Source organism: Phytophthora cinnamomi, assembly GCF_018691715.1.
Source record: "Phytophthora cinnamomi strain GKB4 chromosome Unknown Contig116, whole genome shotgun sequence".
Classification (NCBI taxonomy): Eukaryota; Oomycota; class Peronosporomycetes; order Peronosporales; family Peronosporaceae; genus Phytophthora; species Phytophthora cinnamomi.
In genome coordinates, this window is record NW_027151049.1 from 1 (window position 1) to 135,652 (window position 135,652).

At 55.9% G+C, this 135,652-nt stretch overlaps 36 protein-coding genes across 37 annotated transcripts; 9 read left to right on the top strand and 27 right to left on the bottom strand.

Moving 5' to 3' along the window:
* Window positions 1–6,464: 6,464 nt before the first annotated feature.
* On the top strand, window positions 6,465–10,557 carry IUM83_16416 (Gag-Pol polyprotein; the record flags this gene model as incomplete). Its single annotated transcript, XM_067941294.1, has 4 exons — window positions 6,465–6,881; window positions 6,937–7,339; window positions 7,438–9,927; window positions 10,046–10,557. The coding sequence occupies 4 exons, from the start codon at window positions 6,465–6,467 to the stop codon at window positions 10,555–10,557; spliced, it is 3,822 nt and encodes a 1,273-aa protein (XP_067781550.1).
* A 293-nt stretch (window positions 10,558–10,850) lies between these two features.
* Window positions 10,851–13,349, bottom strand: IUM83_16417 (Copia protein; the record flags this gene model as incomplete). The annotated part of the gene is made up of 3 exons (XM_067941295.1): window positions 10,851–11,562; window positions 11,627–11,952; window positions 12,033–13,349. 3 exons carry the CDS (start codon window positions 13,347–13,349, stop codon window positions 10,851–10,853), a joined length of 2,355 nt encoding a protein of 784 aa, XP_067781575.1.
* Window positions 13,350–13,695: 346 nt separating this feature from the next.
* Window positions 13,696–16,899, bottom strand: IUM83_16418 (Integrase catalytic core protein; the record flags this gene model as incomplete). Its single annotated transcript, XM_067941296.1, has 3 exons — window positions 13,696–16,051; window positions 16,141–16,321; window positions 16,386–16,899. 3 exons carry the CDS (start codon window positions 16,897–16,899, stop codon window positions 13,696–13,698), a joined length of 3,051 nt encoding a protein of 1,016 aa, XP_067781548.1.
* Window positions 16,900–17,329: 430 nt separating this feature from the next.
* IUM83_16419 (gag-pol polyprotein) lies at window positions 17,330–18,651 on the top strand (the record flags this gene model as incomplete). The annotated part of the gene is made up of 2 exons (XM_067941297.1): window positions 17,330–17,912; window positions 17,978–18,651. The coding sequence occupies 2 exons, from the start codon at window positions 17,330–17,332 to the stop codon at window positions 18,649–18,651; spliced, it is 1,257 nt and encodes a 418-aa protein (XP_067781549.1).
* Window positions 18,652–18,689: 38 nt separating this feature from the next.
* IUM83_16420 (Retrovirus-related Pol polyprotein from transposon TNT 1-94) lies at window positions 18,690–20,310 on the top strand (the record flags this gene model as incomplete). Its single annotated transcript, XM_067941298.1, has 2 exons — window positions 18,690–20,251; window positions 20,301–20,310. The coding sequence occupies 2 exons, from the start codon at window positions 18,690–18,692 to the stop codon at window positions 20,308–20,310; spliced, it is 1,572 nt and encodes a 523-aa protein (XP_067781607.1).
* Window positions 20,311–22,218: 1,908 nt separating this feature from the next.
* On the top strand, window positions 22,219–24,332 carry IUM83_16421 (Copia protein; the record flags this gene model as incomplete). Its single annotated transcript, XM_067941299.1, has 2 exons — window positions 22,219–23,003; window positions 23,078–24,332. 2 exons carry the CDS (start codon window positions 22,219–22,221, stop codon window positions 24,330–24,332), a joined length of 2,040 nt encoding a protein of 679 aa, XP_067781606.1.
* Window positions 24,333–25,028: 696 nt separating this feature from the next.
* IUM83_16422 (Copia protein) lies at window positions 25,029–26,736 on the top strand (the record flags this gene model as incomplete). The annotated part of the gene is made up of 2 exons (XM_067941300.1): window positions 25,029–25,259; window positions 25,330–26,736. The coding sequence occupies 2 exons, from the start codon at window positions 25,029–25,031 to the stop codon at window positions 26,734–26,736; spliced, it is 1,638 nt and encodes a 545-aa protein (XP_067781613.1).
* Window positions 26,737–27,096: 360 nt separating this feature from the next.
* IUM83_16423 (gag-pol polyprotein) lies at window positions 27,097–30,120 on the top strand (the record flags this gene model as incomplete). The annotated part of the gene is made up of 5 exons (XM_067941301.1): window positions 27,097–27,679; window positions 27,745–28,290; window positions 28,418–29,715; window positions 29,793–30,016; window positions 30,078–30,120. The coding sequence occupies 5 exons, from the start codon at window positions 27,097–27,099 to the stop codon at window positions 30,118–30,120; spliced, it is 2,694 nt and encodes an 897-aa protein (XP_067781624.1).
* Window positions 30,121–32,545: 2,425 nt separating this feature from the next.
* IUM83_16424 (Integrase catalytic core protein) lies at window positions 32,546–33,467 on the bottom strand (the record flags this gene model as incomplete). The annotated part of the gene is made up of 2 exons (XM_067941302.1): window positions 32,546–32,987; window positions 33,067–33,467. The coding sequence occupies 2 exons, from the start codon at window positions 33,465–33,467 to the stop codon at window positions 32,546–32,548; spliced, it is 843 nt and encodes a 280-aa protein (XP_067781641.1).
* A 16-nt stretch (window positions 33,468–33,483) lies between these two features.
* On the bottom strand, window positions 33,484–36,549 carry IUM83_16425 (putative integrase; the record flags this gene model as incomplete). Its single annotated transcript, XM_067941303.1, has 3 exons — window positions 33,484–35,072; window positions 35,225–36,166; window positions 36,273–36,549. 3 exons carry the CDS (start codon window positions 36,547–36,549, stop codon window positions 33,484–33,486), a joined length of 2,808 nt encoding a protein of 935 aa, XP_067781615.1.
* Window positions 36,550–36,898: 349 nt separating this feature from the next.
* Window positions 36,899–37,820, bottom strand: IUM83_16426 (Integrase catalytic core protein; the record flags this gene model as incomplete). Its single annotated transcript, XM_067941304.1, has 2 exons — window positions 36,899–37,340; window positions 37,420–37,820. 2 exons carry the CDS (start codon window positions 37,818–37,820, stop codon window positions 36,899–36,901), a joined length of 843 nt encoding a protein of 280 aa, XP_067781640.1.
* Window positions 37,821–37,836: 16 nt separating this feature from the next.
* On the bottom strand, window positions 37,837–40,901 carry IUM83_16427 (putative integrase; the record flags this gene model as incomplete). The annotated part of the gene is made up of 4 exons (XM_067941305.1): window positions 37,837–39,340; window positions 39,414–40,046; window positions 40,121–40,519; window positions 40,612–40,901. The coding sequence occupies 4 exons, from the start codon at window positions 40,899–40,901 to the stop codon at window positions 37,837–37,839; spliced, it is 2,826 nt and encodes a 941-aa protein (XP_067781608.1).
* Window positions 40,902–41,250: 349 nt separating this feature from the next.
* On the bottom strand, window positions 41,251–45,255 carry IUM83_16428 (Integrase catalytic core protein; the record flags this gene model as incomplete). Its single annotated transcript, XM_067941306.1, has 3 exons — window positions 41,251–41,692; window positions 41,772–44,399; window positions 44,474–45,255. 3 exons carry the CDS (start codon window positions 45,253–45,255, stop codon window positions 41,251–41,253), a joined length of 3,852 nt encoding a protein of 1,283 aa, XP_067781610.1.
* A 343-nt stretch (window positions 45,256–45,598) lies between these two features.
* On the bottom strand, window positions 45,599–47,413 carry IUM83_16429 (Integrase catalytic core protein; the record flags this gene model as incomplete). Its single annotated transcript, XM_067941307.1, has 2 exons — window positions 45,599–46,760; window positions 46,878–47,413. The coding sequence occupies 2 exons, from the start codon at window positions 47,411–47,413 to the stop codon at window positions 45,599–45,601; spliced, it is 1,698 nt and encodes a 565-aa protein (XP_067781609.1).
* Window positions 47,414–47,483: 70 nt separating this feature from the next.
* Window positions 47,484–49,502, bottom strand: IUM83_16430 (Copia protein; the record flags this gene model as incomplete). The annotated part of the gene is made up of 3 exons (XM_067941308.1): window positions 47,484–48,196; window positions 48,270–48,736; window positions 48,811–49,502. The coding sequence occupies 3 exons, from the start codon at window positions 49,500–49,502 to the stop codon at window positions 47,484–47,486; spliced, it is 1,872 nt and encodes a 623-aa protein (XP_067781578.1).
* Window positions 49,503–49,938: 436 nt separating this feature from the next.
* Window positions 49,939–50,820, bottom strand: IUM83_16431 (Integrase catalytic core protein; the record flags this gene model as incomplete). Its single annotated transcript, XM_067941309.1, has 1 exon — window positions 49,939–50,820. The coding sequence occupies one exon, from the start codon at window positions 50,818–50,820 to the stop codon at window positions 49,939–49,941; it is 882 nt and encodes a 293-aa protein (XP_067781545.1).
* Window positions 50,821–50,858: 38 nt separating this feature from the next.
* IUM83_16432 (Integrase catalytic core protein) lies at window positions 50,859–51,407 on the bottom strand (the record flags this gene model as incomplete). Its single annotated transcript, XM_067941310.1, has 1 exon — window positions 50,859–51,407. One exon carries the CDS (start codon window positions 51,405–51,407, stop codon window positions 50,859–50,861), a length of 549 nt encoding a protein of 182 aa, XP_067781579.1.
* A 53-nt stretch (window positions 51,408–51,460) lies between these two features.
* IUM83_16433 (Copia protein) lies at window positions 51,461–53,943 on the bottom strand (the record flags this gene model as incomplete). The annotated part of the gene is made up of 2 exons (XM_067941311.1): window positions 51,461–53,087; window positions 53,162–53,943. The coding sequence occupies 2 exons, from the start codon at window positions 53,941–53,943 to the stop codon at window positions 51,461–51,463; spliced, it is 2,409 nt and encodes an 802-aa protein (XP_067781637.1).
* A 350-nt stretch (window positions 53,944–54,293) lies between these two features.
* IUM83_16434 (Integrase catalytic core protein) lies at window positions 54,294–56,765 on the bottom strand (the record flags this gene model as incomplete). The annotated part of the gene is made up of 1 exon (XM_067941312.1): window positions 54,294–56,765. One exon carries the CDS (start codon window positions 56,763–56,765, stop codon window positions 54,294–54,296), a length of 2,472 nt encoding a protein of 823 aa, XP_067781638.1.
* A 23-nt stretch (window positions 56,766–56,788) lies between these two features.
* Window positions 56,789–58,302, bottom strand: IUM83_16435 (Copia protein; the record flags this gene model as incomplete). The annotated part of the gene is made up of 2 exons (XM_067941313.1): window positions 56,789–57,443; window positions 57,518–58,302. The coding sequence occupies 2 exons, from the start codon at window positions 58,300–58,302 to the stop codon at window positions 56,789–56,791; spliced, it is 1,440 nt and encodes a 479-aa protein (XP_067781546.1).
* Window positions 58,303–58,660: 358 nt separating this feature from the next.
* On the bottom strand, window positions 58,661–61,403 carry IUM83_16436 (Retrovirus-related Pol polyprotein from transposon TNT 1-94; the record flags this gene model as incomplete). The annotated part of the gene is made up of 2 exons (XM_067941314.1): window positions 58,661–59,916; window positions 59,999–61,403. The coding sequence occupies 2 exons, from the start codon at window positions 61,401–61,403 to the stop codon at window positions 58,661–58,663; spliced, it is 2,661 nt and encodes an 886-aa protein (XP_067781580.1).
* A 38-nt stretch (window positions 61,404–61,441) lies between these two features.
* On the bottom strand, window positions 61,442–62,763 carry IUM83_16437 (gag-pol polyprotein; the record flags this gene model as incomplete). Its single annotated transcript, XM_067941315.1, has 2 exons — window positions 61,442–62,115; window positions 62,181–62,763. 2 exons carry the CDS (start codon window positions 62,761–62,763, stop codon window positions 61,442–61,444), a joined length of 1,257 nt encoding a protein of 418 aa, XP_067781542.1.
* A 327-nt stretch (window positions 62,764–63,090) lies between these two features.
* On the bottom strand, window positions 63,091–64,876 carry IUM83_16438 (Gag-pol Polyprotein; the record flags this gene model as incomplete). Its single annotated transcript, XM_067941316.1, has 2 exons — window positions 63,091–64,352; window positions 64,426–64,876. 2 exons carry the CDS (start codon window positions 64,874–64,876, stop codon window positions 63,091–63,093), a joined length of 1,713 nt encoding a protein of 570 aa, XP_067781639.1.
* Window positions 64,877–65,304: 428 nt separating this feature from the next.
* IUM83_16439 (Integrase catalytic core protein) lies at window positions 65,305–66,531 on the bottom strand (the record flags this gene model as incomplete). Its single annotated transcript, XM_067941317.1, has 1 exon — window positions 65,305–66,531. One exon carries the CDS (start codon window positions 66,529–66,531, stop codon window positions 65,305–65,307), a length of 1,227 nt encoding a protein of 408 aa, XP_067781547.1.
* Window positions 66,532–66,563: 32 nt separating this feature from the next.
* Window positions 66,564–66,893, bottom strand: IUM83_16440 (Integrase catalytic core protein; the record flags this gene model as incomplete). The annotated part of the gene is made up of 1 exon (XM_067941318.1): window positions 66,564–66,893. One exon carries the CDS (start codon window positions 66,891–66,893, stop codon window positions 66,564–66,566), a length of 330 nt encoding a protein of 109 aa, XP_067781626.1.
* Window positions 66,894–67,747: 854 nt separating this feature from the next.
* IUM83_16441 (uncharacterized protein) lies at window positions 67,748–69,246 on the top strand (the record flags this gene model as incomplete). The annotated part of the gene is made up of 2 exons (XM_067941319.1): window positions 67,748–68,710; window positions 68,968–69,246. 2 exons carry the CDS (start codon window positions 67,748–67,750, stop codon window positions 69,244–69,246), a joined length of 1,242 nt encoding a protein of 413 aa, XP_067781625.1.
* A 983-nt stretch (window positions 69,247–70,229) lies between these two features.
* Window positions 70,230–70,835, bottom strand: IUM83_16442 (reverse transcriptase; the record flags this gene model as incomplete). The annotated part of the gene is made up of 1 exon (XM_067941320.1): window positions 70,230–70,835. The coding sequence occupies one exon, from the start codon at window positions 70,833–70,835 to the stop codon at window positions 70,230–70,232; it is 606 nt and encodes a 201-aa protein (XP_067781627.1).
* A 3,034-nt stretch (window positions 70,836–73,869) lies between these two features.
* On the bottom strand, window positions 73,870–74,484 carry IUM83_16443 (putative integrase; the record flags this gene model as incomplete). The annotated part of the gene is made up of 1 exon (XM_067941321.1): window positions 73,870–74,484. One exon carries the CDS (start codon window positions 74,482–74,484, stop codon window positions 73,870–73,872), a length of 615 nt encoding a protein of 204 aa, XP_067781576.1.
* A 726-nt stretch (window positions 74,485–75,210) lies between these two features.
* Window positions 75,211–78,099, bottom strand: IUM83_16444 (Retrovirus-related Pol polyprotein from transposon TNT 1-94; the record flags this gene model as incomplete). Its single annotated transcript, XM_067941322.1, has 1 exon — window positions 75,211–78,099. One exon carries the CDS (start codon window positions 78,097–78,099, stop codon window positions 75,211–75,213), a length of 2,889 nt encoding a protein of 962 aa, XP_067781633.1.
* A 42-nt stretch (window positions 78,100–78,141) lies between these two features.
* On the bottom strand, window positions 78,142–79,308 carry IUM83_16445 (Copia proteinlike; the record flags this gene model as incomplete). The annotated part of the gene is made up of 2 exons (XM_067941323.1): window positions 78,142–78,599; window positions 78,726–79,308. 2 exons carry the CDS (start codon window positions 79,306–79,308, stop codon window positions 78,142–78,144), a joined length of 1,041 nt encoding a protein of 346 aa, XP_067781628.1.
* Window positions 79,309–79,668: 360 nt separating this feature from the next.
* Window positions 79,669–81,180, bottom strand: IUM83_16446 (retrovirus-related gag-pol polyprotein; the record flags this gene model as incomplete). Its single annotated transcript, XM_067941324.1, has 1 exon — window positions 79,669–81,180. The coding sequence occupies one exon, from the start codon at window positions 81,178–81,180 to the stop codon at window positions 79,669–79,671; it is 1,512 nt and encodes a 503-aa protein (XP_067781577.1).
* A 963-nt stretch (window positions 81,181–82,143) lies between these two features.
* IUM83_16447 (reverse transcriptase) lies at window positions 82,144–86,312 on the top strand (the record flags this gene model as incomplete). 2 transcript variants are annotated; one of them, XM_067941325.1, is made up of 3 exons in its annotated part: window positions 82,144–82,805; window positions 82,901–83,208; window positions 83,575–86,312. In XM_067941325.1, the coding sequence occupies 3 exons, from the start codon at window positions 82,144–82,146 to the stop codon at window positions 86,310–86,312; spliced, it is 3,708 nt and encodes a 1,235-aa protein (XP_067781630.1). The 2 variants fall into 2 exon arrangements, with proteins under 2 accessions (XP_067781630.1, XP_067781629.1); XM_067941326.1 differs by lacking the exons at window positions 82,144–82,805; window positions 82,901–83,208 and having other exon boundaries at window positions 84,015–86,312.
* Window positions 86,313–89,602: 3,290 nt separating this feature from the next.
* On the top strand, window positions 89,603–90,324 carry IUM83_16448 (TPR repeat-containing protein; the record flags this gene model as incomplete). The annotated part of the gene is made up of 3 exons (XM_067941327.1): window positions 89,603–90,045; window positions 90,136–90,208; window positions 90,268–90,324. 3 exons carry the CDS (start codon window positions 89,603–89,605, stop codon window positions 90,322–90,324), a joined length of 573 nt encoding a protein of 190 aa, XP_067781631.1.
* Window positions 90,325–93,333: 3,009 nt separating this feature from the next.
* IUM83_16449 (Phosphatidylinositol 4-phosphate 5-Kinase (PIPK-D12/GPCR-PIPK)) lies at window positions 93,334–94,963 on the bottom strand (the record flags this gene model as incomplete). Its single annotated transcript, XM_067941328.1, has 2 exons — window positions 93,334–93,339; window positions 93,512–94,963. The coding sequence occupies 2 exons, from the start codon at window positions 94,961–94,963 to the stop codon at window positions 93,334–93,336; spliced, it is 1,458 nt and encodes a 485-aa protein (XP_067781656.1).
* Window positions 94,964–95,104: 141 nt separating this feature from the next.
* On the bottom strand, window positions 95,105–96,763 carry IUM83_16450 (Auxin response factor 2; the record flags this gene model as incomplete). The annotated part of the gene is made up of 5 exons (XM_067941329.1): window positions 95,105–95,308; window positions 95,376–95,787; window positions 95,865–96,407; window positions 96,484–96,512; window positions 96,593–96,763. 5 exons carry the CDS (start codon window positions 96,761–96,763, stop codon window positions 95,105–95,107), a joined length of 1,359 nt encoding a protein of 452 aa, XP_067781566.1.
* An 84-nt stretch (window positions 96,764–96,847) lies between these two features.
* On the bottom strand, window positions 96,848–98,380 carry IUM83_16451 (COPII vesicle protein; the record flags this gene model as incomplete). Its single annotated transcript, XM_067941330.1, has 6 exons — window positions 96,848–96,916; window positions 96,985–97,097; window positions 97,182–97,293; window positions 97,376–97,453; window positions 97,531–97,671; window positions 97,742–98,380. 6 exons carry the CDS (start codon window positions 98,378–98,380, stop codon window positions 96,848–96,850), a joined length of 1,152 nt encoding a protein of 383 aa, XP_067781567.1.
* Window positions 98,381–135,652: the final 37,272 nt, after the last annotated feature.

Here is a 135,652-nt window from a genome sequence, read left to right on the forward strand (position 1 = left end):
CCACCTTGGTGATGAATCGGCGCGGCAATAGCCTTCACTCTCCGGACCTGACCTGAGACGAATCGGACATGACAACCGCTGGCTTCGTCCGTGATAGCAACAGAGTAGCGGCTGCCGCCCAGCTGACTCTTCTCCATGGGCCTGCAAATGTCGAGATGGAGGAACTCGAGGCACTTGCTTGCGCTTCGTTCGGGTTAGCGAAGTTTGCGGCCATTCCCGGGCCAGCTGTTGCACCATTATCCTTGTTGGTGTTGTCAGGGATCGCCTCGACCAGCTGCGGTGTACCAGTAAAGGTACCGTGTGACCTTCACTCAGTGGTGCCGCCATCATTCGATGATGATGGGACGAGGATTACGGGACGCTGATGATGGGACGCGTGGGTACAAGATTGTGGGTACAGGATGGGCATCTACGTGCCTCGCTGATTAGCTGAAGGACCTTCTATCCAGTTAGGAATCCAGTAGAGTGTATCCAGCAGGAATATCCAGTAGGCTTAGAGGTAGCACAGTTCGCGAACTAAGGACCTAAATAATACTTTGCATTCTGACATCAGTGCTCAAACGACCTTCCTTTTGGTTATGAGCCCAAGCCCCGTTTTCCTGCTGAAGACTCCGACTACGCGCCATGGACGCCGCCTCGACCACGACCTCTCGCATCAACAAGTTCGACGGAACCAACTTCCACGGTGGAAGTTCAAGATGGCGATGTGCTCGAGAGACGAGAACCTGTGGAAGTGACAAGTGGAGAGATCAAGCTGGAGCACTGCGCCACTACGCTGGACCAAACGACGTTCAAGAGGAAGTCTCGCAAGGCGCTGGCGATCATCTGTCTGCGCGTGGAAGATTCGCAGCTGCCGCTGGTCCGTCGGCAAGGATGCGTACGATGCATGGTCAAACTGGAAGGACACTTCGAGAAGAAGAGTTTGGCCAAAAGCTCTTCCTGTCGACGTTTCTTCACGACGATGATGCGGAAGGTGATGATGTGCTGGAGCCATCAACAAGATCAAACTCTGGCGGAGCAGCTCGACGCAGTGGGCGCTCCGTCAGCGAGATGACTTGGTGATCACGCTGGGAGTCTCAGCGAGTCGTACCAGTTCCTCATCACGGCGTTGGAGTCGAGAGCCGACTCGCTGTCGTGGAACTCGTGACGCTCGGCTGCTGCATGAGGACATGAAGCGCAAGGAGCAAGGTGGCGGCGTCGACGGAGCCGCGCGATCAAGGCCAAGCGTTCGACGAAGCGACACGGCAAGCGCAAGGACGGCAGGCGACCGCCAACAAGAGCGCCTGCCACTACTGTGGAGACAAGGACTTGGATCGCCAAGTGTCCTGTGCGAATCCGCGGAACGCAGGAGCGAGAGGCCGCAGCGAGCGAACGTCGCGCAGAGTAGGGACGACTCTGGCGACTTCCTCTTCTCGGTTGGTGGTGGGAACACACCAAGTCGAATGAGGTGTGGCTGGTCGACTCGGGTGCGACGCAGCACATGACCAGTTCCAAGAAGTTCATGAGGAACTACAAGAAGATCTCGCCGGTGGACGTGCATCTCGCGGACGACGGTGTGGTGCAAGCGATCGGGAGAGGCGACATCGTGATGAAGATGCAGACCCCGCGCGTCAAGAAGGGTGTGCTCACGAATGTGGCACATTCCCAGATTGTCGCGCAACCTGTTCTCCGTCGGCAGATTCACCAGGACGTCGGGCCTGTGACGTTCGAGAGCGACGGGTGCTTCACGGAGACGAAGGGTCTCAAGTGGAAGCTCGGCGCTCGCGAAGGCAAAGGTGTTCAAGCTGAGCATGACGGTGATGCCTGACGAGGCCAATGTAGAGCTCGAAGGATCGCAAAGGGACACCACGTCGACCTCTGGCACCTTCGCTTGGTCACATTGGCCATGGCGGTCAGACGCCATCGTCAAGAAGGGCTACGGCTCTGGCATCGACATGACGTCGGTGAAGCAGTGGGAGCTGTGCGACGGATGTCACTCGGCAAGCAAACGCGAGTGAGCTACATGAAGTCGTCTCCAAACCGTGCGAACAAGTGCTGGAAGTGGTTCACAGCGATGTGGCGGCCCCATGCGAACGTCTACGTTTGGCGGCAAGCGCTACTTCGTCATTTATCGACGACAAGTCGCACTTCTGTGGTGTACTTGATGCGGAACAAGTCGGAGGGCCGCCAAGTTCGCTGAGTTCGTTGCGTTGGCTGAAACGCAGACCGGCAAGCGTTGAAAACGCTCGGAGCGACAACGGTGGCGAAGAGTACACTTCGCGCGAGATGGCCACAGTTCTGCGCGTTGGCGTGTACGCGCTGCATGTTAGAGCATGCCGGGAATTTGTCGAAGGTTACTGGGTGAAGGGTGGTGACAGCCACTTCCTCCGAACGGTTCCGACACGCGCCATTACCACGACAAGTCCCGCACCAAGTTTGGACGGAAAGAAGCCACTGCTGGCGAACCTCAAGTGTTTGGTTGCCACGCGTACTGCTGGTCCCGAAGGCGGCGGTCAAGTTTGACGCCCGGTCGGTCGTTGCCGTTCCTGGGGTACTCAGGCACGAGAAAGCGTATCGGTTTGAAGAGATCGAGAGCGGTCGCGTGTTGGTGACCCGACGCGCAGTTCATGGAAGACGTCTTCGACGGTGGAGACGCAAGTATGCTACGAAGGAGGTGGTGATTGGTCTTCCAGATGAAGATAATGAAGATGCCACGGATGAAGAGACTCCGTCCGAATCGGATGAGGACGGCAGTGAGGGAGGCTGCGCGGAATGAGACTGAACCCGGCAGCAAGCGACACCCGCGGACGCAGTCACTAGAAGAAGCCGTGGAGTGCCGAGGGACGATAGCGCCGCAGAATGGACGTTCGACCTGGATGAGATGTCTGCGGCGGCCCAGAAGAGTCAAGATTTTGAGGCTGCGTACGTCTGATTCAGTGGGAGAGATGCCGACTCTCGATCGCGCTGGCATCGAGAGATCGATGCTCAGGACAGGCTGGTCCAAGACAGGGTGGCATCAATAGTGGTTAACAAATCATTCTAATATCGCAAGTAGCCTCTCGTCTAGATCAACGTGTGGTCGTATTGGACCAGTCCGATAACGGTTCAAGGTACTCGGAACGGTACAGTGTGATACGCAAGGGTTCAGTACCGCAACACGACCCCTCATGGCGAACGTGAACGCGAGTCGCAGCCGCAAGATCGTATGGCGATGGTCGGCAAGTCCTTAATTATGTGCGTAGCCATCGTGGCAGTCTCGCAGTACTCGACGATCGCTTCGACCGCGCTTGACTTCGTCAGCGGATGTGATGGACTTCGATGCTCGACTTGGCTGGCGCGGCCAGCCAAGTGACGGCGGTTGTGTGGCAGAATTTACTGAAGCTATCACGTACCAACGAAATCCGGTTAAGCAAACCGATCAATACGACCACATGATGGAGCAACAGGTGATGGTTTGTACTGTGGAATGATGGGACTGGACACGCATGCTTGTGGACCGACGACCGCATTGCTCAACCTGAAGGTATAAAGCTCACAATCACTCGGCGATCACTGCCTCGCGCAGCCTCGGCGGTAATCCCCAATCTCAAGCTGGAATCTGATACGCACAACTCTTCGGATATGAACTAGCACCATGTCTCTGTCCAAGACACGCAAGATCTCATCGACAGAGTTCAGCGGCAGACAACTACGCCACGTGGACACCGCTACATGCGTGGCGGTCCTGACCAAGCGGTGTGGAGGTGCGTGAACCGCAGAGACGAGCAAGCTGGACACGAGGCCAAGACGACTCGCAAGTCGCAGAGCAACTCGCGTTCGGCATGATGGTTGCTCACGCGGATGCTGGCTATTGTGGTCGACGACTGCGAGGTAAGGCGTGGGTGGCCTGTGGACGCGACTGCGTTCGCCTACGGGAGGGTCACCGAAGGCTGGACGATCTACGCTGAAGCGCTCAGCTCTAGCTGGGATGGCAGAAGGCGGCAATGGCGGACATCGACAAATGAAGTGCCTCAACATCAGCGCCAAGTCAGCAACATGGCGCCAAGATGGGGAGATGAAGCGTGGCGATCTGCTTGCTAGGGTCTGCCAGGTTTCGAGACGTCGTTCAACTGGAGATGAGCAACGCAGGCTGCGCACTCAAGATGTGATAAGGTGCTCACGAATGAGCACATCAAGCAACAGGGCGATGGAAGACGGCTCAGCGTGAAGTGAAGACGCTGCGAGGGCCCAATGCCAGCGTGAAAGTCGCCACTGCACGTACTGCGGAAAATCGGGGCACGTCGTGGAAAAGTGCTGGACCAGAAGCAGGAAGAGATCGAGGTGCACGACGTGGCCTCTGGTCGCGGTAGCGAACAGCGTCAGTGGCTGACGACAGCGATGACGACTGCGTCGCGTTCGCTGATTCTCTATAGTGTGGAGTCTCCAGGACCAGCAAGTTTCCAAGGCTCATGGCGATCGACGGTGGTGCCACGCACCCACATCTGCAAGGCTGAGACCAAGTTTGTCGACATCAAGGTGTTGCGACGAAGGTTGAACTCACGGTCGCCAGCGGCAACACGGCCAAGATCATAAGAAGTCCGTGGACGGTCGTACGGCAGCGATCACTTGCCGCAACGGCAAGTGAAGAAGGTCGTACTGGGATCTTGCACTTGGGCTTGGTCGTGACACCGCCGAGGCTTGGGGCGAGGCGAGGAAGGTCACTTGGGGGGGTTGAATCGAAATTCAGAAGTGATTGGATTGTTGAGCTACACCTAGGCTAGTGCTAAAGACACGCGGCCGTGCGTCCTATCAACTAGTGCGTCTAATCCCATCATTCTACACTCTCGTCCAATCAACCTACTCGTCTAATCAACGTGTGGTCGTATTGGACCGGTTCGGTTAACCGGTTCGGGTACCTCGGAACTGGTACAGTGTACCAGTTCGTACCCTGCAACACGCCCCTCAATGCGAACACGCGTGAACGCCGAGCGCACCGTCAAGTCCTTGTGGCGTGGTCCGGCAAGTCCCTTGGTCATGATGTCGGCCAGCATGGTGGCAGTCTCGCAGTACTCGACGATCACTTCGCCGCGCTTGACCGTCGCGGATGTGATGGTACTTGATGTCGATGGTTGGCGCGGCCATGGTTGACGGTTCTTGGTCATCTTGATGCACGACTGGTTGTCTTCGAAAATCTTCAACTCGGGCGTGACTCCGCCTGCAGCAACCAGGATCTCGCACAGCAGCTTTGCACCCTCGCCTTCGAATCGCCAAACTCAGTGCGATGTACTCGGCCTCACTTGTCGAGAGCGACCACTTGACTGCTTCTTGGAACCCCACGAGATCGGTCCGCCGGCGACTTGAACAGGTAGCCCGACGTAGACTTGCGATCACTAAGATCACCAGCCCAGTCGGCATCCGAGTAACCTTGAAAGTCGATGTCCTTCCCGGCGAAAACGGATTCCGCGGACTTGGTCCCTTGAAGGTAGCGGAAGATGCGCTTGACCGCAATCCAGTGCTCGACTGCGGGTTCTCCATGAAGCGTGACACGAAACGCGAACGCAATGTCCGGCGAGTCGATGTCATCAAGTGCATGAGTGCACCGACAGCCTCGCGAAATGGCGCGTCCAACTTGGTCATGGCGTCGCTTGAGACTAAGCTTCATGCTGATGTCGACCGGACCGCGGGTTTGCAGTCTTGCATGCCGAAGCGCTCCAGGATGTCGTTGATGGCTGAGCTTGCAGCGTAACACTGCCACGACCACCTCGATCCCGAGGATGAAGGACACTTGCCACTGTCGGTCATCTCGAACCGCGACTTGAGTTGGCGCTTGCTTCCGCGATCATATTCGCGACTTCCGGTCACCAGACGTCGTCCACGTAGACCAGCAGCAGAACGCATTCGCCGTCGACGACCTTGATGTAGAGGCAGGGTCGAGCTGAACGCGAAAACCGATGGAGCCCATACTCGTCGAAGGTCTTCGTTCCATACGCGCAAGCTTGCTTGAGCCCGTAAATCGCCTTGAGCAGTTCCACGCAGTCGAAACCGTCGTCCAGTTCCACGCCTTCAGGCACGCTGCAGAACACCTTCTCTGTTGTCAAGGGATCGCCTCGACCAGCTGCGGTGTACCAGTAAGGTACCGGTGTGACCTTCACTCAGTGGTGCCGCCATCATTCGTGTGATGATGGGACGAGGATTACGGGACGCTGATGATGGGACGAGGATTACGGGACGCTGATGATGGGACGCGTGGGTACAAGATTGTGGGTACAGGATGGGCATCTACGTGGCACTCGCTGATTGGCTGAAGGACCTTCTATCCAGTTAGGAATCCAGTAGAGTGTATCCAGCAGGAATATCCAGTAGGCTTAGAGGTAGCAAGCAGTTCGCGAACTAAGGACCTAAATCAATCACTTTGCATTCTGACATCTAGTGCTCAAACGACCTTTCTTTTGGTTATGAGCCCAAGCCCCGTTTTCCCTGCTGAAGACTCCGACTACGCTTTCGCCATGGACGCCGCCTCGACCACGACCTCTCGCATCAACAAGTTCGACGGAACCAACTTCCACACGTGGAAGTTCAAGATGGCGATGGTGCTCGAGGAACGAGACCTGTGGGAAGTGACAAGTGGAGAGATCAAGCTGGAGCACTGCGCCACTACGCTGGACCAAACGACGTTCAAGAGGAAGTCTCGCAAGGCGCTGGCGATCATCTGTCTCGCGATGGAAGATTCGCAGCTGCCGCTGGTCCGGTCGGCCAAGGATGCGTACGATGCATGGTCAAAACTGGAAGGACACTTCGAGAAGAAGAGTTTGGCCAACAAGCTCTTCCTTCGTCGACGTTTCTTCACGACGATGATGGCGGAAGGTGATGATGTGCTGGAGCACATCAACAAGATCAAGACTCTGGCGGAGCAGCTCGACGCAGTGGGCGCTCCGGTCAGCGAGATGACTTGGTGATCACGCTTCTTGGGAGTCTCAGCGAGTCGTACCAGTTCCTCATCACGGCGTTGGGTCGAGAGCCGACTCGCTGTCGTGGGAACTCGTGACGGCTCGGCTGCTGCATGAGGACATGAAGCGCAAGGAGCAAGGTGGCGGCGTCGACGGAGCCGCGCACGGTCAAGGCCAAGCGTTCATGACAAGCGACAACGGCAAGCGCAAGGGACGGCAGGCGACCGCCAACAAGGCCAGCGCCTGCCACTACTGTGGGGAGCAAGGACATTGGATCGCCAAGTGTCCTGTGCGAATCCGCGAGAACGCGGAGCGGCAGAGGCCGCAGCGAGCGAACGTCGCGCAGAGTGAGGACGACTCTGGCGACTTCCTCTTCTCGGTTGGTGGTGGGAGCAACACCACCAAGTCGAATGAGGTGTGGCTGGTCGACTCGGGTGCGACGCAGCACATGACCAGTTCCAAGAAGTTCATGAGGAACTACAAGAAGATCTCGCCGGTGGACGTGCATCTCGCGGACGACGGTGTGGTGCAGCGATCGGGAGAGGCGACATCGTGATGAAGATGCAGACCCCGCGCGGCGTCAAGAAGGGTGTGCTCACGAATGTGGGACACATTCCCAAGTTGTCGCGCAACCTGTTCTCCGTCGGCAGATTCACCAAGGACGTCGGGCCTGTGACGTTCGAGAGCGACGGGTGCTTCACGGAGACGAAGGGTCTCAAGTGGAAGCTCGGCGCTCGCGAAGGCAAAGAGCTGTTCAAGCTGAGCATGACACCGGTGATGCCTGACGAGGCCAATGTGGCAAGCTCGAAGGATCGCAAAGGGGACACCACGTCGTACCTCTGGCACCTTCGACTTGGTCACATTGGCCATGGCGGTCTAGACGCCATCGTCAAGAAGGGCTACGGCTCTGGCATCGACATGACGTCGGTGAAGCAGTGGGAGCTGTGCGACGGATGCTCACTCGGCAAGCAAACGCGAGTGAGCTACATGAAGTCGTCTCCAAACCGTGCGAAGCAAGTGCTGGAAGTGGTTCACAGCGATGTGTGCGGCCCCATGCAGACGTCTACGTTTGGTGGCAAGCGCTACTTCGTCACGTTCATCGACGACAAGTCGCACTTCTGTGTGGTGTACTTGATGCGGAACAAGTCGGAGGTGGCCGCCAAGTTCGCTGAGTTCGTTGCGTTGGCTGAAACGCAGACCGGCAAGCGTGTGAAAACGCTCCGGAGCGACAACGGTGGCGAGTACACTTCGCGCGAGATGGCCAAGTTCTGCAGCGACCGTGGTATCGTGCAGAAGTTCACGCCGCCGTACACGCCACAGCTGAACGGCGTGGCGGAACGGATGAACCGGACGTTGGTGGAGTGTGCGCGCTGCATGTTGGAGCATGCCGGGTTGTCGAAGGGTTACTGGGGTGAAGCGGTGGTGACAGCCACGTTCCTCCGGAACCGGTGTCCGACACGCGCCATTAGCCACGACAAGTCGCCGCACCAAGTTTGGACGGGAAAGAAGCCACTGCTGGCGAACCTCAAGGTGTTTGGTTGCCACGCGTACGTGCTGGTCCCGAAGGCGAAGCGGTCCAAGTTTGACGCCCGGTCGGTGCGTTGCCGGTTCCTGGGGTACTCGGAGCACGAGAAAGCGTATCGGTTTGAAGAGATCGAGAGCGGTCGCGTGTTGGTGAGCCGCGACGCGCAGTTCATGGAAGACGTCTTCGACGGTGGGAGACGCAAATATGCTACGAAGGAGGTGGTGATTGGTCTTCCAGATGAAGACGATGAAGATGCCACGGATGAAGAGACTCCGTCTGAATCGGATGAGGACGGCAGTGAGGCTGCGCTGGATGAAGACTTCGAACCCGGCAGCAAGCGACACCCGCGGACGCAGTCACTAGAAGAAGCCGTGGAGGTGTCGAGGGCCAAGCGATATGCGCCGCAAAATGGACGTTCGACGCTGGATGAGATGTCTGCGGCGGCTCAAGAGAGTCAAGATTTTGAGGCTGCGTACGTCGTGGATTCAGTGGGAGAGATGCCGACTACGTTCAAGTCGGCGATGGAATCCAGCGACGCAGCCAAGTGGAAGGAAGCATGCGACTCGGAGTACGACTCGCTGCTCAAGAACAAGACGTGGGAAGTGGTGCCACTGCCGAAGGGACGCAAGGCCATCGGCAACAGATGGGTGTTTCGCGTGAAGGAGAACCAGGCTGGAGAGGTCGAACGGTTCAAGGCGCGTCTGGTGGCCAAGGGGTTCTCGCAGAAGTACGGCATCGACTACGACGAGACCTTCGCTCCAGTGGCCAAGTTCACGTCGATCCGGGCCGTGCTGAGTTTGGCCGCCAAGTATGGTCTCAAGCTGCATCAGATGGATGTGAAGACGGCGTTCCTGAATGGCGGCTTGGACGAAGAGATCTACATGGTGCAACCGGACGGCTACGTCGATGAAGACCACCCGGACTACGTGTGCAAGCTGAAGCAGTCATTGTACGGGTTGAAGCAGTCGCCGCGCATGTGGAACAAGACCATCGACGAGTTCATGCTGAAGCTGGGGTTCACCAAGTGCGAGTCCGACCATTGCGTCTACGTGAAACGCGACGGACACAGCATGATCTTCGTGGTCATCTACGTGGACGACCTGATCCTGGCCAGCAACGACGACGAGCTGATGGAGTCGACCAAGCGCGCACTCAGCAAACGGTTCGAAATGACAGACCTCGGCGAGCTTACGTACTTCCTCGGCATGGAGATCAAGAACGACTTGGAGTCCGGCAAGGTGACGATGCGGCAGACCAAGTTTCTCAAGTCGATCCTGAGCAAGTTCGGCATGCAGGACAGCAAACCCGTGAAGACGCCGCAGGATCCAGGACTTAAGTTGACCAAGAACATGTGCGAGGGTGGCTGCAAGCATGAAGACACGATGAAGAACGTGCCGTATCGGAGTGCTGTCGGCGCGTTGATGTACCTGATGGTGGCGACGCGTCCGGACCTGGCTGCTGCAGTAGGCGTGCTGAGTCAGTTCGCCGCCGACCCGTGTCCCACACTGGCAAGCCCTCAAGCGTGTGCTCCGGTATCTGCAAGCCACGCCCACGCATGGCATCGAGTTCTCGAAGGGTGACGGCTGCGGAGTTGTGTGTGGCTACTCGGACGCAGACTGGGCTGGTGACATCGAATCGAGAAGAAGTACAAGCGGCTACGCGTTCATGATGAACGGCGGGTGCATCAGCTGGAGGAGCAAGAAGCAGCGGACGGTGGCGCTGTCATCTACAGAGGCGGAGTACATGGCGCTGTCAGAGGCGACGCAGGAGGCGGTGTGGCTCAAGGTGTTTCTGCGCGAGCTCGGCGAAATGGCAAGCGATGAAGCAATCAAGATCTACGAGGACAACCAAGGCTCCATCGCGTTGGCCAAGAACCCGGAGTTCCACAAGCGCACCAAGCACATCGACATTCGCTACCACTTCGTGCGTGAGAAGGTGGAAGACGGTCAGGTGGTGTTGGAGTACTGCTCGACGAAGGACATGCTGGCCGACATCATGACGAAGGCGATCACTTCTGTGCAGTTCGAAGTTCTGCGACACAAGCTGGGGATCCAAGGTGCAGCCGACGTCGAGTCGCGTGGGAGTGTTGTCAAGGGATCGCCTCGACCAGCTGCGGTGTACCAGTAAGGTACCGGTGTGACCTTCACTCAGTGGTGCCGCCATCATTCGTGTGATGATGGGACGAGGATTACGGGACGCTGATGATGGGACGAGGATTACAGGACGCTGATGATGGGACGCGTGGGTACAAGATTGTGGGTACAGGATGGGCATCTACGTGGCACTCGCTGATTGGCTGAAGACCTTCTATCCAGTTAGGAATCCAGTAGAGTGTATCCAGCAGGAATATCCAGTAGGCTTAGAGGTAGCAAGCAGTTCGCGAACTAAGGACCTAAATCAATCACTTTGCATTCTGACATCTAGTGCTCAAACGACCTTTCCTTTTCTTGAAACGTCTTCGGCTCCGCGCTGTCGCTTGCTTCCACAGCATTCGCACTTGCACGCCAGAACATGGGCGGAGTCGAGCCGTCTTCGTCATCTTCTTCCGATTTTTCTTCTTGCGCCGGCGTAGATTCACGTTGGTCTTCATCTTCCGAGCGTCCAGGCGCACTTGCTTCTTCAAGTCCAGCGCTACGACGAGGACGTCGAACGTTGTCGCGATCTTGGTTGTCCGGACGCGATTTGCGCTTCCCCGCCTGCGTGAACACCTTTGTGCCGGAGTCGTCGGAGACTTGCATGTCGTCGAAAACGTCGGTAAGTCGGTTGACTTCTTCACCATCAGCAGCCTTGGAGTCGTCGAAGCTGGACTCATCGAATGTGACATCGCGAGAGATGACCACCTGCCCCGCCTCGATGTCATAAACTCGATACGCCTTGGAACGCTCCTCGTAACCCATGAAAATTCCTTCACGAGCTTTCGGGTCCCACTTGAGTCGCTTCTCCTTCGGCGTCAAAACGTAGGCCTTGCACCCGAAGATCCGCATGTGCTTGACGTTGGGCTTGGACTTGTAGACGATCTCGAACGGAGTTTTGTCGGGCGACTTGGGTGACGGCAGACGATTCTTGATGTAAATTGCCGTCATCGCTGCTTCCGCCCAGAACGTCTTGTCCAACCCGGCGTAGTGAAGCATGCTGCGGCCGATGGTCACGATGGTTCGGTTGGCGCGTTCAGCCGTCGTTGGTTTGGTGCGCATACCGAACCGTGGGCTGCACTTCGATGCCGTGGTCTTCGTAGTACGCCAAGAGCGAATTGGTCGCGAACTCCTTGGCTCCGTCATGGCGCACGAACTTCACCCTGGCATCGAATTGCTTCTCCACCTTGGTGATGAATCGGCGCAAGCAGCCTTCACTCTCCGACCTGGCTCGCAGACAGAATCCCGACATGCAGCCGCTGGCTTCGTCCGTGATGAGCAGTAGGTAGCGGCTGCCACCCAGCGACTCTTCCTCCATGGGCCCGCAGATGTCGAAGTGGAGGAACTCGAACGGCTTGTACTTGCGCTTGTTCGGGTTGCTTGGGAAGGGCTTTGCACCATTTTCCCTTGTTGGCACCCACGACATTGGCTTGACTTCTTCGACGATGTCGGCATTTTCGCACCCGTCACCATGCCACTTGAGACCATCTTCCGAAGAACGTCATTCGGCGCGTGACCCAAACGCGCATGAAGATCCACCGCGTTGACCGACGCCTTGGACACCGAATTCGCAGCGCAGCTTGGGACTCGGAGCCAGTAGAGGCCGTCGATCAGGTCCGCGGAAGCCACGATTTTCTTCGACTTCTTCTGTGCGATGTGCATTTCAGCACCATCAAACACCACCTTGAACAGTCCGCTTCGGTTGATCTGCGGCACCGAGAGCAGGTTCTTGTTCATGCTTGGCACGTAAAGTGCATCTTGAATGCGGATGTCGCGCTCCTTGCCGTTGGGCAAAGTGACCCGCTGCATGACCGTCCCGACTCCCATGATCTTGGCCGTGTTGCCGTTGGCGACCGTGAGTTCACCTTCGTCGCACACCTTGATGTCGACAAACTTGGCCTTGTCGTTGCAGATGTGGTGCGTGGCACCACTGTCGATCGCCCATGAGCCTTGAAACTTGTTGGTCCTGGAGACTCCACACTCCATAGAGACCGCGAACGCGACGCAGTCGTCATCGCTGTCGTCACGCCACTGGACGTTGTTCGCACCGCGACCAGACCGGCCACGTCGTGCACCTCGATTCTCCTCCTTCTGCTTGGTCCAGCACTTTTCCATGACGTGCCCCGATTTTCCGCAGTACGTGCAGTGGCGACTTTCACGCTCGGCATTGAAGGCCCTCGCAGCGTCTTCAATCTTCACCTGAGCCGTCTTCTCGCCCTGCCGCTTGATGTGCTCATTCGTGAGCACCTTGATCACATCTTGAGTGCGCAGCTCTGCGTTGCTCATCTCCAAGTTGAGAACGACGTTCTCGAAACTCTTGGGCAGACTCCTGAGCAAGCAGATCGCCACGTCTTCATCCTCCATCTTGGCGCCGATGTTGCTGAGCTTGGCGCTGATGTTGAGGACTTCATTGCAATGATGAAGCACATTGCCGCCTTCTGCCATCTCCATGCTGAAGAGCTGGCGCTTCAGGTAGATGCGTCCAGCCTTCTGCGACCCCGTAGAGCGAACGCAGTCGCGTCCAGGCCACCACGCTTCCTCGCAGTCGTCGACCACATGATGGTAGTCAGCATCCATGTGGAGCAACATCAGGCCGAACGCGATGTTGCTCGACTTGACGTAGTCGTCCTTGGCCCTCGTGTCCGCGAAGCTTGGTTTCGTCTCGCGGTTCACGACGCTCCACACCGACTTGGTCAGGAACACGCCACGCATGTAGCGGTTCCACGTGGCGTAGTTGTCGCCGTTGAACTTGTCGATGGAGATCTTGGTGTCTTGGACAGAGGACATGGTGCTTGGGCTCATAACCTGAAGAAGGTCGTACTGGGATCTTGCACTTGGTCTTGGTCGTAGACACCGCCGAGGCTTGGGGCGAGGCGAGGAAGGTCGCAGGGGTTGAATCGAAATTCAGAAGTGATTGGATTGTTGGAGCTTACACCCTAGGCTAGTGCTAAAGACACGCGGCCGTGCGTCCTATCAACTAGTGCGTCTAATCAACCATCATTCTACACTACTCGTCCAATCAACCTACTCGTCTAATCAACGTGTGGTCGTATTGGACCGGTTCGGTTAACCGGTTCGGGTACCTCGGAACTGGTACAGTGTACCAAGGTTCAGTACCCTGCAACACGCCCCCTCAATGCGAACACGCGTGAACGCCGAGCGCAGCCGTCAAGTCCTTGTGGCGTGGTCCGGCAAGTCCCTTGGTCATGATGTCGGCCAGCATGGTGGCAGTCTCGCAGTACTCGACGATCACTTCGCCGCGCTTGACTTCGTCGCGGATGTGATGGTACTTGATGTCGATGTGCTTGGCGCGGCCATGGTTGACGGGGTTCTTGGTCATCTTGATGCACGACTGGTTGTCTTCGAAAATCTTCAACTCGGGCGTGACTCCTCTTGCAGCAACCAGGATCTCGCACAGCAGCTTGTGCACCCACTTGCCTTCTTGAATCGCCAAACTCAGTGCGATGTACTCGGCCTCGCTTGTCGAGAGTGACACACTTGACTGCTTCTTGGAACCCCATGAAATCGGTCCGCCGGCGACTTGGAACAGGTAGCCCGACGTAGACTTGCGATCACTAAGATCACCAGCCCAGTCGGCATCCGAGTAACCTTGAAAGTCGATGTCCTTGCCCGGCGAAAACCGGATTCCGTGCGACTTGGTCCCTTGAAGGTAGCGGAAGATGCGCTTGACCGCAATCCAGTGCTCGACTTGCGGGTTCTCCATGAAGCGTGACACGTAGCCGACAGCGAACGCAATGTCCGGGCGAGTCGATGTCATCAAGTGCATGAGTGCACCGACAGCCTCGCGAAATGGCGCGTCCAACTTGGTCATGGCGTCGCTTGAAACTAGCTTCATGCTGATGTCGACCGGACTTGCAGCGGATTTGCAGTCTTGCATGCCGAAGCGCTCCAGGATGTCGTTGATGTAGCGAGCTTGGCTCAGCGTAACACTGCCATCCGCGTTGTCGACCACCTCGATCCCGAGGATGAAGGAACACTTGCCACTGTCGGTCATCTCGAACCGCGACTTGAGTTGGCGCTTGGCTTCCGCGATCATTTCCGCTGAGCTTCCGGTCACCAAGACGTCGTCCACGTAGACCAGCAGCAGAACGCATTCGCCGTCGACGACCTTGATGTAGAGGCACGGGTCGTAGCTTGAGACGCGAAAACCGATGGAGCGCACATACTCGTCGAAGGTCTCGTTCCAAACTCGCGAAGCTTGCTTGAGCCCGTAAATCGCCTTGAGCAGTTCCACGCAGTCGAAACCGTCGTCCAGTTCCACGCCTTCAGGCACGCTGCAGAACACCTTCTCCTTCATCAAGCCGTACAGGAACGCAGTCACCACGTCGAGCTGGTCCATCGGCCATCCGAAGTACTTGGCAACCGCAATGATCATTCGCAGCGTGACGTACTTGACCACGGGCGAAAACGTCTCGGTGTAGTCGATGCCATACTTCTGCACGAAGCCTTTCGCGACGAGCCGAGCCTTGAACTTCTCGATCGATCCGTCCGCGTTGCGCTTGATCTTGAACACCCACTTGGTACCGACTGCGCGCTGGTTGTTGGGCAGTTTGGCGGCGCGGAAAACACCTCGCAGCCGCATTGACTTGAGTTCGGCGCGAATTGCCTTGCGCCACTGGACTTGGTCTGGTCCGTTCACAGCTTCTTGAAACGTCTTCGGCTCCGCGCTGTCACTTGCTTCCACAGCATTCGCACTTGCACGCCAGAACATGGGCGGAGTCGAGCCGTCTTCATCGTCTTCTTCCGATTTTTCTTCTTGCGCCGTCGTAGATTCACGTTGGTCTTCGTCTTCCGAGCGTCCAGGCGCACTTGCTTCTTCGAGTCCAGCACTGCGACGAGGACGCCGAACATTGTCGCGATCTTGGTTGTCCGGACGCGATTTGCGCTTCCCCGCCTGCGTGAACACCCTTGTGCCGGAGTCGTCGGAGACTTGCATGTCGTCGAAAACGTCGGTAAGTCGGTTGACTTCTTCACCATCAGCAGCCTTGGAGTCGTCGAAGCTTGACTCATCGAATGTGACATCGCGAGAGATGACCACCTGCCCCGCCTCGATGTCATAAACTCGATACGCCTTGGAACGCTCCTCGTAACCCATGAAAATTCCTTCACGAGCTTTCGGGTCCCACTTGAGTCGCTTCTCCTTCGGCGTCAAAACGTAGGCCTTGCACCCGAAGATCCGCATGTGCTTGACGTTGGGCTTGGACTTGTAGACGATCTCGAACGGAGTTTTGTCGGGCGACTTGGGTGACGGCAGACGATTCTTGATGTAGATCGCCGTCATCGCTGCTTCCGCCCAGAACGTCTTGTCCAACCCAGCGTAGTGAAGCATGCTGCGGCCGATGGTCACGATGGTTCGGTTGGCGCGTTCAGCCGTCGCGTTCGTTTGGTGCGCATACCGAACCGTGGGCTGCACTTCGATGCCGTGGTCTTCGTAGTACGCCAAGAGCGGGTGGTCGCGAACTCCTTGGCTCCGTCATGGCGCACGAACTTCACCCTGGCATCGAATTGCTTCTCCACCTTGGTGATGAATCGGCGCAAGCAGCCTTCACTCTCCGACCTGGCTCGCAGACAGAATCCCGACATGCAGCCGCTGGCTTCGTCCGTGATGAGCAGCAGGTAGCGGCTGCCACCCAGCGACTCTTCCTCCATGGGCCCGCAAATGTCGAAGTGGAGGAACTCGAACGGCTTGTACTTGCGCTTGTTCGGGTTGCTTGGGAAGGGCTTTTGCACCATTTTCCCTTGTTGGCACCCACGACATTGGCTTGACTTCTTCGACGATGTCGGCATTTTCGCACCCGTCACCATGCCGCGAGACCATCTTCCGAAGAACGTCATTCGGCGCGTGACCCAAACGCGCATGAAGATCCACCGCGTTGACCGACGCCTTGGACACCGAATTCGCAGCGCAGCTTGGGACTCGGAGCCAGTAGAGGCCGTCGATCAGGTCCGCGGAAGCCACGATTTTCTTCGACTTCTTCTGTGCGATGTGCATTTCAGCACCATCAAACACCACCTTGAACAGTCCGCTTCGGTTGATCTGCGGCACCGAAAGCAGGTTCTTGTTCATGCTTGGCACGTAAAGTGCATCTTGAATGCGGATGTCGCGCTCCTTGCCGTTGGGCAAAGTGACCCGCTGCATGACCGTCCCGACTCCCATGATCTTGGCCGTGTTGCCGTTGGCGACCGTGAGTTCACCTTCGTCGCACACCTTGATGTCGACAAACTTGGTCTCGTCGTTGCAGATGTGGTGCGTGGCACCACTGTCGATCGCCCATGAGCCTTGAAACTTGTTGGTCCTGGAGACTCCACACTCCATAGAGACCGCGAACGCGACGCAGTCGTCATCGCTGTCGTCACTGTTGTCAAGGGATCGCCTCGACCAGCTGCGGTGTACCAGTAAGGTACCGGTGTGACCTTCACTCAGTGGTGCCGCCATCATTCGTGTGATGATGGGACGAGGATTACGGGACGCTGATGATGGGACGCGTGGGTACAAGATTGTGGGTACAGGATGGGCATCTACGTGGCACTCGCTGATTGGCTGAAGGACCTTCTATCCAGTTAGGAATCCAGTAGAGTGTATCCAGCAGGAATATCCAGTAGGCTTAGAGGTAGCACGCAGTTCGCGAACTAAGGACCTAAATCAATCACTTTGCATTCTGACATCAAGTGCTCAAACGACCTTCCTTTTGGTTATGAGCCCAAGCCCCGTTTTCCCTGCTGAAGACTCCGACTACGCTTTCGCCATGGACGCCGCCTCGACCACGACCTCTCGCATCAACAAGTTCGACGGAACCAACTTCCACACGTGGAAGTTCAAGATGGCGATGGTGCTCGAGGAACGAGACCTGTGGGAAGTGACAAGTGGAGAGATCAAGCTGGAGCACTGCGCCACTACGCTGGACCAAACGACGTTCAAGAGGAAGTCTCGCAAGGCGCTGGCGATCATCTGTCTCGCGATGGAAGATTCGCAGCTGCCGCTGGTCCGGTCGGCGAAGGATGCGTACGATGCATGGTCAAAACTGGAAGGACACTTCGAGAAGAAGAGTTTGGCCAACAAGCTCTTCCTTCGTCGACGTTTCTTCACGACGATGATGGCGGAAGGTGATGATGTGCTGGAGCACATCAACAAGATCAAGACTCTGGCGGAGCAGCTCGACGCAGTGGGCGCTCCGGTCAGCGAGGATGACTTGGTGATCACGCTTCTTGGGAGTCTCAGCGAGTCGTACCAGTTCCTCATCACGGCGTTGGAGTCGAGAGCCGACTCGCTGTCGTGGGAACTCGTGACGGCTCGGCTGCTGCATGAGGACATGAAGCGCAAGGAGCAAGGTGGCGGCGTCGACGGAGCCGCGCACGGTCAAGGCCAAGCGTTCATGACAAGCGACAACGGCAAGCGCAGGGACGGCAGGCGACCGCCAACAAGGCCAGCGCCTGCCACTACTGTGGGGAGCAAGGACATTGGATCGCCAAGTGTCCTGTGCGAATCCGCGAGAACGCGGAGCGGCAGAGGCCGCAGCGAGCGAACGTCGCGCAGAGTGAGGACGACTCTGGCGACTTCCTCTTCTCGGTTGGTGGTGGGAGCAACACCACCAAGTCGAATGAGGTGTGGCTGGTCGACTCGGGTGCGACGCAGCACATGACCAGTTCCAAGAAGTTCATGAGGAACTACAAGAAGATCTCGCCGGTGGACGTGCATCTCGCGGACGACGGTGTGGTGCAAGCGATCGGGAGAGGCGACATCGTGATGAAGATGCAGACCCCGCGCGGCGTCAAGAAGGGTGTGCTCACGAATGTGTGGCACATTCCCAAGTTGTCGCGCAACCTGTTCTCCGTCGGCAGATTCACCAAGGACGTCGGGCCTGTGACGTTCGAGAGCGACGGGTGCTTCACGGAGACGAAGGGTCTCAAGTGGAAGCTCGGCGCTCGCGAAGGCAAAGGGCTGTTCAAGCTGAGCATGACACCGGTGATGCCTGACGAGGCCAATGTGGCAAGCTCGAAGGATCGCAAGGGGACACCACGTCGTACCTCTGGCACCTTCGACTTGGTCACATTGGCCATGGCGGTCTAGACGCCATCGTCAAGAAGGGCTACGGCTCTGGCATCGACATGACGTCGGTGAAGCAGTGGGAGCTGTGCGACGGATGCTCACTCGGCAAGCAAACGCGAGTGAGCTACATGAAGTCGTCTCCAAACCGTGCGAAGCAAGTGCTGGAAGTGGTTCACAGCGATGTGTGCGGCCCCATGCAGACGTCTACGTTTGGTGGCAAGCGCTACTTCGTCACGTTCATCGACGACAAGTCGCACTTCTGTGTGGTGTACTTGATGCGGAACAAGTCGGAGGTGGCCGCCAAGTTCGCTGAGTTCGTTGCGTTGGCTGAAACGCAGACCGGCAAGCGTGTGAAAACGCTCCGGAGCGACAACGGTGGCGAGTACACTTCGCGCGAGATGGCCAAGTTCTGCAGCGACCGTGGTATCGTGCAGAAGTTCACGCCGCCGTACACGCCACAGCTGAACGGCGTGGCGGAACGGATGAACCGGACGTTGGTGGAGTGTGCGCGCTGCATGTTGGAGCATGCCGGGTTGTCGAAGGGTTACTGGGGTGAAGCGGTGGTGACAGCCACGTTCCTCCGGAACCGGTGTCCGACACGCGCCATTAGCCACGACAAGTCGCCGCACCAAGTTTGGACGGGAAAGAAGCCACTGCTGGCGAACCTCAAGGTGTTTGGTTGCCACGCGTACGTGCTGGTCCCGAAGGCGAAGCGGTCCAAGTTTGACGCCCGGTCGGTGCGTTGCCGGTTCCTGGGGTACTCGGAGCACGAGAAAGCGTATCGGTTTGAAGAGATCGAGAGCGGTCGCGTGTTGGTGAGCCGCGACGCGCAGTTCATGGAAGACGTCTTCGACGGTGGGAGACGCAAATATGCTACGAAGGAGGTGGTGATTGGTCTTCCAGATGAAGACGATGAAGATGCCACGGATGAAGAGACTCCGTCCGAATCGGATGAGGACGGCAGTGAGGATGAGGCTGCGCGGGATGAAGACTTCGAACCCGGCAGCAAGCGACACCCGCGGACGCAGTCACTAGAAGAAGCCGTGGAGGTGCCGAGGGCCAAGCGATATGCGCCGCAGAATGGACGTTCGACGCTGGATGAGATGTCTGCGGCGGCCCAAGAGAGTCAAGATTTTGAGGCTGCGTACGTCGTGGATTCAGTGGGAGAGATGCCGACTACGTTCAAGTCGGCGATGGAATCCAGCGACGCAGCCAAGTGGAAGGAAGCATGCGACTCGGAGTACGACTCGCTGCTCAAGAACAAGACGTGGGAAGTGGTGCCACTGCCGAAGGGACGCAAGGCCATCGGCAACAGATGGGTGTTTCGCGTGAAGGAGAACCAGGCTGGAGAGGTCGAACGGTTCAAGGCGCGTCTGGTGGCCAAGGGGTTCTCGCAGAAGTACGGCATCGACTACGACGAGACCTTCGCTCCAGTGGCCAAGTTCACGTCGATCCGGGCCGTGCTGAGTTTGGCCGCCAAGTATGGTCTCAAGCTGCATCAGATGGATGTGAAGACGGCGTTCCTGAATGGCGGCTTGGACGAAGAGATCTACATGGTGCAACCGGACGGCTACGTCGATGAAGACCACCCGGACTACGTGTGCAAGCTGAAGCAGTCATTGTACGGGTTGAAGCAGTCGCCGCGCATGTGGAACAAGACCATCGACGAGTTCATGCTGAAGCTGGGGTTCACCAAGTGCGAGTCCGACCATTGCGTCTACGTGAAACGCGACGGACACAGCATGATCTTCGTGGTCATCTACGTGGACGACCTGATCCTGGCCAGCAACGACGACGAGCTGATGGAGTCGACCAAGCGCGCACTCAGCAAACGGTTCGAAATGACAGACCTCGGCGAGCTTACGTACTTCCTCGGCATGGAGATCAAGAACGACTTGGAGTCCGGCAAGGTGACGATGCGGCAGACCAAGTTTCTCAAGTCGATCCTGAGCAAGTTCGGCATGCAGGACAGCAAACCCGTGAAGACGCCGCAGGATCCAGGACTTAAGTTGACCAAGAACATGTGCGAGGGTGGCTGCAAGCATGAAGACACGATGAAGAACGTGCCGTATCGGAGTGCTGTCGGCGCGTTGATGTACCTGATGGTGGCGACGCGTCCGGACCTGGCTGCTGCAGTAGGCGTGCTGAGTCAGTTCGCCGCCGACCCGTGTCCCACACACTGGCAAGCCCTCAAGCGTGTGCTCCGGTATCTGCAAGCCACGCCCACGCATGGCATCGAGTTCTCGAAGGGTGACGGCTGCGGAGTTGTGTGTGGCTACTCGGACGCAGACTGGGCTGGTGACATCGAATCGAGAAGAAGTACAAGCGGCTACGCGTTCATGATGAACGGCGGGTGCATCAGCTGGAGGAGCAAGAAGCAGCGGACGGTGGCGCTGTCATCTACAGAGGCGGAGTACATGGCGCTGTCAGAGGCGACGCAGGAGGCGGTGTGGCTCAAGGTGTTTCTGCGCGAGCTCGGCGAAATGGCAAGCGATGAAGCAATCAAGATCTACGAGGACAACCAAGGCTCCATCGCGTTGGCCAAGAACCCGGAGTTCCACAAGCGCACCAAGCACATCGACATTCGCTACCACTTCGTGCGTGAGAAGGTGGAAGACGGTCAGGTGGTGTTGGAGTACTGCTCGACGAAGGACATGCTGGCCGACATCATGACGAAGGCGATCACTTCTGTGCAGTTCGAAGTTCTGCGACACAAGCTGGGGATCCAAGGTGCAGCCGACGTCGAGTCGCGTGGGAGTGTTGTCAAGGGATCGCCTCGACCAGCTGCGGTGTACCAGTAAGGTACCGGTGTGACCTTCACTCAGTGGTGCCGCCATCATTCGTGTGATGATGGGACGAGGATTACAGGACGCTGATGATGGGACGAGGATTACAGGACGCTGATGATGGGACGCGTGGGCAGGATTGTGGGTACAGGATGGGCATCTACGTGGCACTCGCTGATTGGCTGAAGGACCTTCTATCCAGTTAGGAATCCAGTAGAGTGTATCCAGCAGGAATATCCAGTAGGCTTAGAGGTAGCACGCAGTTCGCGAACTAAGGACCTAAATCAATCACTTTGCATTCTGACATCTAGTGCTCAAACGACCTTCCTTTTCGACGTTCTCGAAACTCTTGGGCAGACTCCTGAGCAAGCTGATCGCCACGTCTTCATCCTCCATCTTGGCGCCTGGCGCTTGACACGCTTCCTGTCATCGACCACTCAGCATCCATGTGGACGCGTGTTGCAGGGTACTGAACCTTGGTACACTGTACCAGTTCCGAGGTACCCGAACCGGTTAACCGAACCGGTCCAATACGACCACACGTTGATTAGACGAGTAGGTTGATTGGACGAGTAGTGTAGAATGATGGTTGATTAGACGCACTAGTTGATAGGACGCACGGCCGCGTGTCTTTAGCACTAGCCTAGGGTGTAAGCTCCAACAATCCAATCACTTCTGAATTTCGATTCAACCCCCCCAAGTGACCTTCCTCGCCTCGCCCCAAGCCTCGGCGGTGTCAACGACCAAGTCAACCAGTGCAAGATCCCAGTACGACCTTCTTCAGGTTATGAGCCCAAGCACCATGTCCTCTGTCCAAGACACCAAGATCTCCATCGACAAGTTCAACGGCGACAACTACGCCACGTGGAACCGCTACATGCGTGGCGTGTTCCTGACCAAGTCGGTGTGGAGCGTCGTGAACCGCGAGACGAAACCAAGCTTCGCGGACACGAGGGCCAAGGACGACTACGTCAAGTCGAGCAACATCGCGTTCGGCCTGATGTTGCTCCACATGGATGCTGACTACCATCATGTGGTCGACGACTGCGAGGAAGCGTGGGTGGCCTGGACGCGACTGCGTTCGCTCTACGGGGGGTCGCAGAAGGCTGGACGCATCTACCTGAAGCGCCAGCTCTTCAGCATGGAGATGGCAGAAGGCGGCAATGTGCTTCATCATTGCAATGAAGTCCTCAACATCAGCGCCAAGCTCAGCAACATCGGCGCCAAGATGGAGGATGAAGACGTGGCGATCTGCTTGCTCAGGAGTCTGCCCAAGAGTTTCGAGAACGTCGTTCTCAACTTGGAGATGAGCAACGCAGAGCTGCGCACTCAAGATGTGATCAAGGTGCTCACGAATGAGCACATCAAGCGGCAGGGCGAGAAGACGGCTCAGGTGAAGATTGAAGACGCTGCGAGGGCCTTCAATGCCGAGCGTGAAAGTCGCCACTGCACGTACTGCGGAAAATCGGGGCACGTCGTGGAAAAGTGCTGGACCAAGCAGAAGGAGAGAATCGAGGTGCACGACGTGGCCGGTCTGGTCGCGGTGCGAACAACGTCCAGTGGCGTGACGACAGCGATGACGACTGCGTCGCGTTCGCGGTCTCTATGGAGTGTGGAGTCTCCAGGACCAACAAGTTTCAAGGCTCATGGGCGATCGACAGTGGTGCCACGCACCACATCTGCAACGACAAGGCCAAGTTTGTCGACATCAAGGTGTGCGACGAAGGTGAACTCACGGTCGCCAACGGCAACACGGCCAAGATCATGGGAGTCGGGACGGTCATGCAGCGGGTCACTTTGCCCAACGGCAAGGAGCGCGACATCCGCATTCAAGATGCACTTTACGTGCCAAGCATGAACAAGAACCTGCTTTCGGTGCCGCAGATCAACCGAAGCGGACTGTTCAAGGTGGTGTTTGATGGTGCTGAAATGCACATCGCACAGAAGAAGTCGAAGAAAATCGTGGCTTCCGCGGACCTGATCGACGGCCTCTACTGGCTCCGAGTCCCAAGCTGCGCTGCGAATTCGGTGTCCAAGGCGTCGGTCAACGCGGTGGATCTTCATGCGCGTTTGGGTCACGCGCCGAATGACGTTCTTCGGAAGATGGTCTCAAGTGGCATGGTGACGGGTGCGAAAATGCCGACATCGTCGAAGAAGTCAAGCCAATGTCGTGGGTGCCAACAAGGGAAAATGGTGCAAAAGCCCTTCCCAAGCAACCCGAACAAGCGCAAGTACAAGCCGTTCGAGTTCCTCCACTTCGACATTTGCGGGCCCATGGAAGAAGAGTCGCTGGGTGGCAGCCGCTACCTGCTGCTCATCACGGACGAAGCCAGCGGCTGCATGTCGGGATTCTGTCTGCGAGCCAGGTCGGAGAGTGAAGGCTGCTTGCGCCGATTCATCACCAAGGTGGAGAAGCAATTCGATGCCAGGGTGAAGTTCGTGCGCCATGACGGAGCCAAGGAGTTCGCGACCAATTCGCTCTTGGCGTACTACGAAGACCACGGCATCGAAGTGCAGCCCACGGTTCGGTATGCGCACCAAACCAACGCGACGGCTGAACGCGCCAACCGAACCATCGTGACCATCGGCCGCAGCATGCTTCACTACGCTGGGTTGGACAAGACGTTCTGGGCGGAAGCAGCGATGACGGCAATTTACATCAAGAATCGTCTGCCGTCACCCAAGTCGCCCGACAAAACCCCGTTCGAGATCGTCTACAAGTCCAAGCCCAACGTCAAGCACATGCGGATCTTCGGGTGCAAGGCCTACGTTTTGACGCCGAAGGAGAAGCGACTCAAGTGGGACCCGAAAGCTCGTGAAGGAATTTTCATGGGTTACGAGGAGCGTTCCAAGGCGTATCGAGTTTATGACATCGAGGCGGGGCAGGTGGTCATCTCGCGATGTCACATTCGATGAGTCAAGCTTCGACGACTCCGTCGATGGTGAAGAAGTCAACCGACTTACCGACGTTTTCGACGACATGCAAGTCTCCGACGACTCCGGCACAAGGGTGTTCACGCAGGCGGGGAAGCGCAAATCGCGTCCGGACAACCAAGATCGCGACAACGTTCGACGTCCTCGTCGCAGTGCTGGACTCGAAGAAGCAAAGACCAACGTGAATCTACGCCGGCGCAAGAAATCCGAAGAAGACGACGAAGACGGCTCGACCCCACCCATGTTCTGGCGTGCAAGAAGCTGTGAACGGACCAGACCAAGTCCAGTGGCGCAAGGCAATTCGCGCCGAACTCAAGTCGATGCTGTTGCAGGGTGTTGCAGGGTACTGAACCTTGGTACACTGTACCAGTTCCGAGGTACCCGAACCGGTTAACCGAACCGGTCCAATACGACCACACGTTGATTAGACGAGTAGGTTGATTGGACGAGTAGTGTAGAATGATGGTTGATTAGACGCACTAGTTGATAGGACGCACGGCCGCGTGTCTTTAGCACTAGCCTAGGGTGTAAGCTCCAACAATCCAATCACTTCTGAATTTCGATTCAACCCCCCAAGTGACCTTCCTCGCCTCGCCCCAAGCCTCGGCGGTGTCAACGACCAAGTCTCCAAGTGCAAGATCCCAGTACGACCTTCTTCAGGTTATGAGCCCAAGCACCATGTCCTCTGTCCAAGACACCAAGATCTCCATCGACAAGTTCAACGGCGACAACTACGCCACGTGGAACCGCTACATGCGTGGCGTGTTCCTGACCAAGTCGGTGTGGAGCGTCGTGAACCGCGAGACGAAACCAAGCTTCGCGGACACGAGGGCCAAGGACGACTACGTCAAGTCGAGCAACATCGCGTTCGGCCTGATGTTGCTCCACATGGATGCTGACTACCATCATGTGGTCGACGACTGCGAGGAAGCGTGGGTGGCCTGGACGCGACTGCGTTCGCTCTACGGGGGGGTCGCAGAAGGCTGGACGCATCTACCTGAAGCGCCAGCTCTTCAGCATGGAGATGGCAGAAGGCGGCAATGTGCTTCATCATTGCAATGAAGTCCTCAACATCAGCGCCAAGCTCAGCAACATCGGCGCCAAGATGGAGGATGAAGACGTGGCGATCTGCTTGCTCAGGAGTCTGCCCAAGAGTTTCGAGAACGTCGTTCTCAACTTGGAGATGAGCAACGCAGAGCTGCGCACTCAAGATGTGATCAAGGTGCTCACGAATGAGCACATCAAGCGGCAGGGCGAGAAGACGGCTCAGGTGAAGATTGAAGACGCTGCGAGGGCCTTCAATGCCGAGCGTGAAAGTCGCCACTGCACGTACTGCGGAAAATCGGGGCACGTCATGGAAAAGTGCTGGACCAAGCAGAAGGAAGAGAATCGAGGTGCACGACGTGGCCGGTCTGGTCGCGGTGCGAACAACGTCCAGTGGCGTGACGACAGCGATGACGACTGCGTCGCGTTCGCGGTCTCTATGGAGTGTGGAGTCTCCAGGACCAACAAGTTTCAAGGCTCATGGGCGATCGACAGTGGTGCCACGCACCACATCTGCAACGACAAGGCCAAGTTTGTCGACATCAAGGTGTGCGACGAAGGTGAACTCACGGTCGCCAACGGCAACACGGCCAAGATCATGGGAGTCGGGACGGTCATGCAGCGGGTCACTTTGCCCAACGGCAAGGAGCGCGACATCCGCATTCAAGATGCACTTTACGTGCCAAGCATGAACAAGAACCTGCTCTCGGTGCCGCAGATCAACCGAAGCGGACTGTTCAAGGTGGTGTTTGATGGTGCTGAAATGCACATCGCACAGAAGAAGTCGAAGAAAATCGTGGCTTCCGCGGACCTGATCGACGGTCTCTACTGGCTCCGAGTCCCAAGCTGCGCTGCGAATTCGGTGTCCAAGGCGTCGGTCAACGCGGTGGATCTTCATGCGCGTTTGGGTCACGCGCCGAATGACGTTCTTCGGAAGATGGTCTCAAGTGGCATGGTGACGGGTGCGAAAATGCCGACATCGTCGAAGAAGTCAAGCCAGTGTCGTGGGTGCCAACAAGGGAAAATGGTGCAAAAGCCCTTCCCAAGCAACCCGAACAAGCGCAAGTACAAGCCGTTCGAGTTCCTCCACTTCGACATCTGCGGGCCCATGGAAGAAGAGTCGCTGGGTGGCAGCCGCTACCTGTTGCTCATCACGGACGAAGCCAGCGGCTGCATGTCGGGATTCTGTCTGCGAGCCAGGTCGGAGAGTGAAGGCTGCTTGCGTCGATTCATCACCAAGGTGGAGAAGCAATTCGATGCCAGGGTGAAGTTCGTGCGCCATGACGTGTTGTCAAGGGATCGCCTCGACCAGCTGCGGTGTACCAGTAAGGTACCGGTGTGACCTTCACTCAGTGGTGCCGCCATCATTCGTGTGATGATGGGACGAGGATTACGGGACGCTGATGATGGGACGAGGATTACAGGACGCTGATGATGGGACGCGTGGGTACAAGATTGTGGGTACAGGATGGGCATCTACGTGGCACTCGCTGATTGGCTGAAGACCTTCTATCCAGTTAGGAATCCAGTAGAGTGTATCCAGCAGGAATATCCAGTAGGCTTAGAGGTAGCAAGCAGTTCGCGAACTAAGGACCTAAATCAATCACTTTGCATTCTGACATCTAGTGCTCAAACGACCTTCCTTTTGGTTATGAGCCCAAGCCCCGTTTTCCCTGCTGAAGACTCCGACTACGCTTTCGCCATGGACGCCGCCTCGACCACGACCTCTCGCATCAACAAGTTCGACGGAACCAACTTCCACACGTGGAAGTTCAAGATGGCGATGGTGCTCGAGGAACGAGACCTGTGGGAAGTGACAAGTGGAGAGATCAAGCTGGAGCACTGCGCCACTACGCTGGACCAAACGACGTTCAAGAGGAAGTCTCGCAAGGCGCTGGCGATCATCTGTCTCGCGATGGAAGATTCGCAGCTGCCGCTGGTCCGGTCGGCGAAGGATGCGTACGATGCATGGTCAAGACTGGAAGGACACTTCGAGAAGAAGAGTTTGGCCAACAAGCTCTTCCTTCGTCGACGTTTCTTCACGACGATGATGGCGGAAGGTGATGATGTGCTGGAGCACATCAACAAGATCAAGACTCTGGCGGAGCAGCTCGACGCAGTGGGCGCTCCGGTCAGCGAGGATGACTTGGTGATCACGCTTCTTGGGAGTCTCAGCGAGTCGTACCAGTTCCTCATCACGGCGTTGGAGTCGAGAGCCGACTCGCTGTCGTGGGAACTCGTGACGGCTCGGCTGCTGCATGAGGACATGAAGCGCAAGGAGCAAGGTGGCGGCGTCGACGGAGCCGCGCACGGTCAAGGCCAAGCGTTCATGACAAGCGACAACGGCAAGCGCAGGGACGGCAGGCGACCGCCAACAAGGCCAGCGCCTGCCACTACTGTGGGGAGCAAGGACATTGGATCGCCAAGTGTCCTGTGCGAATCCGCGAGAACGCGGAGCGGCAGAGGCCGCAGCGAGCGAACGTCGCGCAGAGTGAGGACGACTCTGGCGACTTCCTCTTCTCGGTTGGTGGTGGGAGCAACACCACCAAGTCGAATGAGGTGTGGCTGGTCGACTCGGGTGCGACGCAGCACATGACCAGTTCCAAGAAGTTCATGAGGAACTACAAGAAGATCTCGCCGGTGGACGTGCATCTCGCGGACGACGGTGTGGTGCAAGCGATCGGGAGAGGCGACATCGTGATGAAGATGCAGACCCCGCGCGGCGTCAAGAAGGGTGTGCTCACGAATGTGTGGCACATTCCCAAGTTGTCGCGCAACCTGTTCTCCGTCGGCAGATTCACCAAGGACGTCGGGCCTGTGACGTTCGAGAGCGACGGGTGCTTCACGGAGACGAAGGGTCTCAAGTGGAAGCTCGGCGCTCGCGAAGGCAAAGGCTGTTCAAGCTGAGCATGACACCGGTGATGCCTGACGAGGCCAATGTGGCAAGCTCGAAGGATCGCAAGGGGACACCACGTCGTACCTCTGGCACCTTCGACTTGGTCACATTGGCCATGGCGGTCTAGACGCCATCGTCAAGAAGGGCTACGGCTCTGGCATCGACATGACGTCGGTGAAGCAGTGGGAGCTGTGCGACGGATGCTCACTCGGCAAGCAAACGCGAGTGAGCTACATGAAGTCGTCTCCAAACCGTGCGAAGCAAGTGCTGGAAGTGGTTCACAGCGATGTGTGCGGCCCCATGCAGACGTCTACGTTTGGTGGCAAGCGCTACTTCGTCACGTTCATCGACGACAAGTCGCACTTCTGTGTGGTGTACTTGATGCGGAACAAGTCGGAGGTGGCCGCCAAGTTCGCTGAGTTCGTTGCGTTGGCTGAAACGCAGACCGGCAAGCGTGTGAAAACGCTCCGGAGCGACAACGGTGGCGAGTACACTTCGCGCGAGATGGCCAAGTTCTGCAGCGACCGTGGTATCGTGCAGAAGTTCACGCCGCCGTACACGCCACAGCTGAACGGCGTGGCGGAACGGATGAACCGGACGTTGGTGGAGTGTGCGCGCTGCATGTTGGAGCATGCCGGGTTGTCGAAGGGTTACTGGGGTGAAGCGGTGGTGACAGCCACGTTCCTCCGGAACCGGTGTCCGACACGCGCCATTAGCCACGACAAGTCGCCGCACCAAGTTTGGACGGGAAAGAAGCCACTGCTGGCGAACCTCAAGGTGTTTGGTTGCCACGCGTACGTGCTGGTCCCGAAGGCGAAGCGGTCCAAGTTTGACGCCCGGTCGGTGCGTTGCCGGTTCCTGGGGTACTCGGAGCACGAGAAAGCGTATCGGTTTGAAGAGATCGAGAGCGGTCGCGTGTTGGTGAGCCGCGACGCGCAGTTCATGGAAGACGTCTTCGACGGTGGGAGACGCAAATATGCTACGAAGGAGGTGGTGATTGGTCTTCCAGATGAAGACGATGAAGATGCCACGGATGAAGAGACTCCGTCCGAATCGGATGAGGACGGCAGTGAGGATGAGGCTGCGCGGGATGAAGACTTCGAACCCGGCAGCAAGCGACACCCGCGGACGCAGTCACTAGAAGAAGCCGTGGAGGTGCCGAGGGCCAAGCGATATGCGCCGCAGAATGGACGTTCGACGCTGGATGAGATGTCTGCGGCGGCCCAAGAGAGTCAAGATTTTGAGGCTGCGTACGTCGTGGATTCAGTGGGAGAGATGCCGACTACGTTCAAGTCGGCGATGGAATCCAGCGACGCAGCCAAGTGGAAGGAAGCATGCGACTCGGAGTACGACTCGCTGCTCAAGAACAAGACGTGGGAAGTGGTGCCACTGCCGAAGGGACGCAAGGCCATCGGCAACAGATGGGTGTTTCGCGTGAAGGAGAACCAGGCTGGAGAGGTCGAACGGTTCAAGGCGCGTCTGGTGGCCAAGGGTTCTCGCAGAAGTACGGCATCGACTACGACGAGACCTTCGCTCCAGTGGCCAAGTTCACGTCGATCCGGGCCGTGCTGAGTTTGGCCGCCAAGTATGGTCTCAAGCTGCATCAGATGGATGTGAAGACGGCGTTCCTGAATGGCGGCTTGGACGAAGAGATCTACATGGTGCAACCGGACGGCTACGTCGATGAAGACCACCCGGACTACGTGTGCAAGCTGAAGCAGTCATTGTACGGGTTGAAGCAGTCGCCGCGCATGTGGAACAAGACCATCGACGAGTTCATGCTGAAGCTGGGGTTCACCAAGTGCGAGTCCGACCATTGCGTCTACGTGAAACGCGACGGACACAGCATGATCTTCGTGGTCATCTACGTGGACGACCTGATCCTGGCCAGCAACGACGACGAGCTGATGGAGTCGACCAAGCGCGCACTCAGCAAACGGTTCGAAATGACAGACCTCGGCGAGCTTACGTACTTCCTCGGCATGGAGATCAAGAACGACTTGGAGTCCGGCAAGGTGACGATGCGGCAGACCAAGTTTCTCAAGTCGATCCTGAGCAAGTTCGGCATGCAGGACAGCAAACCCGTGAAGACGCCGCAGGATCCAGGACTTAAGTTGACCAAGAACATGTGCGAGGGTGGCTGCAAGCATGAAGACACGATGAAGAACGTGCCGTATCGGAGTGCTGTCGGCGCGTTGATGTACCTGATGGTGGCGACGCGTCCGGACCTGGCTGCTGCAGTAGGCGTGCTGAGTCAGTTCGCCGCCGACCCGTGTCCCACACACTGGCAAGCCCTCAAGCGTGTGCTCCGGTATCTGCAAGCCACGCCCACGCATGGCATCGAGTTCTCGAAGGGTGACGGCTGCGGAGTTGTGTGGCTACTCGGACGCAGACTGGGCTGGTGACATCGAATCGAGAAGAAGTACAAGCGGCTACGCGTTCATGATGAACGGCGGGTGCATCAGCTGGAGGAGCAAGAAGCAGCGGACGGTGGCGCTGTCATCTACAGAGGCGGAGTACATGGCGCTGTCAGAGGCGACGCAGGAGGCGGTGTGGCTCAAGGTGTTTCTGCGCGAGCTCGGCGAAATGGCAAGCGATGAAGCAATCAAGATCTACGAGGACAACCAAGGCTCCATCGCGTTGGCCAAGAACCCGGAGTTCCACAAGCGCACCAAGCACATCGACATTCGCTACCACTTCGTGCGTGAGAAGGTGGAAGACGGTCAGGTGGTGTTGGAGTACTGCTCGACGAAGGACATGCTGGCCGACATCATGACGAAGGCGATCACTTCTGTGCAGTTCGAAGTTCTGCGACACAAGCTGGGGATCCAAGGTGCAGCCGACGTCGAGTCGCGTGGGAATGTTGTCAAGGGATCGCCTCGACCAGCTGCGGTGTACCAGTAAGGTACCGGTGTGACCTTCACTCAGTGGTGCCGCCATCATTCGTGTGATGATGGGACGAGGATTACAGGACGCTGATGATGGGACGCGTGGGTACAAGATTGTGGGTACAGGATGGGCATCTACGTGGCACTCGCTGATTGGCTGAAGACCTTCTATCCAGTTAGAATCCAGTAGAGTGTATCCAGCAGGAATATCCAGTAGGCTTAGAGGTAGCAGCAGTTCGCGAACTAAGGACCTAAATCAATCACTTTGCATTCTGACATCGTGCTCAAACGAACCGGCATCGAAGTGCAGCCCACGGTTCGTATGCGCACCAAACGAACGCGACGGCTGAACGCGCCAACCGAACCATCGTGACCATCGGCCGCAGCATGCTTCACTACGCCGGGTTGGACAAGACGTTCTGGGCGGAAGCAGCGATGACGGCGATTTACATCAAGAATCGTCTGCCGTCACCCAAGTCGCCCGACAAAACGCCGTTCGAGATCGTCTACAAGTCCAAGCCCAACGTCAAGCACATGCGGATCTTCGGGTGCAAGGCGTTTTGACGCCGAAGGAGAAGCGACTCAAGTGGGACCCGAAAGCTCGCTCTCGCGATGTCACATTCGATGAGTCAAGCTTCGACGACTCCGCTGCTGATGGTGAAGAAGTCAACCGACTTACCGACGTTTTCGACGACATGCAAGTCTCCGCTTCGCAGTGCTGGACTCGAAGAAGCAAGTGCGCCTGGACGCTGCTCGCCGATGACCAGATCGAACCCAGTGCCGAATGAGCTGTTCCGTCAACCGAACTGTCAATGCGGCTGCTTACTCAACCAATCCGCGAAGTTCGAAAAGTCGACTCACAAGCACGTCACGCTGCGAATGATCATTGCGCGCGCCGACCAGGAAACGTGCACGCGTCCGAGAGCGCGTCATCGCGAGATCGATGAACGTGAGTGACGTCATTCTAATCTAGCCAACGCTTCCACATGGAGTTCTGCACTTGATGCGGACAAACGGTCGAGTGTGACGTACATCAATGAAGAAGGTCGTACTGGGATCTTGCACTTGGAGACTTGGTCGTAGACACCGCCGAGGCTTGGGGCGAGGCGAGGAAGGTCACTTGGGGGTTGAATCGAAATTCAGAAGTGATTGGATTGTTGGAGCTTACACCCTAGGCTAGTGCTAAAGACACGCGGCCGTGCGTCCTATCAACTAGTGCGTCTAATCAACCATCATTCTACACTACTCGTCCAATCAACCTACTCGTCTAATCAACGTGTGGTCGTATTGGACCGGTTCGGTTAACCGGTTCGGGTACCTCGGAACTGGTACAGTGTACCAAGGTTCAGTACCCTGCAACACGCCCCTCAATGCGAACACGCGTGAACGCCGAGCGCAGCCGTCAAGTCCTTGTGGCGTGGTCCGGCAAGTCCCTTGGTCATGATGTCGGCCAGCATGGTGGCAGTCTCGCAGTACTCGACGATCACTTCGCCGCGCTTGACTTCGTCGCGGATGTGATGGTACTTGATGTCGATGTGCTTGGCGCGGCCATGGTTGACGGGGTTCTTGGTCATCTTGATGCACGACTGGTTGTCTTCGAAAATCTTCAACTCGGGCGTGACTCCGCCTGCAGCAACCAGGATCTCGCACAGCAGCTTGTGCACCCACTTGCCTTCTTGAATCGCCAAACTCAGTGCGATGTACTCGGCCTCGCTTGTCGAGAGCGACACACTTGACTGCTTCTTGGAACCCCACGAGATCGGTCCGCCGGCGACTTGGAACAGGTAGCCCGACGTAGACTTGCGATCACTAAGATCACCAGCCCAGTCGGCATCCGAGTAACCTTGAAAGTCGATGTCCTTGCCCGGCGAAGCGGATTCCGTGCGACTTGGTCCCTTGAAGGTAGCGGAAGATGCGCTTGACCGCAATCCAGTGCTCGACTTGCGGGTTCTCCATGAAGCGTGACACGTAGCCGACAGCGAACGCAATGTCCGGGCGAGTCGATGTCATCAAGTGCATGAGTGCACCGACAGCCTCGCGAAATGGCGCGTCCAACTTGGTCATGGCGTCGCTTGAAACTAGCTTCATGCTGATGTCGACCGGACTTGCAGCGGGTTTGCAGTCTTGCATGCCGAAGCGCTCCAGGATGTCGTTGATGTAGCGAGCTTGGCTCAGCGTAACACTGCCATCCGCGTTGTCGACCACCTCGATCCCGAGGATGAAGGAACACTTGCCACTGTCGGTCATCTCGAACCGCGACTTGAGTTGGCGCTTGACTTCCGCGATCATTTCGCCGAGCTTCCGGTCACCAAGACGTCGTCCACGTAGACCAGCAGCAGAACGCATTCGCCGTCGACGACCTTGATGTAGAGGCAGGGTCGTAGCTTGACACGCGAAAACCGATGGAGCGCACATACTCGTCGAAGGTCTCGTTCCAAACTCGCGAAGCTTGCTTGAGCCCGTAAATCGCCTTGAGCAGTTCCACGCAGTCGAAACCGTCGTCCAGTTCCACGCCTTCAGGCACGCTGCAGAACACCTTCTCCTTCATCAAGCCGTACAGGAACGCAGTCACCACGTCGAGCTGGTCCATCGGCCATCCGAAGTACTTGGCAACCGCAATGATCATTCGCAGCGTGACGTACTTGACCACGGGCGAAAACGTCTCGGTGTAGTCGATGCCATACTTCTGCACGAAGCCTTTCGCGACGAGCCGAGCCTTGAACTTCTCGATCGATCCGTCCGCGTTGCGCTTGATCTTGAACACCCACTTGGTACCGACTGCGCGCTGGTTGTTGGGCAGTTTGGCGGCGCGGAAAACACCTCGCAGCCGCATTGACTTGAGTTCGGCGCGAATTGCCTTGCGCCACTGGACTTGGTCTGGTCCGTTCACAGCTTCTTGAAACGTCTTCGGCTCCGCGCTGTCACTTGCTTCCACAGCATTCGCACTTGCACGCCAGAACATGGGTGGGGTCGAGCCGTCTTCATCGTCTTCTTCCGATTTTTCTTCTTGCGCCGCCGTAGATTCACGTTGGTCTTCGTCTTCCGAGCGTCCAGGCGCACTTGCTTCTTCGAGTCCAGCACTGCGACGAGGACGCCGAACATTGTCGCGATCTTGGTTGTCCGGACGCGATTTGCGCTTCCCCGCCTGCGTGAACACCCTTGTGCCGGAGTCGTCGGAGACTTGCATGTCGTCGAAAACGTCGGTAAGTCGGTTGACTTCTTCACCATCAGCAGCCTTGGAGTCGTCGAAGCTTGACTCATCGAATGTGACATCGCGAGAGATGACCACCTGCCCCGCCTCGATGTCATAAACTCGATACGCCTTGGAACGCTCCTCGTAACCCATGAAAATTCCTTCACGAGCTTTCGGGTCCCACTTGAGTCGCTTCTCCTTCGGCGTCAAAACGTAGGCCTTGCACCCGAAGATCCGCATGTGCTTGACGTTGGGCTTGGACTTGTAGACGATCTCGAACGGAGTTTTGTCGGGCGACTTGGGTGACGGCAGACGATTCTTGATGTAAATTGCCGTCATCGCTGCTTCCGCCCAGAACGTCTTGTCCAACCCAGCGTAGTGAAGCATGCTGCGACCGATGGTCACGATGGTTCGGTTGGCGCGTTCAGCCGTCGCGTTGGTTTGGTGCGCATACCGAACCGTGGGCTGCACTTCGATGCCGTGGTCTTCGTAGTACGCCAAGAGCGAATTGGTCGCGAACTCCTTGGCTCCGTCATGGCGCACGAACTTCACCCTGGCATCGAATTGCTTCTCCACCTTGGTGATGAATCGGCGCAAGCAGCCTTCACTCTCCGACCTGGCTCGCAGACAGAATCCCGACATGCAGCCGCTGGCTTCGTCCGTGATGAGGAGCAGGTAGCGGCTGCCACCCAGCGACTCTCCTCCATGGGCCCGCAAATGTCGAAGTGGAGGAACTCGAACGGCTTGTACTTGCGCTTGTTCGGGTTGCTTGGGAAGGGCTTTTGCACCATTTTCCCTTGTTGGCACCCACGACATTGGCTTGACTTCTTCGACGATGTCGGCATTTTCGCACCCGTCACCATGCCACTTGAGACCATCTTCCGAAGAACGTCATTCGGCGCGTGACCCAAACGCGCATGAAGATCCACCGCGTTGACCGACGCCTTGGACACCGAATTCGCAGCGCAGCTTGGGACTCGGAGCCAGTAGAGCCCGTCGATCAGGTCCGCGGAAGCCACGATTTTCTTCGACTTCTTCTGTGCGATGTGCATTTCAGCACCATCAAACACCACCTTGAACAGTCCGCTTCGGTTGATCTGCGGCACGGAGAGCAGGTTCTTGTTCATGCTTGGCACGTAAAGTGCATCTTGAATGCGGATGTCGAGCTCCTTGCCGTTGGGCAAAGTGACCCGCTGCATGACCGTCCCGACTCCCATGATCTTGGCCGTGTTGCCGTTGGCGACCGTGAGTTTACCTTCGTCGCACACCTTGATGTCCACAAACTTGGCCTTGTCGTTGCAGATGTGGTGCGTGGCACCACTGTCGATCGCCCATGAGCCTTGAAACTTGTTGGTCCTGGAGACTCCACACTCCATAGAGACCGCGAACGCGACGCAGTCGTCATCGCTGTCGTCACGCCACTGGACGTTGTTCGCACCGCGACCAGACCGGCCACGTCGTGCACCTCGATTCTCCTCCTTCTGCTTGGTCCAGCACTTTTCCACGACGTGCCCCGATTTTCCGCAGTACGTGCAGTGGCGACTTTCACGCTCGGCATTGAAGGCCCTCGCAGCGTCTTCAATCTTCACCTGAGCCGTCTTCTCGCCCTGCCGCTTGATGTGCTCATTCGTGAGCACCTTGATCACATCTTGAGTGCGCAGCTCTGCGTTGCTCATCTCCAAGTTGAGAACGACGTTCTCGAAACTCTTGGGCAGACTCCTGAGCAAGCAGATCGCCACGTCTTCATCCTCCATCTTGGCGCCGATGTTGCTGAGCTTGGCGCTGATGTTGAGGACTTCATTGCAATGATGAAGCACATTGCCGCCTTCTGCCATCTCCATGCTGAAGAGCTGGCGCTTCAGGTAGATGCGTCCAGCCTTCTGCGACCCCGTAGAGCGAACGCAGTCGCGTCCAGGCCACCCACGCTTCCTCGCAGTCGTCGACCACATGATGGTAGTCAGCATCCATGTGGAGCAACATCAGGCCGAACGCGATGTTGCTCGACTTGACGTAGTCGTCCTTGGCCCTCGTGTCCGCGAAGCTTGGTTTCGTCTCGCGGTTCACGACGCTCCACACCGACTTGGTCAGGAACACGCCACGCATGTAGCGGTTCCACGTGGCGTAGTTGTCGCCGTTGAACTTGTCGATGGAGATCTTGGTGTCTTGGACAGAGGACATGGTGCTTGGGCTCATAACCTGAAGAAGGTCGTACTGGGATCTTGCACTTGGAGACTTGGTCGTGACACCGCCGAGGCTTGGGGCGAGGCGAGGAAGGTCACTTGGGGGTTGAATCGAAATTCAGAAGTGATTGGATTGTTGGAGCTTACACCCTAGGCTAGTGCTAAAGACACGCGGCCGTGCGTCCTATCAACTAGTGCGTCTAATCAACCATCATTCTACACTACTCGTCCAATCAACCTACTCGTCTAATCAACGTGTGGTCGTATTGGACCGGTTCGGTTAACCGGTTCGGGTACCTCGGAACTGGTACAGTGTACCAAGGTTCAGTACCCTGCAACACGCCCCCTCAATGCGAACACGCGTGAACGCCGAGCGCAGCCGTCAAGTCCTTGTGGCGTGGTCCGGCAAGTCCCTTGGTCATGATGTCGGCCAGCATGGTGGCAGTCTCGCAGTACTCGACGATCACTTCGCCGCGCTTGACTTCGTCGCGGATGTGATGGTACTTGATGTCGATGTGCTTGGCGCGGCCATGGTTGACGGGGTTCTTGGTCATCTTGATGCACGACTGGTTGTCTTCGAAAATCTTCAACTCGGGCGTGACTCCGCCTGCAGCAACCAGGATCTCGCACAGCAGCTTGTGCACCCACTTGCCTTCTTGAATCGCCAAACTCAGTGCGATGTACTCGGCCTCGCTTGTCGAGAGCGACACACTTGACTGCTTCTTGGAACCCCACGAGATCGGTCCGCCGGCGACTTGGAACAGGTAGCCCGACGTAGACTTGCGATCACTAAGATCACCAGCCCAGTCGGCATCCGAGTAACCTTGAAAGTCGATGTCCTTGCCCGGCGAAGCGGATTCCGTGCGACTTGGTCCCTTGAAGGTAGCGGAAGATGCGCTTGACCGCAATCCAGTGCTCGACTTGCGGGTTCTCCATGAAGCGTGACACGTAGCCGACAGCGAACGCAATGTCCGGGCGAGTCGATGTCATCAAGTGCATGAGTGCACCGACAGCCTCGCGAAATGGCGCGTCCAACTTGGTCATGGCGTCGCTTGAGACCAGCTTCATGCTGATGTCGACCGGACTTGCAGCGGGTTTGCAGTCTTGCATGCCGAAGCGCTCCAGGATGTCGTTGATGTAGCGAGCTTGGCTCAGCGTAACACTGCCATCCGCGTTGTCGACCACCTCGATCCCGAGGATGAAGGAACACTTGCCACTGTCGGTCATCTCGAACCGCGACTTGAGTTGGCGCTTGACTTCCGCGATCATTTCGCCGAACTTCCGGTCACCAAGACGTCGTCCACGTAGACCAGCAGCAGAACGCATTCGCCGTCGACGACCTTGATGTAGAGGCAGGGTCGTAGCTTGACACGCGAAAACCGATGGAGCGCACATACTCGTCGAAGGTCTCGTTCCAAACTCGCGAAGCTTGCTTGAGCCCGTAAATCGCCTTGAGCAGTTCCACGCAGTCGAAACCGTCGTCCAGTTCCACGCCTTCAGGCACGCTGCAGAACACCTTCTCCTTCATCAAGCCGTACAGGAACGCAGTCACCACGTCGAGCTGGTCCATCGGCCATCCGAAGTACTTGGCAACCGCAATGATCATTCGCAGCGTGACGTACTTGACCACGGGCGAAAACGTCTCGGTGTAGTCGATGCCATACTTCTGCACGAAGCCTTTCGCGACGAGCCGAGCCTTGAACTTCTCGATCGATCCGTCCGCGTTGCGCTTGATCTTGAACACCCACTTGGTACCGACTGCGCGCTGGTTGTTGGGCAGTTTGGCGGCGCGGAAAACACCTCGCAGCCGCATTGACTTGAGTTCGGCGCGAATTGCCTTGCGCCACTGGACTTGGTCTGGTCCGTTCACAGCTTCTTGAAACGTCTTCGGCTCCGCGCTGTCACTTGCTTCCACAGCATTCGCACTTGCACGCCAGAACATGGGTGGGGTCGAGCCGTCTTCATCGTCTTCTTCCGATTTTTCTTCTTGCGCCGCCGTAGATTCACGTTGGTCTTCGTCTTCCGAGCGTCCAGGCGCACTTGCTTCTTCGAGTCCAGCACTGCGACGAGGACGCCGAACATTGTCGCGATCTTGGTTGTCCGGACGCGATTTGCGCTTCCCCGCCTGCGTGAACACCCTTGTGCCGGAGTCGTCGGAGACTTGCATGTCGTCGAAAACGTCGGTAAGTCGGTTGACTTCTTCACCATCAGCAGCCTTGGAGTCGTCGAAGCTTGACTCATCGAATGTGACATCGCGAGAGATGACCACCTGCCCCGCCTCGATGTCATAAACTCGATACGCCTTGGAACGCTCCTCGTAACCCATGAAAATTCCTTCACGAGCTTTCGGGTCCCACTTGAGTCGCTTCTCCTTCGGCGTCAAAACGTAGGCCTTGCACCCGAAGATCCGCATGTGCTTGACGTTGGGCTTGGACTTGTAGACGATCTCGAACGGAGTTTTGTCGGGCGACTTGGGTGACGGCAGACGATTCTTGATGTAAATCGCCGTCATCGCTGCTTCCGCCCAGAACGTCTTGTCCAACCCGGCGTAGTGAAGCATGCTGCGGCCGATGGTCACGATGGTTCGGTTGGCGCGTTCAGCCGTCGCGTTGGTTTGGTGCGCATACCGAACCGTGGGCTGCACTTCGATGCCGTGGTCTTCGTAGTACGCCAAGAGCGAATTGGTCGCGAACTCCTTGGCTCCGTCATGGCGCACGAACTTCACCCTGGCATCGAATTGCTTCTCCACCTTGGTGATGAATCGGCGCAAGCAGCCTTCACTCTCCGACCTGGCTCGCAGACAGAATCCCGACATGCAGCCGCTGGCTTCGTCCGTGATGAGCAGCAGGTAGCGGCTGCCACCCAGCGACTCTTCCTTCCATGGGCCCGCAGATGTCGAAGTGGAGGAACTCGAACGGCTTGTACTTGCGCTTGTTCGGGTTGCTTGGGAAGGGCTTTTGCACCATTTTCCCTTGTTGGCACCCACGACACTGGCTTGACTTCTTCGACGATGTCGGCATTTTCGCACCCGTCACCATGCCACTTGAGACCATCTTCCGAAGAACGTCATTCGGCGCGTGACCCAAACGCGCATGAAGATCCACCGCGTTGACCGACGCCTTGGACACCGAATTCGCAGCGCAGCTTGGGACTCGGAGCCAGTAGAGGCCGTCGATCAGGTCCGCGGAAGCCACGATTTTCTTCGACTTCTTCTGTGCGATGTGCATTTCAGCACCATCAAACACCACCTTGAACAGTCCGCTTCGGTTGATCTGCGGCACCGAAAGCAGGTTCTTGTTCATGCTTGGCACGTAAAGTGCATCTTGAATGCGGATGTCGCGCTCCTTGCCGTTGGGCAAAGTGACCCGCTGCATGACCGTCCCGACTCCCATGATCTTGGCCGTGTTGCCGTTGGCGACCGTGAGTTCACCTTCGTCGCACACCTTGATGTCGACAAACTTGGCCTTGTCGTTGCAGATGTGGTGCGTGGCACCACTGTCGATCGCCCATGAGCCTTGAAACTTGTTGGTCCTGGAGACTCCACACTCCATAGAGACCGCGAACGCGACGCAGTCGTCATCGCTGTCGTCACGCCACTGGACGTTGTTCGCACCGCGACCAGACCGGCCACGTCGTGCACCTCGATTCTCTCCTTCTGCTTGGTCCAGCACTTTTCCACGACGTGCCCCGATTTTCCGCAGTACGTGCAGTGGCGACTTTCACGCTCGGCATTGAAGGCCCTCGCAGCGTCTTCAATCTTCACCTGAGCCGTCTTCTCGCCCTGCCGCTTGATGTGCTCATTCGTGAGCACCTTGATCACATCTTGAGTGCGCAGCTCTGCGTTGCTCATCTCCAAGTTGAGAACGACGTTCTCGAAACTCTTGGGCAGACTCCTGAGCAAGCAGATCGCCACGTCTTCATCCTCCATCTTGGCGCCGATGTTGCTGAGCTTGGCGCTGATGTTGAGACTTCATTGCAATGATGAAGCACATTGCCGCCTTCTGCCATCTCCATGCTGAAGAGCTGGCGCTTCAGGTAGATGCGTCCAGCCTTCTGCGACCCCGTAGAGCGAACGCAGTCGCGTCCAGGCCACCACGCTTCCTCGCAGTCGTCGACCACATGATGGTAGTCAGCATCCATGTGGAGCAACATCAGGCCGAACGCGATGTTGCTCGACTTGACGTAGTCGTCCTTGGCCCTCGTGTCCGCGAAGCTTGGTTTCGTCTCGCGGTTCACGACGCTCCACACCGACTTGGTCAGGAACACGCCACGCATGTAGCGGTTCCACGTGGCGTAGTTGTCGCCGTTGAACTTGTCGATGGAGATCTTGGTGTCTTGGACAGAGGACATGGTGCTTGGGCTCATAACCTGAAGAAGGTCGTACTGGGATCTTGCACTTGGAGACTTGGTCGTAGACACCGCCGAGGCTTGGGGCGAGGCGAGGAAGGTCACTTGGGGGTTGAATCGAAATTCAGAAGTGATTGGATTGTTGGAGCTTACACCTAGGCTAGTGCTAAAGACACGCGGCCGTGCGTCCTATCAACTAGTGCGTCTAATCAACCATCATTCTACACTACTCGTCCAATCAACCTACTCGTCTAATCAACGTGTGGTCGTATTGGACCGGTTCGGTTAACCGGTTCGGGTACCTCGGAACTGGTACAGTGTACCAAGGTTCAGTACCCTGCAACACGCCCCCTCAATGCGAACACGCGTGAACGCCGAGCGCAGCCGTCAAGTCCTTGTGGCGTGGTCCGGCAAGTCCCTTGGTCATGATGTCGGCCAGCATGGTGGCAGTCTCGCAGTACTCGACGATCACTTCGCCGCGCTTGACTTCGTCGCGGATGTGATGGTACTTGATGTCGATGTGCTTGGCGCGGCCATGGTTGACGGGGTTCTTGGTCATCTTGATGCACGACTGGTTGTCTTCGAAAATCTTCAACTCGGGCGTGACTCCGCCTGCAGCAACCAGGATCTCGCACAGCAGCTTGTGCACCCACTTGCCTTCTTGAATCGCCAAACTCAGTGCGATGTACTCGGCCTCGCTTGTCGAGAGTGACACACTTGACTGCTTCTTGGAACCCCACGAGATCGGTCCGCCGGCGACTTGGAACAGGTAGCCCGACGTAGACTTGCGATCACTAAGATCACCAGCCCAGTCGGCATCCGAGTAACCTTGAAAGTCGATGTCCTTGCCCGGCGAAGCGGATTCCGTGCGACTTGGTCCCTTGAAGGTAGCGGAAGATGCGCTTGACCGCAATCCAGTGCTCGACTTGCGGGTTCTCCATGAAGCGTGACACGTAGCCGACAGCGAACGCAATGTCCGGGCGAGTCGATGTCATCAAGTGCATGAGTGCACCGACAGCCTCGCGAAATGGCGCGTCCAACTTGGTCATGGCGTCGCTTGAGACTAGCTTCATGCTGATGTCGACCGGACTTGCAGCGGGTTTGCAGTCTTGCATGCCGAAGCGCTCCAGGATGTCGTTGATGTAGCGAGCTTGGCTCAGCGTAACACTGCCATCCGCGTTGTCGACCACCTCGATCCCGAGGATGAAGGAACACTTGCCACTGTCGGTCATCTCGAACCGCGACTTGAGTTGGCGCTTGACTTCCGCGATCATTTCCGCCGAACTTCCGGTCACCAAGACGTCGTCCACGTAGACCAGCAGCAGAACGCATTCGCCGTCGACGACCTTGATGTAGAGGCATGGGTCGTAGCTTGAGACGCGAAAACCGATGGAGCGCACATACTCGTCGAAGGTCTCGTTCCAAACTCGCGAAGCTTGCTTGAGCCCGTAAATCGCCTTGAGCAGTTCCACGCAGTCGAAACCGTCGTCCAGTTCCACGCCTTCAGGCACGCTGCAGAACACCATCTCCTTCATCAAGCCGTATAGGAACGCAGTCACCACGTCGAGCTGGTCCATCGGCCATCCGAAGTACTTGGCAACCGCAATGATCATTCGCAGCGTGACGTACTTGACCACTGGCGAAAACGTCTCGGTGTAGTCGATGCCATACTTCTGCACGAAGCCTTTCGCGACGAGCCGAGCGTTGAACTTCTCGATCGATCCGTCCGCGTTGCGCTTGATCTTGAACACCCACTTGGTACCGACTGCGCGCTGGTTGTTGGGCAGTTTGGCGGCGCGGAAAACACCTCGCAGCCGCATTGACTTGAGTTCGGCGCGAATTGCCTTGCGCCACTGGACTTGGTCTGGTCCGTTCACAGCTTCTTGAAACGTCTTCGGCTCCGCGCTGTCACTTGCTTCCACAGCATTCGCACTTGCACGCCAGAACATGGGTGGGGTCGAGCCGTCTTCATCGTCTTCTTCCGATTTTTCTTCTTGCGCCGGCGTAGATTCACGTTCGTCTTCGTCTTCCGAGCGTCCAGGCGCACTTGCTTCTTCGAGTCCAGCACTGCGACGAGGACGCCGAACGTTGTCGCGATCTTGGTTGTCCGGACGCGATTTGCGCTTCCCCGCCTGCGTGAACACCCTTGTGCCGGAGTCCTCGGAGACTTGCATGTCGTCGAAAACGTCGGTAAGTCGGTTGACTTCTTCACCATCAGCAGCCTTGGAGTCGTCGAAGCTTGACTCATCGAATGTGACATCGCGAGAGATGACCACCTGCCCCGCCTCGATGTCATAAACTCGATACGCCTTGGAACGCTCCTCGTAACCCATGAAAATTCCTTCACGAGCTTTCGGGTCCCACTTGAGTCGCTTCTCCTTCGGCGTCAAAACGTAGGCCTTGCACCCGAAGATCCGCATGTGCTTGACGTTGGGCTTGGACTTGTAGACGATCTCGAACGGAGTTTTGTCGGGCGACTTGGGTGACGGCAGACGATTCTTGATGTAAATCGCCGTCATCGCTGCTTCCGCCCAGAACGTCTTGTCCAACCCGGCGTAGTGAAGCATGCTGCGGCCGATGGTCACGATGGTTCGGTTGGCGCGTTCAGCCGTCGCGTTGGTTTGGTGCGCATACCGAACCGTGGGCTGCACTTCGATGCCGTGGTCTTCGTAGTACGCCAAGAGCGAATTGGTCGCGAACTCCTTGGCTCCGTCATGGCGCACGAACTTCACCCTGGCATCGAATTGCTTCTCCACCTTGGTGATGAATCGGCGCAAGCAGCCTTCACTCTCCGACCTGGCTCGCAGACAGAATCCCGACATGCAGCCGCTGGCTTCGTCCGTGATGAGCAGCAAGTAGCGGCTGCCACCCAGCGACTCTTCCTCCATGGGCCCGCAGATGTCGAAGTGGAGGAACTCGAACGGCTTGTACTTGCGCTTGTTCGGGTTGCTTGGGAAGGGCTTTTGCACCATTTTCCCTTGTTGGCACCCACGACATTGGCTTGACTTCTTCGACGATGTCGGCATTTTCGCACCCGTCACCATGCCACTTGAGACCATCTTCCGAAGAACGTCATTCGGCGCGTGACCCAAACGCGCATGAAGATCCACCGCGTTGACCGACGCCTTGGACACCGAATTCGCAGCGCAGCTTGGGACTCGGAGCCAGTAGAGGCCGTCGATCAGGTCCGCGGAAGCCACGATTTTCTTCGACTTCTTCTGTGCGATGTGCATTTCAGCACCATCAAACACCACCTTGAACAGTCCGCTTCGGTTGATCTGCGGCACCGAAAGCAGGTTCTTGTTCATGCTTGGCACGTAAAGTGCATCTTGAATGCGGATGTCGCGCTCCTTGCCGTTGGGCAAAGTGACCCGCTGCATGACCGTCCCGACTCCCATGATCTTGGCCGTGTTGCCGTTGGCGACCGTGAGTTCACCTTCGTCGCACACCTTGATGTCGACAAACTTGGCCTTGTCGTTGCAGATGTGGTGCGTGGCACCACTGTCGATCGCCCATGAGCCTTGAAACTTGTTGGTCCTGGAGACTCCACACTCCATAGAGACCGCGAACGCGACGCAGTCGTCATCGCTGTCGTCACGCCACTGGACGTTGTTCGCACCGCGACCAGACCGGCCACGTCGTGCACCTCGATTCTCTCCTTCTGCTTGGTCCAGCACTTTTCCACGACGTGCCCCGATTTTCCGCAGTACGTGCAGTGGCGACTTTCACGCTCGGCATTGAAGGCCCTCGCAGCGTCTTCAATCTTCACCTGAGCCGTCTTCTCGCCCTGCCGCTTGATGTGCTCATTCGTGAGCACCTTGATCACATCTTGAGTGCGCAGCTCTGCGTTGCTCATCTCCAAGTTGAGAACGACGTTCTCGAAACTCTTGGGCAGACTCCTGAGCAAGCAGATCGCCACGTCTTCATCCTCCATCTTGGCGCCGATGTTGCTGAGCTTGGCGCTGATGTTGAGGACTTCATTGCAATGATGAAGCACATTGCCGCCTTCTGCCATCTCCATGCTGAAGAGCTGGCGCTTCAGGTAGATGCGTCCAGCCTTCTGCGACCCCGTAGAGCGAACGCAGTCGCGTCCAGGCCACCACGCTTCCTCGCAGTCGTCGACCACATGATGGTAGTCAGCATCCATGTGGAGCAACATCAGGCCGAACGCGATGTTGCTCGACTTGACGTAGTCGTCCTTGGCCCTCGTGTCCGCGAAGCTTGGTTTCGTCTCGCGGTTCACGACGCTCCACACCGACTTGGTCAGGAACACGCCACGCATGTAGCGGTTCCACGTGGCGTAGTTGTCGCCGTTGAACTTGTCGATGGAGATCTTGGTGTCTTGGACAGAGGACATGGTGCTTGGGCTCATAACCTGAAGAAGGTCGTACTGGGATCTTGGAGACTTGGTCGTAGACACCGCCGAGGCTTGGGGCGAGGCGAGGAAGGTCACTTGGGGGTTGAATCGAAATTCAGAAGTGATTGGATTGTTGGAGCTTACACCTAGGCTAGTGCTAAAGACACGCGGCCGTGCGTCCTATCAACTAGTGCGTCTAATCAACCATCATTCTACACTACTCGTCCAATCAACCTACTCGTCTAATCAACGTGTGGTCGTATTGGACCGGTTCGGTTAACCGGTTCGGGTACCTCGGAACTGGTACAGTGTACCAAGGTTCAGTACCCTGCAACACGCCCCCTCAATGCGAACACGCGTGAACGCCGAGCGCAGCCGTCAAGTCCTTGTGGCGTGGTCCGGCAAGTCCCTTGGTCATGATGTCGGCCAGCATGGTGGCAGTCTCGCAGTACTCGACGATCACTTCGCCGCGCTTGACTTCGTCGCGGATGTGATGGTACTTGATGTCGATGTGCTTGGCGCGGCCATGGTTGACGGGGTTCTTGGTCATCTTGATGCACGACTGGTTGTCTTCGAAAATCTTCAACTCGGGCGTGACTCCGCCTGCAGCAACCAGGATCTCGCACAGCAGCTTGTGCACCCACTTGCCTTCTTGAATCGCCAAACTCAGTGCGATGTACTCGGCCTCGCTTGTCGACAGCGACACACTTGACTGCTTCTTGGAACCCCACGAGATCGGTCCGCCGGCGACTTGGAACAGGTAGCCCGACGTAGACTTGCGATCACTAAGATCACCAGCCCAGTCGGCATCCGAGTAACCTTGAAAGTCGATGTCCTTGCCCGGCGAGAAGCGGATTCCGTGTGACTTGGTCCCTTGAAGGTAGCGGAAGATGCGCTTGACCGCAATCCAGTGCTCGACTTGCGGGTTCTCCATGAAGCGTGACACGTAGCCGACAGCGAACGCAATGTCCGGGCGAGTCGATGTCATCAAGTGCATGAGTGCACCGACAGCCTCGCGAAATGGCGCATCCAACTTGGTCATGGCGTCGCTTGAGACTAGCTTCATGCTGATGTCGACCGGACTTGCAGCGGGTTTGCAGTCTTGCATGCCGAAGCGCTCCAGGATGTCGTTGATGTAGCGAGCTTGGCTCAGCGTAACACTGCCATCCGCGTTGTCGACCACCTCGATCCCGAGGATGAAGGAACACTTGCCACTGTCGGTCATCTCGAACCGCGACTTGAGTTGGCGCTTGACTTCCGCGATCATTTCCGCCGAGCTTCCGGTCACCAAGACGTCGTCCACGTAGACCAGCAGCAGAACGCATTCGCCGTCGACGACCTTGATGTAGAGGCATGGGTCGTAGCTTGAGACGCGAAAACCGATGGAGCGCACATACTCGTCGAAGGTCTCGTTCCAAACTCGCGAAGCTTGCTTGAGCCCGTAAATCGCCTTGAGCAGTTCCACGCAGTCGAAACCGTCGTCCAGTTCCACGCCTTCAGGCACGCTGCAGAACACCTTCTCCTTCATCAAGCCGTACAGGAACGCAGTCACCACGTCGAGCTGGTCCATCGGCCATCCGAAGTACTTGGCAACCGCAATGATCATTCGCAGCGTGACGTACTTGACCACGGGCGAAAACGTCTCGGTGTAGTCGATGCCATACTTCTGCACGAAGCCTTTCGCGACGAGCCGAGCCTTGAACTTCTCGATCGATCCGTCCGCGTTGCGCTTGATCTTGAACACCCACTTGGTACCGACTGCGCGCTGGTTGTTGGGCAGTTTGGCGGCGCGGAAAACACCTCGCAGCCGCATTGACTTGAGTTCGGCGCGAATTGCCTTGCGCCACTGGACTTGGTCTGGTCCGTTCACAGCTTCTTGAAACGTCTTCGGCTCCGCGCTGTCACTTGCTTCCACAGCATTCGCACTTGCACGCCAGAACATGGGTGGGGTCGAGCCGTCTTCATCGTCTTCTTCCGATTTTTCTTCTTGCGCCGCCGTAGATTCACGTTGGTCTTCGTCTTCCGAGCGTCCAGGCGCACTTGCTTCTTCGAGTCCAGCACTGCGACGAGGACGCCGAACATTGTCGCGATCTTGGTTGTCCGGACGCGATTTGCGCTTCCCCGCCTGCGTGAACACCCTTGTGCCGGAGGCTTGCATGTCGTCGAAAACGTCGGTAAGTCGGTTGACTTCTTCACCAGCATCAGCCTTGGAGTCGTCGAAGCTTGACTCATCGAATGTGACATCGCGAGATGACCACCTGCCCCGCCTCGATGTCATAAACTCGATACGCCTTGGAACGCTCCTCGTAACCCATGAAAATTCCTTCACGAGCTTTCGGGTCCCACTTGAGTCGCTTCTCCTTCGGCGTCAAAACGTAGGCCTTGCACCCGAAGATCCGCATGTGCTTGACGTTGGGCTTGGACTTGTAGACGATCTCGAACGGAGTTTTGTCGGGCGACTTGGGTGACGGCAGACGATTCTTGATGTAAATCGCCGTCATCGCTGCTTCCGCCCAGAACGTCTTGTCCAACCCAGCGTAGTGAAGCATGCTGCGGCCGATGGTCACGATGGTTCGGTTGGCGCGTTCAGCCGTCGCGTTGGTTTGGTGCGCATACCGAACCGTGGGCTGCACTTCGATGCCGTGGTCTTCGTAGTACGCCAAGAGCGAATTGGTCGCGAACTCCTTGGCTCCGTCATGGCGCACGAACTTCACCCTGGCATCGAATTGCTTCTCCACCTTGGTGATGAATCGGCGCAAGCAGCCTTCACTCTCCGACCTGGCTCGCAGACAGAATCCCGACATGCAGCCGCTGGCTTCGTCCGTGATGAGCAGCAGGTAGCGGCTGCCACCCAGCGACTCTTCTCCATGGGCCCGCAGATGTCGAAGTGGAGGAACTCGAACGGCTTGTACTTGCGCTTGTTCGGGTTGCTTGGGAAGGGCTTTGCACCATTTTCCCTTGTTGGCACCCACGACATTGGCTTGACTTCTTCGACGATGTCGGCATTTTCGCACCCGTCACCATGCCACTTGAGACCATCTTCCGAAGAACGTCATTCGGCGCGTGACCCAAACGCGCATGAAGATCCACCGCGTTGACCGACGCCTTGGACACCGAATTCGCAGCGCAGCTTGGGACTCGGAGCCAGTAGAGGCCGTCGATCAGGTCCGCGGAAGCCACGATTTTCTTCGACTTCTTCTGTGCGATGTGCATTTCAGCACCATCAAACACCACCTTGAACAGTCCGCTTCGGTTGATCTGCGGCACCGAAAGCAGGTTCTTGTTCATGCTTGGCACGTAAAGTGCATCTTGAATGCGGATGTCGCGCTCCTTGCCGTTGGGCAAAGTGACCCGCTGCATGACCGTCCCGACTCCCATGATCTTGGCCGTGTTGCCGTTGGCGACCGTGAGTTCACCTTCGTCGCACACCTTGATGTCGACAAACTTGGCCTTGTCGTTGCAGATGTGGTGCGTGGCACCACTGTCGATCGCCCATGAGCCTTGAAACTTGTTGGTCCTGGAGACTCCACACTCCATAGAGACCGCGAACGCGACGCAGTCGTCATCGCTGTCGTCACGCCACTGGACGTTGTTCGCACCGCGACCAGACCGGCCACGTCGTGCACCTCGATTCTCTCCTTCTGCTTGGTCCAGCACTTTTCCACGACGTGCCCCGATTTTCCGCAGTACGTGCAGTGGCGACTTTCACGCTCGGCATTGAAGGCCCTCGCAGCGTCTTCAATCTTCACCTGAGCCGTCTTCTCGCCCTGCCGCTTGATGTGCTCATTCGTGAGCACCTTGATCACATCTTGAGTGCGCAGCTCTGCGTTGCTCATCTCCAAGTTGAGAACGACGTTCTCGAAACTCTTGGGCAGACTCCTGAGCAAGCAGATCGCCACGTCTTCATCCTCCATCTTGGCGCCGATGTTGCTGAGCTTGGCGCTGATGTTGAGGACTTCATTGCAATGATGAAGCACATTGCCGCCTTCTGCCATCTCCATGCTGAAGAGCTGGCGCTTCAGGTAGATGCGTCCAGCCTTCTGCGACCCCGTAGAGCGAACGCAGTCGCGTCCAGGCCACCACGCTTCCTCGCAGTCGTCGACCACATGATGGTAGTCAGCATCCATGTGGAGCAACATCAGGCCGAACGCGATGTTGCTCGACTTGACGTAGTCGTCCTTGGCCCTCGTGTCCGCGAAGCTTGGTTTCGTCTCGCGGTTCACGACGCTCCACACCGACTTGGTCAGAACACGCCACGCATGTAGCGGTTCCACGTGGCGTAGTTGTCGCCGTTGAACTTGTCGATGGAGATCTTGGTGTCTTGGACAGAGGACATGGTGCTTGGGCTCATAACCTGAAGAAGGTCGTACTGGGATCTTGCACTTGGAGACTTGGTCGTAGACACCGCCGAGGCTTGGGGCGAGGCGAGGAAGGTCACTGGGGGTTGAATCGAAATTCAGAAGTGATTGGATTGTTGGAGCTTACACCCTAGGCTAGTGCTAAAGACACGCGGCCGTGCGTCCTATCAACTAGTGCGTCTAATCAACCATCATTCTACACTACTCGTCCAATCAACCTACTCGTCTAATCAACGTGGTCGTATTGGACCGGTTCGGTTAACCGGTTCGGGTACCTCGGAACTGGTACAGTGTACCAAGGTTCAGTACCCTGCAACACGCCCCCTCAATGCGAACACGCGTGAACGCCGAGCGCAGCCGTCAAGTCCTTGTGGCGTGGTCCGGCAAGTCCCTTGGTCATGATGTCGGCCAGCATGGTGGCAGTCTCGCAGTACTCGACGATCACTTCGCCGCGCTTGACTTCGTCGCGGATGTGATGGTACTTGATGTCGATGTGCTTGGCGCGGCCATGGTTGACGGGGTTCTTGGTCATCTTGATGCACGACTGGTTGTCTTCGAAAATCTTCAACTCGGGCGTGACTCCGCCTGCAGCAACCAGGATCTCGCACAGCAGCTTGTGCACCCACTTGCCTTCTTGAATCGCCAAACTCAGTGCGATGTACTCGGCCTCGCTTGTCGAGAGCGACACACTTGACTGCTTCTTGGAACCCCACGAGATCGGTCCGCCGGCGACTTGGAACAGGTAGCCCGACGTAGACTTGCGATCACTAAGATCACCAGCCCAGTCGGCATCCGAGTAACCTTGAAAGTCGATGTCCTTGCCCGGCGAGAAGCGGATTCCGTGCGACTTGGTCCCTTGAAGGTAGCGGAAGATGCGCTTGACCGCAATCCAGTGCTCGACTTGCGGGTTCTCCATGAAGCGTGACACGTAGCCGACAGCGAACGCAATGTCCGGGCGAGTCGATGTCATCAAGTGCATGAGTGCACCGACAGCCTCGCGAAATGGCGCGTCCAACTTGGTCATGGCGTCGCTTGAGACTAGCTTCATGCTGATGTCGACCGGACTTGCAGCGGGTTTGCAGTCTTGCATGCCGAAGCGCTCCAGGATGTCGTTGATGTAGCGAGCTTGGCTCAGCGTAACACTGCCATCCGCGTTGTCGACCACCTCGATCCCGAGGATGAAGGAACACTTGCCACTGTCGGTCATCTCGAACCGCGACTTGAGTTGGCGCTTGACTTCCGCGATCATTTCGCCGAACTTCCGGTCACCAAGACGTCGTCCACGTAGACCAGCAGCAGAACGCATTCGCCGTCGACGACCTTGATGTAGAGGCATGGGTCGTAGCTTGACACGCGAAAACCGATGGAGCGCACATACTCGTCGAAGGTCTCGTTCCAAACTCGCGAAGCTTGCTTGAGCCCGTAAATCGCCTTGAGCAGTTCCACGCAGTCGAAACCGTCGTCCAGTTCCACGCCTTCAGGCACGCTGCAGAACACCTTCTCCTTCATCAAGCCGTACAGGAACGCAGTCACCACGTCGAGCTGGTCCATCGGCCATCCGAAGTACTTGGCAACCGCAATGATCATTCGCAGCGTGACGTACTTGACCACGGGCGAAAACGTCTCGGTGTAGTCGATGCCATACTTCTGCACGAAGCCTTTCGCGACGAGCCGAGCCTTGAACTTCTCGATCGATCCGTCCGCGTTGCGCTTGATCTTGAACACCCACTTGGTACCGACTGCGCGCTGGTTGTTGGGCAGTTTGGCGGCGCGGAAAACACCTCGCAGCCGCATTGACTTGAGTTCGGCGCGAATTGCCTTGCGCCACTGGACTTGGTCTGGTCCGTTCACAGCTTCTTGAAACGTCTTCGGCTCCGCGCTGTCACTTGCTTCCACAGCATTCGCACTTGCACGCCAGAACATGGGTGGGGTCGAGCCGTCTTCATCGTCTTCTTCCGATTTTTCTTCTTGCGCCGCCGTAGATTCACGTTGGTCTTCGTCTTCCGAGCGTCCAGGCGCACTTGCTTCTTCGAGTCCAGCACTGCGACGAGGACGCCGAACATTGTCGCGATCTTGGTTGTCCGGACGCGATTTGCGCTTCCCCCCTGCGTGAACACCCTTGTGCCGGAGTCCTCGGAGACTTGCATGTCGTCGAAAACGTCGGTAAGTCGGTTGACTTCTTCACCATCAGCAGCCGTGGAGTCGTCGAATCTTGACTCATCGAATGTGACATCGCGAGAAATCACCACCTGCCCCGCCTCGATGTCATAAACTCGATACGCCTTGGAACGCTCCTCGTAACCCATGAAAATTCCTTCACGAGCTTTCGGGTCCCACTTGAGTCGCTTCTCCTTCGGCGTCAAAACGTAGGCCTTGCACCCGAAGATCCGCATGTGCTTGACGTTGGGCTTGGACTTGTAGACGATCTCGAACGGAGTTTTGTCGGGCGACTTGGGTGACGGCAGACGATTCTTGATGTAAATCGCCGTCATCGCTGCTTCCGCCCAGAACGTCTTGTCCAACCCGGCGTAGTGAAGCATGCTGCGGCCGATGGTCACGATGGTTCGGTTGGCGCGTTCAGCCGTCGCGTTGGTTTGGTGCGCATACCGAACCGTGGGCTGCACTTCGATGCCGTGGTCTTCGTAGTACGCCAAGAGCGAATTGGTCGCGAACTCCTTGGCTCCGTCATGGCGCACGAACTTCACCCTGGCATCGAATTGCTTCTCCACCTTGGTGATGAATCGGCGCAAGCAGCCTTCACTCTCCGACCTGGCTCGCAGACAGAATCCCGACATGCAGCCGCTGGCTTCGTCCGTGATGAGCAGCAGGTAGCGGCTGCCACCCAGCGACTCTTCTTCCATGGGCCCGCAAATGTCGAAGTGGAGGAACTCGAACGGCTTGTACTTGCGCTTGTTCGGGTTGCTTGGGAAGGGCTTTTGCACCATTTTCCCTTGTTGGCACCCACGACATTGGCTTGACTTCTTCGACGATGTCGGCATTTTCGCACCCGTCACCATGCCACTTGAGACCATCTTCCGAAGAACGTCATTCGGCGCGTGACCCAAACGCGCATGAAGATCCACCGCGTTGACCGACGCCTTGGACACCGAATTCGCAGCGCAGCTTGGGACTCGGAGCCAGTAGAGGCCGTCGATCAGGTCCGCGGAAGCCACGATTTTCTTCGACTTCTTCTGTGCGATGTGCATTTCAGCACCATCAAACACCACCTTGAACAGTCCGCTTCGGTTGATCTGCGGCACCGAGAGCAGGTTCTTGTTCATGCTTGGCACGTAAAGTGCATCTTGAATGCGGATGTCGCGCTCCTTGCCGTTGGGCAAAGTGACCCGCTGCATGACCGTCCCGACTCCCATGATCTTGGCCGTGTTGCCGTTGGCGACCGTGAGTTCACCTTCGTCGCACACCTTGATGTCGACAAACTTGGCCTTGTCGTTGCAGATGTGGTGCGTGGCACCACTGTCGATCGCCCATGAGCCTTGAAACTTGTTGGTCCTGGAGACTCCACACTCCATAGAGACCGCGAACGCGACGCAGTCGTCATCGCTGTCGTCACGCCACTGGACGTTGTTCGCACCGCGACCAGACCGGCCACGTCGTGCACCTCGATTCTCTCCTTCTGCTTGGTCCAGCACTTTTCCACGACGTGCCCCGATTTTCCGCAGTACGTGCAGTGGCGACTTTCACGCTCGGCATTGAAGGCCCTCGCAGCGTCTTCAATCTTCACCTGAGCCGTCTTCTCGCCCTGCCGCTTGATGTGCTCATTCGTGAGCACCTTGATCACATCTTGAGTGCGCAGCTCTGCGTTGCTCATCTCCAAGTTGAGAACGACGTTCTCGAAACTCTTGGGCAGACTCCTGAGCAAGCAGATCGCCACGTCTTCATCCTCCATCTTGGCGCCGATGTTGCTGAGCTTGGCGCTGATGTTGAGGACTTCATTGCAATGATGAAGCACATTGCCACCTTCTGCCATCTCCATGCTGAAGAGCTGGCGCTTCAGGTAGATGCGTCCAGCCTTCTGCGACCCCGTAGAGCGAACGCAGTCGCGTCCAGGCCACCACGCTTCCTCGCAGTCGTCGACCACATGATGGTAGTCAGCATCCATGTGGAGCAACATCAGGCCGAACGCGATGTTGCTCGACTTGACGTAGTCGTCCTTGGCCCTCGTGTCCGCGAAGCTTGGTTTCGTCTCGCGGTTCACGACGCTCCACACCGACTTGGTCAGGAACACGCCACGCATGTAGCGGATACACGTGACGTAGTTGTCGCCGTTGAACTTGTCGATGGAGATCTTGGTGTCTTGGACAGAGGACATGGTGCTTGGGCTCATAACCGGAAGAAGGTCGTACTGGGATCTTGCACTGGCTGACTTGGTCGTAGACACCGCCGATGCTTGGGGCGAGGCGAGGAAGGTCACTTGGGGGGTTGAATCGAAATTCAGAAGTGATTGGATTGTTGGAGCTTACACCCTAGGCTAGTGCTAAAGACACGCGGCCGTGCGTCCTATCAACTAGTGCGTCTAATCAACCATCATTCTACACTACTCGTCCAATCAACCTACTCGTCTAATCAACGTGTGGTCGTATTGGACCGGTTCGGTTAACCGGTTCGGGTACCTCGGAACTGGTACAGTGTACCAAGGTTCAGTACCCTGCAACACGCCCCTCAATGCGAACACGCGTGAACGCCGAGCGCAGCCGTCAAGTCCTTGTGGCGTGGTCCGGCAAGTCCCTTGGTCATGATGTCGGCCAGCATGGTGGCAGTCTCGCAGTACTCGACGATCACTTCGCCGCGCTTGACTTCGTCGCGGATGTGATGGTACTTGATGTCGATGTGCTTGGCGCGGCCATGGTTGACGGGGTTCTTGGTCATCTTGATGCACGACTGGTTGTCTTCGAAAATCTTCAACTCGGGCGTGACTCCGCCTGCAGCAACCAGGATCTCGCACAGCAGCTTGTGCACCCACTTGCCTTCTTGAATCGCCAAACTCAGTGCGATGTACTCGGCCTCGCTTGTCGAGAGCGACACACTTGACTGCTTCTTGGAACCCCACGAGATCGGTCCGCCGGCGACTTGGAACAGGTAGCCCGACGTAGACTTGCGATCACTAAGATCACCAGCCCAGTCGGCATCCGAGTAACCTTGAAAGTCGATGTCCTTGCCCGGCGAGAAGCGGATTCCGTGCGACTTGGTCCCTTGAAGGTAGCGGAAGATGCGCTTGACCGCAATCCAGTGCTCGACTTGCGGGTTCTCCATGAAGCGTGACACGTAGCCGACAGCGAACGCAATGTCCGGGCGAGTCGATGTCATCAAGTGCATGAGTGCACCGACAGCCTCGCGAAATGGCGCGTCCAACTTGGTCATGGCGTCGCTTGAGACTAGCTTCATGCTGATGTCGACCGGACTTGCAGCGGGTTTGCAGTCTTGCATGCCGAAGCGCTCCAGGATGTCGTTGATGTAGCGAGCTTGGCTCAGCGTAACACTGCCATCCGCGTTGTCGACCACCTCGATCCCGAGGATGAAGGAACACTTGCCACTGTCGGTCATCTCGAACCGCGACTTGAGTTGGCGCTTGACTTCCGCGATCATATCAGCTGAACTTCCGGTCACCAAGACGTCGTCCACGTAGACCAGCAGCAGAACGCATTCGCCGTCGACGACCTTGATGTAGAGGCAGGGGTCGTAGCTTGACACGCGAAAACCGATGGAGCGCACATACTCGTCGAAGGTCTCGTTCCAAACTCGCGAAGCTTGCTTGAGTCCGTAAATCGCCTTGAGCAGTTCCACGCAGTCGAAACCGTCGTCCAGTTCCACGCCTTCAGGCACGCTGCAGAACACCTTCTCCTTCATCAAGCCGTACAGGAACGCAGTCACCACGTCGAGCTGGTCCATCGGCCATCCGAAGTACTTGGCAACCGCAATGATCATTCGCAGCGTGACGTACTTGACCACGGGCGAAAACGTCTCGGTGTAGTCGATGCCATACTTCTGCACGAAGCCTTTCGCGACGAGCCGAGCCTTGAACTTCTCGATCGATCCGTCCGCGTTGCGCTTGATCTTGAACACCCACTTGGTACCGACTGCGCGCTGGTTGTTGGGCAGTTTGGCGGCGCGGAAAACACCTCGCAGCCGCATTGACTTGAGTTCGGCGCGAATTGCCTTGCGCCACTGGACTTGGTCTGGTCCGTTCACAGCTTCTTGAAACGTCTTCGGCTCCGCGCTGTCACTTGCTTCCACAGCATTCGCACTTGCACGCCAGAACATGGGTGGGGTCGAGCCGTCTTCATCGTCTTCTTCCGATTTTTCTTCTTGCGCCGCCGTAGATTCACGTTGGTCTTCATCTTCCGAGCGTCCAGGCGCACTTGCTTCTTCGAGTCCAGCACTGCGACGAGGACGCCGAACATTGTCGCGATCTTGGTTGTCCGGACGCGATTTGCGCTTCCCCGCCTGCGTGAACACCCTTGTGCCGGAGTCCTCGGAGACTTGCATGTCGTCGAAAACGTCGGTAAGTCGGTTGACTTCTTCACCATCAGCAGCCTTGGAGTCGTCGAAGCTTGACTCATCGAATGTGACATCGCGAGAGATGACCACCTGCCCCGCCTCGATGTCATAAACTCGATACGCCTTGGAACGCTCCTCGTAACCCATGAAAATTCCTTCACGAGCTTTCGGGTCCCACTTGAGTCGCTTCTCCTTCGGCGTCAAAACGTAGGCCTTGCACCCGAAGATCCGCATGTGCTTGACGTTGGGCTTGGACTTGTAGACGATCTCGAACGGAGTTTTGTCGGGCGACTTGGGTGACGGCAGACGATTCTTGATGTAAATCGCCGTCATCGCTGCTTCCGCCCAGAACGTCTTGTCCAACCCAGCGTAGTGAAGCATGCTGCGGCCGATGGTCACGATGGTTCGGTTGGCGCGTTCAGCCGTCGCGTTGGTTTGGTGCGCATACCGAACCGTGGGCTGCACTTCGATGCCGTGGTCTTCGTAGTACGCCAAGAGCGAATTGGTCGCGAACTCCTTGGCTCCGTCATGGCGCACGAACTTCACCCTGGCATCGAATTGCTTCTCCACCTTGGTGATGAATCGGCGCAAGCAGCCTTCGCTCTCCGACCTGGCTCGCAGACAGAATCCCGACATGCAGCCGCTGGCTTCGTCCGTGATCAGCAGCAAGTAGCGGCTGCCACCCAGCGACTCTCCTCCATGGGCCCGCAGATGTCGAAGTGGAGGAACTCGAATGGCTTGTACTTGCGCTTGTTCGGGTTGCTTGGGAAGGGCTTTTGCACCATTTTCCCTTGTTGGCACCCACGACATTGGCTTGACTTCTTCGACGATGTCGGCATTTTCGCACCCGTCACCATGCCACTTGAGACCATCTTCCGAAGAACGTCGTTCGGCGCGTGACCCAAACGCGCATGAAGATCCACCGCGTTGACCGACGCATTGGACACCGAATTCGCAGCGCAGCTTGGGACTCGGAGCCAGTAGAGGCCGTCGATCAGGTCCGCGGAAGCCACGATTTTCTTCGACTTCTTCTGTGCGATGTGCATTTCAGCACCATCAAACACCACCTTGAACAGTCCGCTTCGGTTGATCTGCGGCACCGAAAGCAGGTTCTTGTTCATGCTTGGCACGTAAAGTGCATCTTGAATGCGGATGTCGTGCTCCTTGCCGTTGGGCAAAGTGACCCGCTGCATGGCCGTCCCGACTCCCATGATTTTGGCCGTGTTGCCGTTGGCGACCGTGAGTTCACCTTCGTCGCACACGTTGATGTCGACAAACTTGGCCTTGTCGTTGCAGATGTGGTGCGTGGCACCACTGTCGATCGCCCATGAGCCTTGAAACTTGTTGGTCCTGGAGACTCCACACTCCATAGAGACCGCGAACGCGACGCAGTCGTCATCGCTGTCGTCACGCCACTGGACGTTGTTCGCACCGCGACCAGACCGGCCACGTCGTGCACCTCGATTCTCTCCTTCTGCTTGGTCCAGCACTTTTCCACGACGTGCCCCGATTTTCCGCAGTACGTGCAGTGGCGACTTTCACGCTCGGCATTGAAGGCCCTCGCAGCGTCTTCAATCTTCACCTGAGCCGTCTTCTCGCCCTGCCGCTTGATGTGCTCATTCGTGAGCACCTTGATCACATCTTGAGTGCGCAGCTCTGCGTTGCTCATCTCCAAGTTGAGAACGACGTTCTCGAAACTCTTGGGCAGACTCCTGAGCAAGCAGATCGCCACGTCTTCATCCTCCATCTTGGCGCCGATGTTGCTGAGCTTGGCGCTGATGTTGAGGACTTCATTGCAATGATGAAGCACATTGCCGCCTTCTGCCATCTCCATGCTGAAGAGCTGGCGCTTCAGGTAGATGCGTCCAGCCTTCTGCGACCCCCCGTAGAGCGAACGCAGTCGCGTCCAGGCCACCCACGCTTCCTCGCAGTCGTCGACCACATGATGGTAGTCAGCATCCATGTGGAGCAACATCAGGCCGAACGCGATGTTGCTCGACTTGACGTAGTCGTCCTTGGCCCTCGTGTCCGCGAAGCTTGGTTTCGTCTCGCGGTTCACGACGCTCCACACCGACTTGGTCAGGAACACGCCACGCATGTAGCGGTTCCACGTGGCGTAGTTGTCGCCGTTGAACTTGTCGATGGAGATCTTGGTGTCTTGGACAGAGGACATGGTGCTTGGGCTCATAACCTGAAGAAGGTCGTAGTTGGAAAAGTAAAGGTCGTTTGAGCACTTGATGTCAGAATGCAAAGTGATTGATTTAGGTCCTTAGTTCGCGAACTGCTTGCTACCTCTAAGCCTACTGGATATTCCTGCTGGATACACTCTACTGGATTCCTAACTGGATAGAAGGTCCTTCAGCCAATCAGCGAGTGCCACGTAGATGCCCATCCTGTACCCACAATCTTGTACCCACGCGTCCCATCATCAGCGTCCCGTAATCCTCGTCCCATCATCAGCGTCCCGTAATCCTCGTCCCATCATCACACGAATGATGGCGGCACCACTGAGTGAAGGTCACACCGGTACCTTACTGGTACACCGCAGCTGGTCGAGGCGATCCCTTGACAACATTCCCACGCGACTCGACGTCGGCTGCACCTTGGATCCCCAGCTTGTGTCGCAGAACTTCGAACTGCACAGAAGTGATCGCCTTCGTCATGATGTCGGCCAGCATGTCCTTCGTCGAGCAGTACTCCAACACCACCTGACCGTCTTCCACCTTCTCACGCACGAAGTGGTAGCGAATGTCGATGTGCTTGGTGCGCTTGTGGAACTCCGGGTTCTTGGCCAACGCGATGGAGCCTTGGTTGTCCTCGTAGATCTTGATTGCTTCATCGCTTGCCATTTCGCCGAGCTCGCGCAGAAACACCTTGAGCCACACCGCCTCCTGCGTCGCCTCTGACAGCGCCATGTACTCCGCCTCTGTAGATGACAGCGCCACCGTCCGCTGCTTCTTGCTCCTCCAGCTGATGCACCCGCCGTTCATCATGAACGCGTAGCCGCTTGTACTTCTTCTCGATTCGATGTCACCAGCCCAGTCTGCGTCCGAGTAGCCACACACAACTCCGCAGCCGTCACCCTTCGAGAACTCGATGCCATGCGTGGGCGTGGCTTGCAGATACCGGAGCACACGCTTGAGGGCTTGCCAGTGTGTGGGACACGGGTCGGCGGCGAACTGACTCAGCACGCCTACTGCAGCAGCCAGGTCCGGACGCGTCGCCACCATCAGGTACATCAACGCGCCGACAGCACTCCGATACGGCACGTTCTTCATCGTGTCTTCATGCTTGCAGCCACCCTCGCACATGTTCTTGGTCAACTTAAGTCCTGGATCCTGCGGCGTCTTCACGGGTTTGCTGTCCTGCATGCCGAACTTGCTCAGGATCGACTTGAGAAACTTGGTCTGCCGCATCGTCACCTTGCCGGACTCCAAGTCGTTCTTGATCTCCATGCCGAGGAAGTACGTAAGCTCGCCGAGGTCTGTCATTTCGAACCGTTTGCTGAGTGCGCGCTTGGTCGACTCCATCAGCTCGTCGTCGTTGCTGGCCAGGATCAGGTCGTCCACGTAGATGACCACGAAGATCATGCTGTGTCCGTCGCGTTTCACGTAGACGCAATGGTCGGACTCGCACTTGGTGAACCCCAGCTTCAGCATGAACTCGTCGATGGTCTTGTTCCACATGCGCGGCGACTGCTTCAACCCGTACAATGACTGCTTCAGCTTGCACACGTAGTCCGGGTGGTCTTCATCGACGTAGCCGTCCGGTTGCACCATGTAGATCTCTTCGTCCAAGCCGCCATTCAGGAACGCCGTCTTCACATCCATCTGATGCAGCTTGAGACCATACTTGGCGGCCAAACTCACGCACGGCCCGGATCGACGTGAACTTGGCCACTGGAGCGAAGGTCTCGTCGTAGTCGATGCCGTACTTCTGCGAGAACCCCTTGGCCACCAGACGCGCCTTGAACCGTTCGACCTCTCCAGCCTGGTTCTCCTTCACGCGAAACACCCATCTGTTGCCGATGGCCTTGCGTCCCTTCGGCAGTGGCACCACTTCCCACGTCTTGTTCTTGAGCAGCGAGTCGTACTCCGAGTCGCATGCTTCCTTCCACTTGGCTGCGTCGCTGGATTCCATCGCCGACTTGAACGTAGTCGGCATCTCTCCCACTGAATCCACGACGTACGCAGCCTCAAAATCTTGACTCTCTTGGGCCGCCGCAGACATCTCATCCAGCGTCGAACGTCCATTCTGCGGCGCATATCGCTTGGCCCTCGGCACCTCCACGGCTTCTTCTAGTGACTGCGTCCGCGGGTGTCGCTTGCTGCCGGGTTCGAAGTCTTCATCCCGCGCAGCCTCATCCTCACTGCCGTCCTCATCCGATTCGGACGGAGTCTCTTCATCCGTGGCATCTTCATCGTCTTCATCTGGAAGACCAATCACCACCTCCTTCGTAGCATATTTGCGTCTCCCACCGTCGAAGACGTCTTCCATGAACTGCGCGTCGCGGCTCACCAACACGCGACCGCTCTCGATCTCTTCAAACCGATACGCTTTCTCGTGCTCCGAGTACCCCAGGAACCGGCAACGCACCGACCGGGCGTCAAACTTGGACCGCTTCGCCTTCGGGACCAGCACGTACGCGTGGCAACCAAACACCTTGAGGTTCGCCAGCAGTGGCTTCTTTCCCGTCCAAACTTGGTGCGGCGACTTGTCGTGGCTAATGGCGCGTGTCGGACACCGGTTCCGGAGGAACGTGGCTGTCACCACCGCTTCACCCCAGTAACCCTTCGACAACCCGGCATGCTCCAACATGCAGCGCGCACACTCCACCAACGTCCGGTTCATCCGTTCCGCCACGCCGTTCAGCTGTGGCGTGTACGGCGGCGTGAACTTCTGCACGATACCACGGTCGCTGCAGAACTTGGCCATCTCGCGCGAAGTGTACTCGCCACCGTTGTCGCTCCGGAGCGTTTTCACACGCTTGCCGGTCTGCGTTTCAGCCAACGCAACGAACTCAGCGAACTTGGCGGCCACCTCCGACTTGTTCCGCATCAAGTACACCACACAGAAGTGCGACTTGTCGTCGATGAACGTGACGAAGTAGCGCTTGCCACCAAACGTAGACGTCTGCATGGGGCCGCACACATCGCTGTGAACCACTTCCAGCACTTGCTTCGCACGGTTTGGAGACGACTTCATGTAGCTCACTCGCGTTTGCTTGCCGAGTGAGCATCCGTCGCACAGCTCCCACTGCTTCACCGACGTCATGTCGATGCCAGAGCCGTAGCCCTTCTTGACGATGGCGTCTAGACCGCCATGGCCAATGTGACCAAGTCGAAGGTGCCAGAGGTACGACGTGGTGTCCCCTTGCGATCCTTCGAGCTTGCCACATTGGCCTCGTCAGGCATCACCGGTGTCATGCTCAGCTTGAACAGCCCTTTGCCTTCGCGAGCGCCGAGCTTCCACTTGAGACCCTTCGTCTCCGTGAAGCACCCGTCGCTCTCGAACGTCACAGGCCCGACGTCCTTGGTGAATCTGCCGACGGAGAACAGGTTGCGCGACAACTTGGGAATGTGCCACACATTCGTGAGCACACCCTTCTTGACGCCGCGCGGGGTCTGCATCTTCATCACGATGTCGCCTCTCCCGATCGCTTGCACCACACCGTCGTCCGCGAGATGCACGTCCACCGGCGAGATCTTCTTGTAGTTCCTCATGAACTTCTTGGAACTGGTCATGTGCTGCGTCGCACCCGAGTCGACCAGCCACACCTCATTCGACTTGGTGGTGTTGCTCCCACCACCAACCGAGAAGAGGAAGTCGCCAGAGTCGTCCTCACTCTGCGCGACGTTCGCTCGCTGCGGCCTCTGCCGCTCCGCGTTCTCGCGGATTCGCACAGGACACTTGGCGATCCAATGTCCTTGCTCCCCACAGTAGTGGCAGGCGCTGGCCTTGTTGGCGGTCGCCTGCCGTCCCTGCGCTTGCCGTTGTCGCTTGTCATGAACGCTTGGCCTTGACCGTGCGCGGCTCCGTCGACGCCGCCACCTTGCTCCTTGCGCTTCATGTCCTCATGCAGCAGCCGAGCCGTCACGAGTTCCCACGACAGCGAGTCGGCTCTCGACTCCAACGCCGTGATGAGGAACTGGTACGACTCGCTGAGACTCCCAAGAAGCGTGATCACCAAGTCATCCTCGCTGACCGGAGCGCCCACTGCGTCGAGCTGCTCCGCCAGAGTCTTGATCTTGTTGATGTGCTCCAGCACATCATCACCTTCCGCCATCATCGTCGTGAAGAAACGTCGACGAAGGAAGAGCTTGTTGGCCAAACTCTTCTTCTCGAAGTGTCCTTCCAGTTTTGACCATGCATCGTACGCATCCTTCGCCGACCGGACCAGCGGCAGCTGCGAATCTTCCATCGCGAGACAGATGATCGCCAGCGCCTTGCGAGACTTCCTCTTGAACGTCGTTTGGTCCAGCGTAGTGGCGCAGTGCTCCAGCTTGATCTCTCCACTTGTCACTTCCCACAGGTCTCGTTCCTCGAGCACCATCGCCATCTTGAACTTCCACGTGTGGAAGTTGGTTCCGTCGAACTTGTTGATGCGAGAGGTCGTGGTCGAGGCGGCGTCCATGGCGAAAGCGTAGTCGGAGTCTTCAGCAGGGAAAACGGGGCTTGGGCTCATAACCAAAAGGAAGGTCGTTTGAGCACTAGATGTCAGAATGCAAAGTGATTGATTTAGGTCCTTAGTTCGCGAACTGCGTGCTACCTCTAAGCCTACTGGATATTCCTGCTGGATACACTCTACTGGATTCCTAACTGGATAGAAGGTCCTTCAGCCAATCAGCGAGTGCCACGTAGATGCCCATCCTGTACCCACAATCTTGTACCCACGCGTCCCATCATCAGCGTCCTGTAATCCTCGTCCCATCATCAGCGTCCCGTAATCCTCGTCCCATCATCACACGAATGATGGCGGCACCACTGAGTGAAGGTCACACCGGTACCTTACTGGTACACCGCAGCTGGTCGCGGCGATCCCTTGACAACAGCTGTGTCCGTCGCGTTTCACGTAGACGCAATGGTCGGACTCGCACTTGGTGAACCCCAGCTTCAGCATGAACTCGTCGATGGTCTTGTTCCACATGCGCGGCGACTGCTTCAACCCGTACAATGACTGCTTCAGCTTGCACACGTAGTCCGGGTGGTCTTCATCGACGTAGCCGTCCGGTTGCACCATGTAGATCTCTTCGTCCAAGCCGCCATTCAGGAACGCCGTCTTCACATCCATCTGATGCAGCTTGAGACCATACTTGGCGGCCAAACTCAGCACGGCCCGGATCGACGTGAACTTGGCCACTGGAGCGAAGGTCTCGTCGTAGTCGATGCCGTACTTCTGCGAGAACCCCTTGGCCACCAGACGCGCCTTGAACCGTTCGACCTCTCCAGCCTGGTTCTCCTTCACGCGAAACACCCATCTGTTGCCGATGGTCTTGCGTCCCTTCGGCAGTGGCACCACTTCCCACGTCTTGTTCTTGAGCAGCGAGTCGTACTCCGAGTCGCATGCTTCCTTCCACTTGGCTGCGTCGCTGGATTCCATCGCCGACTTGAACGTAGTCGGCATCTCTCCCACTGAATCCACGACGTACGCAGCCTCAAAATCTTGACTCTCTTGGGCCGCCGCAGACATCTCATCCAGCGTCGAACGTCCATTCTGCGGCGCATATCGCTTGGCCCTCGGCACCTCCACGGCTTCTTCTAGTGACTGCGTCCGCGGGTGTCGCTTGCTGCCGGGTTCGAAGTCTTCATTCCGCGCAGCCTCATCCTCACTGCCGTCCTCATCCGATTCGGACGGAGTCTCTTCATCCGTGGCATCTTCATCGTCTTCATCTGGAAGACCAATCACCACCTCCTTCGTAGCATATTTGCGTCTCCCACCGTCGAAGACGTCTTCCATGAACTGCGCGTCGCGGCTCACCAACACGCGACCGCTCTCGATCTCTTCAAACCGATACGCTTTCTCGTGCTCCGAGTACCCCAGGAACCGGCAACGCACCGACCGGGCGTCAAACTTGGACCGCTTCGCCTTCGGGACCAGCACGTACGCGTGGCAACCAAACACCTTGAGGTTCGCCAGCAGTGGCTTCTTTCCCGTCCAAACTTGGTGCGGCGACTTATCGTGGCTAATGGCGCGTGTCGGACACCGGTTCCGGAGGAACGTGGCTGTCACCACCGCTTCACCCCAGTAACCCTTCGACAACCCGGCATGCTCCAACATGCAGCGCGCACACTCCACCAACGTCCGGTTCATCCGTTCCGCCACGCCGTTCCGCCACGCCGTTCAGCTGTGGCGTGTACGGCGGCGTGAACTTCTGCACGATACCACGGTCGCTGCAGAACTTGGCCATCTCGCGCGAAGTGTACTCGCCACCGTTGTCGCTCCGGAGCGTTTTCACACGCTTGCCGGTCTGCGTTTCAGCCAACGCAACGAACTCAGCGAACTTGGCGGCCACCTCCGACTTGTTCCGCATCAAGTACACCACACAGAAGTGCGACTTGTCGTCGATGAACGTGACGAAGTAGCGCTTGCCACCAAACGTAGACGTCTGCATGGGGCCGCACACATCGCTGTGAACCACTTCCAGCACTTGCTTCGCACGGTTTGGAGACGACTTCATGTAGCTCACTCGCGTTTGCTTGCCGAGTGAGCATCCGTCGCACAGCTCCCACTGCTTCACCGACGTCATGTCGATGCCAGAGCCGTAGCCCTTCTTGACGATGGCGTCTAGACCGCCATGGCCAATGTGACCAAGTCGAAGGTGCCAGAGGTACGACGTGGTGTCTGAAGAAGGTCGTACTGGGATCTTGCACTTGAAGACTTGTTCGTAGACACCGCCGAGGCTTGGGGCGAGGTGAGGAAGGTCACTTGGGGGGTTGAATCGAAATTCAGAAGTGATTGGATTGTTGGAGCTTACACCCTAGGCTAGTGCTAAAGACACGCGGCCGTGCGTCCTATCAACTAGTGCGTCTAATCAACCATCATTCTACACTGCTCGTCCAATCAACCTACTCGTCTAATCAACGTGTGGTCGTATTGGACCGGTTCGGTTAACCGGTTCGGATACCTCGGAACTGGTACAGTGTACCAAGGTTCAGTACCCTGCAACACGCCCCCTCAATGCGAACACGCGTGAACGCCGAGCGCAGCCGTCAAGTCCTTGTGGCGTGGTCCGGCAAGTCCCTTGGTCATGATGTCGGCCAGCATGGTGGCAGTCTCGCAGTACTCGACGATCACTTCGCCGCGCTTGACTTCGTCGCGGATGTGATGGTACTTGATGTCGATGTGCTTGGCGCGGCCATGGTTGGCGGGGTTCTTGGTCATCTTGATGCACGACTGGTTGTCTTCGAAAATCTTCAACTCGGGCGTGACTCCGCCTGCAGCAACCCGGATCTCGCACAGCAGCTTGTGCACCCACTTGCCTTCTTGAATCGCCAAACTTAGTGCGATGTACTCGGCCTCACTTGTCGATAGCGACACACTTGACTGCTTCTTCGAACCCCACGAGATCGGTCCACCGGCGACTTGGAACAGGTAGCCCGACGTAGACTTGCGATCACTAAGATCACCAGCCCAGTCGGCATCCGAGTAACCTTGAAAGTCGATGTCCTTGCCCGGCGAGAAGCGGATTCCGTGCGACTTGGTCCCTTGAAGGTAGCGGAAGATGCGCTTGACCGCAATCCAGTGCTCGACTTGCGGGTTCTCCATGAAGCGTGACACGTAGCCGACAGCGAACGCAATGTCCGGGCGAGTCGATGTCATCGAGTGCATGAGTGCACCGACAGCCTCGCGAAATGGCGCGTCCAACTTGGTCATGGCGTCGCTTGAGACCAGCTTCATGCTGATGTCGACCGGACTTGCAGCGTGTTTGCAGTCTTGCATGCAGAAGCGCTCCAGGATGTCATTGATGTAGCGAGCTTGGCTCAGCGTAACACTGCCACCCGCGTTGTCGACCACCTCGATCCCGAGGATGAAGGAACACTTGCCACTGTCGGTCATCTCGAACCGCGACTTGAGTTGGCGCTTGACTTTCGCGATCATATCAGCCGAACTTCCGGTCACCAACCCGTCGTCCACGTAGACCAGCAGCAGAACGCATTCGCCGTCGACGACCTTGATGTAGAGGCAGGGGTCGTAGCTTGATACGCGAAATCCGATGGAGCGCACATACTCGTCGAAGGTCTCGTTCCATACGCGCGATGCTTGCTTGAGTCCATAAATCGCCTTGAGCAGTTCCACGCAGTCGAAACCGTCGTCCAGTTCCACGCCTTCAGGCACGCTGCAGAACACCTTCTCCTTCATCAAGCCGTACAGGAACGCAGTCACCACGTCGAGCTGGTCCATCGGTCATCCGAAGTACTTGGCAACCGCAATGATCATTCGCAGCGTGACGTACTTGACCACGGGCGAAAACGTCTCGGTCCATACTTCTGCACGAAGCCTTTCGCGACGAGCCGAGCCTTGAACTTCTCGATCGATCCGTCCGCGTTGCGCTTGATCTTGAACACCCACTTGATACCGACTGCGCGCTGGTTGTTGGGCAGTTTGGCGGCGCGGAAAACACCTCGCAGCCGCATTGACTTGACTTCGGCGCGAATTGCCTTGCGCCACTGGACTTGGTCTGGTCCGTTCACAGCTTCTTGAAACGTCTTCGGCTCCGCGCTGTCACTTGCTTCCACAGCATTCGCACTTGCACGCCAGAACATGGGTGGGGTCGAGCCGTCTTCATCGTCTTCTTCCGATTTCTCTTCTTGCGCCGCCGTAGATTCACGTTAATCTTCGTCTTCCGAGCGTCCAGGCGCACTTGCTTCTTCGAGTCCAGCGCTGCGACGAGGACGGCGAACGTTGTCGCGATCTTGGTTGTCCGGACGCAATTTGCGCTTCCCCGCCTGAGTGAACACCCTTGTGCCGGAGTCGTCGGAGACTTGCATGTCGTCGAAATCGTCGGTGAGGCGGTTGACTTCTTCACCATCAGCAGCCTTAGAGTCGTCGAAGCTGGACTCATCGAATGTTGTAGTGGGTCTAACTTGACTCACTACTTTAGCTTACACGTTGCGCAACGTGTATGAGGAAGCGTAAGTACTTAGTAATTACTTAGGTTAATTATATTTGAATACACAAATATAAGTTAAGTAACAAAAGGATTTCCAAGTGACTTAGATTAGGTAAAATGAGAACTGTATTGTTTGTAAATTGATCTTCCTCTAAAAGCTGCTAAAAACTGTTTATCATCTGTGAAAGGGTTGGCAGCGGCTGGCTGTCAGAGCCCCGCTAATATGCATGTCTCTGATTGGTAGAAAGATGCTGCTTTCTACCAATAAGATCTTTTGGGTATGTGTGGACCACTCACTGTGGTGGTCCACTTCAATGTATCCATCGGTGTGTCTTACACCAATGTGAGGAAGTATCCAAAACGTTTAACAAATAACCTATCTGTTAAATTCACAAGTGGCTTGCAGCCACTTGTACGTGTAACCCCGTTACACCATCCCCCCAGGTTAGACGCGCGGGGTCCCCGCACGTCAATCTTTGGAATTGACCATTCGTCAATTCTCCGCGTTTGAGAAGAAATCCGCGCTCATTCAACGATGAGCGCGCCTCAGAAGAAGTCCGCAAAGTCGATGGGGAGTCATCTCTCCATCGACGACTACTCGAACGCCAGAAGGCGAAGTACGGTGACGTCGTCGACTTCGACGACGACGATGAAGACATGGAGGGCGAGGAGGACTCGCCCTCAAAGCGTAAAGACTCAGTGTCGAGCGAATCGCTCGACCCTCACGCCAAGAACGTTCGCCCGCGTGAAGGGGACGAATCGGACGCTTCGAGCTCGAAGCGTTCGCGTACTGAGAGTGATACCCCACTCGCTTCAGCTGGGGCTCTCAGTACTCCGCGCGCTGCTGCTGCAGCGCGTGATGTCAAAGCTCAAGGCTCTCCGCGCGCTGCGCCTGCAGCGCGCGATCCGTGGATGCCGTCCGCATCCGAGATTGCGGACCGGTTTGGGAACTCGGTACCTCCGAATGAGGTACCGCTGTACGTATGCAGCGCCATCAAAGATGACGCTGTGGCTGCCGAGCTGCACTTTGATGCGGATACGCATCAAAGGCGCGATTACTACATCGGACTCTTTCATGAGCTCCGATGGTTTCAAAGCAAGAAGACCTCTTCTCGCAGCAAAGTGCCCGAATGGCAGGCACTTTGTCAAAGCTGGAACGCCTTTGTTGAGAACTTCAACAAGAGGCCGAGTGCTTACCGTGATCGGATTAAGCAAGCGCGTGATCGCTTCGAGACGTACTCGAAGCGTGGAAAGCTGGAGCAACTTCATGTTGCTGCTGAGGAGGCAAATGTGCCGTGCGCTGTGCCCGAGGGCTTTCAGTGCACGAAGTGCTTCCCAGGTGCGGTCCGCTTGAGCGACCGCGACCTGAACGGGTACACGTCGTTCCGTGTGCCCGAAAGTCTCAAAGAGCTCCGTGCTAAGTTCTTAGCACGTGAGGGTTCGGGCGCTAGCGATGATCGCAGCGCTCGTGTTACTTCCGCTGCGCCAGCGCGTACTGCTCCTCGCACGCCCTCACCATTTCCGGAACGTCCTCCAGCAAGACGTTCCGCGGCTCCCATGTATCTTGATGGGGAGGAAATCCTCTCCAACGAATACGAAAACGAGCCCCTTGAGGGTTCGTTTTCGGGATACTATGGTCAACAATCCGCTCAACAATCCAGCAGGTTGAGTCGCGGGCGTCACGGATCGGCGGTGGCGGGGGTGGAACACGCCCCGGGTATGATCAGCCCCGGGCTGATCAGTATGCGCCTCTCCACGACCGGGTGACCGTCGTGGAGCGTCTGCAGGGCGCTGACTTCGCCGCCCTGAAACAGGAGCTGGCGAACCAGAAGGCCCAAGTCGCGGCGGTCTCCCAGACCGCCTCGAATATCCAAGTCGAGCTGGGGACCCAGATGAAGGGGTTGCTCCAGCGCGTCCGCGCGCTGGAGGAGAGGTTGCTCGTCGCCGAGGCCAAGTCCTCCGCTTCTGCCTCGGCTCCTGCCGAGGCTTCGGGTCAGCCGAGCTAGATGGCTCGTGCTGCAGGTATGGCTTCAGCCGTCCGACGTAAAAGGTCGGATGGAGGCGCATGTTAGACGGTATGTCTAGCGTGTATGCGTTGCCGTGCCGTGTCAACACAGTGAACGGCCCGATGAAGCGCGGAGCAAGCTTGCTTGCTCTGAAATCCGAAACTGCATGTCTAGGCAGGTTTTGTGTAGCTAACAAAACTAATGAACCAACTTTAAATTCATTTGTGTTGCCTCTGCCCGCATTGTCTGCGTTCAGCTTCTGTTGATCAACAGAAGCTGCTATATGTCTTGGACAAACCGAATCACGGCTTGTCTTTGGTGATGAAACTGATTGCATCCGAGCTGAAGTCATTCAGCTCGCTCTCCGCTAGAGGCCCGGCCTCTGCGTGGTTCTTGCGGTGTCTGCGCCCTGCGCAGACCCGTGGCCTTGTCCTTGTTGTTAGGGAGTCTGCGCCCTGCGCAGACTCATGTGGTTTGTCCATTGTTGCAGCTGACACTGTGCAAGTGTCAGCGGTTTCTGCGGCTGCTGTATCGCAGTCGTAGATCCTCCCCACTTAAAGTGGGAGCCATCACTCCGAGTAAACTCGGTAGACGTGGATGCCGCATGGCATTCACGTAGAACGGTGTATGCCCGGTCGAGACATGCACTGAGTTATTGATGGCAAACTCTGCCATCGATAAGCACTCGCTCCAGTATTGGAACGAGTGAGCGTAGCTCTTCAACATATCGACGAGCACGCGATTCACGCGCTCGGTTTGACCGTCCGTCTGCGGATGATCCGCAGTCGACATGGAAAGCTGGCTCCCAAGAAGTGTAAACACTTCTTGCCACAGGTGCGCTGTGAAGCGCGGGTCTCTGTCCGACACGATGTCGGACGGCATGCCATGGTGTTTGAACACCATGTCGACGAGCAGACGGGCTGTCTGCTTCGCGGTCACCTCTGCTGGCACCGCAGCAAGATGTACCATCTTGCTGAAACGGTCTACAAAGACCACAACACCGGTGTTCCTCCGCTATCCGGGGGAAGACCAAAGATGAAGTCCAAAGACATGGACTTCCAACACTCCGACGGAGTCGGTAGTGATTGTAATGGAGCCTGCGCAAACGGCGCAGGCTTCACGCGTTGGCATACCTCGCAAGCACGGATGTACTTGCGCACCCACTTATACTGGTGGTGCCAGTAGAAGTCGCGCGTGAGAAGGACGTAAGTCTTCTCACGTCCGAGATGTCCCGCAGTCGGGGCATCATGATACTCGTACATGATCCTGAGTCGCAGGTCATGGTCATTTGGTACGACAACGCGATCCGCGTTGTCGTCGACTGCGTTGTAGAGTAGCAGTCCGTCGTGCACACGAAAGCGGTGTGCACGCGCTCGAAGGTGCTTGGGCAGCTTCTGACGGGACTTGTCGGAAGGCGCTGTGCCATAGGCCAGCACGAGCTTCGCGTCCGCGTCGTGCGCGTACGCGGCCTTCACATCATCCAACAGAGATGATGTGGGTTTGCTCGATCGCATGGCGTCAATGGCATTGACGTCAACAGCTTCTGCATAGTCCGGCCGACGTGATAACGCGTCGGCCACCACGTTCAATCTTCCGGGTTTGTATTCGACCCGGAAGTTATACTCCGCAAAGAATGAGAGCCATCTCGCCATTCTTTGTGAAATGTGGCGACTTCACTGCGGTGCGCAGTGAAGCATGGTCGGTGTAGACCACAAATGGTCTACTCCCAAGCAAGTACACTCGGAACTTTGCGAGTGCATACTTCATGGCAAGGAGTTCCTTGTCATGCACCGGATAATTGCGCTCAGCTGGCTTCAGCTGACGTGATTGGTAGACGACACGATCACGGCCCTCGTGATCGTGCTGCGTTAACGCGCATCCGATCGCGAAATCGGATGCGTCACACACTACGTGAAATGGGCGATCTTGGTCAGCCACTGCCAAGATCGGCGCCTCAGTCAAGCCCCGCTTGACTGCATCGAATGCCTTTGGCAATCGGGTGTCTAATTCCACACAGCTTCTTTCTTAAGAAGCTGTGACAGCGGGCGGATCTTGCCCGCATAATCCTCCACGTACTTGCACAAGTACGTGGCCAAGGAACTGTCTCAGTTCCTTGACACTTGAAGGCGTTGGCCATTCATTTATCACTCTGACCTTTTCCGGGTCAGGGCGAACACCATTCTTCCCTACGAGACACCCGAGGACGGGTATCTCGCTCGCCCGAAGATACACTTCTTCAGGTTCGCGTAGAGCTTATGCTTTCGCATAAGCTCGAGTAGCTTCCGGAGATGCACCCTGTGCATCTCTACGTCGGTCTTCCCGTCCACAGCCCGGCTGTGGATGAATACATCGTCGAAGTAGCTCGGTGCGAAGTCGCGCTCCGAGCGCAACAAGTGTATCACGCACCTGTTGAAAGTCGCTGGGGCGTTCTTAAGCCCCTGTGGCATTACTAGCCATTCCCAGAGCATGCCGCTTGGCGTGCTCACTGCCGTGATAAGGGTATCGCTCTCACGCATTAGGATTTGATAAAATCCGTCTCGCAAGTCCAGAGCACTGTAAACGGTGCTCCCGGCCATCGAACCGCTGGGTCAGGGACGATGATAACATCTTTCGCGGTATCGGCGTCTCCATCGTCCAGGTCAGGACGATAAAGTGTTCGACAAACACTCGTTGTTTGTAGGAGAAGCGCACTTTCACGACGCTTCTCGGTCTTTACGATGGCACCTGTTGCCAGTCATACCTCCAGAAGACTTCGAGGTCGAAGGAGTATCTACCTCCTCGAAGTAAACCTTCAAGTCTCGACAGGCTTCGTAGTCGAACAAAGTTGCTCGACGCGCCTGATCTGCAGTCCTCAGTGTCGAAGGAGTCGGCACTCGCTCTCTTCGTAAACCTTCAAGATGACTAGGTTTGGCCTGTCATCTTGTTTCTTATAGTGAGAGCTGGTCTCACTGGGGGCTGCAGTCCTCAGTGTCGCGTGCCCGAGTGTCGCGTCGCCACGACTGCATCCAGCTGTAGGGCGCCCCGCGCCTACTGGATGTTCGCGTTTTTTGTTGGTCCGCGGCGATGCATAGCATCGCCGACCTCCCCTGCTGGCTTCCACCTCCAGGGGCATGGGGCTGTATGGGGCTGTACTCCCGTGCAAAGTGACCGTCCATCCTTCCGCAGCGGAAGCATCGCACGTTACCTCCCTGCTGCTGGCCTAACCAGTAACCAGTTGTTGCGCTCGAGAGGTCCATTGGTTCCGGACCTCCCGTCCTGGCTGCCGCACCTCCCGTCCTCGCTGGGCGGTTGCGGCCTCGGTGGCAACGTTTACATGGGTTTAGCCTGCCGCAGGCTAAACTCTTCTTGCATGGCAAGAGTGATTGCAGCTTCGAGAGTACTCGGGTACTCTCGGAAGAGATAGGTCTTCACAGGCCCATCTCTAAGCCCCTTCATGAACGTGACGACCTTGGTCGCCTCGTCAATCGGTTAGTCACGATATTTGATACCAGTCAATATCGTGCGCGCTGCGCGCGTAAGCATGGACGTCATGCTTATCCTGCTGAAGGTCGAGGAACTCCGCCCTCGACCGGAACTCGTTTGCGGGGGCTCAAACGCTTGTTTGAGCTCCTCTTTGAGCTTACTTCGTACGTGCTGAAGCACGTGGGATCGGAGAGTCGGCGTCCATACGCCCAACTCCTTGCGCGTCCGCCAAGATGGCGAACGCGACCTTCGACAGCGGGTCGACGATGCGTCGAGCCGCTATGGCTCGAGCAATGTCGAGTTCGACAAGCCCTCTCATCGGAGGAGAGGCTCGCCCTCTCTTCCCACGTAATTGCTTACGCTCAACTTTAATGGTTGAGCGCGCGGTGTCGTCCCTGACGACGCCGTCACTGAGGAAGCAGCATCACGCTGCTCCTTCATGATGAAGCCCAGAGCAACACCATGTTGCTCCGTCGGCGATAGCGTACGCAGCATTGTAGCTATCGCCGCTTCTCCAATGACTGTTGACAGTCGTTGGAGGGCCTCCACCTGGGTCAGACAGGTGGGGGCAGTCAGCGCGTGCAACATGCGTTGCAGGCGTGTTGGAGCTCTCCATGGGCACCTCCGTGCTTCGCTCCGCGTTCGTACGCCGCGTACGAACGTCACGTAGTCGGTCGTTGGACGGACTACAAAGTGCTACCAGGTGTAGTGGGTCTAACTTGACTCACTACTTTAGCTTACACGTTGCGCAACGTGTATGAGGAAGCGTAAGTACTTAGTAATTACTTAGGTTAATTATATTTGAATACACAAATATAAGTTAAGTAACAAATATAAGTTAAGTAACAAGTGATTTCCTTAGATTAGGTAAAATGAGAACTGTATTGTTTGTAAATTGATCTTCCTCTAAAAGCTGCTAAAACTGTTTATCATCTCAAAATCTGTGAAAGGGCTAAAAAACTGGCAGCGGCTGGCTGTCAGAGCCCCGCTAATATGCTAATATGTCTCTGATTGGTGAAAGATGCTGCTTTCTACCAATAAGATCTTTGGGTATGTGTGGACCACTCACTGTGGTGGTCCACTTCAATGTATCCATCGGTGTGTCTTACACCAATGTGAGGAAGTATCCAAAACGTTTAACAAATAACCTATCTGTTAAATTCACAAGTGGCTTGCAGCCACTTGTACGTGTAACCCCGTTACAAATGTGACATCACGAGAGATGACCACCTGCCCCGCCTCGATGTCATAAACTCGATACGCCTTGGAACGCTCCTCGTAACCCATGAAAATTCCTTCACGAGCTTTGGGGTCCCACTTGAGTCGCTTCTCCTTCGGCGTCAAAACGTAGGCCTTGCACCCGAAGATCCGCATGTGCTTGACGTTGGGCTTGGACTTGTAGACGATCTCGAACGGAGTTTTGTCGGGCAACTTGGGGGACGGCAGACGATTCTTGATGTAGATCGCCGTCATCGCTGCTTCCGCCCAGAACGTCTTGTCCAACCCGGCGTAGTGAAGCATGCTGCGGCCGATGGTCACGATGGTTCGGTTGGCGCGTTCAGCCGTCGCGTTGGTTTGATGCGCATACCGAACCGTGGGCTGCACTTCGATGCCGTGGTCTTCGTAGTACGCCAAGAGCGAATTGGTCGCGAACTCCTTGGCTCCGTCATGGCGCACGAACTTCACCCTGGCATCGAATTGCTTCTCCACCTTGGTGATGAATCGGCGCGAGCAGCCTTCACTCTCCGACCTGGCTCGCAGACAGAATCCCGACATGCAGCCGCTGGCTTCGTCCGTGTGAGCAGCAAATAGCGGCTGTCACCCAGCGAGTCTTCCTCCATGGGCCCGCAAATGTCGAAGTGGAGGATCTCGAACGGCTTGTACTTGCGCTTATTCGGGTTGCTTGGGAAGGGCTTTTGCACCATTTTCCCTTGTTGGCACCCACGACATTGGCTTGACTTCTTCGACGATGTCGGCATTTTCGCACCCGTCACCATGCCACTTGAGATCATCTTCCGAAGAACGTCATTCGGCGCGTGACCCAAACGCGCATGAAGATCCACCGCGTTGACCGACGCCTTGGACACCGAATTCGCAGCGCAGCTTGGGACTCGGAGCCAGTAGAGGCCGTCGATCAGGTCCGCAGAAGCCACGATTTTCTTCGACTTCTTCTGTGCGATGTGCATTTCAGTACCATCAAACTCCACCTTGAAAAGTAAAGGTCGTTTGAGCACTTGATCTCAGAATTCAAAGAGATTGATTTAGGTCCTTAGTTCGCGAACTGCTTGCTACCTCTAAGCCACTGGATATTCCTGCTGGATACACTCTACTGGATTCCTAACTGGATAGAAGGTCCTTCAGCCAATCAGCGAGTGCCACGTAGATGCCCATCCTGTACCCACAATCTTGTACCCACGCGTCCCATCACCAGCGTCCCGTAATCCTCGTCCCATCATCACACGAACGATGGCGGCACCACTGAGTGAAGGTTACACCGGTACCTTACTGGTACACCGCAGCTGGTCGAGGCGATCCCTTGACAACATTCCCACGCGACTCGACGTCGGCTGCACCTTGGATCCCCAGCTTGTGTCGCAGAACTTCGAACTGCACCGAAGTGATCGCCTTCGTCATGATGTCGGCCAGCATGTCCTTCGTCGAGCAGTACTCCAACACCACCTGACCGTCTTCCACCTTCTCACGCACGAAGTGGTAGCGAATGTCGATGTGCTTGGTGCGCTTGTGGAACTCCGGGTTCTTGGCCAACGCGATGGAGCCTTGGTTGTCCTCGTAGATCTTGATTGCTTCATCGCTTGCCATTTCGCCGAGCTCGCGCAGAAACACCTTGAGCCACACCGCCTCCTGCGTCGCCTCTGACAGCGCCATGTACTCCGCCTCTGTAGATGACAGCGCCACCGTCCGCTGCTTCTTGCTCCTCCAGCTGATGCACCCGCCGTTCATCATGAACGCGTAGCCGCTTGTACTTCTTCTCGATTCGATGTCACCAGCCCAGTCTGCGTCCGAGTAGCCACACACAACTCCGCAGCCGTCACCCTTCGAGAACTCGATGCCATGCGTGGTCGTGGCTTGCAGATACCGGAACACACGCTTGAGGGCTTGCCAGTGTGTGGGACACGGGTCGGCGGCGAACTGACTCAGCACGCCTACTGCAGCAGCCAGGTCCGGACGCGTCGCCACCATCAGGTACATCAACGCGCCGACAGCACTCCGATACGGCACGTTCTTCATCGTGTCTTCGTGCTTGCAGCCACCCTCGCACATGTTCTTGGTCAACTTAAGTCCTGGATCCTGCGGCGTCTTCACGGGTTTGCTGTCCTGCATGCCGAACTTGCTCAGGATCGATTTGAGAAACTTGGTCTGCCGCATCGTCACCTTGCCGGACTCCAAGTCGTTCTTGATCTCCATGCCGAGGAAGTACGTAAGCTCGCCGAGGTCTGTCATTTCGAACCGTTTGCTGAGTGCGCGCTTGGTCGACTCCATCAGTTCGTCGTCGTTGCTGGCCAGGATCAGGTCGTCCACGTAGATGACCACGAAGATCATGCTGTGTCCGTCGCGTTTCACGTAGACGCAATGGTCGGACTCGCACTTGGTGAACCCCAGCTTCAGCATGAACTCGTCGATGGTCTTGTTCCACATGCGCGGCGACTGTTTCAACCCGTACAATGACTGCTTCAGCTTGCACACGTAGTCCGGGTGGTCTTCATCGACGTAGCCGTCCGGTTGCACCATGTAGATCTCTTCGTCCAAGCCGCCATTCAGGAACGCCGTCTTCACATCCATCTGATGCAGCTTGAGACCATACTTGGCGGCCAAACTCAGCACGGCCCGGATCGACGTGAACTTGGCCACTGGAGCGAAGGTCTCGCCGTAGTCGATGCCGTACTTCTGCGAGAACCCCTTGGCCACCAGACGCGCCTTGAACCGTTCGACCTCTCCAGCCTGGTTCTCCTTCACGCGAAACACCCATCTGTTGCCGATGGTCTTGCGTCCCTTCGGCAGTGGCACCACTTCCCACGTCTTGTTCTTGAGCAGCGAGTCGTACTCCGAGTCGCATGCTTCCTTCCACTTGGCTGCGTCGCTGGATTCCATCGCCGACTTGAACGTAGTCGGCATCTCTCCCACTGAATCCACGACGTACGCAGCCTCAAAATCTTGACTCTCTTGGGCCGCCGCAGACATCTCATCCAGCGTCGAACGTCCATTCTGCGGCGCATATCGCTTGGCCCTCGGCACCTCCACGGCTTCTTCTAGTGACTGCGTCCGCGGGTGTCGCTTGCTGCCGGGTTCGAAGTCTTCATCCCGCGCAGCCTCATCCTCACTGTCGTCCTCATCCGATGGAGTCTCTTCATTCGTGGCATCTTCATCGTCTTCATCTGGAAGACCAATCACCACCTCCTTCGTAGCATATTTGCGTCTCCCACCGTCGAAGACGTCTTCCATGAACTGCGCGTCGCGGCTCACCAACACGCGACCGCTCTCGATCTCTTCAAACCGATACGCTTTCTCGTGCTCCGAGTACCCCAGGAACCAGCAACGCACCGACCGGGCGTCAAACTTGGACCGCTTCGCCTTCGGGACCAGCACGTACGCGTGGCAACCAAACACCTTGAGGTTCGCCAGCAGTGGCTTCTTTCCCGTCCAAACTTGGTGCGGCGACTTATCGTGGCTAATGGCGCGTATCGGACACCGGTTCCGGAGGAACGTGGCTGTCACTACCGCTTCACCCCAGTAACCCTTCGACAACCCGGCATGCTCCAACATGCAGCGCGCACACTCCACCAACGTCCGGTTCATCCGTTCCGCCACGCCGTTCAGCTGTGGCGTATACGGCGGTGTGAACTTCTGCACGATACCACGGTCGCTGCAGAACTTGGCCATCTCGCGCGAAGTGTACTCGTCACCGTTGTCGCTCCGGAGCGTTTTCACACGCTTGCCGGTCTGCGTTTCAGCCAACGCAACGAACTCAGCGAACTTGGCGGCCACCTCCGACTTGTTCCGCATCAAGTACACCACACAGAAGTGCGACTTGTCGTCGATGAACGTGACGAAGTAGCGCTTGCCACCAAACGTAGACGTCTGCATGGGGCCGCACACATCGCTGTGAACCACTTCCAGCACTTGCTTCGCACGGTTTGGAGACGACTTCATGTAGCTCACTCGCGTTTGCTTGCCGACTGAGCATCCGTCGCACAGCTCCCACTGCTTCACCGACGTCATGTCGATGCCAGAGCCGTAGCCCTTCTTGACGATGGCGTCTAGACCGCCATGGCCAATGTGACCAAGTCGAAGGTGCCAGAGGTACGACGTGGTGTCCCCTTTGCGATCCTTCGAGCTTGCCATATTGGCCTCGTCAGGCATCACCGGTGTCATGCTCAGCTTGAACGGCCCTTTACCTTCGCGAGCGCCGAGCTTTCACTTGAGACCCTTCGTCTCCGTGAAGCACCCGTCGCTCTCGAACATCACAGGCCCGACGTCCTTGGTGAATCTGCCGACGGAGGACAGGTTGCGCGACAACTTGGGAATGTGCCACACATTCGTGAGCACACCCTTCTTGACGCCGCGCGAGGTCTGCATCTTCATCACGATGTCGCCTCTCCCGATCGCTTGCACCACACCGTCGTCCGCGAGATGCACGTCCACCGGCGAGATCTTCTTGTAGATCCTCATGAACTTCTTGGAACTGGTCATGTGCTGCGTCGCACCCGAGTCGACCAGCCACACCTCATTCGACTTGGTGGTGTTGCTCCCACCACCAACCGAGAAGAGGAAGTCGCCAGAGTCGTCCTCACTCTGCGCGACGTTCGCTTGCTGCGGCCTCTGCCGCTCCGCGTTCTCGCGGATTCGCACAGGACACTTGGCGATCCAATGTCCTTGCTCCCCACAGTAGTGGCAGGCACTGGCCTTGTTGGCGGTCGCCTGCCGTCCCTTGCGCTTGCCGTTGTCGCTTGTCATGAACGCTTAGCCTTGACCGTGCGCGGCTCCGTCGACGCCGCCACCTTGCTCCTTGCGCTTCATGTCCTCATGCAGCAGCCGAGACGTCACGAGTTCCCACGACAGCGAGTCGGCTCTCGACTCCAACGCCGTGATGAAGAACTGGTACGACTCGCTGAGACTCCCAAGAAGCGTGATCACCAAGTCATCCTCGCTGACCGGAGCGCCCACTGCGTCGAGCTGCTCCGCCAGAGTCTTGATCTTGTTGATGTGCTCCAGCACATCGTCACCTTCCGCCATCATCGTCGTGAAGAAACGTCGACGAAGAAAGAGCTTGTTGGCCAAACTTTTCTTCTCGAAGTGTCCTTCCAGTCTTGACCATGCATCGTACGCATCCTTCGCCGAACGCACCAGCGGCAACTGCGAGTCCTCCATCGCGAGACAGACGATCGCCAACGCCTTGCGCGACTTCTTCTTGAAGAGAGCTTGTTCCGCTGTGGTGTGGCAGTGCTCCAGCTTGATCTCCCCACTCGTCACCTCCCACAGTTCGCGCTCCTCGAGCACCATCGCCATCTTGAACTTCCACGTGTGGAAGTTGGTTCCGTCGAACTTGTTGATGCGGGCGGTCGTCGTCGAGGCAGTGTCCATGGCGAAGGCGTAGTCGGTGTCTTGGGCAGGGAAGACGGGGCTTGGGCTCATAACCAAAAGGAAGGTCGTTTGAGCACTTGATGTCAGAATGCAAAGTGATTGATTTAGGTCCTTAGTTCGCGAACTGCGTGCTACCTCTAAGCCTACTGGATATTCCTGCTGGATACACTCTACTGGATTCCTAACTGGATAGAAGATCCTTCAGTCAATCAGCGAGTGCCACGTAGATGCCCATCCTGTACCCACAATCCTGTACCCACAATCTTGTACCCACGCGTCCCATCACCAGCGTCCCGTAATCCTCGTCCCATCATCACACGAATGATGGCGGCACCACTGAGTGAAGGTCACACCGGTACCTTACTGGTACACCGCAGCTGGTCGAGGCGATCCCTTGACAACATTCCCACGCGACTCGACGTCGGCTGCACCTTGGATCCCCAGCTTGTGTCGCAGAACTTCGAACTGCACAGAAGTGATCGCCTTCGTCATGATGTCGGCCAGCATGTCCTTCGTCGAGCAGTACTCCAACACCACCTGACCGTCTTCCACCTTCTCACGCACGAAGTGGTAGCGAATGTCGATGTGCTTGGTGCGCTTGTGGAACTCCGGGTTCTTGGCCAACGCGATGGAGCCTTGGTTGTCCTCGTAGATCTTGATTGCTTCATCGCTTGCCATTTCGCCGAGCTCGCGCAGAAACACCTTGAGCCACACCGCCTCCTGCGTCGCCTCTGACAGCGCCATGTACTCCGCCTCTGTAGATGACAGCGCCACCGTCCGCTGCTTCTTGCTCCTCCAGCTGATGCACCCGCCGTTCATCATGAACGCGTAGCCGCTTGTACTTCTTCTCGATTCGATGTCACCAGCCCAGTCTGCGTCCGAGTAGCCACACACAACTCCGCAGCCGTCACCCTTCGAGAACTCGATGCCATGCGTGGTCGTGGCTTGCAGATACCGAAGCACACGCTTGAGGGCTTGCCAGTGTGTGGGACACGGGTCGGCGGCGAACTGACTCAGCACGCCTACTGCAGCAGCCAGGTCCGGACGCGTCGCCACCATCAGGTACATCAACGCGCCGACAGCACTCCGATACGGCACGTTCTTCATCGTGTCTTCGTGCTTGCAGCCACCCTCGCACATGTTCTTGGTCAACTTAAGTCCTGGATCCTGCGGCGTCTTCACGGGTTTGCTGTCCTGCATGCCGAACTTGCTCAGGATCGATTTGAGAAACTTGGTCTGCCGCATCGTCACCTTGCCGGACTCCAAGTCGTTCTTGATCTCCATGCCGAGGAAGTACGTAAGCTCGCCGAGGTCTGTCATTTCGAACCGTTTGCTGAGTGCGCGCTTGGTCGACTCCATCAGTTCGTCGTCGTTGCTGGCCAGGATCAGGTCGTCCACGTAGATGACCACGAAGATCATGCTGTGTCCGTCGCGTTTCACGTAGACGCAATGGTCGGACTCGCACTTGGTGAACCCCAGCTTCAGCATGAACTCGTCGATGGTCTTGTTCCACATGCGCGGCGACTGTTTCAACCCGTACAATGACTGCTTCAGCTTGCACACGTAGTCCGGGTGGTCTTCATCGACGTAGCCGTCCGGTTGCACCATGTAGATCTCTTCGTCCAAGCCGCCATTCAGGAACGCCGTCTTCACATCCATCTGATGCAGCTTGAGACCATACTTGGCGGCCAAACTCAGCACGGCCCGGATCGACGTGAACTTGGCCACTGGAGCGAAGGTCTCGTCGTAGTCGAGGGGTTCAAACGCTTGTTTGAGCTCCTCTCTGAACACTTCGTACGTGCTGAAGCACGTGGGATCGGAGAGTCGGCGTCCATACGCCCAACCCCTTGCGCGTCCCCCAAGGCAGGACATGGCGAACGCGACCTTCGACAGCGCGTCGACGATGCGTCGAGCCGCTATGGCTGTGTCGAGCTCGATAAGCCATCGGAGGAGAGGCTCGCCCTCTCTTCCCACGTAATTGCTTACGCTCAACTTTAATGGTTGAGCACGCGGTGTCGTCCCTGACGACGCCGTTACTGAGGAAGCAGCATCACGCTTCTCCTTCATGATGAACCCCAGAGCAACACCATGTTGCTCCGTCGGCGATAGCGTACGCAGCATCGTAGCTATCGCCGCCTCTCTAATGACTGTTGACAATCGTTGGAGGGCTTTCCACTCTGGGTCAGACGGGTGAGGGCAGTCAGCGCGTGCAACATGCGTTGCACGCGTGTTGGAGCTCTCCATGGGCACCTCCGTGCTCATGTGGTTCTCGGCTCCGCGTTCGTACACCGTGTACGAACGTCAAGCAGTCGGTCGTTGGACGGACTACAAAGTGCTACCAGGTGTAGTGAGTCTAACTTGACTAACTACTTTAGCTTACACGTCGCGCAACGTGTATGAGGAAGCGTAAGTACTTAGTAATTACTTAGGTTAATTATATTTGAATACACAAATATAATTTAACTTAGACAAGACTCCAAGTAGCTAGTTTAAGGTAAAATGAGAACTGTATTGTTTGTAAATTGATCTTCCTCCTAAATCTGCTAAAAACTGTTTATCATCTATGAAAGGGGTTGACAGCGGCTGGCTGTCAGAGCCCCGCTAATATGCATGTCTCTGATTGATAGAAAGATGCTGCTTTCTACCAATAGGATCTTTGGGTATGTGTGGACCACTCATTGTGGTGGCTCACTTCAATGTATCCATTGGTGTGGCTTACACCAAGGCGAGGAAGTATCTAAAACTTTTAACAGATAACCTATCTGTTAAATTCACAAGTGGCTTGCAGCCACTTGTACGTGTAACCCCGTTACAAAAGCTCGTGAAGGAATTTTCATGGGTTACGAGGAGCGTTCCACGGCTTATCGAGTTTATGACATCGAGGCGGGGCAGGTGGTCATCTCTCGCGATGTCACATTCGATGAGTCCAGCTTCGACGACGCTAAGGCTGCTGATGGTGAAGAAGTCAACCGACTCACCGACGTTTTCGACGACATGCAAGTCTCCGACGACTCCGGCACAAGGGTGTTCACGCAGGCGGGGAAGCGCAAATCGCGTCCGGACAACCAAGATCGCGACAACGTTCGCCGTCCTCGTCGCAGCGCTGGACTCGAAGAAGCAAGTGCGCCTGGACGCTCGGAAGACGAAGACCAACGTGAATCTTCGGCGGCGCAAGAAGAAAAATCGGAAGAAGACGATGAAGACGGCTCGACCCCACCCATGTTCTGGCGTGCAAGTGCGAATGCTGCGGAAGCAAGTGACAGCGCGGAGCCGAAGACGTTTCAAGAAGCTATGAACGGACCAGACCAAGTCCAGTGGCGCACGGCAATTCGCGCCGAACTCAAGTCAATGCGGCTGCGAGGTGTTTCCCGCGCCGCCAAACTGCCCAACAACCAGCGTGCAGTCGGTATCAAGTGGGTGTTCAAGATCAAGCGCAACGCGGACGGATCGATCGAGAAGTTCAAGGCTCGGCTCGTCGCGAAAGGCTTCGTGCAGAAGTATGGATCTTGAAGGTAACGTCGAAGAGAGCGAGCGATTCTCTTCGCGCTCTGGTAGAGTCGGGCGCGTCGAACAACTTTGTTCGACTGCGGAGCTTACCGAGTCTTGACTTCGAGGAGGTAGATGTACCTCGAAGTCTTCTGGAAGTTCGATTGGCAACAGGTGCCATCGTGAAGACCGAGAAGCGCGTCGTGAACGTGCGCTTCTCGTACAAACAACGAATGTTTGTCGAACGCTTTATCGTCCTGGACCTGGACGATAAATTCGACGTAGTAATGGGCATGCCGTGGCTTGCACGGCATGATCCGGTGATAGACTGGAAGAAGCGCACGCTCGTGCGCTTCGGACGCGACAGCGGAACAGAGAGCGATGGCCCAGTTACCGCAGCGCACGCACCAGCAGGTGCGCGCGGCTCACCAGTCGAGACAGCGCTTAATGCAGCTGCCACGGAGTGTCCAGGAAGTGCGTGAGGGCGCGCACAAGTGAGAACAACGTTGGCAATGCTGCCGACGTCAGAAGCAAAAGATGTACTGGTTCCAGGAACCAATACCCACGTTCAAGCGTGTAAGAGACGGTCCCTGACCCGAAGAGGTCAGGCCGACAACGACGCGTCGGCTCCGGGAGCCGACGCACCCTCGGTCATGAGGGGCTCGGTCAATGGATGACGTCGAGGTGACGAAGGCGTGTCAACTCCGGGAGTTGACGCTGCAAACAGTGCGGACGGTTGCAAACGTACCGCACTGACGCAATTTGCATGCTGTCGTGCAGCCGGGCTGCACGACGAAGCGCCATGCGATCAAGCCGGGCTTGATATCGCGCGCCCGCAGACAGGGTCTGCCGGCGAAGGGACACATTACCGTGCAGCCGGGCTCCACGAAGGAAAATGCGGTCAAGCCGGGCTTGATACCGCGCGCCCGCGGACAGGGTCCGCCGGCGAACAACTGTCCACGGCCGGGCCTGGACCAGAAGAACAACTGTGCGGAGCCGGGCTCCGCACAACAAGAAGACGGCGCAAGCGGGGAACGCTGCGCAAGTCTCGGTCCGGGACCGAGACGCAACAAGAACAGTCTGCTGAGCAGACTGCGGAGGTGACGCCGGATGTCGAGACGCTAAGCGTCTTGACGCGCACCTATACTGGATTCCAGTATCGTGAGAGGGAACTCGCTAGTCCTCCGACGACGGCGTCGGAGTTGACTTCGCTTCCAGCCATGAGCTGGAAGCGCTTCACGCGCGACTTGCACGATGGGCGCATCGAGCAAGTCTGCGCTCTTTCGGACAGCGAAAGAACGGAGAGCGAGAGCGAAGAGCTGAGACAGCTCTTCATGGGAAGTACCACTGAGAGTGAAGACACTCTCAGTGCGAAGACGAAGCGAGAGCGCTTCGAGGAACAAGGTTGGGACTCGCTGAAGTCGAGTCCCTATTACGAATTATTGAGAGAGTACAAAGATGTACTCCCGGAAGAGATTCCTGCGGAGCTTCCGCAAGATAAGGGCATTCAGCACGAGATTGATCTCGTGCCGGGCACGAAATACTGTGTCACGCGGCAGTGGCCACTGCCGCGAGAGCAAGTCAAGGCGATCGACGACTTCTTCGAAAGTCGTCGCAAAGCAGGACAAGTGCGGGAATCGAAGTCCCCGCACAGTGCTCCGACGTTCTGTGTCAAAAAGCCACAGGGCGGATGGCGCATCGTTCATGCCTACAACAAGCTGAACGATGCGACGGTACCGGCGCAGACGCCGATACCGCGAGAAGATGTTATCATCGATTCGATGGCCGGTAGCACCGTTTACAGTGCTCTCGGCTTGCGAGACGGATTCTATCAGATCCTAATGCGTGAGAGCGATATCCCTCTCACGGCAGTGAGCACGCCAAGCGGCATGCTCTGGGAATGGATAGTGATGCCACGGGGGCTTAAGAACGCCCCTGCGACTTTCAACAGGTGCGTGACGCACTTGTTGCGCTCGGTGCGCGACTTCGCACCGAGCTACTTCGATGATATGTTCATCCACAGCCGGGCTGTGGACGGAAAGACCGACGTAGAGATGCACAGGGTGCATCTCCGGAAGCTACTTGAGCTTATGCGAAAGCATAAGCTCTACGCGAACCTGAAGAAGTGTATCTTCGGGGCGAGCGAGATACCCGTCCTCGGGTGCCCTAACCCAGAAAAGGTCAGAGTGATTAACGAATGGCCAACGCCTTCAAGTGTCAAGGAACTGAGGCAGTTCCTTGGCTTGGCCACGTACTTGTGCAAGTACGTGGAGGATTATGCGGGCAAGATCCGCCCGCTGTCACAACTTCTTAAGAAAGAAGCTGTGTGGAATTGGACACCCGATTGCCAAAAGGCATTCGATGCAGTCAAGCGGGGCTTGACTGAGGCGCCGATCTTGGCAGTGACTGACCAAGATCGCCCATTTCACGTAGTGTGTGACGCATCCGATTTCGCGATCGGATGCACGTTGATGCAGCGCGATCACGAGGGCCGTGATCGTGTCGTCTATTACCAGTCGCGTCAGCTGAAAGCAGCTGAGCGTAATTATCCGGTACATGACAAGGAACGCCTTGCCATGAAATATGCACTCGCAAAGTTCCGAGTGTATCTACTTGGAAGTAGACCATTTGTGGTCTACACCGACCATGCATCACTGCGCACCGCAGTGAAGTCGCCACACATATCACAAAGAATGGCGAGATGGCTCTCATTCTTTGCGGAGTATAACTTCCGGGTCGAATACAAACCCGGAAGATTGAATGTAGTGACCGACGCGTTATCACGTCGGCCGGACTATGCAGAAGCTGTTGACGTCAATGCCATTGACGCCATGCGATCGAGCAAACCCACATCGTCTCTGTTGGACGATGTGAAGGCCGCGTACGCACACGACGCGGACGCGAAGCTCTTGCTGGCCTATGGCACAGCGCCTTCTGACAAGTCCCGTCAGAAGCTGCCCAAGCACCTTCGAGCGCGTGCACACCGCTTTCGTGTGCACGACGGACTACTGCTTTACAATGCAGTCGACGACAACGCGGATCGCGTTGTCGTGCCGAATGACCATGACCTGCGACTCAGGATCATGTACGAGTATCATGATGCCCCGACCGCGGGACATCTCGGACGTGAGAAGACATACGTCCTTCTCACGCGCGACTTCTACTGGCACCACCAGTATAAGTGGGTGCGCAAGTACATCCGTGCTTGCGAGGTATGCCAACGCGTAAAGCCTGCGCCATTCGCGCAGGCTCCTTTACAATCACTACCGACTCCGTCGGAGTGTTGGAAGTCCATGTCTTTGGACTTCATCTTTGGTCTTCCCCCGGACAGCGGAGAGAATACCGGTGTTGTGGTCTTCGTCGACCGCTTCAACAAGATGGTACATCTTGCTGCGGTGCCGGCAGAAGTGACCGCGAAGCAGACGGCCCGTCTGTTCGTCGACATGGTGTTCAAACACCATGGCATGCCGACCGACATCGTGTCGGACAGAGACCCGCGCTTCACAGCGCACCTGTGACAAGAAGTGTTTACACTTCTTGGGAGCCAGCTTTCAATGTCGACTGCGGATCATCCGCAGACGGACGGCCAAACCGAGCGCGTGAATCGCGTGCCCGTCGATATGTTGAAGAGCTACGCTCACTCGTTCCAATACTGGAGCGAGTGCTTATCGATGGCAGAGTTTGCCATCAATAACTCAGTGCATGCCTCGACCGGGCATACACCGTTTTATGTGAATGCCATGCGGTATCCCCGTCTGCCGAGTTTACTCGGAGTGGTGGCTCCCACTTTCACTGGGGGAGGATCTACGACTGCAACACAGCAGTCGCAAAAAGCCGCTGACACCTGCACAGTGTCAGCCGCGACAACAAGAAACAAGACAACCAGGTCTGCGCGGGGCGCAGACCTTAGCAGGAAGAACCAATGGTCAGCGCCCTTCTCTGACCCCCAGAACAAGGAAAACGAGTCTGTGCAGAACACAGACTCCACCAGGAACAAGGATCACGGGTCTGCGCAGGGCGCAAACACCGCGAAGAACCACGCAGAGGCCGGGCCTCTTGCGGAGAGCGAGCTGAACGAGTTCAGCTCGGATGCGATTGACTTCATCAATAAAAGACAAGCCGTAATTCGGTTTGTCCAGGACACGATTGCAGCTTCTGTGGATAAACAGAAGCTGAACGCCGATAATATTGGCAGGAGCAACACAAATGAATTCAAAGTGGATTCATTGGTTTTTTCATCTACTCAAAACCTACCTAAACATGCAGTTTCAGATTTCGGAGCAAGTAAGCTTGCTCCGCGCTTCATCGGGCCGTTCACTGTGTTGGCACGGCACGGCAACGCATACACGCTAGACATACCGTCTAGCATGCGGCTCCACCCGACATTTTATGTCGGGCGGTTAAAGCCACATCTCCAGCACGAGCCAAGTGGCTCGTCTGACCCGAAGAGACAGACTCGGCAGGGAAAACCCTCCTCTCCAGCGCGACTACGCGCTGGAGCAGTTGTGGTCGCGGTTGCTAATACGCACCGCCACCTGGACGGACAGTGCGCACGGCGCACGGACACCAACCTCCACCGCAACAGCGTGGAGTTGCTAATACTTGCCTCACTTCGAGAAGGACTTGAAGTGCTTTGGCGCTTGCTTACCCGATCACGGTAAGCAACAGAAATTCGCTTAGAGATGTCGACACACTGGCGCGGTCGACATCGAAGAATCGTACACAGACACTGTGTTGTCTGTTCCCGTGGTAGCGGCGCACCTCGCCCTACCGCGCATGGTACTCAGCAACAGAGAGCTTACCCTCTTTTGCAATGGCAGTCTTCAACTTGGTCGTACTCATTGCGGATGAGTACGGAAATCCCCAACACAAACAATTGACAAGCAGTCAATATTACTTGACGTGTCGAGACCAACACGTTTAAGCTTAACGGGGGGATGGTGTAACGGGGTTACACACACAAGTGACAACAGTCACTTGTGCAAGACAACGGTCACAAGTGACAACTGTCACTTGTGCATGACAATTGCCGCTTATGGTTTAACAGATAAATATCTGTTAAAGGTTTTAGATATTTCCTCACATTGGTGTAAGGCACACCAATGGATACATTGAAGTGGGCCACCACAATGAGTGGTCCACACCTACCCAAAGATCCTATTGGTAGAAAGCAGCATCTTTCTACCAATCAGAGACATGCATATTAGCGGGGCTCTGACAGCCAGCCGCTGTCAACCCCTTTCATAGATGATAAACAGTTTTTAGCAGATTTAGGAGGAAGATCAATTTACAAACAATACAGTTCTCATTTTACCTTAAACTAGCTACTTGGAGTCTTGTCTAAGTTAAATTATATTTGTGTATTCAAATATAATTAACCTAAGTAATTACTAAGTACTTACGCTTCCTCATACACGTTGCGCGACGTGTAAGCTAAAGTAGTGAGCCAAAGTAGGCCCACTACAGAGAGACTGCCGCTGTTGGTGCTGAAGACCCTGACAGCGATGACTACGACGTCATCTTGTTGCATCCGCCACCACAGGCAGCTCGTGACGACAGCGACAGTGAGACGGAGTGGGCTCCGACGACGGCTTTCGCAACACCAGCCGTGACACCCGCTCCAAGGTTCGCAGTACGCGAGATAACCAACTCGTACGTGCGGAACGGGCAGCGGGTGTACGTCGTAGACTGGGAGCAAACCGAGGAGCCGGAGGGCAATCTTCCTCCTGCAATGGTCTCGGCCTTCAACCGTCAACGGCTTGAGGAGATCCGCCGTGTCTTCATTGAAGATGAAGCCCATCATGGTCCCGAACGCTCCCGACGTGCACACTCGAGACGCACTCGTCGTCCGCTTCGTCGCCTTCGCCGAGCTGCAGACAGCTAAGCACACAAATACAGCATTTTCCCATTTCAATTTTGTGTATTACCCGTAAGAACCGTCGTCGTACAGGAAGGTTAAGCTGTGTATACAGCACACCAAGCTTGCGCAGTGAGAAACGACTTCGAACAGCGAGGTTGAGCTGTGTACACAGCACACCAAGCCTACGCGGTCTTTATCCCGTTCTTCTACAATCTACACATCTGAAAAAAAAATAGTGTCAGTAACTCATACCTAGCGTAGTGAAATTGAAAAGCAAGCCATACCTTTGTGTCTCGCAATCAACGTCTCCGCATGTCTCCCTTCTGCCTTGCGCTGCCTCGCTCGCGTCGTGTTGTCACTGCTGGTGGCGAGGGGACCCCCCTCCCCTCGCCCGCGGACGCCCAAGCACGCGCGCGCCGCCCCCGCACGTCTGCTGCCTTGCGCTGTTCCGCTCCTTTTGCTTTTTGGCTGGTGCGAAGTCGGATTCACGGGCAACGACCGTCCTCAATTCTTGTCGAGGTTTTGTTTAATAAAAAAATATTGTATTTTAGCCAATCATGTGCGTGTCGGCCGTGTCGGCCGGTGTCAGCCCGCGCACGCTATGGACAAGTACATGAAGAAGTCGAAAGGGATGAGCGGGATGATGCTGGCTTGAAGGTCCAGTATGTGATAAACCAATAATGGCACCTGAGTGGCATCTGTCTCAGGGCTCTGGATAAAATCCAGAGAATTACGGACGTATTTTAGAATAGAATCCCCCCCCCCCAAAAAAAAAAAAAAAAAAAAGAAAAAAAGAAAAAAAGAAAAGACCATGTCGGTCGGCCAATTCTGACCCCCCCCCCCCCCTCTTTTTTTATTAATGCTCACATACTGTTATTTCGTGATGGCCATAAACTGGCATGGGGCTGTGCGTGGGTTCTGCTCCCGCACTTTCCCAGGATCCTGGCGATGGAGTGGCTGTTCGGGTCCTCGTCGGCGTCTGCTCCGCCCGTGAGCGCCAAGCTGTCCGCCTCCACTGCCCAAGGCCGCAGCGCGCCATCTCTCGAGGACGACTCGTGGCACAAGAACCGCGGCAACGAGTTCTTCAAGCTCAAGGACTACGAGGCGGCAGTGCGCGAGTACTCGCTGGGCATCGAGCGGCGGCCGTCGGCCACGCTGCACAGCAACCGCTCGGCCGCCTACTGCGCGCTGGGGCAGTACCAGCAGGCCAGGGCGGACGCCGACGCGGCCATCGCGCTGGACCCCGAGTGGGCCAAGACGTACTCGAGGAAGGGCAAGGCGCTCTACGGCATGGCCTCGTACAAGAAGGCGGCCGACGCCTACGCCCGCGGACTGGAGCTGTGTCTGCGCGGGGCGGTGGGGGAGGCCCAGCAGCGAGACACGGAGCTAGAGTGGGTGCCTTCGATCTTCTGCTGGGCTGGTGGTGAGAGGGTACTGCAGAATAACCAGTACTTGTTGTATCGTGTTGGTTTTCGGAGCAGGGCGTTGAAGCGCCAAACGGACAGCCAAGCGGAGGCGTACCTCCGGCTGCTGGAAGAGAACAATCAACTCAAGGTATCGACAGCTCTGTTGGCATTGCAGCTGTGGATTTACTGACTGTGTGCTTGAGGTAGCGGCAACTGGAGGACTACCAGCACATGTTCGGCGAGTGGACAAAGAAGGAAATGTGATCCATGTCATCGGCAACTGAAGTACTGTGTGAAACTTATGCTCTGTGCTGTTTGGCTCTGGCCTCATTTTTTAACCTATTTTTCTTCTGTTGAAGAAGCAGCTTTCGGCTTAACTGTTGCTGCTTCTTCCTGTTTTCGCGCTGCCGCATGTCGGTGTCTTGGTAATAAGCCGCGTCAGGAAACCCACTGGCCCAGAGGCGGTGGTCCAAGTTCAATTTCTCAACGCGCGCGTCCGGTGTCTCCCAGGGGTCAAATGCCTCACTCCGAACGAGGACGTCGTGAATGGAGCTGCGCGCAATTTTCACCGCGCGCAACAGCCTGCGTTGAGGCATTGGTGCCGATTCGTCAAGCGCCTTCACTTGCAACGCGAGCTTTTTGCCGAGCTGGATTAACAAGTCACGGCAGTGGCGACACCGGAATATGGCTGCTGAGCGATGAGCTTCCGAGGCGGCACGAACGAGCTCTTTATCTCTCGCAGAAGAGAGATATGATATTCGCTCGTTGCAGTCTGCGACCACCCTGGCCATCTTCTGCATCATGGTTGTAAGATCCTCAGTAGATAGTCTAAGATATCTATCTTCTGACACGAGAATGACAAGCCTCGCGAGGTCTCGTTTTGCTTCGGAAGAAAGTCCAGAGAGGGGGACACGAATCCTGGCATAGCGTTTGGTAGTGCTGTTTCCAGTCGCATGTTGACTCGTTTCGTTGTTGGTCTCTGCATCTCTGAGTTTTTCTTTTTCGTCTGGGGCAATTGGCCGTAAGTAAACGGAATCACTTTCTTCGTGCGCGTTATCGCACGTGCAGATTCGACAGCGCTCGAGCAATCTCTCCAGTGCTTCGTCCGGTAGGCAGAGCAAACTGAGCCCGCCGTTCTCTGATGTGCTGGACATATCCACAAGATCGTGTTCCGCGATACGAGTGGAGAATGAACCGGGTAAAGCGTCTTCCGTGTTGTTCGTCTCGCAGTCAATTTGCAGAAGTTGGTCTGACAATTTGGCGGTCATTACAACCCTAACTTGAAGTGGAGACGTGCCAAGATTCTCTGGCTCGCTAAGTGGGGCCTCTTCTTGGGGATGACCACCACCTAATGCGGTGTCACAGAAGGAAATCATGTCGAGCAGTAAATGCTGCACAGTCTCCGTGAGATCGCATCCTTCATCGCTGATGTCGTATGCAAGCGACTCAGATGGCACGTGCTGCTCTTCATGCCTGCAAAAACCCTCACTAAGAAATTCAGAACCAGGCACAGTACAATTAGGTGGTCCTTCATCATCACTTTCTGAGTACTTGTTTGTCCGAACGACAGCACACGGCTTCACCTCAGCGGTGCCCGTGAAAAGGATAACCTGCTCCGCTGCGAGACCGATAGATTCCACCGAATTTGTCGGTGGACTCTCACTTTGGTTCGTACCGTGCGGTCGGCCTGCTTTTCGCACGACATCAACATCAACGTCGGTTGATATCGCAATGGCACTTAGGTGGAGCAGCGGGTTGAATTGCACCGATCCCCTTGGTGTTGCAGCAGTATCATCTTCAGGAGGCACAAAGTAGTACAGCAAACTGGCATGGCGGTTTGTTGTGTCCGAATAGGGAATCTCAAGTTTCTTGTGTCCAAGTGCTTCTTCAACCGTGCACACACGAAGCTGGTGGTCTGCGAGAAACACGCGAAAAAAGTCCTCTGTAGACAGCGACGGAAGTGAGCTGCTCTCGATGGTAGAGATCACACTGTCGGAGTCTCGGGACCATCTCGACAAGTCGTGAAAATGTTGCTGCCACGTCGATAGAAATTGCTCTGCGCCTAGACAATCGTCACAGTAGCAAGGCATAGGGACTCCGTCGTGTGTAGGAGGGACACCCGTGGGTAAGCGACAGTTTTGCAGCTCGCGCTGCCGCTTTCGCCACCTCCGGTATGTACTTGTAGCGATCGCTGGGACTGTGAGTGCGTACAGAGCTGGAATATGGCCATGCCGGGTGAGGTCGAGGCCTAGCTTCACTCCGGTGGTGCTTTGAACAATTCGACGTTGATTCCGTTCATTGTTGTTCGCTAGCGCTGCAAGTAGCGACACCGCACCACAAGCCGTTTCTTTCTTGTAGAGAAAGTTTGTCGACAGGGACGACAACTTGGAAATGGCAGCGTACCGCGGCTGATTGCTGTCGTTTTGGGCGAGCAGCCTGCCGAGAAGCGTCTGCGCCTGCGGAAACGTCTCTGCAAGCAGCGCGAGTGACTGCAAGATGGCGCTACAGTCGTCTAAGGCCGGGGTAGCGAAGAGATCTGCGCACAGCTCGTCGAGGGTGCGCTGTAACTGCACGTCCAAGCTGTGGCTCTGCATTCAGCTGGGTTCTCGAAATTGATCCAATCTGTCTGTGTCTACCTATCTACTTCTCTTCGCCGCTCCTGGGATGCTGCTCGCCTCATATTTATATACAGCGGCTAGCGGATGAAGCTAGAGGGTGAGTATCCGATGCTGCCGTACGAACGAACGTGGGATCCCTCGGGGTCTCGCAGTAAACGTTCGTGGATGAAGTTTAAAAATCGCAGGGCGTACTCAGCTGGAGGTAGCGCCGTGATTTGTCGCTTGTCGACTACTGCAGCTAGCAAGCAGTGCTGCATTTTCCACCCGATGTTGTAGTGCTGCAAAATGTCCACAAAACCGAGGTAGTAGACAGTAGACTGGTCAGCCGACACGACGGCATTGTGCGCCAGGTTATCCATAACCTCGGGCTCAATGCGCTGGTTGTAATGTCGGATGCCAAGTAGGCAACTGTAATCCATGATTCCCAGCTCCTGTAGGAACCCGCAGTCGCTCGTCACTTGGGCGAGCAAGTTTGCCCGAGTCGTGGGGTTCACGTGAAGAGAAGCTCGGCGAGTTACGAAGTCATTTTCATAACGAAGCGAAGGGCGTGAGCTTCCACGACGTAGAAGTGGTTGCTTCTCTGTTATGTGTCCCATTTCACTGTCCACGCTTTGGCTCTCGTTAGACGCCGCTTCATCTTCATCGAGAATGCGTACTACCTCTTCTTCTTCCCTCGCACTTCGGCTCCATTCGCTTGACACCGGTGTCGGGATTCCCTCTCGGTGTCTGATGTTGGACTGGTGGAAAATACCCTTCAGGTCGTAGCGTTCATCGACTGGCCCATCTGGGAAAATGTTCTCCATTACCACAAAAAACATTTTGTTCCATCCAACAGGGAGCTGCATAGAGTGACAGCCTAAAAAGCGGCACAGAAGCGAGTTTGGCTGCTTCAAAATGTACTGGTGGAACAGCGGGAGCACCTCAAGCAGGAACGAGTGTTCCTTCTTCGTCATGGTTTTCACCAGATATTTGCGGTCACTAGTGAAGTAGAACAGCATTCCTGACTTGCCCTCCGACGCGCGCTCCAGAAGTGTGTCAGCAAAAGACTGCTCGTACATTTCGTTGTCGATCCCACAAATCTCGCGGATGTTTTGAAACACTTTGGGCGCGTAGTCGGTAAAGCCCAGCTTCTCGTAGTACCGATACTCGCCGTTGTACACCGTCGTCGCCAGTCGCTTCTTCTCGTGGTACAGGCCGGCCGACCCGCCCTCCTCCATCTGCAGAAACGACAGCGCGGCAGTGCGATCCAGGGAACCAAAACGATCGCGTGCCAAACTGAGCAGCGGCGAGCGCAGACTGTCGGCAGGGGACTCGGTGAGGCTGCAGCGAATGCCTGCAGTCGTGTACCGCATCAAGTCTTTCCTCAGCGCCGCGCTAAAGTGCTCCGTGCTCGCCGAGTCGCCCGCGCCTCGCTCGGCCTTGGACAAGTTGTTCTCACTGGAGAAGTTCTGGTACAGCTCCGTGTTGAGCACCCAGACGATGAGCAGCAGCACGGGGTACGACCCGAACACGAGTGCGATCGCGAGCTCGAAGTGCTTAGCCATCTTGCCGTCGAACCGCTGGCGGTAGGCCGCGTAGTAGAGCGTCGCGCAGGCCGCCCAGTGGCCCGCGAAGATGAGCAGATAGCGGTAGTACTGCACGAGGTTACGGCGCTTGGCGCGGTACGTGACGTCCAGTTGGCGCCGCACAAAGCGGAAGCTCGCGAAGAGCAGCACGGCCAGCGACAGCAGGCAGGTGCCGCCTACGGGGCCGAAGAGGAAGACCCAGTTGGCCGAGTTGACCCGCGCCGGGTCGCGCGTGCGCCGCACCCAGCACACGTTGAGCGGCGAGAGGCCCGCGAGCTGCAGCTGGTGCAGCAGCAGCGCCGACACGGCGCTGGCGCTCCAGACGATGGTGTGGTAGGCCCAGGCCTTGCAGCGGTAGCCCATCCAGGGGTTCACGAGCGCCACGAGCAGGTCGAGCGCCAGCATGAGGAACCAGAGCGCGCCCGCCAGCAGGAAGAACTGGTTGAAGGGCGCCAACAGCGCGCACTGCCGCGCCACCAGCGCCACGTCCGAGGCGTCCGCGCGCCGCTGCAGCGCGAAGGCGAAGACCAAGCCGGCGCTCGAGACGAGGCCGCAGCCCGCGTGCCACGCGACGAGGTTGGCGGCCGGGTGCTGCGCGCGGATGTTGGGCACCAGCAGGAAGGACAGCACCAGCAGCAGGTACACGGCCGCGCCCAGCAGCCCCACGAGCAGGTACGCCTGCGCGCTCTGCGCCAGCGCCAGCGCCTCGTACGCCCCCATGGCTTCGGCTTCCTCCCCCGACTGGAATTGAGGGGTCGGGCTAAAAATAGCTCAAAATGTGACAGGGCGGACGAGCAATCCGATTCAGTTGATCGACCGAGGTTGGTCCTCCTGGACCCCTGCGGCTAGCTACAGTAGATATTAATAGTCTGTGGCTGCGACTGCGTCCTCGAAGCTGGCGTAGGTGGAGAACTTGGCGCGGCAGATCGGACACTGGTCGATCTCCTCCAGGCACTCGCGGCACACGCACAAGTGGCGGCACGGCAGCAGCACGGCGCTTGGAGGCCGCTCCAGGCAGATGACGCACTCGCCGCCGCTGCTGCTGCTCTCGCGCCCGAAGATTTCCTAGCAGCAACGGGCTTGGTTAGTGACAACTCAACTTCAAGCTGCTCGTCTGCCTGCGCGCACTCACCTGGGAGCTGAAGACGTCAGTAGCCGTGAAACTGAGCTTCTTGACAATCACCGGCACGCGACTGGGCCTGGCTGGCGTCGGGAGCAAGTCGATGGCCACGCACTGGCATAGCACCTCGTCCTCTGCTACTGCGTCCTCCTCGGGGCGGCCAGACTCCGTTGATAAGCGCCTTTTCAGACTGAAGCTGGGGGACTTGGGCGCCGCGGTGCCTTCCAAGAAACCAGGAGACCTCACGACGATCACGCAGGCATATTGACGTTCCTCGACGCTGCTTGTAACTGGCTCGGGCGGCTTCTCATCTTCACAGTCAGTTGCTATGATGGAGGACTCAACAGTTGTTCCAGTTGCAGGCTTTACGAGCACCTCACTTGGTACGGGTGCCACAAACTCATCTGCGCCGCCACCTTCTCTCCTACACCGCAGACAAGGAAACTAACTTGAGTGAATGGCTGCAAAAAGGTACCGACAACGCAAGCAAAGACCTCGTACCTCTCCATTACACAATGGGTTTGAAATGATATTTTTCTCGCAAAAAGACGAGCTAGCCGAGGCCCCGGCCTCCACGCTTTTGGGCTGTCCTTCACTTCCTCGCCAGCATCCTTGCCACACTCGTCATCCAGCAAGCGGTGGGGAGTGCTCGCGAAGTCCATGTCGTAAAGCTTTCCCGGAAGTGAACGCATGGCGTGAATCGCGGTTCGAGCTGCTCGCGTTGGAAGAACGGTATCAACTAGCTGGATCCGCTGCTTTATTGGCCAGCCCGTGGGTGCACTCGTAGGACTCTCGCAGACTCCATCTAGTGCAGCTGCCTTGATGCCCCAAAACGCTTGCAACACGAACTTCCGTTGGGACTTGACCTCGACACATAAATTTATCAGTGGCTGGTCTCCGTTTGAAGCCTCAACCAGCTTCAGAGATGATGCGACGACCTCGAACGGAATGCGAACACGCTTCATGGTGGTCGAAGTGATCTGAAGCTGCGTGCGCAGCAGTTGATGGAAGTGCCACATGGACGCATGCTGAAGTACATGCAAGCTAGGTAGGCCAACACAAACGAGTTAGTCATCTCAGCCCTCTGTAGCAGAGCCAGGTATCCGAGGCTCGAAAGTACCTTGACCCCAGCTTCTCCAAGTGGATGACCTATCCCAGCAATATGCAGAGTTATGAATCACAACTTGTGATCAGCAGCGATAGGAGGAGATGCACCATTCCAAACGTACGGCGTTCTGCTGGATAGCGAAGCGGGCTTCTAGGCAGACAAGCAGTAAACGCACAAGACGTATCATCCATCCCATCAGCCCGCACAGCAGGATCACGGCAGACAGGTTCCATAGCTCTGGCGGAAGCGATGGCGACTGCATCGCAAACTCTTGTGCGTTGCCTTCCAGCATCTCACACTCACAGTAATATAATATATAAATAAATGCGAAGTATAAAAGAAGAGCTCAATGCACATTCAGATTACTGGTAACTTCTTACAACAGTGTGGTGCTGCTCGTCTTGTTCAGCAGACCGAATGCGAGCGAGTCCATGATTCCAAGAATCTGCGTATATGTAAACGTGGTCAGTACTGAAAGGTTGGTTGTTTTAGTGCAGCATCACATATACGCACCGTGAACACGCCGCCCACAATAGCGCAGACGCTCGTCAGGAACTGGAGGAAACCCACACGGTACTGTTCGATGCGGAACATGATGGGAGAAAAGGTGTAGCTGAACGTAACCACTGTAGATTCGCACGATGATGAGAGCGTTAGCTTCAATCACTAACCCACTTCCGCAGAACAGTACACAGCTTTGAGCAACTTACTCGGCAGACCCTTGTCGCTCACAGGTGTGAGCTGACGGAAGTGCTCCGTGGCGGAAAACTGGTTCGTGATGATACGGCTGGCGGACAGGAACGTGTACTCCGTCGGCACCACCTAGAAACACGATACACAAGTTGTAAGTACGTTGCTGGCAATGCTGGCAGCACGTTGAGCTCCCTCCACAAAAAATATGTACCTTGAGGAAGTACTGGAACGAGCCACGAGTCTCGTCAGGCAGCCTCTTCTGGCGGTTATCCAGCGGGTTCTTCATGTCCTGTTTGCATGGAGAGCACAGACTGATCCATGAGCGAGAGGCGGGGTATTACAAGTGTACACAACAACATAGCGTACCGGGTACGCCTCGCCGAACGACAGTGAGTTGATGGTGTGCGACGTGTCGAAGACCTTGAAGGTGGCGTCCACCAGGTCCTTGGCCGACAGGTAGCCCGAGCGGAAGAACTTGGACGGGGCGAAGTACAGCTTGCCCGCAACCTGCAGCAAAGTCCACAACTCGTCAGCGGCCTACTCCACCGCACCCACAGCCAATCTCCCTCTCCCTCACCTTGGACACGACGAGCGAGCCCTGAATGCGGCAGCCCTCGTTCACCTCGCCGCGCAGCACCTTCTCGATCTCCACCTCCTGGCACTGCGCGATGGTGTGCAGGCTGGGCATCATCCAGCTCTTGCGCGCGTACGCCGCCTTGACGGCCTCGCACGTATCGCAGCACTCGCCGGGCTCGCCGGCCGAGTAGCAGCTGCCGCACGCGGGCTTGTCCGTCTCATCATGCAGCTGCGTGTTGTTGGTGAGCGCGCCGCCGATGACGTCGTGCATGCCCTCGGCCAGCGCCTGGCCGTGGCGGTCCAGCGGGATCTTGCGGATGTTGTGCTCGATGTCGTGCTGCGCGTTGCCGGCCATGTCGGCGGACTCGAGCGCCACCACGGAGCAGGCCATGTGTGGGAACTCGACGTCGAAGTGGATGGCCACCATCGAGTTGCGCCCGCCGTCCACCGTCATCTTGTCCACCGTGTCCGTGGCCAGGTAGAAGCGCAGCTCGGACGCCAGCAGCAGCGCCATGCACGCGAAGGCCAGCAGCGAGAACAGCCCGCCCTGCAGCGTGCGCACCTTGAACTCCTCGATGGTCTTGGGGTACGCGTCCAGCCCCTTGAGCCGTGACAGCCACGACGAGCCGCCCGCCGCCATCGTTGCTCGCCTTGTTGCCCTGCTGCTTGAAGGACGTGTTCGTCTGAATGTTGCCACGAAGCCACCCCCGGCATCCGCGTAGGTACGAATAGGTGTGGCCCACGTCATATTGTAGCCATCTCGGTGATCGTGCGCCTCACAAGGTCTGGAGCTAGCCACAGGAGCAGGCGAAGCGAACGGCTGGCGTCAATGAGAAGTACGGGCAGGCGTTGAGGCAGCGCGGAAGTGGCGACAGACCCTAAACAATGTCAGTCCGGTCATCGTCGGACGAACAGTAAGCTCCTAGCGGTAATAGAGGTTATCGCTGTATTTTGGGAGGTGAAATCCTCGCTGCACTAGTTCCTCGCACTCCAGTTCGGCCACTGTAGTGCGAGCCAAGAGATTTTAGTGCATTCCCGTGGCTTGGGGGGGCAGAGAACTTCTATTTATATTATTAAGTAACTATGAAATTGCTGTAGGCCTGATTGATGCGTTGTCCAGTGGCCATCTTGGGCTGTTTGCTCTAATACAACGGTGGTTCTCGGAGGCTTTGTGGTAGATTATAGAACTCATAGATGCCGGGGGCAATTTTGCCCGATCGTGACAACTTTATCAACTTCGCTCCTTCAAATGTTTCCTTGTTGCGGATTCTCCACAGAATGCATTGAGTACATGTTGTCCATATAAGCCAGAGGATCTGCACGGTTTCAACTATTTCTTGTGACCACCCAAGTATGAAGGTTGCTGCTGCTGGCATGGAGTCTGGTGTAATCTCTGGTGACTTGCGTGCTACAAGAAGGGGTACTAACTGATTCATTTCGTTCTCGTCAGGATAATGCCCCAACAACTTGGGATCCAGTGGCGCCACAGGGTTTTGACTCGTTCACAGTCCCAAAGGATATCATCGATTGTTTCTGGAGACGATGCACATCAGATGTATGAACGTTCTCGGTTATTTGGCCATCCACCATGATATAAGGTTAGTGTTCTGTTGCATATTCTGTAAATCGTCCATCGTTGGTTGTCCGTCAGTATCCCGTCGTACTCCCATATCTGTGTCGTACTTTAGCTGTGAGCTAGAAGCAGTGTGGGGGGTGCGATTGGGAAGAGTCGTCAAGTGGAAGCTGGTGCTGGCTAATTCGTCCTAACTGATGTCCTAAATTGTCCTATTTGTACTAAAATTCAGATATTACCTATACATAATTCGTCCAAAAGCACGCGTTATAAATTACGTCCTAGGACACTGATGATTACTACTGTAGATGACTACTTTAGGGCAGTTTGACAATTGCTTCAATGTTGGAAATTTCAATTATGGTGAAATAGGACATTTAGGACAACCCAGGGAACTATAATAAAAACACTTAGGGTGACCGTACCGGTAGAGCTATCGCTTTTCTAAGTTTGGAGAGCAAACCATGTGTTAATTATAGATTTGGCAATGGCGAGTGGAAATTTCACAGCGGTATTGCTATTTTCCTGTCAGACATAGCGTGAGGTAATGGATTTTCGCGATGGGTGGAAGCTTTCCTGGACGAAGCCGATGAAGACGAAGCTGCATTCATGGCTGCCATTGAACGAACACCTCGTGGTATAGCCTATCCTGCTTTCATCCTGAGAGAAAAACGTTTACTGGTATATTTTTTATCTTTAAATATATGACAGGAGCACCATTTTCAGACAGCGATATCGCATTGCTTATTGCTAACATCGATCCAGGCCTCCCAGAGAGCCTTACCTTCCCATATACGAGAGTTTGCTCTTCGTGTGGCCACTCATCTGACTGCGAGCCGACGTTAGTCACGCTATCCAAAGCAATTTTCACGCCAAATTTGGCCTCAGAAATAGCTCTGGGATCGGAAAGCTATTTTTTATTTGGCATATGGCAATACCGTTGGCGCCACCTGGAGCCAAAATCCAAGCCAAATTTGGCACTTGTCGGCTGGATAGCTCGACCGGTACGGTCACCCTTACTACAATTTTCTATCTTTAGAAACCAAGACATTAATCAAGTGACAACCGTACCTTTTATTGGAAAATGGATTGTATCCTTTGATGACTATCGCTAGAATGATCATATTTTAACATGCGAAGCTCCCTACTAAAGAATCGATCGATTTCTGAAGAGGTTTATCGACTATGGCGGCTAGCGGACTTAAATACGAACTGAGTGTCGAAATGATGAAGCGTTTGAAGGATAGTACCGCGCACATCCCCTCTGTGGGTGTTTTCTATATAGGCAACGTTACTGAGGGCAACACGCCCTCCGTTCCCCTATGCAGGCACTACAGGCGCGTGTCCAGGCGATGAACCGTTATGCCAGCACATAGCACTCGCACGGTGTACGCAACTGACTAAACCTCAATTTCATGTTATCCTCCGCTACTATGATAATCGTATCTGGACGTAAAAATCGTTAACGATATCAAAAGCAACCATTAAACTAATTTCGATACTAGGGCCGTTGGTGCTGTTGTTTCCTGTGTTCTGGCGCGGGTTTGTAGTAGTGTAGCCCCGGCGCTCGCCCACTCATATTAATAGTGTCATATGATATTATAAGTGTTTTATTATATAATGCCAAGTACTAAAACGCATCAAAGCACTGATCATCAGTACTTACGTCTTCGATTAATACTTTCACAATCTCAGTGCTTAAGTTTGATTTATGGACATTGCAGGACACTAGCGCATTTGCTCTAGCCTGCGGACTTGGTCAGTCGCGATGTCTATGAAAATTAAATATCGAATTGCAGCTGTAACGTGGTTACACGCACAAGTGGCTGCAAGCCACTTGTGAATTTAACAGATAGGTTATCTGTTAAAAAGTTTTAGATACTTCCTCACCTTGGTGTAAGACACACCAATGGATACATTGAAATGGACCACCACAATGAGTGGTCCACACATACCCAAAGATCCTATTGGTAGAAAGCAGCATCTTTCTACCAATCAGAGTCATGCATATTAGCGGGGCTCTGACAGCCAGCCGCTGCCAACCCTTTCATAGATGATAAACAGTTTTTAGCAGATTTTAGAGGAAGATCAATTTACAAGCAATACAGTTCTCATTTTACCTAATCTAAGTCACTTGGAATCCCTTCTTATTTAACTTATATTTGTGTATTCAAATATAATTAACCTAAGTAATTACTAAGTACTTACGCTTCCTCATACACGTTGCGCAACGTGTAAGCTAAAGTAGTGAGTCAAGTTAGACCCACTACACCTGGTAGCACTTTGTAGTCCGTCCAACGACCGACTGCTTGACGTTCGTACGCGGTGTACGAACGCGGAGCCGAGAACCTCATGAGTACGGAGGTGCTCATGGAGAGCTCCAATACGCCTGCAACGCATGTTGGACGCGCTGACTGCCCTCACCCGTCTGACCCAGAGTGGGAAGCCCTCCAACGACTGTCAACAGTCATTGGAGAAGCGGCGATAGCTACAATGCTGCGTACGCTATCGCCGACGGAGCAACATGGTGTTGCTCTGGGGTTCATCATGAAGGAGAAGCGTGACGCTGCTTCCTCAGTGACGGCGTCGTCAGGGACGACACCGCGTGCTCAACCATTAAAGTTGAGCGTAAGCAATTACGTGGGAAGAGAGGGCGAGCCTCTCCTCCGATGGCTTGTCGAACTCGACACAGCCATAGCGGCTCGACGCATCGTCGACCCGCTGTCGAAGGTCGCGTTCGCCATGTCCTGCCTTGGCGGACGCGCAAGGAGTTGGGCGTATGGACGCCGACTCTCCGATCCTACGTGCTTCAGCACGTACGAAGTGTTCAAAGAGGAGCTCAAACAAGCGTTTGAGCCCCCGCAAAACGAGTTCCGGTCGAGGGCGGAGTTCCTCGACCTTCAGCAGGGTAAGCATGACGTCCATGCTTACGCGCAGCGCGCACGATATTTGGTATCAAATATCGTGACTAACCCGATTGACGAGGCGACCAAGGTCGTCACGTTCATGAAAGGGCTTAGAGATGGGCCTGTGAAGACCTATCTCTTCCGAGAGTACCCGAGTACTCTCGAAGCTGCGATCACTCTTGCCATGCAAGAAGAGTTTAGCGTGCGGCAGGCTAAACTGCATGTGAACGTGCCGAGGCCGCAACCGCGCCCGGTAGCGAGGCCGGGAGGTCCAGAACCAATCGACCTCTCGAATGCAACAACTGCTGGTTACCAGCAGCAGGGAGGTAACGTGCGATGCTTCCGTTGCGGAAGGATCGGTCACTCTGCACGGGAGTGCACAGCTCCCATGCCCCCTGGAGGTGGCCGTCGTGGCGATGCTAGGCATCGCCGCGGACCAACAAAAAACGCGAACATCCAGTAGGCGCGGGGCGCCCTACTGGTAATGCAGTCGCGCGTGCCGACATCGGGCACGCGACACTGAGGACTGCAGCCCCCAGTGAGACCAGCTCTCACTGCAAGAAACAAGATGACAGGCCGAACCTAGTCATCTTGAAGGTTTACTCGAAGAGAGCGAGTGACTCTCTTCGAGCTTTGGTAGATTCAGGCGCGTCGAACAACTTTGTTCGACTACGAAGCCTGTCGAGACTTGACTTCGAGGAGGTAAATGTACCTCGAAGTCTTCTGGAGGTACGACTGGCAACAGGTGCCATCGTGAAGACCGAGAAGCGCGTCGTGAACGTGCGCTTCTCGTACAAACAACGAATGTTTGTCGAACGCTTTATCGTCCTGGACCTGGACGATAAATTCGACGTAGTAATGGGCATGCCGTGGCTTGCACGGCATGATCCGGTGATAGACTGGAAGAAACGCACGCTCGTGCGCTTCGGACGCGACAGCGGAACAGAGAGCGATGGCCCTGTTACCGCAGCGCACGCACCAGCAGGTGCGCGCGGCTCACCAGTCGAGACAGCGCTTTATGCCGCTGTCCCGGAGTGCCCAAGAAGTGCGCGAGGGCGCGCACAAGTGAAACCAGCGTCGGCAATGCTGCCGACGTCGGAAGAAAAAGATGTGTTGGTTCCGGGAACCAACACCCACGTTCAAGCGTGTAAGGGACAGTCCCTGACCGGAAGAGGTCAGGTCGACAACGGCGCGTCGGCTCCGGGAGCCGACGCACCCTCGGTCATGAGGGGCTCCGCCAATGAATGGCGTCGAGGTGACGTAGGCGTGTCAACTCCGGGAGTTGACGCTGCAAACAGTGCGGACGGTTGCAAACGTACCGCACTGACGCAATTTGAATGCTGTCGTGCAGCCGGGCTGCACGACAAAGCGCCATGCGATCAAGCCGGGCTTGATATCGCGCGCCCGCAGACATGGTCTGCCGGCGAAGGGACACGTTACCGTGCAGCCGTGGGAAGTACCACTGAGAGTGAAGACGCTCTCAGTGCGAAGACGAAGCGAGAGCGCTTCGAGGAACAAGGTTGGGACTCGTTAAAGTCGAGTCCCTATTACGAATTGTTGAGGGAGTACAAAGACGTACTCCCGGAAGAGATTCCTGCGGAGCTTCCGCAGGATAAGGGCATACAGCACGAGATTGATCTCGTGCCGGGCACGAAATACTGTGTCACGCGGCAGTGGCCACTGCCGCGAGAGCAAGTCAAGGCGATCGACGACTTCTTCGAAAGTCGTCGCAAAGCAGGACAAGTGCGGGAATCAAAGTCCCCGCACAGTGCTCCGACGTTCTGTGTCAAAAAGCCACAGGACGGATGGCGCATCGTTCATGCCTACAACAAGCTGAACGATGCGACGGTACCGGCGCAGACGCCGATACCGCGAGAAGATGTTATCATCGATTCGATGGCCGGTAGCACCGTTTACAGTGCTCTCGGCTTGCGAGACGGATTCTATCAGATCCTAATGCGTGAGAGCGATATCCCTCTCACGGCAGTGAGCACGCCAAGCGGCATGCTCTGGGAATGGCTAGTAATGCCACAGGGGCTTAAGAACGCCCCTGCGACTTTCAACAGGTGCGTGACGCACTTGTTGCGCTCGGTGCGCGACTTCGCACCGAGCTACTTCGATGATGTATTCATCCACAGCCGGGCTGTGGACGAGAAGACCGACGTAGAGATGCACAGGGTGCATCTCCGGAAGCTACTTGAGCTTATGCGAAAGCATAAGCTCTACGCGAACCTGAAGAAGTGCATCTTCGGGGCGAGCGAGATACCCGTCCTCGGGTGTCTCGTAGGGAAGAATGGTGTTCGCCCTGACCCGGAAAAGGTCAGAGTGATCAATGAATGGCCAACGCCTTCAAGTGTCAAGGAACTGAGGCAGTTCCTTGGCTTGGCCACGTACTTGTGCAAGTACGTGGAGGATTATGCGGGCAAGATCCGCCCGCTGTCACAACTTCTTCAGAAAGAAGCTGTGTGGAATTGGACACCCGATTGCCAAAAGGCATTCGATGCAGTCAAGCGGGGCTTGACTGAGGCGCCGATCTTGGCAGTGGCTGACCAAGATCGCCCATTTCATGTAGTGTGTGACGCATCCGATTTCGCGATCGGATACGCGTTGATGCAGCACGATCACGAGGGCCGTGATCGTGTCGTCTACTACCAATCGCGTCAGCTGAAGCCAGCTGAGCGCAACTATCCGGTGCATGACAAGGAACTCCTTGCCATGAAGTATGCACGCGCAAAGTTCCGAGTGTATTTGCTTGGGAGTAGACCATTTGTGGTCTACACCGACCATGCATCACTGCGCACCGCAGTGAAGTCGCCACACATATCACAAAGAATGGCGAGATGGCTCTCATTCTTTGCGGAGTATAACTTCCGGGTCGAATACAAACCCGGAAGATTGAATGTAGTGGCCGACGCGTTATCACGTCGACCGGACTATGCAGAAGCAGCTGACGTCAATGCCATTGACGTCACGCGATCGAGCAAACCCACATCGTCCCTGTTGGATGATGTGAAGGCTGCGTACGCGCACGACGCGGACGCGAAGCTCTTGCTGGCCTATGACACAGCGCCTTCTGACAAGTCCCGTCAGAAGCTGCCCAAGCACCTTCGAGCGCGTGCACACCGCTTTCGTGTGCACGACGGACTACTGCTTTACAATGCAGTCGACGACAACGCGATCCGCGTTGTCGTGCCGAATGACCATGACCTGCGACTCAGGATCATGTACGAATATCATGATGCCCCGACTGCGGGACATCTCGGACGTGAGAAGACATACGTCCTTCTCACGCGTGACTTCTACTGGCACCACCAGTACAAGTGGGTGCGCAAGTACGTCCGTGCTTGCGAGGTGTGCCAACGCGTAAAGCCTGCGCCATTCGCGCAGGCTCCACTGCGATCACTACCGACTCCGTCGGAGTGTTGGAAGTCCATGTCTTTGGACTTCATCTTTGGTCTTCCCCCGGACAGCGGAGGGAATACCGGTGTTGTGGTCTTCGTCGACCGCTTCAGCAAGATGGTACATCTTGCTGCGGTGCCAGCAGAGGTGACCGCGAAGCAGACGGCCCGTCTGTTCGTCGACATGGTGTTTAAACACCATGGCATGCCGTCCGACATCGTGTCGGACAGAGACCCGCGCTTCACAGCGCACCTGAAGCAAGAAGTGTTTACACGTCTTGGGAGCCAACTTTCAATGTCGACTGCGGATCATCCGCAGACGGACGGTCAAACCGAGCGCGTGAATCGCGTGCTCGTCGATATGTTGAAGAGCTACGCTCACTCGTTCCAATACTGGAGCGAGTGCTTATCGATGGCAGAGTTTGCCATCAATAACTCAGTGCATGCCTCAACAGGGCATACACCGTTCTACGTGAATGTCATGCGACATCCACGTCTACCGAGTTTACTCGGAGTGATGGCTCCCAGTTTAAGTGGGGGAGGATCTACGACTGCAATACAGCAGCCGCAGAAAACCGCTGACACTTGCACAGTGTCAGCCGCGACAACAAGAAACAAGACAACCAGGTCTGCGCGGGGCGCAGACCTTAGCAGGAAGAACCAATGGTCAGCGCCCTTCTCTGACCCCCAGAACAAGGAAAACGAGTCTATGCAGAACACAGACTCCCCCAGGAACAAGGACCACGGGTCTGCGCAGGGCGCAAACACCGCGAAGAACCACGCAGAGGCCGGGCCTCTTGCGGAGAGCGAGCTGAATGACTTCAGCTTGGATGCAATCAGTTTCATCACCAAAAGACAAGCCGTAATTCGGTTTGTCCAAGACACTATAGCAGCTTCTGTTGATCAACAGAAGCTGCACGCAGACAATGTGGGCAGAGGCAACACAAATGAATTTAAAGTTGGTTCATTAGTTTTGTTAGCTACACAAAACCTGCCTAAACATGCAGTTTCGGATTTCGGAGCAAGCTTGCTTGCTCCGCGCTTCATCGGGCCGTTCACTGTGTTGGCACGGCACGGCAACGCATACACGCTAGACATACCGTCTAGCATGCGCCTCCATCCGACCTTTTACGTCGGACGGCTGAAGCCATACCTGCAGCACGAGCCATCTAGCTCGGCTGACCCGAAGCCTCGGCAGGAGCCGAGGCAGAAGCGGAGGACTTGGCCTCGGCGACGAGCAGCCTCTCCTCCAGCGCGCGGACGCGCTGGACCAACCCCTTCATCTGGGTCCCCAGCTCGACTTGGATATTCGAGGCGGTCTGGGAGACCGCCGCGACTTGGGCCTTCTGGTTCGCCAGCTCCTGTTTCAGGGCGGCGAAGTCAGCGCCCTGCAGACGCTCCACGACGGTCACCCGGTCGTGGAGAGGCGCATACTGATCAGCCCGGGGCTGATCATACCCGGGGCGTGTTCCACCCCCGCCACCGCCGATCCGTGACGCCCGCGACTCAACCTGCTGGATTGTTGAGCGGATTGTTGACCATAGTATCCCGAAAACGAACCCTCAAGGGGCTCGTTTTCGTATTCGTTGGAGAGGATTTCCTCCCCATCAAGATACATGGGAGCCGCGGAACGTCTTGCTGGAGGACGTTCCGGAAATGGTGAGGGCGTGCGAGGAGCAGTACGCGCTGGCGCAGCGGAAGTAGTACGAGCGCTGCGATCATCGCCAGCGCCCGAACCCTCACGTGCTAAGAACTTAGCACGGAGCTCTTTGAGACTCTCGGGCACACGGAACGACGTGTACCCGTTCAGGTCGCGGTCGCTCAAGCGGACCGCGCCTGGGAAGCACTTCGTGCACTGAAAGCCCTCGGGCACAGCGCACGGCACATTTGCCTCCTCAGCAGCAACATGAAGTTGCTCCAGCTTTCCACGCTTCGAGTACGTCCCGAAGCGATCACGCGCTTGCTTAATCCGATCACGGTAAGCATTCGGCCTCTTGTTGAAGTTTTCAACAAAGGCGTTCCAGCTTTGACAAAGTGCCTGCCATTCGGGCACTTTGCTGCGAGAAGAGGTCTTCTTGCTTTGAAACCATCGGAGCTCATGAAAGAGTCCGATGTAGTAATCGCGCCTTTGATGCGTTTCTGCATCAAAGGGCAGCTCGGCAGCCACAGCGTCATCTTTGATGGCGCTGCATACGTACAGCGACACCTCATTCGGAGGTACCGAGTTCCCATACCGGTCCGCGATCTCGGACGCGGACGGCATCCATGGATCGCGCGCTGCAGGTGCAGCGCGCGGAGAGCCTTGAGCTTTGACATCACGCGCTGCAGCTGCAGCGCGCGGAGTACTAAGAGCCCCAGCGGAAGCGAGTGGGGTATCGCTTTCAGTTCGCGAACGCTTCGAGCTCGAAGCGTCCGATTCGTCCCCTTCACGCGGGCGAATGTTCTTGGCGTGAGGGTCGAGCGATTCGCTCGACACTGAGTCTTTGCGCTTTGAGGGCGAGTCCTCCTCGCCCTCCATATCTTCATCGTCGTCGTCGAAGTCGACGACGTCGCCGTACTTCACCTTCTGGCGTTCGAAGTAGTCGTCGATGGAGAGATGACTCCCCACCGACTTTGTGGACTTCTTCTGAGGCGCGCTCATCGTTGAATGAGCGCGGATTTCTTCTCCAAACGCGGAGAATTGACGAATGGTCAATTCCGAAGATTGACGTGCGGAGACCCCGCGCGTCTAACCGTAAGGGGGGGATGGTGTAACGTGGTTACACGCACAAGTGGCTGCAAGCCACTTGTGAATTTAACAGATAGGTTATCTGTTAAAAGTTTTGGATACTTCCTCACCTTGGTGTAAGACACACCAATGGATACATTGAAATGGACCACCACAATGAGTGGTCCACACATACCCAAAGATCCTATTGGTAGAAAGCAGCATCTTTCTATCAATCAGAGACATGCATATTAGCGGGGCTCTGACAGCCAGCCGCTGTCAACCCCTTTCATAGATGATAAACAGTTTTTAGCAGATTTAGGAGGAAGATCAATTTACAAACAATACAGTTCTCATTTTACCTTAAACTAGCTACGTGGAGTCTTGTCTAAGTTAAATTATATTTGTGTATTCAAATATAATTAACCTAAGTAATTACTAAGTACTTACGCTTCCTCATACACGTTGCGCAACTTGTAAGCTAAAGTAGTGAGTCAAGCTAGACCCACTACAGCAGCGCTCTCTACGCTCGCTCGCCCCCGGCGGGTGTTGGAAACGGATGAATGCACTGTGTGAGGATCGCGCTCGCCCGAAGAGGGGGTGGTGCTTTTAGTATTCTGAGGATTGTCCTAATGCAATTGTATACGATAGTAACAGTATAGTAGTTTGTCCAGCCGTGCTGTCCTATTGTAGTAATGTCTGCTCTATACTGCATATAGTACTATCGACAGGAATTTCCACAAATCGAACTTAACCTTTTGTCTCCAGGCTGAAAGCGTACGGGTAGCATGGGTACAATCCTACCCGTACGCGCGGCCTCCGATAGTTTAATATGAAAGTTTGTATACTAGTGGAGCATCACGAATACGTGTTGCTTGATGGGGCGACACCTCAAAATATGTGGACACATATTTTTGGCGACGCCCCCTGACGTTTCCTGGAACATCATCGCCGCCATGGCGAAAATGATGACGACACCCACAGTCCAAACGAGGGGGCAGCGGACAGCTTAGCGATGCGTGTTTTGTAATATGTGGCTGTAGCGTGATACGGTGTCGCGTGACGCAAGAGCACTCGGGATCTACCGCGGCTGCTATCGAGTTACTCTCGTCGCTCAAGACATATACCATTCTCTAGGAAGTTTATCCAAATAGTCGGTGTTTGCATCACAATTTATCCGGTGTTTGGGATCGTGACTTTTCATTGGAGGAAATACATTCCCCGACTGGTACTGAGATTCACAGCAGAGGTAAGCTATTAAAACACATTCGGAATTGCAACTACGTCAGACGCTAGCAACTGCGAGAGACGTACTGCTGGGGGATGAGTTCCAGGACCATCGACATGTCAAAAACCTGAACCCGATGCAGGGTTCGAGAGCATATATTCATTCCATGTCGACACCTACTTGCCGCTGATTGGGGTGCTTGAATTTGCGTGACGTGCAGCTCCGAGCCCCGGAGGACAAGTTGTGCAGTTACGGTGACCTGCGGATGTTGTAGATACATTTGCAAACGAGATCATTGTTAACGCGCTACACGGCCCGCCATCGTTTCCAATGTTCGTGACCGAATGTCGCGTTGGGCCCGAAGAGTGTTTGCCGTTGAAGTGGGTGGGAGTGTTGGTCCTGTCGAGAAGCGCGGTAGTTGTGGTCGATGTGCGGGGTAGACGGTTTATTTAATACTGAATTGCTACTGCTAGCCTAACATGCATGTGTGGCGATGCGGGCTCCAAAATCAGGGAATAGCCTCGCGGCTAGACCTCGATCTCAGACCACTCAACTCAGAATCTGAGATTAGATCTCAGATCCCAAGCTGGGCGAGGCGTGTGTTCCTCACTCTTGCAATCCCTTGACTTGGTTCTTCCTAAGGCTACGCTGTGGGCCCAGACTTGCGTCGGCCACACCAGCTGCCTCCGAACTCGACAGTTCCCAGATGCCCCCAGACGAAGCTTGCTCCTTGCTTGGAAGGCCCTTGTACTCACGTGCTGAGTCCGCTGTGCCCCGTTTTCTTGAATATAAACACGTTCACTCCACACACACTTAGTCCACTTCTCTTCTCAGGCCAATGGACTCTGGGCCTTAACAGCCCCCTCCTTGCTCAGCGACTCCGGCTTCGAGTCGCTTCCAGTCACGACACTTCCTCCGGCGGCTCAGACTGAGAGCCGCACAACGGTCTTCACTCGCCCCTCAGACCAGAGTGGCCCCGAGAGTTGGCTCGGTCTGAGCCTGCCTTGATCCAGGGTTCTCGCTCTGCACCCTGGGACTTCCGCGCACCACGCCTTGATGTAGGCGACACAGCGAAGCTGGGAACCACTATCCCAGACTATTCGCGCCACACGGATACCACTAGCAACCCCAGAAACCACTATCCCAGGTGTTGCTCTGCCGAAACCTCAGAGCGGAGCACCTTCCGCCCGAAAATATGAAGCACCGCCAGGAAACCAGCCAACCAGCACGAAAAACCAGCAAAACCAATGTCCCGCGTGTGGAAATACAACAACGAAGGCAAACCGGGCCGAAACACGAAAAGGCTTGGTTGTTGAACTTGAATTTATTTGGAGTTAGCTGAGTTTGACCGTAGAACACTCGTAGCGACTCCACTTGACCTTGCGCGCGCCGCCGGGGGCAGGGACTTGGTCCCTGTGAAGCAACACGCCCGTCGGCGCAAGACGAACTCCGCAGCTTGCGGTCTTCGGGGCAAAACAAACTCTGATTATTATCATGCACATGTACATACAAAGGGCCTATCAAGTAAGGGGTGCAAACATCTCCTGGGTACACCTTGAACAAGGGTGAGACACCCACTAAGCTACTGGCTTGGCGGCGCCCGTGAATGCGCGTCGGCCCTTCCATTGGCCTGTCTGTGTCAGTCAGCACTTGATTACACTGATTACACCTGGGTGCAAATCAGTGATATCCTGATTACGCCAGGATCTTGTGGTCGGGATTGGGCGGACTTGGTCTGTCATCACCTGATTACACTGATTACTCTGGGTACAAATCAGGTGTAATCCGGATGACGCCCAAATCCTGTGGCTCCCGTTGGCCCAAATCCATAGGCGACTGGTCAGGCCGAATCTTGTGTGCCCGACACCAGGGGCCGAAAAGCCACAACGGGGCGACCCTTCAGAGTGACCCTCCAAGCGGCAACCGCCAACTTCAAAGAGCAACTACCGCAGCTCCCAGACCGGCAATGTAGCCATCGCTTGTGTACCCACTTCATATGTGAGACCACGAAGCCGCACTTCAGGCCCTGCAGGCACGCCGTAGGCTTTTAGTCACGTCCTAGGCTCGGAGCGTCAGCTGTCTTTCACCAGTTGCCACTTATCCTTACGAACATCGTACATCCAGACACCAACTTGCACCCACAATCACCGTGTCTCAGTTTTGGCACAAGTTGAGGGACTGCCGGGCTGAAAACCTGAGCTGGGGGCAATAATACGATGTTGATTCCATATCCCGGCTGTCCAACCAATTTGACGAGTCTCAGTTTTGGTTCGACTTCTGGGACTCTGAGTCTGGGAATCTGAGCTGGGGGCAAAAGTACGATGTTGACTCCATATCTCAGTTGTGGCACCCCAAAGCCGAGATGAAATCAGACGCCGCACGCCACGCCCTCTTCCCAGACCCCAGACTGCACATCTCAGGGTCTGGTCTACAGGCAAACCTCAGACCGAACTCCAAATCACAAAGTCTCAGACTTTTGCCATCACTCTCAGGTCTCAGAACGCCGGGCATTCCATACTGTGAGGTCACCAGTCTGAGACCTGGGGTCTGAGACTTAAGTAACCATGGGGCTTCGAATCACAGACCCAGAAGGCCAGGACTCAGTTCTCCACCCAGAGCCCGATCCAAGGCCTGGAACCTCAGATCTGTGGCCTCTAGAGCGATTCTCAGACCTCAGACTCCAGACCGAATTCAAATCTCAGACCTGGGGATCTGGGGTCGCCGCAACTCGACGGTCGCAGAGCTCAGTTTCCAGATGTAGCCGGCACAACTTGAAGTATGTACAAAAACCAGACTTGGGTCAAGAAATATCCACGTTTCAAGTGACATGTGGCCGGTACGTGGTAGGGTTTGGGCTTCTGACTGATGGGTCCTGGCCAAGAATTGGCTCGGACCTCGTCACAACCGTCCCTTATGTGCGCTGGGTCCAAAGAGATCATTCTCGAGTTGGCCCCAACGCACATAACCGGAAGATGCCCACACTCGCCCCGTCCCGGCCGCGAAATATGTTGCCGCGGCTCCCGGGCCTCGGGCCCAGCCATTTCGCGAACAGTCCGGAGTCACAGAACTTCACATTGCAGCGCTGGCACGCGCAGCACATTTTTCGGATGGCCGACAACCACGCGGACGACCAGCGGCTCCCCGCGCCATCGCAAGGTGGCGGCGGACAAGACGCGGCGTCGCGGGGCGCTCCTGCGGCTCCCACAACCTCCGGCAGCGTGTCCACGTCCACAAGCAGCACGTTCACGGCCTCTGGCAGCACTCCCACGGCTTCCGCCTCCGTGTTCACGGCGACGGTGACCTCCACAAGCGCGTTTGCGTCGTCGGCGACCTCCACGAGGGCGCACACGGGTTCCACGACATCTTCGGCAGCTTCCAGCATGTCTCCGGTGACTCCAGCATCCGCCTCGACGGTCCCGCGCTCTGCACCGGCACTGCCGGCTTCGCAGCCACCGTCCGGCAGCACCACGAGCTCCTGCACGTCGATTACACCACCATCCGCATCCACGACGCTCGCATCCGTGAGCACGGCAGCTTTGACGCCACCACCAGTGTTGCAGACGCCTTCGGCGACGTCTCCGGCGGGTCCACGGCGGTCGTTCACGCTCTTTTGTCCCTCGCAACGCCACCCGTCGCCCGTGCCGTCCACCATTCGGGTCCCCGCGACGCTTGACGACGTGGAGAACCGCGCAAACCTCGTTGATGGGTTGGATGGGGTCGCGCGCATTGAAGACGTCACGCGCTTCTCGAGCAACGAGTTGGCGTGGTTGAGCAGGATGGCACATGTCACCGCTTCGCAGGACGTGATCCAGCCAGTCGCTTCCGTGCCGCTGAACTTCTCGGATCCAAGATCGCGTATCCGCTTCGAGCGAGAGACCGTCCCTCTGGTGCAATGTTTCGGCGTGGAGCACTTCGCGCGCCGCGTTGTCGGTACGGCCCAGTGCTTGCAGCGCGTGCTGAACTACGCTCAAGCACTCGAGCGTCCCAGTCCCGGTGGTGCGGCCCACATTCAAATCGGGCAGCTCTCGGCCGAGATCAATCGGCTGACCGTGGAGCTGAAGCGCGAGCGCGAGCGCCACGCTCAAGAGATGCGCGACTATCAAGGCTCTCACCGGTACGACGCTGCCGCAGCCGGGCGAGAACAGGTGGTCCGTGGTGAGCTCCAGGCCGCTGAGGCTCAGCTCAATTTCCAGCTGTCCGAGAACAAGAAGCTTCGGGCTCAGCTCAGGGCACAGCCACCAGCCCCACCTCCGGCCAGCAGTCCGGATCGGCTACTTCAAGATGAAGTTCAAGCGCTAACCAAGAGGCTGGACGACGTGCAAGCTGAGAACCAAGCGCTTTGCGGGCAGCTGAAGTAGTGCGGCAGCGACCTTGCCGCCTGCCAGAGCACTCTGCACGCCAGCGACGTCTACACCACGCAGCTCAAGCACCAGCTACTGAGCGCGGTCCCGTTCTCAGCTGAGGCGCTGATGAACTTCCTGATGGCGAACTGCAGCACTTCGGGGCACTGGGCGCGCCTGTATGAGCTGCTTCAGCGCTTCCAGAGCCAGACGGACGTCCCAGCCAGCTTCAGGACGACACTCCAAATTTCGGCGCGGGACCAGACTTCGGATGACTGTGGGCCCTACGTTCCGCCCAACACAGCCGATCCAGTTCCAAGCCCAGCGTCCGCGATCGTTCTCAGCGCTGCGGCTTCGACGTTGACGTCTCTCTTGGGTTTGGCTGTGCCTCCGGCGACGTCAGCGACATCGGCTCAGGTTACCACTTCGGTCCCGATCCAAGCTCAAGCCTCAGCTCAGCCCAGCAGCACGTTAGCTCAGCCTAAGGCCACGTCAACAGCAAAGCCGAGCAAGGAAAGGAGCAAGAAGCCAAGCTCCGCCCGGACTCCTTCGCTGAGCAGCACTCGAAAGGCTGGTGGCAAGGTAGCCAAAGCTCCAGCCCAGCCAAGCAAGTCTTCAGGTCTTCTCGCCGCTTCCAGCACAAGTCCATCCAAGCACCTCAGGATCAAGCGCATCAACGATCGGATGAGTCTGCCCGGCTACCCTTCGTCCCATTCGCCCCAGAAGGTTCGCGCCTCCAAGGAATCTCCGTCCCGGGTCTCAGATCGTCTGGCAGCGCTCAAACTCCCCCGACATCTGCCGTGGGAGCATGTCCGTGGCGACGTCAGGGAATTGATGCGCGCCGGTGTCGACTTCTGGGACGCCGTGGACCAAGCTGTGAAGGCGCAACACCTGCATGACCAATTTGGGAAGAAGGCCCTCGTGAGCATGCTGGTCTCGGCGATCTACTGGGAGCAATTGGACTCCACGCCTTGGCTGGCGTACGTGCCGTCAGCATACTATGAGGCAGCGATCAAGCGGCTCCGCGACGTGCACTTGAGCCAGCGGCCGCCCAACTGGGATCCCTTGCCTGAGAAGCCCAGCCTGGAAGACGAGGACGACGACTCTTCGATCGACACTGACTTCTCAGATCTCGGCGACGATGTCGATGACGATGATGATGAGCTGGGCAGTGGCGGGTCCTACCAAGTCAAGAGCTCCAAGTCAGGTGCCGCTTCAGGAAGTAGCTCCAGTGGGGGCAAAAGGATACGCGACCCAACTTCGTCTGCCGGTGGCTCAACTTCCAAGCGCGGCAAGACTTCGTCACGTACGACTTCGCATGGTAGATCCAGTCCTGTTGATCCGCAGCTTCCAGTGTCTGACCAAGCGACTGACCCAGCGCGTACATAGGCTCCGCAGCAGATCTCAGCTCGCTCGAGTGGACGCTCTAAGGCAGGGCTCGCAGCGCGCCCAGATGATGGAGTTATCGAAGAACCGCAACCGGGCCAAGGTAGCTGGTTACATTATGGCATCAGAGTCCAAGACCTTCCTCGGCAGACGTTTGGCTTCCCCAGATACGCGCCGTGCAGGAGCCATATTCAGCACCTGCACCAGCGCTGGGAACCGGTCGAGTACTTGGAACTTCTCAAGTCAAAGCCCTGGGATGCCATGTGGAATCAGCGAATCCAGACTCTGGTATTCTTTCGATGTCGCGACTTGGGCCCGGTTATGGTTCGCGCTCTGAAGCGCGTGGTCAACTTCATGAGCCTATGGCGGCGAGCTTACTGGGAACGCTTGTACTGGGTCACGATGGATACACGTTTTGATTATGAAGCGATGGCTGCACTTCTGGGCATTCCTGAGCTTGTGGATCTCTACCGTGACCGCAAGGAGCGCAGTGCCGAGTTCGAGGTTCAACGTCGGGAGCTCATGCATGATCTGGGACGCGTCAAAGGCTACACGGATGATATCTGGTACGAGCCTGGACTCTGGGCCGTCCCTCACGATCCCTGTCATTGGATCCTTCGCGACCCAAGTCGCCAGATCTCGCTCCCGGACCAGCTCGAAACTTTGGATGATGCTGAGCCGGCTCGCACGCAATTCGCCACTCGCAGCTCGGGCGACGCGTTTCTGGACCTGGCCCCTGCCGATCTCCAAAGAGACCCACTGGACGATGAAGAGCGAGCCTAGAATCCGATCGACCCAAGCATCATTTACGATCAAGCTGAGTTGGAGAAAGTTTTGGAGAGCCTTCGGCGCCACCGAGGAGAGGAGGATGAGTAGTTCACAGAGATGTAGCGTTTTTAACTTAATATGACGTCCTCACAATTTTGCATTGCGTGTGTCACTTGAGTTCTTATGCATCTCAGCTTGTTTTCACTTCCTCAGCTAGGAACCGCTTTGGCTCACTCCAGGCATCTTCAGAATAGGGTAAACATGTAAAACTTCAACAAATTTCAAACACGAAGCAACACTAACACATGCACGGTTTAGGCTGAATACCTCTACTGAGCCTCAGGCTCAGGAGGTTCATCACCAGCCTGCATAGCTTTAAACCGTGCATGCGCTCGCGTGCTTTTGTTGAATTCGTAAAGTAAAGCTCCACAGTTCAGCTGCGACATCGGCAGCCATTCCAACTCCGAATAACCCTTCCACTTTACCAAATACTCTCGGACTCTTCTCGACGTCCGGGTTCTCTTGACCCAGCGGACATCTCGGATGGCCTCAACCTCATAGACATCCTGAGTTTCATCGGGCTCGTCAATATCCTCGGGCAGTAAAGCTGCATCTAGATCATCTTCCTCAGAAACTTCAATCTCAGCTGTGGGTCGGTCTGGGAACAGTGCTCGTGGCTTGAGTCGACTCACGTGGACCCACGGGTAGAGCTTGTACCCAGTCCCCTCGATTTTCAGCTTGCACCGATAGTCATCTGAGACTTCCAAGATCCGGAACGGCCCATGCCAGAGATGAGCGAATTTCTTGCTCAGTCCAGGTTGCACTCGGGCCAAGTATAACCAAACAGCATCACCGACAGCAAACCCTGACTTCAGCCTCTCAGAGAGTTCAGCCCAGACCTTAGTCTGAGCTTTCGAACGTTTCTCTTTGGCTTTAGCTTGGAGGTCCTTAGCCCAAGCTTGGGCGTACTCATATTGCCTCTGCACGTTCCGTCGCCACTCATAAGCGGTCCTTTGATCCAGCCCAGTTGGGGGAGATCCCAGCATAGCTGCGACTGTGCTTTTCGGGTCCCAACCGTGAACCAAATAAAATGGAGTGTCGAGACGAGTAGCGTCGAAGGACGTGTTCAGAGCCCATATCAACTTCTCCACTTGGTCGTCCCAGTCGCTATGGTCAGGCTCGGAGACGTAAGCTCGGATAGCTCGGACTACGGTTTGCACAGAGCGTTCTTGCTGGCCATTGGCCTGAGGGCGGTAGGCTAGGGTCGCACGCTGTCGACTTCCAAGCATTTCCCGGAACTTGGTGAAAACCTCACTCATAAACCGAGGATCTCGGTCATGACGCAGCATTTCACTCGCTTCAAACCTCTGAAAGACATATTCCATGTAAACCTCAGCCACATCCTGAGCTGTAGTAGAACTCATAGGCCGCCCAATAACATACCCTGAGAAAGCACACTGGAAAAGCAGCAGAAATACATTGCCACGGTCTGACTTAGGAAGATGTGTCACAAAGTCCAAAGAGACCACCTCAAAGGGCCGAGACGCCAGAATATTTCCGGGTGAAGGCCCTGGGTTAGGCGGAGCTCCTTTAGCAGTGACACAATCCACACATTCCTTGACATAGCGTTCCACATCTGCATACATCCCAGGCCAATAGTATTATTGGCGAAGTCTCTCGAAGGTGCGAGTAATTCCCTGATGGCCGCCTTGATAATCTTCATGGCTCAGCTGCAACAGATCGTCCCTGAGAGCGGAAGGTACTACCAATCTCAGATTCCCAGCAGCGTCCCTGGGTCGACCTGGAGTAGGACGGCTCAGATAATACAGGATATCCCGAAAGTCTAGCACGTAACGATCCACAACCTTCGCCACATCTTCCGCTTCGGCCGCGGACATGTCTTGAAGTTCACCTTTAAGATAAGCTCTGAGCTGTTTTTGTCCAGGGCTCAGCTTCTTGCTGCACGAGGATTCGTCGCCACCTTTCGGCTATTGATGCGGCGGGTGTCGTCATCCCAGGTACATACCTGGGCTCTGTTTCAGCCTGGATTTCTGAAATCTCAGTTGGGGGTTCCCTGTCTACATCAGCGCCCGCTTCTTGGCGCCGGGCTTGATTACGAGTGACCACAAAAATCTTTGCGTCAGGAGTCAATGGTTCAGCCGCAGCTTCGAGAGAGGTTGGTTCTGTCTTGGGTCCGGGCGCAGTTTTTGTGACAACTGAGTGTTCTGCCGAGGAGTTAGCAGGTTCAGGTGCCTCAGATTTTACCAATTTCTCAGGGATCCGATTCATCTGTCTGAGCTGACTCAGCTCCACCGGGTCATCAACCACTACTGGGCACTTAGCAAGGAGTGTCTTTGAGGTTAAATAATCTGCGGCAGCATTGAATTCTCGCTTGACATGTACTAATCTCAGCGATTTAAACTTGAGGCGGGTAGACTCGAACTGAGCCAGCAATAATTGAAGTCCAGGATTCAAACATTGAATCAAACCTTGTGCCTGCTGAATAGCAATTCGAGAATCTCCAACTACAACCAAATCTGAGATTCCACGTTCCAAAGCCATGCGAGTGCCCTCGATTAGACCATGATACTCGGCTTCATTCACCGTGACACCTTCGAAATGAAAACCTCGAGCTTCTACAACGTCCCAGGACGGCAACTTCCACAGGATGCACCCAGAACTGCCTCGCCGATCTGAAAGTTTAGCTGCTCCGTCAAAACTAAGCAGCCATCCCTCCTAATCAGCTTCAAGCATCTCCAGACTGATGGGCGGAGCTCGGACTACACGTCCCTTAGCTGGGATCAGGTTCTCAGCGATTTCATCAAGCTGCTCCCGGGGGGTAATCCCAGCTCCTAGAATTGCAGCGAGTCCGTCTTCATCACGCTCTACTCTGTGAACCTCCAAGGGCCATGGAGCCAAGCGAGCAGCCCACTGCTCACAGCGACCTTCCAGGGACTGAGACCTGAACAACCACTTCAGAACTGAATACCGGGTATAGACCTTCAGCAATTTGCATCCAGCCAGCATTGTGTAGAAAACTCTGAGAACCCTGAGTAGGGCTACGACTTCTTTCTCAGCTGGGTGATATCTGAGTTCCTGATCATGAAGCACCCTTCCGGAGTAACGCACCGGATGAATTACTCCATCGTATTCTTGTCCCAACACGGCACAGACAGCCCAGGGATTAGCGTGAACTATGATCACAAACGGCTTTTCCCTGTCTGGGTGTCTGAGCAACGGCGTTGAAACGATTTTCTCTTTCAGGATCCCAAACGCCTCCTTAGCTCGACTGAGATCTCGGCCTTCCCGGACTTGATCGTCGGTCAACTCGTAGAGGGCAGAGGCTACAACTGGGTCTTCAATAAACTTGTTGTAGTAATTGAGACTTCCCAGAAAAGACTGAACTCCCTTCAAAGTCGACGGGTACGGCAAATCTCGGACTCCCTTGGCGATTTTCGGCTTAGCTCGGATCCCCTCAGCCCCAATTTCGTGGGACAAGTACGAGATCGTCTTTTTACCGAATTCACTCTTGGGTAGGCTCACAGAAATTCCCCAGTATCGCAGTCGGTACAACAATCGATTCAGGTCGATACACAGTTGATCCCAGGTCTCAGCTCCATAAGCGATGTCATCGATGTACGAACTTCGTCCCAGAACTGGGTTCAGCTGAGGAGGGGCTGGTATGTTTCTCCGAAACACCGTCAGCTCTCCACACAACACCGGCAATTCATTCTCAACTCCATCTGAGACCTTTGGCTTAATCCCCAGAAACCTCAGCACATCTGGGTCCACCTGAGCCTCTTCCGAGGCTGGGAGGCGGCCAAATCCCCACAGACAATTGTCCAACATTTGTTGGTAGATCAGCGGGGCATTTTTCAGTCCAAACGGCATGCGGGTCCACTGATAATGGCCTAACGGGCAAATAAAAGCTGAGATGAGCTTAGCTCTGATCGTCATAGGCACAGCCCAGAATCCACTAGCCATGTCCAAGCTGAGAAACCACATCGCACTCTCAAACCCAATCAATAAGTCATCGATCAAAGGCAGCGGGTAATGCATTAGCTTGATCAGCTGGTTCACCAGTCTGTAGTCAATGCAAAGTCGAATATCAACTCCATTCTTCTTCATCACAATGACAACGGGTGATGCCCAATCTGAGTGTGAAGTCTCGATCAGTCCAGTTTCCAGTAACTTCTCGAGAAGATCGTACACCTTCGGCAACAGATGCGGAGGAATCGATCTCGAGCGCTGAGCTATAGGCTTGGCGTCACCAACATCGAAGTCACAAACAACACCTCGCGCAGGGGCCGGGACTGCATTCCCATCTCCCAGAAAACTTGCGTGATGTCTTTCCAAGATCACCCGGATCTGGGAGTCCATCTCAGGTGTGGTTTCACCAACTTCGCCGATGTCAGCTGAGTTCAGGTCCGCTTTGGGGTTCAAGTCCTTCAGTTCAGGGAGAGCCGCTAGTTGATCTCGGAGATCGCTCAGCAGCGCGCTTCCTTCGTGATAAAACACCGTAGCTTCTTCATCTATCTCAGCCTCCATTCTCAGACATCGGGAAAAAGTCTCGTCCAGCTGAGATCTGGGGTTGCCCACAAAAGTCTCAGATTGTCTCGAAAAAACTCTCTTCAATTCCGGATCAGCACTCTCAGAAGTCTCACCACCCCCAGTAAGTGTCACGGGGCATGGCCAGGCCTCAGACTCATCACCATCGAAGCGTTTCTGAGATTCGTCACTCTCAGGCTGAGAAACATCTGGACTCGCAATCTGAGCGTGATCCTCATTACTTCTGGAACTCTCCTCAGGCTGAGAAGGAATTTCCGGTGGCAATGGCGGACGGGTCCAAGATTGAATTGAAATTGGATCTATAATCTGAGATCTCAACTCAGATTGGCCCTTAATGACATAGGCCGCTGCTATCTCAGAGTCTTCTTTGGTCTCTGGCTCAGATTTTCGCGCAAATCTCGGGTTCGTTAGGATCTTCTGAGGCCAAGGATAAGAATGCTTCTCAACGGCAGGGGGTTCGTTCAACTCCCGGAGTTTCTCAGCTTCCTCTTCCCGTCTCAGAAAATCTTCAGAGGGCTCAGCTTCAAAAATTAACTGTGCCCATTCCCGATACTTCCGAGATCGCGGCCGCACAAAAAAGTCTCCATGTGGCAGGTAATCCTTCTCTACCAAACAAGCAACCACATTGTGTTGATATACTGGGGTCAACCGGTCTGAGATATTGACAATCTTGACTGCTTTCGGTTTCCGCCCAGCTCCATAGATGAATTGTGTCACCCATTGCTTGCCCCTCCCAGCCCATTCCTGGACTTTCTGAGGGTCGGCACGGTCATACTTCACAGGGCGAATCACAGATTCTCCTGGTTGTAGCCAGGCGGTCTCCAACATTCTGACTCCGATTTCCAAACCGATGTGATCCACCTCAGGTCCTCCAACTAAGAAAAGACTTTCCTCATCTGGGAGTTGGACCATGCCTTCGCGTGCACAGAGGCGAACCCCAGCAGCAATCATGAAGTCCATTCCCAGAAGACAGTCAACACCTTCTCCAACATTACCAACCCAGATATCCATGATGTAAACAACCCGAGTTCCGAGCGTCAACTTGATCCTAGCTTGTGCTGAGACATAGGTGGGAACGTCCCCGACCCCAGTTATTTTGAGTCTGTAACCACGTCTGAGCTTGAGCCTTAACCTGCGTGCAAGGTCTAAGCTCATAAAACTCGTAGTAGCCCCAGAATCCAACATAATCTGTAATCTGTGATCGAAAATCGCTCCATGCACCTTTGCCACCGCCCGTTTTTCACCAAGTAAAGTGTGATTGCTCCACCAGCCATATCTCTGACCTGGGACTAGGGCAAACTCGAGATGGTTCTCAAGCTCAGCCTCAGAGTCTGGGTATTCGAGGTCAGCTCCAACGGAATAGACACATCCTTGCTCAGATGAAGACATACATTTGAGGTTATTACTGCGCCAACATGGAAGGGCAGAGCCCACATATGCATATGCGCAGCATGCTTGGGACTTCGGCTCGTCACGCACTGGTTCCCAGACCAGCGAGCCTAGTGGTTTAACGGCATCCCAGACTCCGGGCCATCCAATAGAGCTTGGACTACCTCAGGAGCGAGGCCCTCGATGGAACCCCCAGCGCGGATGACATCCTGTACTGCTTTCAGAGCCGACCACATGTCGCATAAACCCCGGCGATGGTATTCGCCGCACTTGGAACATGATTGGCGTCGACAGAACTGAGTCGGGTGACCCTCTTCGTGACAACGTCCACAGATGAGCTTGCTCCAGCATTTCTCCGTAGTATGGCGGCTGCTGCCGAATTCTCCACAAGTCTCAGCATGCTGGTACTCATCACTTCTGGGCTGGGATCTGGGCTTCCAAGCCAATTTCTCAGCAACTCGGTAAATCTCCTCATCCAGCAGGGCTGTTGTACAGCTGAGCTCAGATGGTTCTGTGATCTCCTTCCCGGACATCTGTGCCTCTTTGAGGCTCAGATTCTCAGCTCCTGTCTCAGTTTCGGTCTCAGCTTTATTATCTGAGGGAATCGCAGAGTCATCCTTGAAATGGACATGTCGTCTCAGATCTGAGTCGAAATTTTCTCCATCAGCCAAGAACGCCCGGCCCTCAGCTCGTCGTTGCTGAGGCTTAAACCTGCCAAACTGCACAGTCTGAGATGGGCTTGACTTTTGCTGAGCATCCCGGCTTTCATCTCGCTGCAGAGCTTCAATACGTTTCAAAGTCTCCTCCAACTCGCTCAGGGTGTCAAACTTCTGACCTTGCAGAGGGGTTCTCAGCCGAGAATCACCCACAGCTTTGATGAAGCGCCTAATATGCGCCTCACGGTCTGGGGTTGGCTTCAGATAAGCGATGTTGGCCTTCTTTGCAGCACGGTTGAGGCGGTAGAAGAACATTCTGGGGGTCTCTCGGTCTCGGATCCTCATCTCGTAGTACCGCTCAGACTTGGAACCAATGCTTCGGCACCATTCCTTCTTGAAAACGTGTGAAAGCTGTTTCCAGTCTGAGCGGACATCATCTGAGAGCTGAGTACACCAGTCTTTCAGAGAACCTGAGAGTCTCATACGAAGCTGGACAATCCGAGTTCGTTCATCCCAGGGTGCCATGGTGGCGTAGTACATGAAACGCTCCCACCAGTTGACTCGGTCTTCCAGGGGTGCATATTCATTGAATTTCTCCAGAGCATCATGGGGAATCATCGCTTGAACCACCACTCGAGTCCCAGAGCTGGGATCAGCACTCTTGGACTGGGCCACAGCTCCAAACTGATTTTCGAGCTCGTCCTGAGAAGAGTCACTTGAGCTGGAGTCGTTTGACTCAGATCCGCTATCATCTGGGCCTTCTGGCGGCGACGTCCGAGATTTCTGACTTCGGCGAGACGCTGAGCCTGACTTCATCTCAGACCTGGTCTCAGATTTGGTCTCAGAAGTCTTGGTCCTGGTTGAAGCCTGGGCTTTCCCAGCTGAACTTGTCTTGCTTTGACTGGCTTTTACCAATTGTTGCACAATACTCGTCGGCTGAGTGAGTTGGGCTGTCACAGAGTCCCCAGGGGTCTGAGATGTGACCGGGATCGCTGGGATAATCTGAGCTGGGGTCTCAGACTGAGATCGAGAAACAGCAGTTTGGCGAAGTTGTTCTTGAGCCGCTTGGAAGCGGCGGATTTTCTCTTGTTGGATCGCCACTGCCTTCCTGTGTTCGATCTGAGCTTGGGCATATTTCTCATTCATCATTCTCAGCTCAGATTCGTATTCGGCTCGAATGCGGCTCGCTTCAGCTTCCTCAGCTTTCTTCCGCTCAGCCTGCCGAGCTCGATCCTCAGCTTCTCTGATACTTTGTTGCACACCCAAGAGATACCGAGCTCGGGTTTCATCTTCCTTGCGTTTCTGAGACTCCTCCTCAGCCCTCTGCTTGGCCAACCGCTCGAGTGCTTCCAACTGAAGTTGTTGCTCTGACTTCTGAGATCTGGGAGCTGAGTTTAAACTTGTTTGGGGAATGTAGTGCTGAGCGCGGTGACCAATCGACTCAGCTCCTTGCTCAACAAGTAAAGTTCTCAGCTCAGCCTCGAGCTCAGCGCGTCTTGCCTGAGCCGCTGCAATTCTGGCCTCCGCCTCCGCTCGGACTCGGGCTATCTCGCGTTGATACACATTCTCCAGTTCAGTGTCAGTCATAGGAGGCTGAGAAATTTCCGGAAAAGCATATTGCGCAGTCTGACGAATTTCCCAGATCGGCTTCACAGTTGGGGTCACAGTTCTCTGAGGTTCCGCGTCATTCATGCCACTGAGAGCGTTCTTCTCAGATTCTGGTGTGCCAGGCAATGGCACTTGCGAGGGGTTCACGTCCCTGGCCGTCCCAGTCTCAGACCGAGCTGAGGCTGAAGTAGTCTGGGGTGTAACTGAGACCATTACAGCTGGGAAATTACTCCGCGCGGCTGAGGTCACAGATCCCATCATCACCGTTGCACTTGAAGTGGGTCCAAACGTTCCAGCTCCAACACCATAATCTGAGAAAGACATCAGAGACGATCCCGAGGAACTTAATCCAGACAGGTCCGTCCCTTGGTCATTCCCAGCCATGGAGGCATCAGAACCAGCTTTTGCACCAACCACACTTGGAACTGTGCCCGATCTTGCACTTCGTATAGCATCCGAATCACTCCCAGACCCGTGCCAGGATAGCAGAGATGTTGGGGGGATCGAAGGATCTGAGCGCGACGAGGGCAGCGGAATCTCAGCCGGTCATGGCTCAGCTGGGGTTTCTTGCGAATTGGTTCTTCATCCAAGCTCGAAGCTGGGCTTCTCGGCCGACGACCAGTCAGCTGAAGACGCATTACCACTTCTGGGCCAAGGAAAAGCTGGGCATCCTCACCCATAGCCACATCTCCATCTCGATCAATTGGGAATCCGAGTTGGGTCTCAGATCCCTGAGCGGCAGACTGGGTCTGAAGAGAATCTGAGGTTTGTCGAACATAGTATGCTGTAGTACCAACCACAGATTTCCAAGTCGCCAGCTCAATGCCGAGGAAATGAGCAATTCGCTCGATCTCAACTCGGACCCGAGAATCTGGGACCCCAGACACTTCATCCAAGCTGGGCCAAGCTGGGACTCGGTTCACAAATTCATACCCAGCTTCCCAGAGCATAGTCTGCAACAGCGCCACGCAGGCAATCGGTGGAAGCAATTTCAGCGAAACGTTCACAGCTCTCAGGTCTGAGATGACCGGGAGTCGACGTCGCTCAGCTCGAACCACGTTCAGCCACCTAGCGGCAGGCGACCGGGTCACAGAAAACAAGTGTCGACCGGTCGACTCAGCAGCTTTGATGAATCCCCACAGGTCGTAACCACCGTGACACGGGTTGTACGCGATGTCGACCGGGTGAACAGTCTCAGCTGGGACTCCCATCCACATCTCAAACTGGGATCGCGCATAGCTCAGCATTTCTTCGTCAGTCATTTCTGGGAGTGGGGCCAAAGCCCAAGTCTCAGCTTCTCCCTCAGGCACACCTTGCAATCTGCGAGTGGTTCTCTGCTCAGGCCACAGAGTACTTGACCAAGCACCGCCACCACTTGCATAGCTGGGAAGTGTGACACCAGGCGCATAACTCAGCCTTGTAGGGGTCGTCCCAGCCCCAGAAACACGTCTCGTTCTCAGATGTAGCTCGCGCTTACCCAAAAGGCTGAGCGCACCACCCTCGGCTTGGCTACCGGGATTACTCCCAGTAGTTGGCTCTGGGCTGAGACTCAGCGCTTGAGCAGTGGTCATCTCAGCTGAGAAACTTCCTCGATGTGTCGAAATGTGACTCGCTGGTGGTAATCCCAGACTCGGACCATCATTTCTCGGAACATCTTGCCTTGGATCCGAATCTCGACCAGTCTCAGCTTGCTTCTTCACAGGCGAGCTGGGCGGCAGCTCGGCATCCTCAGTTTTGGGCGCAGCTTCAGGTTCAGCACTCATCCCAGCTTTTTCCTCAGCAGATACGCTCAGATCATCACTTTCTGGGACCCTTTCCGACTTCCTGGATCTGGGCGTCCCAGCATTTTCCGTCATCACTTCAGCCGGCAAACCAGCAACTCTGAGACTTCGCCGAAGCGAAGACTCAGGCATCTCACCACTTGTCTTGGAAACTTTCGAGTCGGGAGCAGTCGACATGACTTGCACACGTCCGTCATCAAAGTCGTTTCCTGATCCGGGCACGCGCACCAGCTGTGGCGATGCGGGCTCCAAAATCAGGGAATAGCCTCGCGGCTAGACCTCGATCTCAGACCACTCATGTCGTGTAGGAACACGCGCTAAATTATATATGGCACACTTTCCCCACCAACAACACCCACCGAGTCACCGAAGACTCAATGGGCTTGTTAGGGTTAGAACCTGAAGGCCCAGGAACTTTCCCTTGCACCGGGTTGATGTTTCCCCTGTGTACCGAGCTTCCGCTAGTCGACCGACGGAAGACTCAGCGTCACTAGCCACGAGCAAAGGCTAGCACGCTCTCACACACAAAATATACCTCGCAGGCCCTCAGAAGGAAGGGTCCCGGCCTTTTACGGCGTGATACGAGGGTGCCGGAGCTATACTCCGGCGGGAAGAAATAAATGGAGTGCGCTCTCGCTCCTCCAGTTCCTGGCGACGACTCGTCGCTACCAATACACCGGCCACTAACTCTTGGCCCTGCCAGGGATGAACACACGCTACACTAGTAGATGTGCCCGCCGACAGTCATAATCCTACCTACCAGGTTTACCTTGAGCTGCAGGTCGTTCACTGCAGACACCGGTGTCGCCCTTGCGTGGTTGGGAGGAAAAGCTGTTCTGTTATTGTTGCCCGAAGGCTTATCTGGTCTTCTCTTAAGTTTCCTATCGATCAATACAAATATCAAGTATAAACGCGTCCGTTTTTGGACCGCCAGTTGTAACTCACGACTCTTCGGCGCTTTCTCTGCGACGTGGCAGCGTTACCGACGACTCAAACGGCCGCTGAAACGCCACCGACGACTCGGGACAGGCGCCGACGACTCATAAGTTCGGATCTTGCCAGTAGGTTCGCACCGTACTTAGCGAGCTGCAACCGCCCGCGCTTGACTTGGGACCGTCGACGAGTCATCGTCACCGGCCTATTTAGGCCAATCAGTGATCGGGGGGTTTGGTCCAATGACTGGCGATGGGTTGTGAATTGCCAGTCGGTGCCGGCGCCTCGAGTCTTCTGCGCACCCTGTCTCGGCTGCATTTCTCGACACCACAACTGCCCCCACCACTATGCGAACCATTGTCTGGCGAGCGTCGTGGTGCTCCTTGGGTCTGCTTCAACGCTCGTGGTGTCCAGCGCTCTCGTACAGGTTTCGCGAGCTTTGCCTGCCTTGGCTCAACGAATGTACCTATCTCTGACTTGGTAGCACAGGAACATGCCACAGTAGGCATCCGCGAAGCAGGTGTGTCTTCGAGAGTCGCTGCTGTCGGTGCAACAGCTCGTACTAAAGCTGTAGCGATCACTCCCGACGACTCGCAAAGTCACGCCGCAGCCAGGGTCATCGGCTGCTGAGTCTTCGGCGGCAGCTGAGTCATCGGTGCGGTTTTCTGCTACAGCGCCATGGCACCTAACACCACACCGCCTCCGGAGCAGCTTCAGTTCCTTCTGCTGCTTGGTGAATCTGAGGGTGCACGTGCCCTGCTGGCCGATTGCACGTCTTGAAGGCTCAGAGCCGCGAGCTCCAGCTGACGCTAACAACGTGACACCCAGTGACCGCTCGAACTGTCTCTGGTCACCCAGCTGGTTATCCAGAAGCATATGCTGATCACTTGATTGACACCTGCTGATTACGTGGATGAGTTTGTTGAACCCGTGAACATCGTGTTGGTTCCGGCATCCGAGTCGTCGGGAGCAGCCTGCGCACTCCCGGGGCAGCTTGTAAAAGTAATCGCTGCCATCAGTGTCGTCTTCAGGCTGTCGTAGTCTGTAATAATCCATCGATTTTGTGATTTCCATCCAATTTGGCCGCGTTCGGTCTCCATGTAGTCATGCAATACTGCAGTAGTCATCTTCGTATGTGGCTTGGGCTGCATTGCCCCAAGTACAGGTCATGGTGGCGACGAGTCTTCGGCACCTATTCCACTTCAACAACCAGGACCATTTGCGGGTGCTGACTGCTAGTGGCTCCAGGATCGGTCGTCCAAAACGATTTTAGGCACCCATACTCGAGAAAGAGAGCTTGAGTCATCGATTGCACCACTCCCAACATCAAATCCAAGTTGCGAGTCTTCGGCGACGCTTGAAGCGGCTCGGGACGTTAGTTGAATATTATCATTGCACGTCCGCTTCAATTGAAAGTCGTCACCTGATGACTTGAGCTCGCATTTGAACTTGGTCACGGCTGGGAACATATGGTTGTGTGGATGCCCCTGTCTCTTGGGGGACAGTGATTTGCCCCGCTCCATGTATGGCCAGATAAAAGGAAGTTGGACTACGAGCTGTAAAGCTTGAAACACTTAAAGACGGCTTCGGGCCGAGATTGCAAAACCAAAAGTAAGATTGATTGAGTGAGTTTTAGCTTCTAGCCTGCCTACTATGCTCTCTTGTTGGCAAAAAGAAAAGCAAACATCTGTGGGAATCGAACCCACGACCTTCGAGTCAAAGACCCGGTACTAACCCACTAAGCAATACAGACTTGTGCAAAGTCATGGACACCCTACTCCTACATATGCAAATACTATGCACCCACCCGCGCATCCACGCAGCTTGAACATCCACACGCGCTCCCACGCGCTCGTCCTCATGCACACGCAGCCTGCGCGTCTCATCTTGAGCATTGGACGCCTCCACAAAGCCTCGCACACGCGCACACACACACGCACGCACACGCACACGCACGCACGCACGCACGCACGCACACACACGCACACGCACACGCACGCACACACAATGGCGCGCCAAGTGTGAAGCCACGCGCACGCATCACCCTTTAACACTCTCCCTTGATGCGCTGTGCCTGGCGTCTTAGTCGTCCATGCCGAGTCCAACGATAAACTGGCGGTGCTTGGGTCGTGCCAGCGCCTTGGTAAACCCGTCCGCGACCATCTCGTCTGTCGGCTTGTACTCAAGCACGATGATCTTGTCTTCCACCTTCTCGCGCAAGAAGTGATACTTCAGGTGGATGTGCTTCGTACGTGAGTGGTAAGCTGGGTTCTTGGCCAGCGCAATGCATCCTTGGTTGTCCTGGAATATTGTAGTAGCACCCACACACTCAGCCCCCACGTCCTTTAGTAGCTGACGCAGCCATACTGCCTCTTGGGTGGCATTGTATAAGGCCATATACTCTGCCTCCGTGCTCGATGTTGCCACTGTCGGTTGCCGCTTCGACTTCCACGAAATCGCACTCCCATTCAGGAAAAACACGTAGCCTGTAGTCGAGCGCCGAGTGTCCAGATCGCCTGCCCAGTTCGCATCCGCGTAGCCGAACAACTCTCCCTTGGTCCGGCCGTTGAACACAAGCCCCAAGTCTTGAGTCGTCTTCAAATACTTTAAAATCCTTTTTGCGGCCACCCAATGAGACTTGTTGTAGTACTCGCAAAACTTGGCCACTTCACCCACAGCTTGAGCAATGTCCGGACGGGTGCAAGTTGCGAGGTACATTAAAGCCCCACCAACTCGCGGTACGGGTACTTAGGCGCGAAAACTTCGTCCTCCGAGGGTTTCACCAGTTTCGAGTTGCTATCCGCTGGTGTGTGCACTGCCTTGCAGTTTTCTACACCGAACTTTTCTGCGAGTCGCTGAATATACGCTCGTTGGTTCATGATAATGACCTTGCTCTCACGGTCGCGGTGGATCTCGATGCCGAGACAGTACTTTAGCTCACCGAGCTCCTTAATGCTGAACTCACGCTTCAGCGCCTCCTTGATCCCAGTAATATCTGCTTTCGTCCTGCTGAAGATCATGAGGTCGTCCACATAGACGACAATAATGCTGAACTTTGAGCCAGAACGCCGAACGTACACACACGGATCCGCCGCCGATCGACAAAAGCCTTGGCTTTCCAAGTGCTTATTCAGCTTGCTGTTCCATTGACGCGCCGCTTGCTTCGTGCCGTAAAGTGCTTGCATCAGCAAACACTTCTTAGTCGGGTTGCTTTGGTCCTCGAAACCATCTGGCTGGTCCATATAGAGTTCCTCGTCCACGTCACCGTATAGAAACGCGGTGTCAACATCCACGTTTTCAGCCTCCATGTCTTCCTCTGCAGCAATTGCCACAACCATGTTGATGGACTCCTTGCGTGCTACAGGAGCGAACGTCTCCGTGTAGTCAACTCCTGGGCGTTGTGTGAAGCCCTTTGCCACCAAACGAGCCTTGAACTTGATAATTTTCCCGCTCGGGTCTCGCTTGATGCGGAAAACCCACTTGCACCCGATTGCCTTTTTGTCTGATGGCATATCCACCAAAGTCCAGGTGCGGTGATCCTCAAGCGACTTCATCTCGCTTTCCATGGCACGCAGCCACTCGTCCTTGTACTTGCTGCGCATAACTTCGTCGTATGAAACAGCACGCTCGCCGTCGTCGTCTTCAGTAAGTAGACAGTAGAGGGAATCGAACTCACCCTCAAAATCGTCCAAGTTGAACTCACCACGTCGAGTCCCGGGGTACTCGTCCTGGTAGCGCACAACTCCACGCCTTTTGCGTGCCGGACGCACCATCCACTCCTCCTCGCCATCTCTCCCCGGAGTGCTAGAGCCACGCGTCGGCACAGAGTCAGTCGGCCCGCTGTGATTATCAGGTTCCCGGCGTGGGTGAGTTGGGGTGTGCGGAAACCTTCCTCAACGCTGGGTTCTTCCGTGCGCTCCTCTTCTTCGTCGTTGCCGATGATATCGATCACCTCCTGGCTGCCCTCCTTACGCGCCGTAGCGAGTGGGGCTTCAGCAAACGTCACACTCCTTGAAATCACGATTGATCCGTTAGTTGGATCCAGCAGTCGATATGCTTTGTGCTGTTTGGCGTAGCCGAGGAAAACGCACTTGATACCCGAGTCATCCAGCTTTTGCGTTTTTGCTTGGTCACATGGGCATAGCACTCGGTCCCAAAACGCGCATGTGCTCCAGACGTGGCTCCCTTTTGTAAACCAGTTGGAACGGACTTGAGTGTGGGTTTGAAGTGTTAGGCAACACGTTCCGAATGTCTGCTGCAGTCATCATAGCCTCACACCAGTACGACTTGTCAATCCCGCTCTCTTTCAGCATGCAGCGTGTCATTTCGACCAGAGTACGGTTCATTCGCTCTGCCATACCGTTTTGCTGCGGGTTGTATGGTACCGTAAACTCCTGCTTGACCATCTTGTCGTCGCAAAGAGTCTCCATTGCTGCGTTGCAATACTCACCACCATTATCACTGCGTAACACCTTAACCTTGATGCCCGCGCTTGTTTCTGCCTCTTTGAGAAATTTCTTGAACGCCTCACACACTTCGCTCTTCTTGCGCAGTGGATAGATCGTCACAAAACGGCTTTTCATCAAAATAAAGCTCACAATATACTTGTAGCCCGACTTGGATGCGGGGGTGACAGGCCCCAACACATCAGAGCACACGGTGGTGTCATTGCGTGCACTCTCCCTGGCTTCGAGCTCCTTCTCGGTTGAACTGAATGGCTTGCGTGCTTGTTTCGCAGTCGCGCATACACCACACACGGTTCCAGGTGCAACTTGCGCACCACTGAGTTTTCCGTCCTTAACCATGGAGTTCAACGTGCTGAAAGACACGTGACCGAGTCGCCGATGCCATAGACCAACGTCGTTTTCAGCCACATGACACTCCTCACCACCATCAGTGTTGAGGTACATCAGCTTGCCTTGCTTCCTACCCGTCGCCACAACTTGGCTGCCGCGTTTCACAACGCACCGCTCGCTGTCCATAGTCACGGTCATACCGCGTGCTGTTGCAGCCGTCAGAGAGAACAGGTTCTTGTTTAAGTCTTCAACATGCAACGTGTTTTCCAGCCGCGCGTTTATCCACGAACTTCCAGTCCAGACACGCAAAACAACTGTTCCAAAGCCGAGAATCTTCAAGTTCGCACTGTTCTTTGCGCTCAATATGCTGCGCGCAGTCTTTATAGCCGAGTACTCGTGAAAGGCGTCGCGTGTCTTGCACATGTGTGCCGAAGCACCACTATCCATCACCCAGCTCTCGCTCGCAAAGCGTCGGTCGCGTTAAACGCAACGTTTGACTGGTCTTGGATACTATCATCGGGACTTGCCCTAGAACGGCAATCCCTCGCGTAATGGCCCATCTTGCCACAGTTGAAACACGCTCCGGAGAATCCCTTCTTGCGTCCCCCGCGTGTGTTCTTCTTCTTCTGTTGCTGCTTTCCATTGCCCTTACCGGCAAGAAGCGCGGTCGCCTCTTCGACGCGCGTCGAGTCCTTTTGACGCACTTCTTCCGCAATCAGCTTGCTCACGAGGTCTGCAAGCTTGAAATCGCTCACTGACATGCGAAATGCTTGAACCAGGCTCTCGTAGCTCGATGGTAGACTCCGCAACATCGTCGCACAGACGTCTTCTTCGCTTGGTTCACACCCCGCGTTCTTCATATCCATCACGAGCTTCTCTAACTCCGTTACGTGATTGCTGACGGAGGATGCTGTAAACTTGAACGCCGAGAACTTCTCTTTGAGCCACAGTCGGTTCGCCATGTCTTGAGTCTTGTGGAACGTTTTCAATGTGTCCCACGCTTCCTTCGCAGTCTTGGACGTCACCACGTGCATCAACTGCGAGTCGTTGAGGTTGAGCACAATCGCCGCGTGCGCTTGCTGCTCCTTAGCCGAGGCCACCTCGGCTTCTCCGCTGACCGCATCCCACAATCCCTTGGACATCAGGTACATCTTCATCTTGTAGCTCCACAGCAAGTAGTTCGAGCCGTCGAAAGGCTCGACTTTGAACTTGGTGTCGGTACTTGGGCTCATAACCAAAAGGAAGTTGGACTACGAGCTGTAAAGCTTGAAACACTTAAAGACGGCTTCGGGCCGAGATTGCAAAACCAAAAGTAAGATTGATTGAGTGAGTTTTAGCTTCTAGCCTGCCTACTATGCTCTCTTGTTGGCAAAAAGAAAAGCAAACATCTGTGGGAATCGAACCCACGACCTTCGAGTCAAAGACCCGGTACTAACCCACTAAGCAATACAGACTTGTGCAAAGTCATGGACACCCTACTCCTACATATGCAAATACTATGCACCCACCCGCGCATCCACGCAGCTTGAACATCCACACGCGCTCCCACGCGCTCGTCCTCATGCACACGCAGCCTGCGCGTCTCATCTTGAGCATTGGACGCCTCCACAAAGCCTCGCACACGCGCACACACACACGCACGCACACGCACACGCACGCACGCACGCACGCACGCACACACACGCACACGCACACGCACGCACACACAATGGCGCGCCAAGTGTGAAGCCACGCGCACGCATCACCCTTTAACACAGATACGGTGGCCTGGTACAATGAGAGCTTCTGGAACGCGGTGTTCTGGAAGTTTGTATGCGTGAATCAACCAGTGGGCGGACGACTTGTTTTGGGTCGTCGGCCACGGTGGCTTTGCCTTCGGTGGCTTGCTGCGAGGTCTGGTCTGCTTCTTTTTCACCTCAGCTTGTGCGTGAGTCGTCGGCATAGTGGCGAGAGCCTCCGTATACATAAAAACAGAGTCGGGAACATTGGGCTTGTCACACAACGTCGCGATAAATGTCTGTTCGGGTACCGCCAATGAGTCGTCGGGGGAACGGGCAGGTATCGTTTGAGTCATCGAGGCATGTCCCGGCGCTCCGTTTGCCTTCTGTACTTCCTCGCCACCATGCGCCGTCGACTCGCTAGTACTCGAGTCTTCCTCAAGTGCTTCCGAAGATATGGCAACATCTTTTTCGGCGTCGATCACCTCCGCTGAGTCGTCGGCGGTGGCAAGGAGGTTCCGGTAGTGCTCTTGCACTGCTGATTCCGAGTCGTCTTCCACCGGCGAGTCATCGGGGTTGTCGCTTCCGTCGTCAGCATCGACATTTCCGCCTTCTTGCCCCTTAGCGACCGCTTCTGGACGTCGTAGGATGCCCCTGGGCGTGGGGTAGCTCGGTCGATCCACTATCGGTTGTGGTTTGACTAACCACTGTTGATAGCGGTCAGCCTTCCACTTCAGCAGGGTCTCATCACGCACTTTCTTGTCCGACTTCTGCACCGACCACCATCCCATACGCTCGCCGGGTAATAATCGCTCTGCAGTAGCGAGTCGTCGGGGCATGTCTCCGTGCACTGCACTTATCAGCGAGTCATCGGCAGTATCTCCAATCACTTCATCGTCATCTTCTCCACTTGTAACACCTTCACCGAGGCTTCTGCCTCTCTCCTCTTCAAGCACCGTCGTTATCACATCGTTGCCTTGCTCATTTTTCGTCCATTCGCTCTTGCCCACGAAAGCGTAGATACACTCCGCTTCAATCGCAGGCTCGGCTAACTGTGGCAGCCCGATTGGGACCAACCCAGTCGTAGTTGGCGGGCTGCCTAGTTTAAATGGTCCGAAAACAGGAGTTCTTGGAGCTTGGGTGTGAGGTCTTTCTTGTCCACCTTGGACTTGACGATTTTTGTGAGTTGTTGGAAAACCTCGCACGTGTCAACATCGTGGACCTGCATGCACAGCTGGCAACGGTGTTGACAGTAGTGCGCTAGGTGATGTAAGCCTCCGCAGGCTGCACACGGCCCGTACCGGCGAGATTTCTCGTCGCGGTAGCCACGACTCTGGAGCCGACTGTCCCGGTCTTGACTGCGGCCAGCTGGGTCACTCCTGAATTGTCGGTTGTCTGACCACGCGCAGGTACCTTCAGCGGCGACTCGTCGCCCCTTGTCGTTGGCTGCTGCGAGGTAGTCGTCGCTGCCGTCTGACGAGTAGCTGTCACCCCAGTCTTCGCCAGAGCACTGTGAGTCGTCGGAGCCGTGTTCACTTCCATCGTCGCTGTTGCTGATGCCATTATATCGGTGGCGCGGGTGCTGCAGATCGCTCCGAGCGTCCCTCATGTGTCGTCCATGAAGTTCGGCGATTATGTCGGCGACAGAGGCTTCAGCTAGGTTCACTTGAGGCATATTGCGTGAGTCTTCGCGACGACGCTCATAACCACGTTCGCGTCGGTCACGACGGTTGTAGGCATCTCGCGAGTCGTCGCGGCGGCGGTTATCACGTCGGCGAGTGTCTTCCGAGCGTTCGTGGCGTCGCGACGACTCGCGCCGTCTGGCATCACGTTGTCGAGAGGCATCGCGAGCTCGGGAGTGAGACAGCGACGACTGGCGGGACGAAATGCGCTCGTCAATCTTCAATATCGCTTGGATCATTTCCTCCAACTCATGGATATCCGCGATACGCAGATGGCACAAACGCCGTTCGAGTTCCCGGTCGCCGCAGGTCTCGAGGAACCGCTTGACGTGGTCGCGTGCTTTGCGGCCGTTGCTCTCAAACCGGATTCCGGCGTTCCTGGCATAGCCATTGAGCCGGTTTAGGTAGTCGCAAACATGTTCCTTGTCTTCGCGCTTGGCTGAGTAGTAGCGAGTCTCCGCTGACTGGCTGAAC